Here is a 129,357-nt window from a genome sequence, read left to right as displayed (position 1 = left end):
AAGCTAGGATAACCTCGCTGGCACCTGACCAAAATGACCAATGAGGAGACAAGATACTTTCAAAAGCTGGGAGGAGGGAGAAAAACAAAGGGTCTGTGTCTGTCTGTGTGATGCTTTTGCTGGGGACAGAACAGGAATGGAGTCTTAGAACTTAGTAAGTAATCTAGCTAGATATGTGTTAGATTATGACTTCTTTAAATGGCTGAGAAAATAGCTGTGCTGAATAGAATGAATATTCTTGTCTGTGTGTCTTTTTGTAACTTAAGGTTTTGCTAGAGGGATTCTCTATATTTTGAATCTAATTACCCTGTAAGGTATTTACCATCCTGATTTTACAGAGGTGATTCTTTTTACTGTTTCTTCTATTAAAATGTTTCTTTTCAAGAACTGAATGTTTTTTTCATTGTTCTAAGATCCAAGGGTTTGGGTGTGTGGTCACCTATGCAAATTGGTGAGGATTTTTACCAAACCTTCCCCAGGAAGTGGGGTGCAAGGGTTGGGAGGATTTTGGGGGGAAAGACGTTTCCAAACAACGTTTTCCCAATACACCCAGATAAATGTTTGGTGGTAGCAGTGGAAGTCTAAGGGCAAAGGGTAAAATAGTTTGTACCTTGGGGAAGTTTTAACCTAAGCTGGTAAAAAGTAAGCTTAGGAGGTTTTCATGCAGGTCCCCACATCTGTACCCTAGAGTTCAGAGTGGGGAAGAAACCTTGACAAGACCAAAGACTGATTTTGGACCTGCAGCCTCCTCCGCAAGTGCCAGAGGTAAAGACGTTTGTAGATGAATTAGTGCTGCTTTTAGCTTGTTGCATCTCACATGTCTCTCCTTGATTGAAGAAATCCACAAGCTCTCAAAATCTTCCAGTCTGAGGTGGCAGGGCTGCTGCTGTCAAATCTTGTCATGGGCTAAGATCTCCCAGGTGCTGAGGTCAACGTTGCAAGATTGGAGGTTGGTCTTCAGTATGTCTTTTGTAACATTTTCTTGGTTTTCCCCTAAAACAAGTTCCAGTCTGCAGTTTTCCATAAAAATGGAATGTCTAATGAACTGTAGAAGTTAGAGATAGAAAAGATCTATTGGGTCACGTAGTCAAATTTTCCTGCCACTGCAGGATTGTTTCCTATTGTCCATTTGCTTGTGTTGCAGTCTATTTTGAAATGTTCAAGGGGTAGAATTGTTATCCCTTCCCTTAGAGAATATTTCACAGCCTGATAGCTGTTACTGTCGTGAAGCTTTTCCTGACATTTGATCTAAAATGGTTGTGGGTTTTTTGTTTTTTTAATCCCTTTACTCTGTTATTCGTTAGTTTTCTTCCCTTGAGCACAGAGGACTGGATTAGAAGACCTATTGAGGTCCCTTCTAATCCTACACTTCTATGTTTCCCCCATATATTATCGTAAACTTCTCTCCCTTCTTAGCTGCTTGTACCTTTCCCATTTTTTACTATTCTATCCCCCACAAAGCTGTGTCTTAGCCAGTCCAGTACTTAGTGAACTCTTAATCTTTTCCAGTAAATCAGTCCCTCCAGGACCTTTTTGTTATCTGCAGTTACTTTGATAATGAGGGGCCTGGTATTTAATTCTATATAACAGGTGTGGTCACATCTGTACTTGTTTCTGTGAAGTGCCCAGCACATCTGGGTGCTCAAAAATAGATGCATAACCAGAGCTAGAGAAAACGCAGTGTCTGTGTGCTTTGTAACAGTATGTTTGTAAATGCAGCCCCAAAATTGTGTTGGCTGCTGCTGTCGTCTTTTTATATTGCAGTCTGCCATTGCCCTTAAATCATTGAGTGTCATTCCCCGTCCCAGATTTTCCCCTTATTGAATATAATGGTGGTTAGTTTTACCCAAATGATGACATGTCCAAGTTGCATCTCATTTTCTCTAATCTTTAGGTCCAGGTCCATTTTTATTTGCTCTCGCAGACATTTTGCTACTCCAAATTTACTGTCCCTTGCAAATGTAACTTGTAAATTCATGAAAATATTAAATAAGAGTGGACCTACAATCAACCCCTAATGGATACCTCTGTTAGAGTGTTCAGTTGTTACTGGAGGGGAGCATAGTGACACCTTATTTTTAAGCTGCATTTGGGGAAAAAAATGCATAAGTTGAGTACTTGAAACATTTTAACGTATTCCTGCTTTGTGGCGTCTTCAGCTTGAACATGATTAAGGCTGTTTTAGTCTCAGATATTTTTAGTAAAAGTCATGGACAAGTCACGGGCAATAAACAAAAATTCACAGCCCATGACCTGTCCATGATTTGTACTATATACCCCTGACTGAATCTTGGCTGGGTGGAGGGGGCGGCCCGAGACTCCCGCTAGTGCTGTGGGGAGGGGTGTTGGTGGGGGCTGGCAGGTTGCCTGGCTCCACAACTCCCTAGAAGTGGCAACATCCCCCTCCCTCTGCTTCTAGGCAGAGGCATGGCCAGGCAGCTCTGTGCGCTGCCTCAGCAGCTCCCGTTGGCCAGGAACCGCGGCCAATGGGAGTTGCGGGGACGGAGCCAGTGCGCAGAGTTCCTGGCTGTGCCTATGCCTAGGAGCAGAGGGTGTCGCCACTTCCAGGGAGCCCCTCTGAGGTAAGCACTGCCCAGAGCCCCCAGCCCTGAGCCGCACCCCCCCCCCAACTGCTGCTGGGGGCGGTGGCCCAAGACTGCCCCAGCAGCAGTCAGTGCAGCTGGCCCAGGGGCTGCCTGAGCTCCTCAGGCAGCCCCCAGGCCAGGTGCACCAGCCGCTGCAGAAGTCATGGTCATGGAATCGATGAGTTCTGTGACAAACTCGCAGCCTTAATCATGATGATAATGGCTACTTTTATTCTCCTCAAACTGCAGATGAGACTGCCAAAAAAAGATTCAAAGAAAGGAGACGGATCCTTGTGCAATAATAATTTCTTATATCTACAGTGACTTCCATCCGATGCTCTCAAGTGCTTTACGCCCACTACTTAAGTCTGAGACATTGGTACGTGTTATCACCTCTTTACAGATCTCTAAAGTGAGCCATGCAGTAAAGTGTCTTGCGCAAGATAACCCAACAAAGCTATAGCAGTGAGGAAGGAAACCCATAATCTTGATTGCCAGGCCACTGGACTATTTTATCTCCGTAATGGGTTGTGCTTTAATTGCTGAGAGTGGATTTCTCTTACTGTACATTTAGGGTGTCTCTTCACTGCAGAGTTAACTCAGGCTGTTTACTCAAGTATTGCCCCTGTCCACATGCACGACCCTCTCACACAAGTTTCATGATATTTTCAATCCAGACTAGCTGGTCTTCTGGGGGATATAGGTTAAAACCCAGGTGCTGCTTTCACTTTAGCTGGTAACCCATCCACTTGGGTGTGAAGACACAGGCGAATCCACTTGAGTGCTGATTGTCCTCTGTGTTTTCCTACAATTCCCCCATGTACCCAGAAGGACAGACGACATCTCCAACAATTCACTGGGGATAAATAGCTCAGCTTGCTGCAGCACAAAGAACCATGGGATATGCCCCTAGAAATCCTAGTGACCCACACAGGTGAGTGCAGCGCCACTGAGGACATAGTAACTCCTGTGTGGCTGCTCACAGCCAGGAGCCAATCACCCCAGTTAACTCTTCAGGGGAAACAGAAATAATAAAACATCAGTGGGGTCTTCACTTGTGTGTGATGAATGCACATTTAGGTGTGATGAGCCAGAGCAACTTGTCTCTGGCTCAGTCTGAACAGAGAGACTGCCTGCTTTATGTATGGGTATCCATATTCTTTATATGGGGTGGGGGGAGGGAAAATCTTTGAAAACACTAAGACGAGCAGCCTCTCCATCTACAGTTGTAGGGAAGGGGACAAAGTTTCAGCAACGCTTCCGGTGCAGAGCTACGCTCTTATTCCTTGCAAGGCGTTTCCCAAACACAAGGCAAGCAAGAGCAGCCCAACTGCTTTCATCTGACCAGCTCTCCCTGCCCTAGAACTAGCGTGTTTGCTAATGTGTTCCTCACCTGTGTGAAAATCTCTTAAGGTTTTTTCCCTCATTCCCAGTAGTCTATCTAGTACCTAATTTCCTGTTCACTTACAACTTCATGGGGCAAAAAGCCAAAGTCCTGTGAAATGGAATGGAAAGCACAGATGTGCCTTTCTCTTCTCCTCCAGTGTGATCTGTCCATGACCTGACTTTCCCTTTCCAGGGCCCCAATTTTGGGGCTTTGGCTCGGCTCGGCTCATAAACCAATAAAAACATGACTTCACCCATAAACACAGCGTCTTCTCAAAGGCTGGCCTGGCCCACCTATCCTTGTTCTAGGCAGGTTAGTGCTTCCTGCGGGAAGGGGGAGATCTCTCTTCTTAAAATCCCCCTGCTGAATCTTGCAAAATGTGTTTGTTTTTGTAAATGCAGCAGTTTTTTCCTGCTTTGTCTGTAGCAGAGACTTACCTTCTAAAGCAGCTGATCGCAAACAGTAGCTGCTTAGGGAAATGAGATTTAGTAGTTTGCTCCTGTGTCGTCAGATTGCCATAAGAGCTGTGACAGGCCTTGCATGACGGTACTTCCATGGTTTACTTGCCCCTGAGTATATTCAGTTAGCCAGCATGCTGGAACAGCAGCAGCATTGTAAGCATTAAGATATACTGGTCCCAGTCCATAACTACAGCAGTTCGGGCTGGAAAAAGCTTTCCAGCACCATCTCTTCCCACCCTTTGTGAGGCATGTTTGATGTAACAGAAGAGGGAAGTACACTGGAGTATTTTAAATTTTCATAAGCCTGGACATGACCTGTGTGACCGTGTTCATATAGTTACACGGTTAGTCAGTGAGTTCTCTGAGCTGGGTGCAGCCTATCTACAGCAAAAGCTTATAATTTGATATGTTTTTCTGTTCAGCACCCACCAATGTGGGATTAGGTGTGTTACTGACCTCAAGTAGTTACTTCAGCCAAGTCATTGCAGCTTGCGAGGGTACATCTGTGTTGCAATTAGACACCTGCGGCTGGCCCAGGCCAGCTGACTCGGGCTATAATTGTGGTGTGGATATCTGGGCTTGCATGAGCTCTAGGACCCTCCCACCTCGCAGGGTGCTAGACCCAGTGCTCCAGCTCAAGCCTGAATGTCTACACTGCAATTAAACAGCCCCTTCGCTGAGACCTACAAGCCCCAGTCAGCTGGCACAGGCCAGCCATGGGTTTTTAAGTGCAGTGCAGACATACCCTGAGAGGCCTGGTTAAACGTGTACGCCCTTCACTGTCCTGAAGCTCCTCAAACTCAGTGTCTGTTGCTGATCATGGATGGTTTAGGGTGTCATCACAGCACAGTTAGCTCAAGTTTAGCTTTGTCATCACAGTTAACTCGACTCCTGTCCACACACCCACACCCACACCACCCCCCCAGTGTGAGTTAATTGGTTTTGGGGAGGAGCGGTGGGAGGTGTTTTAAAGCTCAAGTGATGCTGATGTTTGAGCGAATAGTGTAGTGGAAATACAACTACTCCACAGCAGCTAATCCAGGTGTTCTGCTAATCGTTGTGCATAACTTTTTTTCCCTGCCATGAACCCATTTTCAGATATCCTGCTTCCCATGACACCACACAGCATGGAAGTTGTCATTTTAAAATGGCATCCTCTGCAGTGTGACATGTCACACACCTAACATGTGAGGTCATGCTGTGTGGAGGATACAATTTTATAAAATGGCATTTTCTACACATTTGGGATTGTTGTGACACTATCCACTGATGGAGAGAGACACTTGGGATTGCAACCGATAGTTTTGGTACTGCTGGTGTACTTCCAGTGTTGTTTTGAAGTGTGGTTGCTGTCAGTCAGGCCAGGCTAGCTCGAGTTGTACTAACTCAAGCTACTGTTCGCAGTAAAGACAAGCCCTTAATTTCCTGTAAGAGCAACACACAAGATTTTAAACGTCCTGACAAGGCATAGGTGAAGATGCCTTTCTCACTCAGATAACTAGGTTCTAGGCCATTCAGGGCTTTAAAGATTGTAAGCAACCCTCTGAACTGCATGCAGAGTACCAGCAGAGTATGTTCATAGCATCTTGTCCCTCTGAGGTGAACTGCTGTGTTCAGCTCCAGCTCACGTTTTATAAAAGTCTCGAAGAATTGTGGTATTAATCTACCCTGGAGAGGACAGAGGTAAGGCTCTCAGTGTCCAGGCCATGTCGGAGAGGATGAGCTGCAATTTCCAGGAAAGCTGGGGTGGTTTTTAAAAAAAAAAAAAAAAAAAAAAAGCGCAAACTGGAAATTCAGAAGGAGGAGCAGCTTGAGAACAATGTTGTACTGTAAAGTGGGTTCAAAAGAGGGTGCCAGCCTCCTCAAACTTCCCCTTACCAAACAGTAGCATGCCTGGGCCATGCTGCAGCCACCTCTCACACATTGCCCTCTGACATTGAGAGAAGTAGCTAGACTCTGGCATGTGGGGTTGATGAAGGTATGTGATGCTGAATAACTTCTGCTTACAGATGGTACTGATAACCTCTCCTGTAGCAGATATGCATGTAGATAGAACAGAAGCAAAACTCATGGTACATAACCAGTGAGAAATTACAGGAAGGACGAGTAATTGCTATTCAGAGCCCTCCGAGAAGGAAAAGCAGCTTTCTGCAAAAGCACCTCACATACTCGTGCACAGTCTAGAGCTGAGTCATTCAGATCTCCTCGATGCTTCTGGGAGAGCTGAAATACGTCCCACTGCTACAGAGTGTTCCATCTGAGGATCTCAAAGCTCTCTCTACACAAAAGCAGCCTTGCCACATTCCTGTGAGGTATATTATTCCTGTTTTATGGATGAAGAGCTGTGACCCAGACTGATGAAGTGACTTGCCCAATCTTGCATAATGAGCACCTGATGGACAAGACTTTCTTCCCAATCAGCACAGACCCTTTGCAACTGTCCATCAGCTGAAGAACATAATTAATTTCATCTCTGCACCAATACCCACCACTGCTGGAATAAGAGGATCTGTGCTAACAACACTTTCAGTAAAGAGAAGCATAGAGACCAGGAGTGTCAGCGGTCAGAGGTTTGCTTAACCAGGGATCTAACCACCACCAACTAATGGCACACGGCATCATGCCCTCAAATAGTATTAACAACCCTCATAAGCAATGGATCCCAGACCTCCCTGCTGGCTTTCACCTATTATGGGGCAAGACACCCTTCCAGTTCATGCTATTTTATTCTCTATCTAAAAATATGGAAGAACAAAGCTCTGTAATTAATTTTTGAAATCTTCAGCAAGATTTGAGAGTAGGAATTAGATCTGGACAGGTTCCAGCTCTTCAATGAGAGCTATGCTATGTTTGGCTGTCTTTGGTTCTGACAGTAGAAGAAGAGTTTTTTAGCTTGCTTGTTTTAACTGAGTGGCAGGCACTCTAACAGGTGTGACTTGGATGTATGGAATATATGTCCCTAGTATCTGAGGAACTTTGGCCTTCAACAGCAATTTTTAAAAAATGAATGTTTATGAAGTGACCATAATGAGCTAGAAGGAACTAAGAGGGTCTGAATTTATTAAAACCATTATGACTGATCTAAAAGGGGTTCGTGGAAATAGCTTCCTGTTAAAATTCACAGATGATACTAAATGGTGACGAATTGCAAACAAGCTCCTCAGTATTATTCAGTTCTCAAAGAAGTTAGAAATATAGACAAGAACTAAAACTAATTAATTTGGAAAAGTGCAAGTTTAAAACACATGGAGGAAAATAACCTAAGGAAATCAGAAATGGAAAATGGAACTTGGAAATACTGAAGAAGAATCTGTGGGAGGAGACTGGATAACAAATTAGACATATTTGAGAAGATATGGTTTAAAAACAAATCATTAGCAAGTATTAGGGAAGATAAATCCTTCTCACTGATAGCCCTAGAATAGCTTGTTCTGTTCTAGTCACTTCAATATTAGAAGTTGCATAAAAACTTCTCTGGCCTCTCCTTATGAGAGAAGGGGCTGATTCATGAAAAAATAAAAAGCAATTAGTAGTTTCAGATGCTACAGATCCCCTTAAAGCCCCTGACAGGTCTTTCTGTGGCTTTTAGGGACACGCTTTCCTATCATATTACATATTTTCTCCTGTTGCTGTGTGAAATGTCCACTCAACCAGATTCAAACTGACTTCACACAAAGTGATGTCAAGTGGACAAAGTTTTAAAATGTGGGGGGAAGCCTGCCAACAACAACTTGGGAGAAAAAAAAGAGAAACTCTCCTCTTAACTTTGTTACAGTAATTTAGGAAAAGTCACTTTTGGACAGCAACTGTTTGACTGCCCCCTTGTAAGAAGTGAATATATATAGCTTCCAGTAAACAAGGTGGGACATGAGACTACAACCATTTGGAAGTTGCTAAGGATGAAGAGAAATAATTTATGGTAGTATACAGAGCTATAACTAGGAGAAAACAGCAGCCACAAAACTCTTAATTCAGTCTTAAAACTGTAAGAAGGGACTTCTACCAGAGCTGCTTTGTTTCAACGGCAAGACAAACAGATCTGCAGGTCCCAGATGTTGTAGAAATATGTTCTTTCTACTTCCCAAATAGAAGAAATTTGACAGTTACACATAGTGACAGAGTTGGAAAGCTATAAATACCATAAGTGTCTTAATACAAATGAGTGATTTGATTTCTGCGTGTTACTAAAGCTAACTGTTTCCCTTCAACAGGCTTTGAACTTCCAGATGCTACTTCTGTGTGGAGCGAACATGGAGTCTTTGTTCAACTTACTTGATTAATTAGCATTTACATTTCTCTGGGGTTTTTAACCAGAAATAGCAGGTATGTTTCACTTCCTGCCTGGTTAGCCATCCCTATATTTCTTTTCTGCACTAGCTTTCACAAGATTTTTTCCTAAAGTGCTGAGCTGCCCCCTAGTGGGCTTCAGGTAAATATAATTTCTTATGGCCACTGTGACCAGTAATGTGTGAGCTTTCCTTCAAAAGGGAAGGAGAGTAGCCCCAATTTGTCTTCAAGTATGTTCGTTTAAGACCAGCTGCTGTGAAGTCATCTTCCCATCAAGCTTGTAGCTGGTAACAAGGTTTTCACACAGTGACCTTTAAGCGTATGGCTGGTCAGTGTGTAATTAATGCAAAAATACCACCCTCTGCTCTCTAACTTAGTCCTAATTACTAACCATTCTTTTTGAGGGAGGGGCTAACAGCTTTAGTCCAGATGCTGCATTCCTTTTCAAAGGGTGGTTCAAGTGTGTGCAGTTTAAAAATCTTTAGCGTAAAGAGCTGCTGCTTTCACTAATATCCTAAACTGAAAGAAATATAAGGTTTGATAATTTACTTTTGGGAAGAAGTTACTGTCAAGTAATGGCTGGTTGAGGCTGAGAAGCCAGGAACCTGGGTAGTTAACTGTTCTATCTCTATGCATTTTAGTGGAGACAAAGCATATGGGCAACACGCTGGAGTAGGTACTGAATATGTGCTGTTTAAAAAAAGCCACACAGACTGCAAGTGCTTTAACTCACCTTGCTTTCATCCTGTGAGAACAAGCCAGGTACTACCCACCCTTTGCTGCAGTAATTAAAGGAAAATCCATCTAATGAGAGCTCACAGCCAGCAAGGTCAAACACTTGGAATTCATTAGTGAGCAAACCTGATGAGGTAATGTAACAATCATTCTGGGGTAGTGCAACCAGATCACCCACCAACCAACACAATTTTAGAAAATATAGTCCACATTCAGGTACTAAAATAAAACTTCAAGTGTCCTGCCTGTGCGTTATACCCTCATAAGGCCTTGGACAGTACATATCCCCATAATTTCATAAAACTTCATTAGTTACCAAGCACCCTGTGAGGGGAACTAAATCTTAGCCAGCAGGACTAAAGACTGATTCCATAAGAGAACAGAGTTGAAACTATACCTGCTTAAAATAAATTGGGCCACACTTAAATGCTGCTTCTCCCTTTGACTTTTGGCCCTAAACCCTTACAAAGGCAATTCAATTGGGTTGGTCAATCCCTTTTCTCAAAGACAGGTGGTGATTAAGGATATGAGGGAATTTCCACTTCATTTCATCCAGGACAAAGGCTAGGAGCACTTCTGCAGTGGTTATAAGGCACTTAAGTTGATCTCGCTCTTCTTCACCCACGATATTCCTTCAGCAGTTGCCCTGCTATCACTAGTCTCTGGATCTCACTTGTCCCCTCATAGATTTCTGTGATTCGAGCATCCCGGTAATGGCGTTCTGCTGGCATTTCTGTTACGTAGCCCATCCCTCCCAGGATCTGGATGGCCTAAAACAAAAGCAATGAGTCTTACATCAAAGAATCGGTGCATTGTTCCCACCAAACTAGCAGGCTGCAGGGACACTGCCTTCCTCATGTGAGTGACCCTAGTCTAGTAGCAACCACAGGGAGAAGAGAGAGGTCACATGGTATATCAGTCATGCTGGCACCTCATAGACCCCTTCTCTGTAAATGGTAGAAAATATTAGCATTTTTGGAAACTGCTCATTTGCCAGGAAGGATGATGCCATCATACTTCTGCTGGAACCAACACATGGCTCCAATGGAGTCAGTTTTGTGTTTGTCAGCAAAGCTGAAGTCCAGGCCATAGATGCCAATGCTGGGATCATGATGCAAGATTGAGACAAATTGTGTTGTACCAAGGACACAGTCTTGAGTTATTCACCCTCCCTGTAGCTGATAACAGCATCAGTCAAAGGCACAGAAACTGAAGTGGTGTTTGGGTAAACAGTAGCATATTTCACCATTGCCCTGAATAACTCTGGTTGGGCTTCAAGCCTGCCATACAGTTCTAGGCCTAGCAGCTGAAGGGACTTTACACAGGGGACAGAATAGCCCACAGCCTTTAAACAGATGTAAGCACCAAGGCCAGAGAGGAATTCTTTACATGGTGTATACACAAAACTTAGTTCCTCAGCAAGAAAGTTAAGCTCTTTCTTTTATAGATACTTAATTTTAGGCTTGGGTTTTTAAATGGATAATTGTGCATTTCACCAACTGTTTAAAAATATTTTCATTGATAAATGCTGCTTGAGAACTGTGTTTGATGGGAGGATATTTACTTGACAGTGTTTAACAGGGTCATGAGCTGTCAGCCTCCACCCCAAACCCCACTTCACCTCCAACATGTATAATGGTGTTAAGTATATTGAAAAGGGGTTTTAATTTATAAGGGGGGGGTCGCACTCAGAGGCTTGCTATGTGAAAGGGGTCACCAGTACAAAAGTTTGTCTAACTTTCCACAACTCTGACATTTAAATAGATAAACAGCTATTATCCATCAGTTATAAGAGTCACATTTGGACAAGCTTATCCCCCAGGCTCCCCTTGTGTGTTACAGCAGAGACCACTCTCAGACTAGCCTTAGAGAGGTGAAGAAGGGAGAGATTCTTAGACAGATGGTTACCTGATGGGAAATGGCAGTTGCAGCCTCTGATGCAGCTAGCTTGGCCATTGCAGCTTCCTTTAAAAACAAAGATACTTTTTATAGAATGTATATAGCAGGGCACCAGTACCAATATTCATGCACCACCTGAAAAACTGTGTGTATGTGCACATGAGCCAGAATTGACACCCTCTGTGTTTAAACGTACTTAGTCATATGCTGGAATTTGAGCATTTATTGATAAGCCATCTCCAGATGTTTGATTAGAAGATGCAACTGTCAAGAGGGACTGGAGCCAACCCTGGTGCTGCTGGCAGATAGCCACAGCAAATTAAGAAAAAGCACCTGGCTCCAGGACACATTTAAGTTGCTGAAGCCCTGAGAGCTGCCTTTTTACTACTGGAACCTTGATTTGTCAGTGATAAAGTAGGTAGGTTGCAAACTGAGTGATAAGCAAGCATGCCTACAATTATATTCACATTCAAAGATGGAATGGTGTATTAATGGGTGATTAGGCCATTTACATCAGAATGCAATACAGCCTTATTCTATAACATAATGGTAGCTCCTCTAGCATTTTTTTTAATAAATATCTGAACCAATCTTATCACATATATAACAAATTTTAAAACCCCTTATAGTCAAAGTGGCACAACATAGCCCTGGGGCTTGTTCTCCATTCTACTGTCTCCAACTTAATTTTACACGAGCTAAAAATAACTATAAACAAGATGGAAAATTAAGTAAAAATTAGGCTTCACTATGTAGCACTTTATGAAAGATGGGTATTGCCATACCAGAGGTCTAGAGGAAGCTGTTGTAAAACCCCATTACACAGACAATTATGCCCAAAGGAGTGGTTTCTCCCTCATCCCAGATAGGGAAAAGGGGTTTGTAGCAATTTATCCATGTTATTTTTCCAAACCATGCTAATCTCTTGGCCTCACTGTTTTTTAAATACAGTTGTGAAAAGTTTTTCCCTATATTGTACTGTTGTCACAAACCCGGGACCAAAAAAAAAAAAAACCTTGTGTACGTGATTCATGTGACAGCTCTTTGGCTCAAGTCAGTTTCTCCTATTTGTGTGGGTTTTTTTAAATATGAACAGGGCAGGGGAGATCAGGAGCAGTAACAGAACCTGAAATTTAGTCAAAGTGCATAATGAGCATTTTCAGTTTGTTGGCTGGAAGTTGCACAGTGTGGCAGAAACCCTGCAATAGCTGCTGTAGGATACACACAATAGATGACCAGAGTCCTTAACCTGACCTCTGTCTAGGGGTTCATTCCCTGACTCTCCATCTCAGCCAGACATACAAAGAGGTGCTACCTGGGGGGCCCTCACATCTATGCTTAACTAGCAAGCATTCTAAGTGAGCTCTCCTCTGGCTCCCCAGGGCAGTCAGAATCCCATGGACGCTTTCACAACCCTCTGGTGATAGCACAAGTACTGTCTTCTGATTAGTGCACCTTAATTTACAGGGCAGGGTTTTTATCCCGATAGTCGGGCAGCATGTACAGACATAGCTAAGCTAGTTCAATAATAGAAAAGGAGGACTTGTGGCACCTTAGAGACTAACAAATTTATTTGAGCATAAGCTTTCGTGAGCTCACGAAAAGCTTATGCTCAAATAAATTTGTTAGTCTCTAAGGTGCCACAAGTCCTCCTTTTCTTTTTGTGAATACAGACTAACACAGTCGCTACTCTGAAACCTGGCAATAATAGCAGTAAAACTGCAGCAGTAGCAGTTGCATGGGCTAGCTCTGGGTACACCCTGGACCATCCATGCTGCTGCTATGCAAGCTAGCTTTGATCTAACTATATCAGTGCTAGCTCAGGTATGTCTACATATGCTGCAATACCATCTCCCATGCATAGCACAGAGATACTGAGTTTCTGCGTGCCTGGGACATGAAGCTCTGGGGTTACTCACAGGACTGAGATGGGGAGCCAGGATCAATTTGTGAAATTAAAGAATGAGCTGGAGACTATCAAGACCTCAGCATTTTAGGTGATCCAGGGTATAACTAAAGCAACTCCTTGATGTGGTAACCCTTCCAAGTCACCTACTGAATCACCCCTTTATATTAATTTAAGCTGTTCCACAATGTAGCATTTGTGACAGGTGCAAGATTGTTTTTTTTTTTTTTTTTATAAACATCTGGTTTTTTGGGAGTTCTGGAGAAGGTAACCGGATGCAGGTCCCAGATCCAATAATAAGGCCCAGTCTCAGGAGGCCATCACATTCATTGAGAGGGAATAGTGCTTATGCTCACTTTGCTTTGTGGACAGAGGATCTCAGTCGCCAAGGTTATCACACTACACCTTTCACTGGTGGTAAATTCTCTTTGCAGGGAATCCTATGACCTGGCCTTCCCCCTGACTGACTTAGGCAAGGGGGATGCCATGTAATGTTTAGTGCCCTCTGTTAGTCTTTTTCTGAGATTAACTAAACACTGGAAGATAAACCATAGGAGAGATCTCGTGGTGGCTAGGGGCTGGACCAGATAAACCCTACTGAGTTAAGATTCTATGCATATCCCTCTCATTGCTATATCAACAGCAGATTACAGAAAGCAGGAACTACCTTTGTGTAGGGTTTCCCATTGTCCTTCAACATGGCTGCTCTCCAGGTCAGCAGGCGAGCACTCTCCAATGCCAGTGCCATGTCTGCCAGCTTGAACTGCAACAGACAAACATGTGAGGGCAGAACTCATTTGCTTCACACTGCACATGTGTTGACAAACCTCTCAGAAACCCAAAGCATCCCCCACAGTAACAGGGAAGTGCCCAAGCCACTGAACCAGACCTGTGCATGGAGGCAGGTGTAAATCTAAGTTGCCTGCACACATGGTGTCCAGAGTTCAAGGTGCATTACCTTCCCCAGACCAGACCAGCTACTGTGCTAATACAGCAGTACCCTTCTTATCAAAACACTCAATTACTGTCACCAGACACAGGACTCTATTAACCCATACCTGAATAGCCTGAAGCTTAGAAATGGGTGAACCAAAGGCCAGCCTCTTCTCAGCATAATCCACAGCACAGTCCAGTGCTCCTTGAGCTATTCCAAGAGCCTGCGAGGCAATCCCAATCCTGCCCGAATCCAAGGTTTGCTGAGACACACACAAGAGTTACACATCTGCAATGCCAGTCACACCATGGGCTGAAGGGTGAATATACCTGTATGAGCTAGCAATCTGCAGTCATGTTGGCACCCCCTGGACAATCCCACAATGTATGAAAATAAAAATCCTCAGTATATTTAGGACATCCCAGATAGATACTGAGATCAGAAGGGGAGAAAGCATGACAGAGGCAAAAATAATCTAGCAGAGGAACGGGGGGGAAGTAAAGAGAAATTAGACACAAATTAAATCTAGTTTTGTATCTTTGTTCCCCCTACTTCTATAAGCAGTTCTAGTTTTTGTCTCTTTCTGGAGTGAACACTGTGGCTAAAATTTCCAAAAAGGACAAGTGATTTTGGGTGCCCAATTTGACACATCTTAGAGGGACCCAATTTTCAGAAAGTGCAAAGTTCCGAACATCAGGCTCCTTTAAGCCATCAAACATAACATGCCAAAAAACAAATCACTACTCACTTGAGAGAGTCTTGCGCCAAGACTCTCTCAAGAGACAGCTCGCTCCCTTACTCTGAAGGGGGACACAAGCTTTCCTTCCCTTGCATGTACTGAAGTGGGTAACTAGTTAGAGGCCTGTTCAGGGAGACGCAGCTTTGTGCTAGGTCTCTCACACACCCCAGGAAGGTACTGGCATCTTTACAACCCCCAATTAACTGAATTTTCTTGGAACAATTCCAGCATTGCATTTCATGTCAGTGTTGCTCCTTCCTTGTTCAACCAGGCAGAATTTCATTCAAAAAAGCAGCAGTTTGCAACACTGCAACATCTTCTGTAAATGAACATTGCTAACCCCACCCCATAAAGAGGCCTCTTTACAAGAAGGGGTCCCAGCAGAAACCTCCACATCCATTTCAGGTGTATTTGAAACTTAATTCCAGAATAATGTGTCCTAAAATTCCCTTGCGCTGAGACAAGTCTGGGAATGGAAGGAAGGATGATGGAGGCAGAGACCTACCTAAATCAAGGTACTGATGGCAGGTGCTCCCCAAGCCCTCCCAATTTTTGACTTTTAAGACAGCCTGGGAATGAGTCTAGCTATGGACTGTAGGAGTCAATCTTTAGTTGTTATGCCAACCCTGCTTGGAGCTAAATCAGCGCTCCCAAAAGTTCAGAAGTCCTGCTACACTGCACATACTGTTCCTCCGGCATTATCTTCATTGTTGTGCCAAGATTTCAGTTCCTCAGAAGTCACACATGCTCCCCAAATAAGATCTAATCTAATCTATATCTGGATGAACTCCAGAAGGTATCCTCTCTGCACCAGCAAGGTATGAATTTCTGCCTCTCCTCCATAGAGGGAATTAAAGAGAAGCATCCAAAAGGCCTTGTGTGTTTCCCCACAGGCAGATCAGCAAATGTAGGGTGAGATGGTGGGAGGGAAGGCTCTCCCTCTCATAGAATCATAGAATCTCAGAGTTGGAAGGGACCTCTGCTTCATATCTGCTCATATTCCTACACCTGAGGATTGCCAGATAAGCTCCACAAAAGCAAGACCTACCAGTGGTGCTCCTCGATTGCCAAGAAGGGGTCACTACACACACCATTGGCTGAACAACAGTTTATATGGATATACTCCTGCACCAACCCTGTCTTCCCACAAATCTAGCTGGCTCTCACCATAGCAATTTTGAAGCCCATCCCCTGCTGCCCCAGCAGATTGGCCTTGGGGATCCGGCAGTCCTCAAATATCAGATTGGCTGTGGAAGAGGCTCGGATTCCTAGTTTGTCTTCTTTCTTCCCCAGCGAGAGTCCAGCTGTTGGCATAGGAACCAGGAATGCACTAATGCCCTGGAATCAGATGCAGGATCTTAGAATTGCCTCCAACCTCTCATAATGCAGCTGGGCAGAGCTCTCCTAGGAAGCACGAGGCTAATCCCAACTCAGCCACCCATCCAACTGGCCATGGGAAGGGAGTGGGAAAGAAGAAAAGTGATGGATCAGAGGGGAATTACTGATCAAGGGCATTAAGGGGGAATGAAATACTCCTCCCTGCAATAAGCTCTGCTCCAGTGTCTCTCAGATGAACTCAAAGCCCCATGGAATACGCCATCCATCTACACCCCCTCTGGCAGCACTGCATCCCACACAGCCACCCCCCTTCTGAGAGGACACAGGCTTCTCCCAGCTCTTCATTTTGACTCCACAGTCCAATGTAATCTTATGGAGCCTTTTACCAAGTGCTCCACACTTCACAACCCCATGATGTGTGCTCCACATGCTACTTCCAAGAACTGCATGGAAGGCTATAATCCACTGAGCTCACCTTGTGTTTTTGGGATTTGTCTGTAGTGGCAAACACCACGACAGCAGAGGCATCCCAGGCATTGGTGATCCAGGCTTTGGTGCCATTCAGGACCCATTCACTGCCGTCCAGCCGTGCCACTGTGGAAGCAGCTCCGGCATCACTGCCATTTCCTGAGCAAGGCACCATGCAAAACAAAACCGAAGTATTCCTGCTCACTCATAACCAAAGGCAACAGAACCAATAACTTCTGCACCCCAGGGGATTGGGCCTGGGGCTCCAGAATTGCCCCTCCCCCTCACACTAGCCAATTATGACACATCTAGTAACAGTGGCACATGCTTTACTGGGGGCAGCTCCATCTCCCCTCTGCCCTCACAGAGCCACAATAAACTAGGAGTGGAAATGCCATCCCCTCGGAGGCTTCTCTCACTCCAACCTCCCAGACCCATTACAGTTCTGCTCCCTGGCTGATGTTACAAAGAGGGAAGTTCACAAGCAGAAATCATTCTCTGCCATCAGCCCATGAACATTAACATCCATGTTACCTGGTTCACTGAGGGCAAAGCACCCTATTTTGTCTCCGCTGGTGAAGGGAGCAATCCACTGATGCTTCTGCTCTTCAGAACCAAATTTCAGTATTGGACCTAAATACAGAGACTTCAAGAAAACAGAAGTCATGTTAATTTACTCTGCAAGAAAAAGTGAACCAACAACTCCCAAAAGTCCAGCACCATCATGACCAGGACCCACCCTCCAGGCTCAGCAAAGGCAGATGCCATTCCCCATCAGCACTGAGATTCATGCTACTCAACTGGCAGAGTAACCCCTGGCTGCTAGGACTGGTTCCACACACCCCATTTCCCAGACAGTGGGAGGGTCTTACGTTATTAACACTCATGATGACACCCGTGGATGCACAGCCCCTGCTGATCTCTTCAACAGCGATGGAATAAGCCAGGTAATCGAGTCCTGCCCCTTTATACTCCTCCGGCACATCCATGGCCAGCAAGCCAAGGGCACCCATCTTCTTCACCTAGACAAGAAGAAATGGACAAGTGAGAGGCCTTGTCTATACTGCAGAGTTTTGTCAGCAAAAGGCAGCTTTTGATTGCAAAACAGTGGAGGTGTACACACTGCAATGCCACTTTTGGTGACAAAATAAAACCACCTCGACGAGAGACATAGGGCTTTTTGTGCAGAAGTTTTGTCAACAAAGAGCCAGTGTAGATGCTGCCGTTCGTTATGTTAATATAACTGGCCTCCCCCAGTATCCCACAATGCCTGCTATGACCACTCTGCGCAGTGTTTTGAACTCAGCTGCCCCGCAGGCATGCACACCTCCCCTTTCAAAACTCCAGGAAGCTTTGACATTCCTCAGCCTGGAGAGCTCTCAGAGCTGCTGAGGCAGCTGTGGGAGAACTCGGAGCGAATCACAGAACCGCAGGCAGGCAAATCAGGTTGCTGGGAGGGGTGGGGGAAAGAGGAGAGACTGCTGTGCAGAGTTGCGGGGTGGGGGGGGGGTGTCCCCCTTCCCCAGGATTGGTTGTTCAGGCTGTTGTCTGAACTTCGAGACAGCATGCCGAGACACTCTCCCCCAACACACACTCCATTTCTGTCTCTCTCCCAACACACACGCACTCCCCCGCAAAAAAACCCACTTCAGTTGAAAAGTGGCTGGCAATCTGGTACAATGCCCATGGAACACCAGGATTGAGAAACCTGCATCATGTGATGCTGTACCTGCCCCATGAAGCATTGCAAACCTTTCCCAAAGCGCAGTGCGGCCAGTTGCAGAGTGGGATAGCTACCCATAGTGCACTGCTCTCTGTGTAGATGCAAGAGCTGGTAGTGTGGATGCATTCTGCTGACATAAGGAGCATAGCGTGGACATACAACCACGGTTTAATTAAAGTACTTTAATTAAAGTGGCATAACTTTTGTTGACAAAACACTGCAGCGTAGACCAGGCCAGAGAGTCTCTGCATCAGTGATGCCCTGGCAAATCCGCAAGTACATACATACAGCAACACACAGCCCCACCCTCATAGGTGCACTTGAGCACATGCACATTCCAGATGTGTTTCTGTTCGTTCACCTGACCACAAGCAACAGAAACAACCACTTCTTCACTCCAGAGTATCGGAGGCACCTATGCACATACTAGCTGATCCTTGCATGTCTGGTAACAGTAGCACATTCTTTACTGGGTCAGCTCCTGCATACACAGATGTGCTATAAAGCGTACATAAAGGACACACCTGCTTTTGATTTAGTTGGGGACTGATCTCAACAGTTGCTGAGCAGCCACAGCTCACAGTGACTTCAATAGGAATTATAGATGCTCAGAACTGATGCAGCCCTTACTGATTAAGGGCATGTTACCTGAGGTTGACTATGCTTATTGCCACATGAGGCAAAGACTAGCCCTGTTTTAACTTAGAATCACTCTGAACCATAATGTTAGGTTATTCTCACACACCCCAGCAAAGCTCTGTTCATTACACTGTATAGAGGTGATTGAGGAGAAATCTAGCAGATCCAGTCCTTGCAACTATACCTTTAAATCTTTCACTCTATTTATACTGCATCCTAAAGGTACTTAAGAAAAAGGCTTTTAGTTCACAGGAAAGCAATTTTAGTTGTCACACTGAGGTTGTCTTTACAAGAAGTTAATTATTACTAACACGATTCAAGATATTCCCCACTCTGAGGTACCCAACATGTTCTGCCTTCTCAATCTTAATCTCTTTGGGCAATAATTGTGTATGTATCTTGTACATTGCTGAGCAATTGTCATGGTTTAACAACAGGATTGATCTTGTATTTTATGACATTGCCAGGTACTCTGGCCTAACATTTAGCTATTGTAAGAATTAAACTATTTGAAATCTAGCCAGGACCTTCTGTTTATTCCCATAAAAACTGTTTTGGAATTTTTAAATAAAAAGTTCCCCTTGCCTGTATTTGCCTCCAAAATATTGTGGCTCTGAGCCATTATATGAAATCCAGAAAGGGAGACTAAAAAGTGATCATGAACAAATGACATTGACTAATTTTATATGTAATGCCATAGAATGAAATAGAAAATGTTAATAGCATCAGTGGGGGGAAATACATTAGAGTCAACATCTTTTCACTTGTAAGAACCTCAAGGGTGATCAGTAAACCAGGGGAGGATACTCGTTTTAATTTATTTTCTTAGAGTCTGACATGTTAGGGTGGCCAGTGACTCAAACTGGGGAGAAAAAAAAATGTGCCTTTTATTTTGTGTACACTCAATTTGAAGCCTGTGGGCTACGGCAATAATATTTTGCTTTCTAGGACAGCATGTTTGATCGTTAACAATCTAGTTATTGTTTTAAGCCATCCAACTGCATTAGTACTGCAGCAAGAGATGGTGGAGCTCTTTTCACAAAAGTGAAACGTCTAGACACTGGTACACTGGAACCTCAAACAATCCCTTCCTGCTTCTAATGGTCAAGAAATGAAATGTGCAGCTTCTCTGTGGCAAGATGATTCTCTTGGTAGTTTTCATTCATTTCATGAGCTGAACTATGCTCAATACATGGACGTTTTATTGTTATACACTATTTTGCTGCAATGTGTGACCGGTCTCCTCTTTACTAAAGTGTTTTATTGATTTTCCAAGTCAGATGCGTCACATGCTGTATTAACTACAGCAGCCCTGGGGAAAGTCACTGGGAGAGAAGAGAAAACTCAATGGTACCAAAGTCCAGAGAGGAAGACAGAGAAGGGCAATTAACATGCACAACGGCTGGCAAAATTTATGGTTTTAAGGTAAACAGTGTGTCCTACAGGTAGTACAATATAATGTCTGAATGTACAAAATGCTCCTGATGGAATCGCTTGTGTATAACTCTGAAGCTTTGGTTTATCAGGCTGATTTGTACACTGGTCACATACAGAGACACCATGACACAATGGAGCTAGAGAACAGCATACTGAGTGTGATGCATGAGGCAGCATCTGACATGCATGATCCAGATTTAAACTGAACACATTTTGTTCTGAGCTCAGGGCTGGGCCACCTGTATCTATAGGGAGGCATGTAGAGGTCAGGCCATTTATTGGTGAGGCTGGGGCACACAGTCATAAGAATGGCAATACCAGGTCAGACCAAAGGTCCATCTAGCCTAATATCCTGTCTTCTGACATTGGCCAATGCCAGGTGCTTCAGAGGGAACGAACAGAACTGGTATCAAGTGATCCATCCTTTGTCGCCCATTCCCACCTTCTGGCAAACAGAGGCTAAGGACACCCTCCCTGCCCATCCTCGGTAAAAGCCATTGACGGACCTATCCTCCATGAACTTATCTAACTCTTTTTTGAGGCCTGTTGTAGTCTTGGCCTTCACAACATCCTCTGCCAAAGAGTTGAAAAGGTGGACTGTGCACTGTGAGAGGAAATCATAGAATCATAGAATATCAGGGTTGGAAAGGACCTCAGGAGGTCATCTAGTCCAACCCCCTGCTCAAAGCAGGACCACTCCCCAATTTTTGCCCCAGATCCCTAAATGGCCCCCTCAAGGATTGAACTCACAACCCTGGGTTTAGCAGGCCAATGCTCAAACCACTGAGCTATGCCTCCCCCCGTGATCAAAAATCAAAACGATCAAAAATACTTCCTTTTGTTTGCTTTTAAACCTGCTGCCTATTCATTTCATTTGGTGACCCATAGTTCTTGAATTATGAGAGAGTAAATAACACTTCCTTATTTACTTTCTCCACACCAGTGATGATTTTACAGACCTCTATCATATCTCCCCTTAGCTGTCTCTCTTCCAAGCTGAAAAGTCCCAGTCTTATTAATCTTGCCTCATATGGAAGCTGTTCCATGCCCACAATCATTTTTGTTGCCCTTTTCTGTACTTTTTCCGATTCTAATATATCTTTTTTTAGATGGGGTCGACCAGATCTGCACACCATCATCCCAACCCTTACACAAATGAGCTCACTCACCTGTTCATCAGGAAAGCGGTGCTCCTTATCCAGCTGAGCAGCAATAGGAACCAGTTCCTTCTCGGCAAAGTCCCGGCACGTCCGGCATAGCATCTGGTGGGTCTCTGGTAACTCCACAGTCTGGTACACTGTGTGCAGCTGTCGCAAGCACCCAAAGGTCAGGGCTGGAAAGAAAGGGGAGGAGGTGAAGGGGATCCCTTGCTGCCATGCCCCTAGAGCCAGGAAGTCCAAGCAGAGAGGAATAATGGTCCAGCAGTTCCATACTGGCCTGGGACGTTGGAGACCCAGGTTCCAGCCCTTCCGGTTAACTTTGGGCAAATCAGTCGCATCCCCCCCCTCCGTCTGTCCCAGGGGCCGTGAGGCTCAGCAGGTGAAAGGTTGCTAGACGCCCAGATACCACGGTGAGGGGCCCTACCAGTCCCGCCACAGGTGAAGTACAGCGCGTCGGGGGGAGGTGAAGGGGGCCTGAGCCTCGTCCCACCCACAGCAGCCGGCTCCTGCCCCTTCTCACGGGCCCAGCGCCTGGTAGCGACCGGGCTGGTCAGGGGCGGCGGGGCTCCGGGCTCGGCGCAAACTGGCAGCGCCGGCAACCAGGACGGGGCAAGTGAACCCCTGCCCCCCCGTTCCGGGGCCCGGCCCCCCGGGAAGCAGCCGGGCGGGGGAAGCCGCCGCCGGCTCCGCTCCCACTGGCGGAAAAGTGAGTGAGGCGAGCAGCGCACGCCACTGCCCCGGGCCCGGCTCTCCAGGCCCCCCCGCGCGGGCCGGGCATCCCGGCCCCTTCCCGCGCTCTGCCCCCAACGCCCGCCCCTCCCGACCTCGGGCCGCAGCGCTGCCGCCCCGCGCGAGGAGTGTCGCCGCCATGCTAGGTCCCAGGCCGGTGCGCCTGCGCGCCAAATAGACTCGCCTCCGCGTTATTAATATGCATGAGCCGCTGCCCTAGGTCCTGGGCGGAGCCGGGCGCGCGAGGGGCCAGTCTCCGCGCTCCTCTGTTCCGGCGGCCGCGGCTGGGGGGCGGGGCCGCCGCGGCTTGTGCTGGGCAAGGCGCTGGCGGGCCCAGCGCGAGACACGCTGGGCGGCGGCGGCGGCGCTCGTGCTTTGCCCGCACCTGCCCCCGCGGCGCTTGCACCAAGGCCGGGCCAGGGCTGCCATGGTCACTAGGGGCCGGCCACGCGGAGCGCAGAGCTGCTCAACCCCTGGGGCCGCCGTGACCCGCCCTTTGCCCTGACCCCGCTAAGGGCCGTGACCACAACGGGCTAGAAACAGCGTGTAGCCCGGGCTAGACGCTAAACCTATCGCTGTGGCCAGCTGCTAAGCCACTTGCCTTATTTTACGCAGAGGCGGTTGCACCTCTTTGACCAGCGATCCTTTGTAACTTTGCCTGGCCAAGAGAGAGTGAAACAAAACCTGCAACGGGTAGCTAATGGGGGAGCCCCCGGTTTAAGAGGAGCATTGGAGAGTAGAAGCCATAGTCTCAGCTTTCTTGCCGGTTATAAATCTGCCCTACAGATTCAAAGTGAAACATATATATGTTTCCACTGTTGCCCAGAGTGGGTCCAAAGCTAGAAGTGAAGTACTGTGTTTTAAGAGTTTAATGGAGGGATCGCAACCCCTAAGGGGGTCAGGAGGTTATTACCTCAAGCTATCAGCCCCTGCAGGCATGGGGCTGACCATCTGAGCCCTTGTTAAATTTCATACCTCCATTTTTAATTTATAAGTGGGGGGTCACACTCAGAGGCTTGGTGTGTGAAAGGGGTTGCCAATTCAAAAAGTTAGAGAACCACTGGTCTAATGTGAGTCTGAACTCCGGGGCTGCCTTGTGCTGACAGCTGGTGTAATGTGAGTAAGCCAAGAAATTACTCAGTCCCATTCTTGTGAAAATCCTGGTTTATTACTATTGCTTGGGACAAAATAACATTTTATACAAATAAGTCGCCTAGTTTACTCTGGACAAGGAGAGACATGACAAGACACAGTGGAATGAGGATCCAAGGTAGAAGGACAGCAGAGGAGGGAAATATCACAAGCAACTTCATTGATGCTTCTTGCATTCTCTGTGAAAAATATCTTTACAAAGGAAAAAATATATTTCTGTTAAATCTCCACTGAACTGCTACTGTTCTTTGTAAACTAAGGGGAACCTGCAGCACCCAAGGATCATTCTTGGATCTAAAGGGACAGACATGGGTGATATGGAGACAATATGGACCAAGACCTGGAGGGCTCCCAGGGTAAACGGCATCGTGAAGCAGAGAGCCAGTCCCAAATACAAGCAAATGCTGGGCTTGTTCAAATATCTGATTCACAGAATGAAGAAAGTATGGATGCTGGGTTATATTTCCCCTCAGCCAAACTGGTTATATGAAGGTGTAACGCTACCCCTATCCTATTACAACTGCTCTGATAGGAGTGCCAAAGCTTTGGGGCACAGAGATGCATTTGCAACTTGCCACCAGCCCAAAGCCCACATCTAATATGCCTATAAATGTACCTCAGTAACAAAAAAACAAAAAAATCAGAAGTCAATATAGATGACCATGATATTTGCTAGAGCTTGTATCTTCTTTGACAGATGAAGAGGAATTGCTTGTTAGACAGCGCCAGCTATCCCTTAGCTTTGTCCTCACCATTAAGCCAGAGGGAGTGGGCAATGTTTTATGACTCCCAGGAATTACATCTGGTACTCAAGTCGCACATTGTTAGACAGCAGTCATCTGTGCATGTGGAACGGTGGATGTGGGCTATTATGTGAAGAGCCCTGCATTAGGAGGGCATCACAAAGCCCAAAGCTTGATGTGACAAGACAGTGGTTCAGAAGACAAACATTAGATTTAATGAAGTACAGAACCTGGAAGTGGAGTTACCACACTACTTGACCAAACTCATCTTGCTGCTCCACCACTTATCACAAAAATTATTCATCACCTTCCTGATTCATTTCCACTAACATATCCTGCTTTCAAACGTTTTGCCCATTATTCCTGGACCTTGACTAGAGAAGCAGAATGGAAATCCCAGCCGAGAGAAGCTGCAATGGGAAGAGGCTTCCTGCTCTTCTCCTCTCTGATGAGAAGCACTTAAAACCATAAGGAAATACACAAAGGAAGACAGTTCATAACTAAGGGAGAGAACAAAGACAGCGATACCTGGTCATGTAACACTACGTGACCCTATCACACCAGGTGCAATACAAAATCTTCAGTCACCCATGGAACAGTTGTGCAGGAAGTTTCCTCTCCTCTCTTACACAGCACATGGGCCTGAAACACTCACCTTGAGAATGCTTCAGACTGGTCCCAAGAGGACAAATACTTTATGGAGTTAGTTTCTGTTTACATTTTTGGCCCTTTTACTTACAGTATAAGCTTAACTCCCCACTTGCTTTCCAGCCTACTGTATACTACCAAAGGGAGGCCAGTCTCACACTGATCTCCCAGCCACTAACTCCTTAGCCAACACTATAGAAATGTCTGCCTCATTCCATTAGCACCAGCTCTGTATACACATATACCATGCTGAAATGGACAGTCCATTTGAAGAGGGAGGGGGAAGAATGCATGGAGATTCCCATTCAGTTCCTCCCTGGTTTGAGGAGCTTGTACCTAGCAACAAAGGACGCAGACGGAAGGTGAAAAGGTTCTCTGATAATCATGTTTACCAAGGGCAGGGAAGTACTCTACAGAACCTCTTCTAAATGGAGAAGCTAACAGCATCCAGGAGAAGGGAACACTGGATTCTGCTTGGTATCCATAACTTCCTCTGCCTGACTAACTCTCCCAGGATAGTGTTGCCCACTTATCTGAGCTTTTTTCTCAGCATGTCTTTCTGGGGCTCGCCTTTTAAATCTGGAACACCAACGCAACTGGCAGCACCTCTCTTTTCCAACTGGGAAGTACCTGTTATGATCTTCAGTTTTCCCTTTCTTATTGCTAAGGAGATGGCACATTCACACATGAGACACCCAGAGCACCAGTCCTTTCCTCTGCCCTGACCTCTGGATGCTCAAGATGACCACTGCAGATTGGAATGGACTCTTCTTCAGCAGCTAATACCCAGTCCCACATTTAAAGGAATATACTCATGCTAGGCAGATGTACTCTGCAAAACAGCACCTACATGGCACCCAACCACTGCCAAATCCTCCTATCTACACTAAATACTATTTAAAGATTTGATAATACATCTTATTCATGTTGAGATTTTTGTGTACAGAATATTCCCTGTTGCTGGCTCAGGTGATGATACATCCGTTCTGACTACCTCATTATCCATTACACTTGGAACAAATACAGACCATCACATTCATAAGAACAAGCAAGAAGTAGTTGCTTTAAACAGAGAATTAGACAAAAGTCATATTTAAAGGCACCTGGATTTATACTACACACAAGTTCAGCTAGATTTCCCATCAGCTCCTTGGGAATAACTAGTTATCTCCTTAGACATTCCTCTCTTGAGCATCCTGGAACACATCAGGGCAGAAAGCACTTCTCTGGGGCAATTGTGTCCTCTCAAAAGTAGTATGGTGTACTTGTGTGAGAAAGGATCTCTCAGTATCACCGTGGCACAGTGCAAGGAGCTCTGGAAACAGCCCCAGCAAAAGGAGAACTAGAGACCTTTCTTAAGATACACCAGCTCTACTGATTCTGAACTAACAATCAAATAGGATTATATGCACATCCCTGGAGAAGTTGATGGATAAATGGCAGGAGAACTGTTCTTTACCTCCCAGCTTTCTAACACCACAGCAATACACACACACCTTGACCCTGGTCACCTTTATCCTATTCATGCTCCCAAGGTATTTCTTGTGGTGGCACACAATTAATGCCCTCTCCAAAACAAAAAAGGCATTTGTGGTATCATTCATAATTAACATCCTCGCCTATAACTGAAAGTTCTTTCATGATCCTTATCCCACATTTATTCTCACCTATTACCTTGTAGCTAGTTGATCCTCTGTGCTAGTGCTAACACTATTCATCTCCTGCCACACAAATGGAACAATGGCTTTCTTTTACTGTGTATATATTAACAAGCCCTAGGTTGTAACATCCACATTCCTACAATTGTGATTTAATCAATATTTACTCCTGACAAAGCACAGTCTACTTTGGACATTACCTAGCATGACTGGTAGCCAACTGTAGCCAGTGTGCGTATGGCCACAAGGTGCATTTCCACTGTTTGAGGGGGAACAAATGATACTGGCACTGATCAATTTGTCTAGCATAGATAAGGCCAAGCTGTTAGACACAAGAGGCAGGCCTGATCAGCAATAGAGCTGGAGTGAGAATGAATGGCAGGGTATCAGTGGATCAGGATATCCAATATGACACCCAGATAAGCATTTCATTAGTGCACATTTGCGTGGCAGAGGGCTAGACCCCAGCCTCACTGCCAGGGACACACATTGTGTCAGTGCCTGACACAAATATTTCTTCCCATCTTCAATGCCAGGTGCTACATAGGTCTGAAACATACACTTTGGTTTGGCTGTTCTAATAGCTCTAGTAATTATCTCCACAGAAGAAGTCATCAGAAGTTTTCTAAGTCATAAATATAAATGATCCAACTAAACAGGCAAAACACTGGCAGAGGCCCAAATCCACATGGTTTAAGGATAAAATCATGTCATTTCTTTCTGTTGGATCACCACAAGCAGCCACCTCCCAACAGTGCCTGAATGTCCTGGTCTGGGCAGCATTTAGGGCCCAGTTTAATACTAGCACAACCCTAAGCACTGGCCCAAGCAACACAAAGTAGACGAGCTGGTAACACCATTGCCTCTTACTATAATACCTCTGATGTGTTGCATGGGTTTAATATATATATATATAAAAAGACTGAAGCCTAGGAAGATCTGCCTGCTAAGCAGAATGTTCTTCAGGTAACTCTCCAGGTTCTCCCCCAACCACCAAAGAAAGAGCTAAATGGACAGACCCCTTACCCTCACAGTGCGGCTTGAGCAGAAAATTCTCTCACATAGATGCAGGGGAAATGATGAAGGTGGCAAGATTAACCTCAGCCCTAAAGCTGAGCCCCAATCATAATCCAATTATTCCCTAACAACAGCTCAAGGAGTAGGGAGTCTGGCAGATTGATTTAATGGCCAATTTAGTGTAATCTCTCTTTTCAAACATCCTGCACCTCAATTCAAATCCCCTGCAAGATATACTTGTAACGTTTCCTGGTCCCTGGAAGCAGAAGGAAGATTCCTGCACCATTTAAAGCTAGATTCATCCCGTCTTATAACTCTCCCCCTGAGGGATGGGGAGGGGGGGTGCAAACTGGGAGCCAGTCTCAGTCATTCACACAGACTGAACCACTATGCAGTAAGGAGGATATCTGCCTTTCAGGCTCCACTGGCTACTTGGAGAAAGCAGATTCTCGTATGGAGAAATAGCTTGCCCACACATCAGCTGAGCTCTCTGGACAGGGGGCAGTTTGCCCACTGGGTGGCACAGGGTGTAACCTAACAACAAAAACCATAACATCAATAATCTGCTAGCAGAGCCTTAGAGTCCCTGATCTGAAACCTAAACAAGGTACCATCAGAAACAGAGAGAAAGCCAGAGGCAAGGTACGTAAGAATGCAAGGGAGGGGAGTGTTGCAGGGAGATTTCCTTTACTGTCACAAACTGCCACCTCAGCCTTCTTGCTGCATGTTTTGAGTCCATGGGTGAAGGAAAGGTTCAGCAAGAGGCCCTGGTGCATGAGACAGCAGCACTCCTCTCTTCCTGCACACCTGGAATGGTTAGGGATAGCACAGCATCCAGTGGACATGAACGCAATGGTTATTGTCCCCCGTTGTAGGCATAGTCAGCCTTGTTGTGCATGATCAGCTTGTTGTCCACAAAGTAGAAGCTGTCTGAACGGGTCTCATAGGGGTGTTCAACCATCAGGCGGACTGCGGGAGAGAAAGGTCAGTTACACTCATGAGTATTGTGTCTGGCACATCCCAAGGGGCAGTGCAGTGTCAGAGGAAAACAAGCACTTGGTAAAAATAACCCTTGGTCACTTTGAAGCTCTGCACCTAAGGAGAGGTAAGAGAAGCAAACTGGTGTAACTGTGAGAGCCTCAGGAGCTCTGCACTGGCCCATCTGTTCAGCCTATCCAAAGAATGCAGGTCTCCAGGCTGTCAAAGCAAACTGGAAGAGGGTGGCTCAATTTCACACAGATATTCTGGAACCTGTGTCAGGCCAAAGTACAGCAGCACTGAACATGTACATTCCTCCTCTGAGACCTGCCTGGTGTGGAGTAAGTGGAAAAACTAATGTCACTTGCACAGCCCAGCTTGTGTACTCAAGTCACATACAAACTCAGCTCACCCTCCATCTGCCAGACATGCCCAGAGAGTGGCAGAGAGTATTCAACTGTCCCTGTCCAGTCTATCCCTCAGTGGCATAGCTCATCTTGTAATAAAACCACACTGGGAATACTCTCAGCTTACCATCACAGATGGCTCTCCACAGGCTCCCAGAAAAGAAACAATCCCAGTCTGCCACTGGAGGGCTCAAACCCCAAACAGTGGGTGCTATGAATGTGTGTCTTTGGCCTTTAAGGAATATTCTCTCCAAGTCACCAGGGTTACCTCTTGGACTATGTATTGAGGCATTATGTGCAAAAGCCACTGTGACTCTGAGGTCACCAGCTGCCAATAAAAGAAAACACCAAACCTCAACCACACAGCATATGAAGGCAACTTGCTTAAGACTACACAGTGAGTCATCAGCAGAGCCAGAAACTGAACCCAGATCTACCTGTTCCTAGTTCCCTGTCCCACCACATGACCATCTATCATCTCAAGGAGAGAGAGCATTTGAACACAGCAGCAGTTCAGTGAGGGAGGAAGGATACCTACTGAGGTCCTCTGAGAGCTGGGGGAACTCATAGATGTGTTCACATGTGTTCCTGCTGCTGGGGATGCAGAAGCCAAAATCAAAGTCAAAGTTCTTCAGCAAGCGATCCCGGAAGTAATGTCTCTCAATCATTCGGAAGTTTGACACTGGCTTGTCTCCCACTGTAAACTCCACTCTGCAGGCATAGGGCAGGAGAAATACACTTCATGAGACCACCTAGCTCACTTCAGAATGGGAGAGGCAGAGAGCCTCAGACCTGCAGTTACGCAGAACCTAACAATAGGGCTGATATCACTGCTAAACAGAGGCAGATCTTGAAATCTTCCCTGTCACTATTAGCTTCTTTTTCATTTGTATTGTGAACTGGGTTCTCACTAGTCCATTGTTAAGTTCACCTATGAATTGACAGGGTTGGTACCTAAAGTTCCCCGGAGGCCTTACTCCCCCCTCTTTGTATGAGCTTTTACTCACGTTGCACCGACTGTCCGGAGACGGAGAAATGCTGGGGTGAACTGATAGCGAACAAAGCGGCCTGCACTGGTGTCCACTTCTCCACTGTCATCCTCATCATCATCATCTTGCTCTAGAAGAATTTACCAACTCAGGGTTAATCTTCTGATGTTCTAGGAGTAACATGCTGATGGCTTGTAGGTGGTGTACAGAAACCATCAAAGACACTGCTCAGACACCCAGCACTGCAATATCTGTTCTTTGATATACTACGGGCATTAAGAAGTTAACAGAGAACAGTTTCATAGCAAACGTTCACAATTGATTACATGGACCAAAAGACCCTGCTCACAAAGATGCATGTCCAGGAATCAACTATGGAAGTACATAGTTACATGACAACTAGCCTTTTACCTCCAGGATCTGCACTTCAGTCTTCCTTTGGCTACTTACACATAAAGGGACTTTTGGTGGGGCTTAACTATGGAATTTGATAAATCTTGATCTAGTGTTCAGGGGAAAAAAAATCAAACCATATCAGATCACAACAGCAGCACCACATCTATGGGGCATTCAAGTCCCCCAAACACTGGGCACTATCTGTAACAACCTTGCTGAGCCGAGGAGCTAAAGGGATCAATAAGCACGGTATTCACATCCCACAGAGCTCAGAAATGGAAAAACAGTACCAGCCTGCAGCGGCTTTGAAATGTACTGCCTACATTAGATCACTTCCTAACAACCATGTGTCAGTAGTATAACACACACTATTAGAGTTGCCCCAACTGCTGGCAATTTCAGGTCTGAAAGGATCACAGGGAAAGAACTCCCCTTTCACCCCTACAGCTGGTCTTTCATTGTCAGGGTTGAGGCACATTTACAGGGTAGTATGGATGAAGCTCTGTGCTGTACCTATCCCATGGAAAGAGGATTTCAGTCTCCAAAACACCTCTCGCTATTACCATATTCACTTCACATTCTTTTTTTACACAGTAACTAGAATATTCGCAGGCAGAGAAGCTCTCAGTCCTGCAGGAATCCTAAGGGATGATACAGGTGAACTCAATACACTATGCATAGTGAAAGATCTTGATGTTTGGCCTGCACGACCCCTTCCCTGCATCCCACCAGATCCCATAATATCTAGCCCTTTCCCCACTGTCAGCAGGTTCTACCTGAAGCAGAAGGCTTGGCAATTTCAAACAGCACTGTCCCTGTCTCCAGGTCCCGGATCTTGAATCTGGTGAAATCAATATTGTAGATGTTGTCCTCAGGTTTGCATAAATAATCTAGAAGAGAGAAGAACATATTAGGGAGATCTTTTGCTCATGACAGTCCAGGTCAGGAGAAGAAAATATGGGCCACATAACCCATATGCCTCAAAGGTTCTCCTCTCAGGTATCAAAAGGCCTTCAGCTACATTAACTGAGCCCAAGCACCTTAGAACGTTTAGGGATATTTCCCAGAAGCTTCTGGGAGAGCTGAAGGGGGCAAACAGCAAGGAAACCAAAAAGCAAGTTGCCAGTTTGGCTAACCAAACAGTACAATACAGTTCAGCATTTGGACTCAGTGCTGACTGAGACAAGTTACTACTACTCATATGTATATATTGTATAACTACTATAAATTACTACTACTGCTCAGCTGTATATACTGAGTGAGCTAATCCAATCAAAGAGGGAAAATGAGACTATTTATTCAGTATGCCATAGTTTAACACAAGCACCACCTAAGCAGCATCACTCCTGCAAAAAAGCCAACAGGATAGACTGCAAAAGGGAACAAGAGTTCAGCTCCTGCTTCATCAAAACTACTGGAAAGTGAAAGACCAACAAACTCAAGGAGTAGACGGAACAAGAATGACAAGCAGTCTCAGGGCTTCAGGGATATTCATCCTAGAGAGGCAAGTAAAACAAAACTTTGATGGATCTAGCCAATTTGGGAGCCTAAAACCAAAAATGTAACATCTACATGGGCACGCATGTTCAACTTCACAGAAAAATCTGGATCACTATGGACCAATACAGTTTCAGTATTCCAGACCCTTATAGATTTTGTCCCCCAACTTTTCTGTCTGTGTGGACAAATGTAGCTGGTGCTGTTAAACCAGAAAAGACTGGATGTCTCAGCACCAAGGTGGACCCAGATGGAAAAGCAGAAATCTGTCACAAGAGCCTGACTTCTGCCTTTCAACCTTTTAATCTACCCAGCCAAGTACGGCTGCTGAGAGAGGAAGCAGCGTAGGTCTTTCACCTAGTCTACACTAGGATGTTTTCTGGAAGGCATATTGGGGTCCCCAGGGAAGAGGTGTCCTGGACGAGAAGGAATATTCGGTGCCCTGGCAAGGTTACTTCTGGTGTCCTCAGAAGAGGATGTCAAGTTCTGCAGAAAGACTGATACTGGGGCCACAAGGGGGGTAAGGTATACAGCAGGAGTGGGCAAACTACGGCCCAGGGCCTCATCCGGCACTTCAGATGTTTTAATCCGGCCCTTGAGCTCCAGCTGGGGAGCACGGACACGGGCTTGCCTCGCTCCAGCCGGGGAGCGAGGTCTGGGGCTTGCCCCACTCCGGGCATGCTAGGGCTCTGCGCCGCTCCCAGAAGCAGCAGCATATCTCCCCTCCACCTCCTACACGTAGGGCCAGCTAGGGGGCTCCACACACTGCCTCCGCAGCTCCCATTGCCACCAACCGCAGCCAATGGGAACTGCAAGGGCAGCACCTGTGGACAGGGCAGCACAAAGAGCCACTTTGCTGTGCCTCTGTGTAGGAGCCGGAGCGGGGACACGCCGCTGCTTCTGGGAGCTGCTTGAGGTAAGCGCTGCCCAGAGCCTGTACCCCTGACCCAGACCTGATCCCCCTCCTGCCCTCTGAACCCTTCAGATCCAGCCTGAAGCTACTCAGCAGTGGCTTTGAAATGTACTGCCTATATGAGATCACTTCCTCGGTACCAGCCTGCAGCTCAGTACAGGCTCGGTACAAGCACTCTCCTGCACCCCCAGCCCAACCCCAGAACCTGTACCCCCAGCTGAAGCCCTCACCCCCTTGCACACCCCAACCTCCAATTCTGTGAGAATTCATGACCCGCCATACAATTTCCATATCCAGATGTGGTCCTTGGGCCAAAAAGTTTGCCCACCCCTGATACAGGGGGTCCCTGGCGGAATGATAATAGATGCTGGGGGTAGGATGTATGGGATCCCTCGGGCGCAGATAATGGGGCCGCAGGGGGGTACGGTGTATAGGGTTTCTGAGGGGATATAATGGGGCCTCGGGGGGGGGGTACGGTGTATAGGGTTTCTGAGGGGATATAATGGGGCCTCGGGGGGGGGGGGTACGGTGTATAGAGTTTCTGAGGGGATATAATGGGGCCTTGGGGGGGGGTACGGTGTATAGGGTTTCTGAGGGGATATAACGGGGCCTTGGGGGGGTACGGTGTATAGGGTTTCTGAGGGGATATAACGGGGCCTGGGGGGGTACAGTGTATAGGATTTCTGAGGGGATATAACGGGGCCTCGGGGGGTACGGTGTATAGGGTTTCTGAGGGGATATAACAGGGCCTCGGGGGGTACGGTGTATAGGGTTTCTGAGGGGATATAACGGGGCCTCGGGGGGTACGGTGTATAGGGTTTCTGAGGGGATATAACGGGGCCTCGGGGGGTACGGTGTATAGGGTTTCTGAGGGGATATAACGGGGCCTCGGGGGGTACGGTGTATAGGGTTTCTGAGGGGATATAACGGGGCCTCGGGGGGTACGGTGTATAGGGTTTCTGAGGGGATATAACGGGGCCTCGGGGGGGTACGGTGTATAGGGTTTCTGAGGGGCTATAATGGGGCCTCGGGGGTACAGTGTATAGGGTTTCTGAGGGGATGATAATAGTGTCCATGAGGGGTAAGGTGTGGAGTCTCAGGGGTGATAATGGAGCCTCTGAGGGGCAAAGTGTGTGGGGTCCCTCGAGGGGATCCTCAGAGAAACGGCCACGAGGTCCCCGTGGGCCTCACACTCGGCTCTGCAGGAGAAGGTGCCCGGGGAGGATACGTGGGGCAGGGCGCCCGCGGGCGGGGCTAGCAGGGGGGCGCCAGGGAGGGGGAGCAGGGGGTCCCCCGGGGCGGTAGCAGCACGGACGGCCCCGCGGTGTCCGGTCCCCCAGCTCAGCACTCACTCTCCGTGACCCGGCCCAGCGCCAGGACGTGTTCCGGCCGGACGGTCTCCAGCGCCAGCAGCTCCGCTTCTGAGCGGGGCAGGGCCGCCCGCAGCGCCGCGTCCCCAGAGCCCCGCCGCCCCCGCAGCCGGCTCAGCACCCCCCCAGATCCCGGCGGCGGCTTCTTCTCGGGGCCTGGCGCCGCCACCCTCGGCCTCGAGCCGCTCATCGCCCCGCCACCTCTGCCAAGATGGCCGCCGCCTCCCTCCGTAGCTATGGGAGCGAGGGGCGGGGCGCCCGCGGGGTCAGAGGGCAACGGCGCGATGCCTGGCAACGGGGACGGTGGCGACGCCGGAAGTACTTCGGACCCTTTGCTCGGTTCTGAGCGCCCGGCCGGGGACTGAAGCTAAGCGTGGTGCACTGCGTGCACTGCCTGGAAGGGAGACCCGACCCTGGCAACGCAGAGCCCAGCTCGATTGGCTGGAGCGGTCAGGAGCGTGTGCGGGCGCTAAGCCTGGCCCTGAGGGGGAAGAGCGATGCCCTGGGATGGGAGCCGTCTGGCTACTCCCACACACCCCTTCTCCGTGCCCTAACCAGCTCTACAATGTTATTCACCATCAGCTGCCCCCAGCCCCACGCCTACGTGGCAAGGATCAGCCCCACCCACCGTCTTTCCCCACAGGAGCTGCTGGGAGTCAGGACCACATGGCCATGCACCCCATCCCTGGTATAGCTCGCTCCGGGGCAGCTCGGCATCGCTCTTGCGGGGCTGGTTACTGGGCCCTGCAGTCACAGGCGGAGGTGGGGATGCTGAGCAATCTGCCATGCCCCAGAAAGGCCCATCCACCGATAGGCAGAGTAGTACTAGGATGTGGGGGAAGAGGGGTGCTTATGCTTTGGTGAATTGATACGAGGTAATCAGAACCTGTTACAAGAAAATAGGGCATAAAGCCCATTCCTCAACCCTGCGAAGATCAGCTTTGTACTCTGCACTGTGGACGCCCTAGTCACATCTCCACTGTGTGCCCTTGGAGACACAAAACCCCATTCCAGCTCTACCCACCTGCAGGCTTCCCTCTCAGGGCACAGCAGAGCTGAAATAGGGCAATTTCTAAAACTAGCCGCAGAGCTGCAGTACTGATCAATATGTCTGAGCATACGAGGGGGCACCTAGGACACATTTACATTTCAGAACAGCTTCAACAGGCTTACACAGATAGCATGCTAGGCCGTGTTCGCACCTACATCTCATTCTGAATAACACTTTTGCTCTGCTCAGCCCAGCCCATGGCTGCTGTTTACTCATTTTAATATTAAAGTAAGGGTTTTTTAAGTTTATAGATGAAGCATCTGCTTCCAGCAGCCATAGAAGAGTCAGTTACTGCAGAGATTCTAAGGCTGATGAATTTGGGCTGGCAATGCAGAGGCTCCTAGGAATTAATTGAAGAGATGAAAACAGCATTGCTCCCACACACAAAGCTTCAGGGACTGAATTATCCTCTAAGATGCGTCATGAGGCCCCATTTCTCCCAGTAGCTATATTAGAGAGGTAGGTCTAGCCCTTAGCAAGCACAGATTTGGCACAAACAGAAGCATTACTATATTACTCATTAATTTAATTGAAGAAAGTATCTTCTGGGGCAGCAATTTAATTACAGAGGATGGGTAGCTTCCATCCCTGAGGAGAGAGAGGAGCAGTAGTTTCACAAAACAGTGTTAAGTCATTTCACTTAATGAAGTGGTTACAAGTTGTGGTTTCTTGATCTCCCAAGCACCAGCCCACTCAGCCAGTAGGGGTCTGAATCCTATAACTAAGGTCGCAGGCTTCCATGAATTTTTGTTTATTGCCCACGCCCTGTCAGACTTTTACTAAAAATACCTGTGACAAGATCTTAACCCTACCTATAATTATTCTATTTTGGTAGGGGGCCAACTCAGCAGCAGACTTACAATCTGGGATACCTTTGCTCACTACACCAGCCTCCAAAAAAGTACCTAACCCAACCTCAGGCTGAGTGGCTTTGCTTTTTGTACCTCCTATCCTTCCTCAGCATGTTTATTGAGGAAGTAAGCTGTGTGGGACAGAGCCAAGACTTCCTACATCTCTGTAAAGCCTCACACACAACTATTATTCACTTTCAGGAGGTCTCTGGGCCAACAGCTGGCGCTGCTTCAAAGAGAATGTAGTAAACTCTCTGCTTTTCTACCCAAAGGAGCAAATGGCCTGTACTGCAGTTGGGAGAAGCTGACAGTGAGGCATGGCTCTCTGCTGTACCCGAGTCTCCCTGCCTTCTCTCCTCTTTTCAGATCCCCAATAGCCTTCTTTTCCCTAATCTTACCATCAATTACTACAATTTATCCATAGCAGAGATTAACTGCAGTGTCCTGAGTCAGACAATCCTACCCAGTCATTTCACGTGGCAGCTGCTGCAGCCTCTCCTTGTGGGGCTGTCATTTTTACTATCAGGAACCACAGTGACATCCTAACACAAAGGGATCCAACAAAGATTGTTCCTCTTAGTTTTTGATAATGCTCATATGTAAGTGTTCACAAATCACTGGGGTGAGTGTGTGCAGCTGACCTTGGTGATGGAGCGTGGGGGGAGGGGGGAGACAAAGGAGGGGCAAACAATGTGTATTTCAGACATATGTTTTTGGCCCATGGATGTCATCTCTAGTAGGACTCCTTGGAGCATCATCCTGAAAAAGTTACCAAAGAGTGAAAACAACCCATCTTCAGTTTAGTTACACAATATTAATAAGTGTCTTTTAGGAGCCACCTCCAACAGCCCAGTGGAAACAGAGGAGTACAAGAGGCACTTTCCTCTCTTCTTCCACCACTCCCGTCCCTCACCACTGCAGGTTGCTTTGTGTAGGAAATAGATGGAGCTTTTCCTTCCCTCCTCACAGGCCCCACGTGAAATGCTGGCTGTGACATTTAGTAAGGCCTTATCTACACATGAATACACTGTCCCTAAATTGATGGGATCCGCCATACACCCAGACCTTCTTCCAGCAGTGGTATTCTGGGCATCCCTCGATGCACGTTACCTTGTGCCAAATTACCCACCCAAAATCCCTAGTATTGGCCAAGAAAGTGCTGTACATTCAGCTCAAGCACCCAGCCAATTAGTGCCCCCAAAGAATCCATACAGCATTCAGATCCTGCTCCTGAATCTTTACACACCACCGGTTGATTAACAGCACCTGCCATGCCACAAGTGCTGTCCTGTAGCTCAGGGGAAGGTGGCAACACCTGAATAAGTGGATAACCCTAATACACTCTCTTTGCTCAGGGCTGGGTCCCTTTTTCCCCGCCCTTTCTGTCTCAAGTCAAGATTGACATAGATCATAACACACCCAGGAGGCAGAATCTGCCTCTATCCTGCTTGATCTGAGCCAAGAGCCTCTTCTATAGGTGGAATGTAAATGGAAACAGCTAGGCCCATCTCAGCACTTCAAGGAATCTTGTTGTGTGCAGTACAAGAACAAGTTGAAACTCTCCCCTATCCAATATAGATGGGGGGAAAATAAACCAGCTGCAACAGAGCTAGACATTAGCAAGCAGGAAGAAGAGAGAAGCAGAGCCATGGCTGCCTCAGGGGTTCAAGGACTCAAGTTGAAGTAGTGGTGGGATTTTAAATTGCATCTCATCAGTGGCCTCCAATCCACCCTCCAGAGTGGTCTGAGCCCAGCCCCACCACAGTTACAGGATATCAAATTCTCTTTCCCTCAAAGCAAAGAGGGATTTTGTAAAGCCTTTTTTTTTTTTTTTTTTTTTTAAAAGCACGAGATGCTCCAAGTGACAATATAATTTTGTTTATTTTCCTTTAATACACTGCTGGTTAAAACTGCCAGGCAGTAAATTTCAGAACATTCCCTCAACCAAACATCCTGGGAAAATTAAAAAATAAACAGCTACATGTACCAAAAATAAAATAACCCACCCATACACCCAGCTCTTCTCCCCAAAAGAACAAGTCTTTGCAAAGCCAGTCTAATCAGAAATAGACATCTGTGCTTTTAACCCAGTGCCGAAGATTGATACAAACAAACAGTCACCGCAAGTTGTTATAACCCAAAGCAATGGACAGTAAAAAAAAAAAAAATCCTCCTTCAAAATCCTTTAGTACTGATTACTAATACAGACGAAGAATTAGATAAGAAATAGATATTTCTCCCCATATTGCTGTATCCTTCATGGTCATTTGAGTCTTGCAGCCTTGAGTAGAGCTTGCAACTGTGTGATTCTTAATACTCAACAAATCAGCTGACTGCAAGAAGCCAATGTTCCCTTCGCAAGGAGGGACATGCAAGCAGCTCATTCAGGCCTTGTCTACACAACCATATCCAAGTCATGGGACCCACTTACAACACAGTTAAGATTTGCTGTGCAGATGGGACCCAAACATTGTCACTGTAATTGGGCTAAAGCCTTGGGCAATCCAGGCTACTGCTCCAAAGACCCTGAGAACTCTACTTTTGTTTCATGCAGCCTGGAGCCACCTTACAGACTTGTTAGTTTCTTAAGCAGGAAGCGCTTGTGTGCAAGAAGTCCCCAGGAGCAGCACTGGGCCAAGTTTACCAACAAGCCTCTAGCGGGTGTTTTACTCACTCCAAGATCCTGACAAAACATGCTTGGATTAAAACCGAATCACTGTGACAGAACAAATAAGCACACCCCTAACACACATGAATAAAAAATAACTATGGCTCAAAGATTTTGCATTTCCTAGATTCACAAACATTAAGAAGAATTTCTGGTTAAACAAGACTTGTTAAAAACTGCTCCTGACACCTGTCTGAGTTGCTGTTTCCCCACTTTCCCTGGTATAAATCTCTACCACACAGCCTCCTGAGCCTTTGCTGTTTGCTATGGATTATTCACATTTCCTGAGCAGACAGCACTCTCTCTGGGATGGAAGAAAGCACTTCTGTATTTGTTTGTTTTGTTTTTTTTTTTTAAACAAAACACTTGGGGGGGGGGGGGGGAAGAGTATAAAAACCAATGTCAGCAATGAGAGTTGTACTGACTAGACCAGGCACAGAGCACCCCAGGGCATTTCCCTGATCTCTTCAGAAATAGTTCTTTAATATACAGCTATAAACTCTGAGTAAGCCAGAGTCCAGGAAGACAGAACCCTGGCTGCAACCTTCTCCTCCTCACAGACCAATGCCAGAAGTACACCTGCTACCATATCCTTGGGATGAGTCTGTTCAGATCTGATGTGAAATAATCACAAGTTTCATGGGTCTGAAGCATCCCCTAACCATTACATCAAGAGCAGGAACTTGGGGCCTATTTATTAAGCTCCATCCTTTCCTGGGAGGAGTTCTCAGTTCCAACCCACATTATATATTCCCCCTCAAGAATCCATGCCTAAGCTTATTTAGAATTAATCACCGGAGAAAATCTGGTGGAAACAGAGGCAAGTGGGGGAAAAAAAAAAAAAACCCAAACCTAGTCCCATTAGACCTTGACATGCATTTGTCATGGAGATGTAGCAGAGCCAGACAGTGGAATTGATTCTGAGATTCCAGACCCTGCTTTCCCTGGGATTCCCACTAAGCAGATCTCTCTCCTGCCCTAATGGGCACAAGGAGCAGACAGATGCCGCACAGCATCTGCTACTAGCAGGAGTTTAAGATAAGTTTTGTCCCAAACCACTTTCTCAGAATCTGTTACACATCGAGAGCTGTGCAGACTCCAGTAGTTCTCTCTTTCCCAAGGGACTGTGCGGGCTACAGCTGAAACTGGACTATGTTTCTCATGGTTGCTGCTAGTCCAGTCTCAACCACAGCAAAGCCAGGGATGAAGTACTGTATTATGCTCTTGGTTTAGAATCCCTGCCACAATGGCCAGTCTAGGGGAAGCCCTTTGCTAGCAAGTTCCTGATGCGGGATGGGGTTGACATCATGCCATAAACTACGCTACTGATACAGAAGCAGGATTGAAGCCACACTCCTACCCAAAATCCGACTGCGACTTTCACCAAGCCCCTGAAAACAATGGACAGATGGGCACAATGTTTCCTGGGAGCTCTCCATCCCTCTGGAGGTTTCTTTGGCGAGAACAAACCTGAAGGAGCCCGCCAGTTCCCCTATCGCATCCAGAAACTGTATCCGAGGATATTCACAAGTAGCGCCGTACTTCAGCTAGGACATTCCAGAGCATGAATCACAGGACAGTAAGATAATGCACCCTGCTGTTAGAGGGGGAAATGCCTGGATTAGGGACTGTCTCCTCCAGGAGTTAGATTTAAAAGAGGAAACAGAAGTTCCTTAAAACAGAAGCTTCTTCCAACAGACTTGTGATCAAACCACAACAAAAAGGCACCAAAAATGAACATAAGCATTTGCTTTGGCATTCCACTTGCTTCCACCTGCAATCCCACAGGGAAAGGTTAGGTTTCATTCCACTCACACAAACACTACAGTACAAAGTAACAGGGCTGGTTTAAAGCTACTAAAGCCCCACAAAATTCAGAGTTAAGGATGAAACATATCCTTACTCTCCCAACTGCACTGCAGAAGAAAGGCTCAGGTGTGTAAGGCTGCCTGCTATTCTGAGATACCACACCCTAGGCACAGCAGGTAGGGAGGAAAAACATAAATCTAAATCTCCTGCATTTCAATTCAAACCTGCAGTTTGAATACCCTGGGCTAGGAAGGTTCAAGTCAAGCCCCTATCATCATCATCATCATGTTGCTTTTTTCAATGTTTTTAGGGGAAAAAAACTTGACTAAACCTATTTTCTAAACAATCTGTCCCACAGAACACAACTGTCTATCCTCAGGCTTCTCAAGGTACACTGAGCTGTGGCCTCAATGTGCTCAATCCACCCTGCCCACTATTGCAAGGACACACACACAGGGACCAGGTCCGTATTTGCCTGCTGCTGTTTTGTTTGTGATACTGAATTTTTACACGACCTTGGTTGTTTCTAACTGGTCTCCTAACCCCAGGGCACTGGCCTGCATTATAGACTAACAGAGCGTAAGGCTGTGGAAAAGCTCCTCCTTTACGGAAGCAGAACAGCAGCCCAGATGTTCCAAAGGCAAACAGCCAGCCAGAGTTTGAAGCGTGTCATGGAAGCAATCACTGATTCTCTACTCATTTCCACCATACAGCAGTCTCACCTGCTGATTTAGGGGTCCCCAATGAAGGGATGTAGGTTCAGTGTAACATCACAAGTAGCACTGCACTAATAGTTACAGGCCTGGACACATAGCGTCATTCACACTGTTGAATTTGCTCAAATCCCTAAATACAAATTGAAACCAACATCAGTGAAAGACAACGGCTAAATGATAAGATATTCCAACATATCAACAACAGAAAAATAAAGTAGCCCTAAACCACCACCCCTGAGCCGCCCGCGTACCTCTTGCCAGTCTTAACCAGCTGAAATGCAGATGCAGCTATGAAGAGATCTAGGCAAAAGCAAGCCATAATCAGACCTCAATATCCATTCATATGTTGGAGGGGTCCCTCCAACCACCGCACACACACCCCCGCAACCCCAACCCTTCAAGAGTCCTTATTTAAAAAAATAAAATAAAGCAGGTGTTTCGTTTGTCTCAAAAGGATCCTTCAAGTGAAGTCCGAAGCTGCCAGGAAGGGAAGGGTTGGAACAGGAAAGCAAAAAGGAAAATTGCTTTATTATAGTACCATCGTGGGGCCAGGAGACCCAGCAAGCAGCTAAGGGAGGGAGCCCACACCCATGTGAGTACCACACCCCTAGTGCAGAAGATAAGGCTTGATAACCAAGTTATGGGTAAACAGAGCAAAAAATATTCCATTTTTAAAAAAATTAAATAAACTGAATTAATTTTATTCAAGAAACATAGGCTGAAACACACAGCAGAAGCCGAATGCTGTGCCAGCTACCCCTGAAGACACGCTGCTTCATCCTCAGGTGGGAGTCCAGCACAGAGCAAGTGTATTGCCACTATCGGTGGCGGGGGGGGGGGGGGGTGGGGGTGGAGAAGATCAGCTACCATGGCCTTGCAGAGGAGTGGACTAATCTAACAGGCCTCATCCATCTCTAACTCCTATGATCCTAGATGTGGGCCCTTGAGCTCAAGCTGTGCAAGGTACAGGGACTGAGAGGTGCAGAAAGAGACTTGTCTCTAAGAAATGCTGGCATCTCAGGGGAAGAGAAGAGCACACTCCTCAGTTGGTAGGCTTGTTGTTTTCAAGATCAAGTTCTTGGTTCGTCTAATGAATCGGGGCAGTTTGTGCTGAGCCCAAGAAGTTCCTGCTATTTGATTAAGGTTCCAAACCCTGTGCTGTTCTAGTGTGTTAGAGTGATCAGATAATGGCCAAAGAGATCCAGGGAAATCATAAGGTTAGACAAAATTTTTCAGGCATTGTCGCTCGGAATAAAAAATGTCCTAAAAATACACCTTTTTAATTGACTCATACATTAAAAAAAAAAAAAAGCATTTAGGAGTGATAAGAGTCCAGGAGGACACAGCTGAATGAAGCTGCTAGTCCCAGGCCTCCCAGTGTTTCAGAGCTTGGCTTGCTCTGGAGACCTACTGCTGGCCTTCTCCTCGTGGGTAGGTTTCATTGTGGTAAAGCATTCTCTGACCGTTTTACCAGCTGAACTGCTTGTGTGTGCGCATTAGTGACAGACAGTCGCAATGGCAGAAAGCTCAGTTGGATCCTATATTCTGCACTAGACTTACAGAGTCAGAATTGTGGTTAAACACAAAGCAGCAATGCACTTGCTCGGAAAGATGGCTGCTTTGGGGACCAATGCTCTGACAGTGCCCCTAGCTCCTGTCTTGGCAATCATGGCTGGGCAACACTTTCCACAGCTTGAAAATTAATAGGAAGAAAGTAAATGCCTTAGCTGCTGTAAACGGACTACTCAGAGCTCTGCTGACCCTTCACCAAGAGGCTCTGTGTAGCTTATCAAAAGGCCAGGTGTGAGTTGAGCAGCTACATACAAGTGTGCTCAAAAGCAATTGATAGGAAAAGTCAGAATCCAGGCAGGAGCAGCAGGGGGATTACTTAGTCAAGCTGCATGGTATGAAGCAGATGAGATGCTTTTCAGAAGAAACAGATTTAGCCCAAGGCAAAGAGAATTCTGCCCTGAGGATCCAGAGGATGAATGTTATTAGAATGAAAGCTGACAGGGCTGGTGCCTCAAGACTTAAGCTCCAAAGAATACCCTTTACCATGGCTGTGCAAGGTGCCGGGCACTTCCTGTGAGGAAGGGAGTGCAGCCAATTCCCATAAGTCAATGGGAACTGAAGCTGCTCAGCACCTTGCAGATTCAGATCTTAAGTGATGCCAGTTGCCCAAGGACCTCCAGTTCCAGATCAGGAAGAGTGTGTGGATTGCACATTGCAGGCTTTTGTTTTCCACACTGCTCTCCTGATTACACCAGACTCAGATCCAGAGTGAAGCAGCCTCTCCTGCCATCCCACTCAGAGAACACATGCTCTTCATGCAGGTCCAGAGTCCACTTGCTAAGCTAACAGTGGGGGAAAGTGAACAGGGTAGCTCAGACCTATCATCAGGTGACCACGGAAGCTGACCAGACTGATCTACAGGAGTTTCCATCTATTTCAGATTCTCCACAATGGATGGACATGCTCATCCTACAGGACTGAGAGGCTGGGCTCCTTGGCACTTGCCAGCATCTAATTCTTAGGCACATCCTGATATTCCAAAGCCTACGCAAGATAGTTAATGGTAGGTACAGACTTCAATCTCACATTACTGCAGACTGAATCAGATCAATGCAGCTGATGCAGAAGGATTAGAGGGTCACTGGAAAGTACTTGAAGGGTGGCACTACTCTGTCTCATGGCTGCCAGACTATTGATCATAGCAGGGATACACAAGCATTGGGGGCTCAGAGCCTCCATTTTTTTTGGTCACCTGGTTCTCAGCCCCTCCAGGCGAGACATTGTACAATAGAGAGGGCAAGATGGGATGGGGATTGAAGTGAGCCATTGTGAAGAAAAATATTTAAAAGGAAATAAAAGCCACAACTGATACAGAAACCAAACACATCTGGGGCAGAGACACTGCAGCAAAAAGCCAGCCTATTGCAGGTCACAGCAGAACCCCTGCAGCAACGATCTAACATTACACAATTATCAAACTAGGAAAGTCTCTCCCAACTGGTGCAGAAAATCAGGCCGAATAATCCCCTCAGCTCTTTTTGCAACTCACTCTAAAGTTGGAACCTTTCCTGGAGACCCATCAGCAAGTCTAAGCCTGTGTATCTTTAGGACAGAGAAGTATCGTGCATTTAGTTACACACATTCAGGTAGCTGTGGAAAAGCCAGTCTCTTTCCCCCATAATTGTTAGTCACCCAAAGGCACCAGAACATCTGTGCACACTTCTGACCAAAGCACACATCCAGATCTCACTTCAAAGGCTGTTTTTCCAGGCAACATTCAGAGATTGCTTCCCTGCTTAGCTTCTTAAGCTGGGACCAATTATCCACCTGGATAAGGGTACAGCATTTGGATCATGCAGCTTCCTCTCTGTGCGGGATATGGACCAAAGTTCGCCAGCATCAGCTTCCTACAGCCCAGACACACAGCAAGGATCCAGTTTAATCTCAAGTGCCCCGAAGAGGAAGGGATGCTGCTTATGGTGCAACAGGGGAAGCCAAGGCCTCGCTGCTCGCTGGCTGGGGGAAGGCAAACTCCCCCCTTTACCTGTACCTGCCGTTGATTCCAAATGAACTTTTTTTCCCTTAAATTATGAAAAATATGGAGAAACTGAAAGCAACCGCATTTGGTCCGACTCCTTTCCTCCTGGCCTGCGGCCCCTGCCACTGCATCTCTGCATAGGGCTTGCCCTCACAACCGGCAAAGGCAGAAGAGGGTAGGAATGAAGACACCAAAGGCCACCAATATAGGGAACATGAGGCTGCTGTTGTCCGAGGCGTAGGGGTTTGGTGTCCGGGGGCCTGACTGAACCCGGTTCTTATTGGCCTGTTTTTTAACGCTGGAGCCTTCATCGTATTCTTCTTCATCTTCCTCATCCTCCTTTTTCTCCAGGCCAGGGTGAGGCTGCAGCTTTGGAACGTCTGTTGGAAGAAAAAGAAATTCACCATTGTGAACGCTGCAAGGAGCCGTGAGGATTCCAACAGGCAATTGACTCAAGCTGTCTCATCCCACACCCAGCCAGCTGGAACAGGGCACATGGGGCACCCCGTAGACTGGTACAGTCCCACATTGCGAGGGCTCCACTCCAATACAAGCATCCTCATTCATGAAGATGATTTCATGGCTCCACTCTCAGCTTGTGAAGCAAATATTAGTATATGAATAAGGCCCTACAAAATTTGTGGCCATGAAAAACGCATCACGGACCGTGAAATCCCGTCTTCCCCTGTGAAATCCGGTCTTTTGTGAGCTTTTACCGTCTACTGTACAGATTTCACAGGGGAGACCAATGTTTCTCAAATTGGGGGTCCTGACCCAAATGGGAGATGCTGGGGGGGGTCACAAGGTTATTTTAGGGGGGGGATCATGGTATTGCCACCCTTACTTCTGCGCTGCCTGCAGAGCTGGGAGGCCAGAGAGGAGCAGTTGCTGGCCAGGCACCAAGATCTGAAGGCAGCGCCCTGCCAGCAGCAGCGCAGAAGGAAGGGTGGCAATACCACACCAGGCATCCTTACTTCTGCGCTGCCGCTGGCGGCGGCTCTGCCTTCAGAGCTGGGTGCCTGGCCAGCAGCTGCCGCTCTCCGGCCGCCCAGCTCTGACGGCGGTGCCGCCGCCTGCAGCAGCGCAGAAGTAAGGGTAGTAGTACCACACCCCCCCGTAACAACCTTGCGACCCTCCCCCAACTCTCTTTTGGGTCAGGACTCCTACAATTACAACACCGTGAAATTTCACATTTAAATAGCTGAAATCATGACATCACACTTGTGATGTGCTAGGACAAAACTTCACAGGGGACAGCTGAGGGAGATGGGCCTGGGTGAGACAGGTCAGTTAAGGCTGCCACTATGGCTGCCTTATATGGAGAGTGCTATACACATGATTTAAAAGGCCATGAGTTGCCTCCAAGCTAAAAAGTCTTGAAGGATTATTAGTGAAAAAAAACTTACCATCCACTGTTCCTTGCAGGATGTATAGTGCACAGATTTTCGGATTGTCATAGTATCCCTAGCGAAAGGGAAGGCAAAGGTCAATGCTGCAGGGTCAAAGAAGGAATACCCACACCCATCAGTCACTTCCCCTCTCCCTAGGCACATCTGCACTATGTGGCAGGGTGTGAGGGATTGGGTGGAGATGAGAGGAGAGAGAAAGAAGGGGCTTTCCCCTAACCAGGGTTTGTTACCTTGACAAACTCAATGTGGAGCTTCCCTGTGAATGTGGAAACCTCTCCCTGGACACTCAGCTTCCCCTTTCTGATGCTGATGGGAATGATCTCGTCGTGAGCTGTGCTATGTCCAACTCGGTCAAAAATGTCCAAGTCCTTCACCACCACGTGGCCATTCAAGCGCACATCAAACACCTTCAGGGGTGGAAGAGATTGCAGAGAGTATCAGAGGGGAACCAGACACATGACTAAGAGGGGACAGGACAGAAACAGTCTGTGCTTGTTACAAAGCCCAGGAGATAAGAGATATTATTGCACGTGCCACCGAACCAATGCAGATTCTCTGGGCATATGGCAAGCTGTCTCCACCCCCTTGTTAAGAAGAACCCATAGCCCAAAAATAGACCACTGAAGTTAAACATTTAAGCCCTTTAAAGATGGTTCCAAATACACAAACCTGTGTCCTGCCTCTAACATGTCTCCATAACTACTGTACAGTACTGAGGACGGCAGGGAGTTTTATTAGGCCCTATCCTCAGAAGTACCATGCACCCACACCTCCTGTTGACTCAAGTGGGAGCTGTTAGTGCTCGGCACCTCTGAAAATTGTGCTCTTGGCTTTTCAATCCCAGTAGTCTGGTGGTAAAACAGGGGAAGGAGAGACACGAGGGAAAGAAACAAATGTTGATGAGACCAGAGGCAGAAGGAAGGGGATGAGTTAGGTAAAGAGACTGAACAGCTAACAGAGCGGAAGCTAATCTCTGGGCTGCGGTGACTCAAGCATCACTCATAGCCTGGGATACCATCACAACTGCATAAAGGAAGTATGTTAGTCCTTAAATCCTACAGAACTCTATTTTCTCAGGAGAGCCTCCTGTTCACATCCAATTATTTCCATCCTTCTGATCAGCCTCTACAACCAATGTTGCTGCTTAAAATAATCACCACGTAGGGAAGCAGCATGGTCCAGTGGACAAGGAACAAGACTAGGAATCAGAACTAGGGTTCTAATTCTAGCTCTTCCATTGACTTATTGTGTGGCCTTGACCCCCGTGTGCCTCAGTTTTCTCAACTGCAAAATGGGAATTACAAAGTTGGGCAAGAATCATTAAGTGCTTTAATGTCTCCAGAAGAAAGGTGCTATACAAAAGTCAAGCGTCAGTCGCATTTCGCTATATAAAGTCAGTTGAAGACATGACTTCACAAACAAGTACATCCAGCTCTACTTTATATTAGAAATTGATATGGGAGCTCAGTATCACTTTGGAATGCATCCTTAGAAACAAGTTTATCTCTGGGGCAACTCCACTGGGGTCAGTGGAGTTACATTAGAGATGACTGTAACCCTTAATACATTTCTTTTATCCCATTCTGTGGCTACTCCTACCCATATATATAAAACACATAACAGATGGTGATGTGCAAGAAGGCAGAGGGGAGCTGTGACCCTAAAAGCCCCTTAATGCCCACTGGCAAAGGGTTCACAGTCATGTAACACCAACGCCTATCAGGCCTGACAAACTCACTATTCCAGTCATGGTATTTATCTACACAGAATGTCCTGTAAGGTATCAAATGAAAACTTATATCATACTGGTCATCATAATCATTAAGAACAATTAAGAAATGGCAGGTGTATACTGAAAATATGTCTAAACCCAGCAAAGCAGGCATGATTGATAAAAAAGGTGTTCCTAGACAAAGGAATACTGATTAACCTGTCTGCCTAATTCTCCAATGTAAATCGAGCATGGTAAAAGCCAACATAAGCAACCTTCATTTGCATATTAAGTCAAAGGAAAGGCAAATTAACAAAAGGATGAGAAAGACAGCATGAACAACACAGCACCTGCACGCCAGCAGGAAACAAGAACTTTATCTAGCGTTACCCTTCAAAAGAATACACTTCAAAGATTTGCTGGAGTCTCTGGGGACTCATTTCACTGAGAAACACACCTGGTAGAGGGGAGATTCAGGAAAAATCTGGATCCTGGTTTAATTGAAAATCCATAAACTTTGTGAAAGGACTTTAAGGGTAAGAAAAATGCTTCAGCCAAAGGACTATAGCTCACTAAAGTTATGGTTAGACTCTTAGAAGCATGTTAATATTTTGTTCGTAACCATATCTGTTTCCACTATCTTTACTCAGTATCACTTACATCTCTGTTCCAAATACACTTATTCTTGGTTTTGCTATAAATTCATCTGAGTGCTGTTAAGGGTGAATCCTCAGCTGAGTGTGTAATATGCCTCTTTAGAGACAGAAGACTTGGTAATTTCTGTGACTGTCCAGTGACAGGGGCTGGATACTGCAGAGGAACACTCCACATGGAGTTTCGGGCAGTGAAGTGCACCTGAGGTTTACCTGCAAGGCAAAGCAAAGGCTGGCAAAGCTTTTGAGGAGGCTGTTTGGGTGGTTAGCAGACCAGAGTGTAGGGAACTGACACAGAGGTTAGCTCCCATGAGACTCTCACCCTCCGCAGGGGGTAACAAGGCGATTCTTGTCCTGAACTCCCCAAAAGGATGTCACAGGAACCTGGCATACACAGCCCTAGACAGAAATTAGCATCATCAGAGATAACCAAGTAAGGATCCTGGGTCAGGGGTAGACTCAGCTTACCTTCTGCTGGGACTGTGCAAAATAGACTTCAGCAAACTTCAACACCACAACGTAGTCACCCTCCTCCTTGATGGGGACTTCATACCCAAAGGTCTCCTCGTTGTAACGCTCAGTCTGGTACAGAATCTGATCCTCTGTGTTGGACCGCAAGATTGGCAGCTTCATACCATAGTCAGAGGCTGGGTTCCAAATATAAAATCAACAAGAATGCAAGGGTTAACTTCTGCGGCATCGGCAGAAGACAACTCTATAAACAACCTCCAAGCATCTGCAAGAGGACCAATTCTCTTGAGGCCCCATAGTCCCTCCTAATTCTGACCAACTGGGGGGGGGGGGGGCGGCTCAGAGAAGAGGGGCACTACTTTCTTTCAAGTGTCCCCATCCCCACTTTACCAACAGCCATACTTTTTTTGAATTCAGTACATCAGAGGGGGAGGCAGGTTGAGCAGTGGCTGGAGGAAACCGAGAACCTGAGGAAAGCTGAATCCTACAGAAACACAGTTCTGAAGAGGAACCATTGCCAAGCCAGTTAGCAGAGACGAAGTCCTATTTCACGACTGGGTGTGCTGGGGTTCCCCCGAGACCTCTTCCACTTGGTTCCCCAAGATCTCAGTTCGACTCCAGTATCATTTCTCAGCTTCCTTTATTTGGCATATAGTAAAGCTACATTGATCAGACTCAAAGATAGGGGATGTGTATACAGCATACCACACATCCAGAAGTTATACAGCAAATATCTTCCTTTATATATGTTTACAAATTACACTGCATCACACATTTTGGGATGGCTTAAATCACTCTGTAGGAACCAAACCCTGTACAGCACACACTGTCCATGCATAACTTACTCTTTACCTCAACTTACATTCCAGATTTATCTTATCCTTTGTTATCCCGTCCATTGTACATGGTTCCCTGCGTGTTCCCCTTATCTTAGCTAGTACAGACATTCTGTTTCCAGCCCGCTGATCCATTTACCTCCCTAATCCTGTCTCCCAAGAAATAAGGCCTCACCTATGTCAAGCCAGGCCTACACCATCAGAGGACTTGGCCAAGAGTTCAGACTTCTCTAAAGAAAGAGCACTTAGGCCTGGTGTACACTTGGGGGGTGGGGGGGAAAATCGATCTAAGTTACGCAACTTCAGGTACGTGAATAACGTAGCTGATGTTGACGTATTAGATCTACTTACCGCGGTGTCTTCACTGCAGTAAGTCGACGGCTGACGCTCCCCCATCAACTCCGCCTGCGCCTCTCGCTCCGGTGGAGTACCGGAGTCAACTGAAGAGCGCTCGGCAGTCGATTTATTGCATCTTCACGAGACACGATAAATCGACCCCTGATGGATTGATTGCTCCGCAGGTAAATGTAGACATGCCCTTAGAACTTCTAATGTTTTAACCAACATGATGCAGTGCACAAACGAAATGAAGTCAATTTAGAACTGAGTTACCTCAGAAAATATAATCCCATCTCCTGCAACTGACTTGAAATTAAAAACCTAATTACAAAAGCCATGTTCCACCCAAGAGAAAACATATAGGCTGGGAGAGTGTTGCGTGTATTAGAGGGATCTTAATAAAACCCCTTTCTTCTTGCTAATAATCCTTCAAACACTACACAGGAACCTGAATCAATAAGAATGTGCGCACCCAAGGGCTCTGATGACCATGCAAACTATCTCATACGATTTCATGGGGTATACATCAGAGCCACATGTGTGCAGTGAGTCTTTACTTCAGTTATCCGTACACCACACAATGAAGAATCTTTGAAGAATGCTTCTAGCTGTGCTGGTATCTGAAGCAATCATGGAGGTTAAATACTTGTTTGCCCTTCCTTGTTTAATATCTGTATCATAATGGAAATCAGGGGCCTCAATCAGCATTAGGGCCCTATTGTACTGGGCACTCTACAAACCTATAAGTTGGCATAAGCCCTAAAGAGTTTACAATCTAAAATGCTATTCCCATCGGATGGAATGGGGAGACTCTGGATGGCATCTGCACAACTGGCACTTACAGTCAGCAGTGAAAGCTGATCTAAGCTTTTAGATGTCAGCTGACAGTTACTATTTCCACTCCCATTTCCATGGAAACAGACATTGGTTTGGGTTGGCCAATGCAGAGTAAGCCAAAAGCTCTACCCAGTTGCCCAGCACCTACATCCAAGCCCATGGAAATGACTGAGAGGAAACTAACACCAGTTCTACACAGTGAGAACCCTGGGGTAAGACTGCTATTGTTCTGTAACCACGAGTTAGGGTCATGGGGGCTTGATCATCAGAACCACAGGAGGTGAAGAGCTCTCACTGTTTTCACATCCTGATGTAAATACATCCCTTTTTCCAGCTACAAGTTAACTAATTATAGTAGTCCAAATAGCTCATAAACACTAGCTCAACTCCTATTTAATGCTGCAGGTTAGAGACAAGCCTGCAGCGAAACGAAGTTTGTCATCAGGCTGGGATAGCGACCATCTGAGTGAATTCACTCAATCACACAAATGACTAATTAATTTGTATACTGCAGTTCTGTATGATGCAATGGAAGTGGATCTGAATTAGCTGTATTTTAGTTATGGTGAAGAACGACTGAAGCACCAAGACAGAAACAAACCATTGCACATTAAAAAGTAACAAAAGTAGCCACTATCTTCATTTGTTTGGCATCTGGATATGCTATAAATCCCTTAGCTATACTTTCTCCCTAAAGTCCCAGGATTGGAATTTGAGGCTTGAGGGAAACAACCCTAAAATACCATCCCAGGATTTTTAAACCATCAGCAGCAGGATTTCTGCTGCAGCCATTACCTGCCCATCTACACAAGTGGGAGCAGAATGAGTAACTGAGGGAACCAAAATGATGGTGCAATAAAAACCGTTGAGGGAGAAGCAAGATAGCAGTTGAGTTCATGGGTTAAAGTCTTACTTGCTGAGCCGGGCACTGTGGTTGCAGCAGGGTTATTGTAACAGGCTGCTGTTCAGTGAGGCACCATGAACAAACACTCTTTTGGGAGGAGCAAACCACAAAACTGCTGCAGTTTGAAAGGGAACCTTTTTTTTTTTCTCCAGATTAGCAATCTCTTTTTCAGAGTCCAAAGAGACATTCTCCTCCAGGTTGCATCTGCAAGTGTTAATCATACAGTTGTAGGTCAGCCTCCCCTTAAAATTAATAATGATATTTGAACACCTACAGCTAGTGAAATACAGGTCACCAGCAGATAAGCCTTTGGTGGGGCAAACTAAAAGCTTATAAGCTTTACAGAGTACACATATTTAAATGGTAAATTCCTCTGGGCTATTACATGTGTGTGAAGGGCCAACCACATCTAGGGCACTGTGTAAGTAGTGACACCATCACTGCAAGGAGAGCTGCATCAATACTGTATGTTGCAGCTCTAGCAGTGATGGGCAGGAGACTCAAGCCTTGAATGGGTAATTCGCCTTGTCTGCACCACAAGAGGTACCTGTTGCTGATAATGGGTGTATCTTAACACAGTCCTTTGTCTTGCTGCTAAGTGATATTGTGCTGCCACCATTATCAGCAGCAGGCAATTTCCACACCACAGACAAGGCTTTACAAGTCCAGCAGCATCTGCTGAGGCTCTGTCTACACTACACTTTTGTTGTTAAAACTTTTATCACTCAGGGGTGTGAAAAAACACCCCCCTGAACGACAAAAGTTTTAACGACAAAAAGCATCTGCGTGGACAGCGCTTCCTCGGCGGGAACTGCTCTCCCACCAATGAAGCTACTTCCCCCTGTTGGGGGTGATTTTATTTTGTTGCCAGGAGAGCGCTCTCCCTGCAATAAGGAGCAACTACACTGCTTACCTTATAACAGCGCAGCTGCAGTGGCACAGCTGTACCGTTGTAAGGTATGCAGTGTAGACACAGCCTGAATCTGGATCGCAGTGTTTGACGCTGTGTGTCACAGTACCTGACGAGACAGGGATCACGTTCTTTACCTTCAGCCATCATCACATTAGAACATCCAGAAGTGGGCAAAGGAGAACAGTAACTTGGTTCCCAAGAGACATTATTCATGCTGTGGGCAGCATCTCACTTCAGGAGGCTTAAGCGCTGACTAGCTCCTCCCCTACCCTAGAACTGGGGATCCAAAGTGCAGCTGCAACATACTCTATGTCCTACACCCTCTGGTGGATTTTTGATTTCACTGCTTCAGCAGCTACAACAGTGGCACGTACCCCATACTAGTGTATCCCCATTTACTGCCTTCGCCCAGGGCACAGCTAATGTAGAATGCTGCCAGAAATGGTGGGGGATCCAGCAGCCACATTTTCATTGACCTCCCATGCAATAGGTACTAGGGTTCCTCATTCACCAGCAGGTGCTCAGCCCTGCTGCCCCTGGTAGAATTCCATCATTGGGTAATGGGTGCTGCCACCATGCAACATGCAGCTCAGCTGTGGAAAGTGCCTGAACCCTGTGCTTGTCTCACTGAGACTGTTCCCAGCTGGGCTTCAAACTTACAGCCCCTGCTGAGGAAACTGGAGTCTTCCTCTGGAAAAAGCAAGTTGCTGCATGTTGTTGAGTGGTCAGGCTACCAAACTGGCATCACCTTTCAAGAGTAAGTTCCACTTCAGTCCATAAGGACAGGACTCCCCCTCAGATGACATTCCTTAAGTCTAAAGCAGAGAACTTGAAGTTTCACAAGGCAAAACCCTGCAAGTTTCATCCAGTTAGCAGGGAGTTACCATATTTCAGGTGAGACACTGGGCATGCTCAACAGAGAGGTGTTTTTTTTGCAAGTCAGTTTTGCAGGCTACAGCCAACATAGTAGTCTATCAGCTCCTGTGAGCATCCCCACACTGCAGGCCTTGTTTAGCAGAAGCTAAATAACTTCTTTTAGAGCTGCATCCGACGAAGTCGGTATTCACCCACGAAAGCTTATGCTCCAATACGTCTGTTAGCCTATAAGGTGCCACAGGACTCTTTGCCGCTTTTAAAGTTCTTGTTGCTGATAAGTATCACTTTGATATTTACAGCTTTCTGATGGACAACACAGAGATCTCAAACAGTCTAATCCTGTGAGGTCTGATGCAGGGTCCCCAGAGTGCTCATTTTCTTTCTCTATCTCCCGCTGGAGGCTACCCTCTCAGAAGTTAGATCTAGACTCTTCTCAATGAGACAGACACTAATGCCGTAGCAGTTTCAAGAAGAGTGCAGCTATTCAGATATGAACAAATAAGCAACTTTTGCTCAGTTAGGATCACATGCTAGACTCATGACATAATCAGAGGTGGAAGACGCCAACCTCCCAACTGTTCTCCACTGCCTGCTGAAACAGAGCACATGCTGTAAAGTCAGACTCTGCATCTCTACAAACAGGTGCTCTCGTGTATGCACCTGGCCAGAGTGTGTCATGGTGGCAGGAACAGGTAGCTCTGAGTGTTATACAAGTTCACATGCAGTTCAAAAGCACTATCAGCCTAGTCCCCTTCCTCATCTGGGGAGGAGGAAGGGCACAGTGCTGGGAGCAGCCTTCCATTGCCACATGGCTCACCGCATGTGACAAGGTACTAAAGAGTACCAGTCTCTCTTCACCCCCCTAACAAAAATCCTCCTCCCTGTGACTGGAAGTTACAGAACAGGGAAGGAAGGAGCAGAATGGGTACCCAGCATGGCAAGTGCTGAGGCTATCAACAGGAAAATGGCAACCAAGTCAAAGAGAAGTGTAGGGGCAGGGGAACCCTGATCACTTTAACAGATAGGAGGAGGGTTCACCACTTGCTGGGTGACTGGAGACAAGAATTGCTGAGATAGGGAACTCCTCCATAGGAGCCCCTCACCCTGCAGCCAAGGGCTCCAGATGGGGAAAGGAAGAGGTGAGGAGAGAGGCCAGGAGGAAGCAGGAGGGGACAAACAAGGCAAAAGGGGTGGCGGGCTAACCTAGGGCACTGAGGACATGCAGGGCTGCTGCACCCGGGAGTTTAGCCCCCCAGGGCTTGCTCATGGTCCCCGGCCATCCAGTCCTGACTGACCCAAGCCAGCAGGGCTCCAAAGTCCTAGACGGATGGAGTCGCCCCTTTAGTCCCCCTTTGAGAGATACCTGGCTAGGGGCCGTGGGCAGCAGGCCCCGGTCCGCACCTGAGCCAGAAGCCTCCAAACAGCCCCGGCCAGGAGCGCGGGAAAGCGTCTAGCCCGGCTCCAGACGGCCCCGTTAGCCCCTGCTCCTAGCGCTCACCGAGCCTGCCACAGGGCGCGGCGGGCAGCCGGGGGGTGCCGGCTGAGCCCCGAGGGGGAGGGTTAAGTGCCCTCCAGACGCGCGCCTATCCCCACCTCACGCCGCCCGCCGCATGGCACGGAGCCCCCAGTCCCGGGCCGCGCGCAGCGTGGGCGGCGGGTGCCACAGCCGGGGCTGGTCGCGCTGGCGGGGCAGCGCGGCAGGACGGGGCCTGCGGGGCGAAGGGGGAGCGGGAAGGGCCCGGCGGGAGCTCAGAGGAGATGACGAGAACAGGTCGGAGGGAGGCGGGACGTGGCCAGGCCTCCGGCTCCCTCCCCCCGGGGCCTCACCTCGGCCCACCCGGCCCTCGAGCGGGTCTTTGCGGAAGTGGATGCCGTTCACGTCCACATGGGCCTCGCCGCCCGCGTTCACTGCCCAGATCACGTTGTCGGCCAGGCCGGCTCCCGAGGCCCCCAGCAGGGCCGCGAGCACCAGAGCCGCCCCAGGCGCCCAGCGGGCCCCGGCCGCCCCCATCTCCGGCTCCCGGCTCCTGCTCAGCTCAGCGCAGCCCCGCCCCGCCGCCCATGCCGCCCTCCTCTTCCTGCCGCGGCAAGGGGGCAGCCGAACCCGCTGGCCAGACGGCTGGAGACCAGCCAACCAGTCACAACCCGTGGTCTTGAATGCTAACTACCTGCCCGTCTGCCATTGGGTATTGGAGTCACCATATTTGTATATTAATACAACGAAGAGCCAATAGGAACGAGCCAGGATAGCAAGTTTGGTTGAGAGATAAGCAGGTACCAGGCGGCTAAGGCTGTTGGGTTGGCAAAGGCCGGGGGAGCGGGGACTGGAGCGCACCATGTGCAGGGAGTGGTACAAACCCACGCTCCCGCCCCCCCACGAACGTCTCCTATTCCCGAGCGGGTGATAGGTTCCTCCTCTCTCTGGGCTTTTACCATCCGCTCGGGAGGGGGGACACGGAACGCACCACTTGCCCGAAGTGGGAGACGCTTCTCCGCGACCGGGCCGGGCTCCTTGGGCGCGACCACTGGGACACAGAGGAGGAACACGGCAACGCAACGTCCCCTCAATACTTCCTCCCGCCACTCCCGGGCCAGACCGGCCCCTCTCTCTGAGATCGCTCCCAAGGGTCCCTCCAATCAGGAAGCTCCAACGCGGCTGGACCGTAATGCATTGTGGGAAGGCAACGGAACGGAAGCAGGCGGGTGGCTGAGGCTGTGAGGGTTCCCATGGCAACAATCACCGTCCCTGTTGCCAGCGGGATGACGATTCTTATCAGACCCGAGCCCCTCTCTCCCGGGGGGAGGGGGATCCCCGTGCGGGTGCCGGGCCCCCGGAGCCTGAGCCTGGGGGATCCCCGTGCGGGTGCCGGGCCCCCGGAGCCTGAGCCTGGGGGATCCCCGTGCGGGTGCTGGGTGCAGATCTAGCCCATGGCAGGGTGCAGGGGGTGACTGGTTTCTTTTGCTGATGGAGGGGGAGGACATTTGTGAAACGCTTCCTTAAGCATCACCAGTTCGGTGCATTGGGTGCAGGTGCTGGAGGAGCCTGAAGAGAAGTTGGCAGATGGGGCCTGGCGTTTCAGGGCCTGCCCACGGGTGAGGCAGGCAGGTTAGGAAGCCACATTTTTAATCTCAGCCCCTGATTTAACCCATAAGCGGAGGCCCCAACCCCCACTATGCACAGACAATCACTAAATGAAAGAAAGGAGTTCATGTCCGGGTTCATAATGGAAACTGTCAAGAAGCCAAGTAGATCTCATGACCCCAGGTAGGGCAGTTTCTGCAAGACATCTGCACACCAAACAAGTACATGTTCAAAGGAAAACTTTTTAGATTAGGGTGTGCTTACCTGGTGTCCCACCTACACACTTTTCTCCCACCTCTTGGCATTTCTCTCTGTCCTTCCAGCTGTCTCCCTTTCCTTCTTTCTCTCTATCTCTTTCCTTAATTTACATCAGCCATCCAGCTCTAGTTTCTCTATTTGCAGAGAAACTGGAAAGGTGTAATCTGTGGGAATAATGTGATTTCCATTTTTTACTTAATCATATATTTTATTTGTATGGACATAGAATTACATCCTATTATCATGATGCAGAGAACATCCTGTTAGCAGCATTAGTTCTGGATAAGGACTGTAGCATTTGACCCAACTTGACTGAATTCTCCAGATGGAATCATCCCATACTCTACATCATACAGTTGCTGACATTCAGCAACCAAGCAGTTGCAGCCAAGAGGAAACATATAAATGCCAAATGTGGTTAACAACACTACTCTCAAACACATCTCACAGGTTATTCCCAGTGAGATGTGACTCTTGCTTTAAAACTTACGGGTTGCTTGGCCAAGCAGGTAGAGCTTTTCTTTAAACATCAGGGCAGAGTCTGTTTACAACGCTTTTTGTTCCATACTCTGCTGCCACAGTTAATCTTGCCTCTGCCTGTCACGTTTTATTTGAGTGCCCATTACTATGCTGAGTAGATGGATGGGAAACCAGTTTGTTAGAGCGCAAACTATACTGAAATAAGATGGGGGTAGCCACAGCTGCTGAGAGAGACTCATTAGGCAGTCTCTGTAGGTGCAGCTTTTCATCAGATCAGAAGAGTGCTTTCTTTGTGTTTATGCTTTTTATAGGGACTGTTAACCCAGTTTTAGTCCAAGCAATACACTATTCCTACACAATCCACTGTCCAGAATCCAAGATGGCATAAACACAGGACGGAGCAAAACATAGTAAATGTCTCTTGAGACTGAGGGAAGTGAAAGAGTCTGGATGGTGTCTACTAAGAGATCTCTGAGTTGGTGTGAGGGGAAGCAAAGTGTCTCTGGGGAAAGCACAAGAGGTGGCGAGACAGGGAAGTGAAAGGTTTCTGGGGTGATTGCAAGAAGTGAAGATATTGGGAAGTCAAAGGTCTTAGGAACGTAGTCCCTTTTCTGATCTTCATAATAAATGCAGTTGAAAGATGAACTGCCCGGGAAAGAAAGTATTCGTGTCCTTTACTGCTCCTTAAAGGATTTAAAGTTATTGCATCTAATCCTCACATACCCCCCCACCACATATTGTGTTTTACAGAAGAACTGTCAGGTCCTCACGTGTCCTTATGTTATTCTGGAGGACTATGACAAGATCTTTGGAGGACCTGGCATGGGACTTCACAGCTGAAGTTTAGATGAAACATGATTTTTTAACTAAGTTCTTGCCCAAGGTAAATGGGGCCAAATAGCCTCGTGATTTTCACATTTGCCCCAGTATGACCATGAGTGTCATTCTTGTTGTGGTCCTCTCTCTCTCTCTCTCTGTTACCCCTGGAAGTCTCAGACTCAGGCGGGGTTCATCTGATGTCCTACTTGTTCCTAAACATGCCACACTGGGTGGCTATCACACTGGCCCCTTACCATCTTTTATCCAAACTTTGGCCAGAGGCACTGCCATATTTTAAAAAATCAGCTCCATAGTCTTTTTGTCCAGTCTCTTTGCCTTTAATCACAAGCTCAGCACTACAGATTGTAGTTGAAATTATTCTACATCTTTTCTAAAGCACCTTGAGAAGTTTTGGCAAATACAGTCTTGCAAAAGCTGAGTTGGTTCAGCAGTAGGATACTAAAGCAATCATTCCTAAGACCTGCAGAGTGTGAAGCCCCACAAGTGGGATCCCCTTAACTCCTTTCATAATGGGATGAAAAAAAGTAGCCTGTCCTGATTTTGCATACATTGGTCACTAGAGGGCAGTATGTGGTTAGAGCTGTGTCCCAAAATGCTTTGCAATGGGTTGTCCAAAGGAATCTGGCAAGACCCATGTTCTTTTAAAAAAAAAAAAAAAAAAAAAAGTTAAGCCAGAGGCCTGGGGCAGCAGCATCTGTCTCCCCTAGAGCTGGTGGCAGGAAGTGCCGTCCACAAAAACACTTTGTGTCAACTCCCATTCTTGGAGCCTCATTCTCAAATGCTATCTACCCACAGACCAATCTCTAGAAGAGGGGAAGCCCAGAACAATATAGTGGGATAATTAGCTTTATTAGAGCTGCTCTGTGCTCATAGAGAAACTAATGCCCTCCAAAGGTAACACCCTTAAAAAGAAATCCTCTAAAATATGTAGGCATCTAACTCCCATTGAAATGACATTTGAAATGGAGGAAAACATGGCCATGTATCAAGGTGTAGTCAATATGAATAAGTGACTGCAGCCTTTCTACTATTCCCACTTCATTAATTACAAAACGCATTTTCCAACTCATTTTTAAAATAGCCATCACTGTTTTAAAGGGACACCATTGTCCTGAAAATCACTTTTCCTTCTGAATATATGGTGCCTGTTGTTAAAATTGGTATTGCTGACACAGATTAAAGAAAAAAACATTTTCTCTGTTTTTTCAAAGTTTTCTTTGGCCATTTGACAGCACTTTGTGTGCAGTCAGTTTCACTGATGATGGTTAGTTGCAATTCCCATCTCATCTGCTAGCATGCAACATCTGTCTCAAGCACTGCTCAGGGGGATCTCATATGCTTAACCTAAGATCCTGCTAAAGTGTGTTTACTAATACCAATGGGCAATGGCAGCAAAACAAACTGAAGAGACATCAGGCAGGTGTATGCCAAAAGAAGGAGCGGAGAGATGGCTCTAAGCAGATTTAGTGACGTTGCTCTCTAGTCCACCCAACAGACCCCCTAAACATCACTAGGAGAGCCGCAAACCCTTATGCTTTTTAAATGGCCTTTTCATGCTATTGAAAGGGGACTCCTTTAGAACAGTGTATTATTTGAAATAAGTATTCCAAGTTGTGTCCCTTTAATATCTTTGTGACTGGGAATTGTCAAGGAATGGGATGTCCAGTCTGCTGACTGAAGCCCTAATCTTGCACACTGCTCCATATGGACAGACCCCAGAACCTGGACCTTAGTCATGACTAAAGGACTGCTAAGCAGCAGCATGAGAGGCTGGAAGCTTTCACAGTTGTTTTAAGGTTAGTCTTGTTAATTACTAGAAAAATAGGTGAAGGAAATATTAAACCAATGTTAAATTAACTGCACACACAAAACCTAATAAATCAAACTTTCATTCTCCAATTGCAAAATGCTCTGGTGTCTCTCATGCATTGAAATAATGATGAGCACTCCTTTTTTCACAGACTTTAGTAACAAGCGGTATTGGGAGGCTTAATTGTCTGTTTGTAAAGCTGTCTGAGATCCTCCAATGAGACACAAGCTGGTGTTGCTGGTTCCGTGATTCAGAGGCCTCCACAACATTCTCCTCAAACTGGTCCAGAAAGGAAGTTACAAGTGCTGTTGCTGTCCCAGAATAGAAGGGCTTTCTTCCCTTTTAGACGATTCTGAATCTGGAAGGAGTCAACCCTGGTGCAGACACCTTTCAGCCCAGAAGGGTTCTACATGGTTTACAAATAAATGGCTCCTTCCTCAGGAACACTAGGCCTTGAGTCAGGGCTGAAAAAAATCAATAATTTGCTCAAACAGCAATTGCAGAATTCCTGGCTGCATTCTGACTGTCTGCCTCAGACCAGGAGCTGCTTAGGGGGCTATGTGCAGACAGGCCCTTCTTTTGTATCTACCCTCAACTGTGTAGAGATTTTACTGCATTAAAGATATTTCCTCACTCAACTTGTCTCTCTGCAGATTTTACTATTAAGCAAATTCACAGGAACATCTCCAAAAGGCCCTGGTCCTTGGCTCTAGCTAGCTAGGACTCTAGTTCGTGTCTGCTCCTGACCAATCTGACTCCATCTCATTCTGCCATCTGGCCTCATCCTCTCCAAACACAAGCAATCCACAGTATTCAGCTTTGAATCCAGCAAGATGACTTTAGCCTCTCAAAGAACTGAAGGGTTTACCTGTCCTGAGTTGCCTCCAGAACATCAGCAATCTTAGCAGCACCCTTTCACCATAAGAGTGACATGGCAGTGAACAGAACGAGAGGCCTGCCCAAGCAAGTCACAGAGAGGACAGTGCCCCCACTTTTCAGCCCTAGTGATAACGAGAGTCCTAGGAGATGTAGTAGTGCTCTGAGAATTTTACATGACATTCATTGTGAATTTTTTTTCCAACTGGTAGAATAACTGGAGGTAGTCCAGGGGGTCAACTCCCAGGCATTTCATTTTCCCATTGGTACTTGCCACTCTGAGTCAGTACAGATTCTAAGCTCACTGCCTTCTTGCTTCCATAGCCCTGGGAAAGGAGAAGCCAGCTGTACTCTGTCCGCTCAGGGCATCAAGGTACAAGCTTGGGAAAGAGCTAACTTTTGTTGCTCCCCCCTCCCCAGCGAACATGATTTGCTGTGATGATTCCAGGCATAATTTCTCCTGAGTATTTCCAAGTGTCAGAGGTGAGCTATGCAGAGAGCAGCCTCCAAATAAGCTGAGCTGAGTTTGAATCCTAGTAGCTGGTCTGGTGGAGGCTCACCTGGCACTAGCCTTGCCTGTGGCAACACACAAGCTGTAGACACAGTAGCTCCAGCTCCCTGATGGGGACTCAGTGCATTGGTTAAGTCCACATTAGTGTGTGGCTCTAGCTGAGCCTGGTTCACTTGATATCAAAGTGATGTAACTGGGCCTCCACAGCAGCACTGCCACAAAGAAGGGCTTGTTAATATTGCAAGCGGCAGAGAAAGGCCTGATTGTGAGACATCACAGAAATCAATGGGCACTCAGCATGCTTTGCACCTCTCAAAATCCCCATGATGCTGGACTCTTGCCTGCTCCTGACAGTCCTTCATACCCATCAGGGAACAAAAGTTACTTGGGTGGCGATGGCATCACTCCCTAGCTCAGACAGACCCAGTGCCTGGATGGATTAAATCCAGTCTAATCTCCCTGCTATGCCTGTGACCTGCTGGGTGTCCCGCAAATTCAATTAGCAAGAGAGTGAAAGCAGCCTGTCCTGGAAGAATGCCATTCTGTTGGCAGGGCAGAGGGAGGCCTCGTTAGGCTCATTTATACCGATTACAGCCGATCCTCACTAATCCCTCAAGATTTCTCAGTTTAAACTGTGAGGAGCTTGGGTCAGCAGCACAGCTTCTAAGCACTTAAATTCTTTGTATGTCACAAGTTACTGTAATGAGGCATTAGCTAGAAAAGGGAAATGAAATGGCTAAGGGGAAGGTGAACAAGAATAGCCTGTCTGTAAAACACCCATGAAAAGGAAGGGGATGGTTTTGAGATATAAACTCCAGGTTCAAGCTAATCTTTCCATGGGTTCAAATCCATACAGGATCAACTAAGCCTTGAGATCCTGTTGAGGTATATACACTGAGCACCAGATATTTTACTGTGTGGGGGACTTCCGATCAAAGCACCTTCAAAACAGAGCCCTTCTCTGCTGTGCCTGGACATTAAAGATCCCCTGGCACTTTTGTGGCAGTAGGGGGTTGCCTGTCCTTCTTTAGCTGAAATTCCCTCCCGCTGCCCCAGGTGGCTGCATTTTGGTGGTGCTGTGAGTCTGAAGTGATAAAGCACTTTGGGGTCTCCAGGGGTGATCAGTACCAACAGCATGGATACACGTCGGCTGTTATCAGTTATGATCAGAAGTGGCCGAGAAACTCTCTGACTGGCCAACCTCAAGTGACCAAAAATCGTGAGTCAGACCACAAAAAATCATGAGATTTAAAAAAAAATTGATAGTGTGGTTTTTGGTCAGTCTTGATTTTTTAACTCCCCCTGCCCACTCCCTGCATGTGTGTGTGATGCTTAGTGTTGTGCACTGTACCAATTTTACTGGGAAATGTGATTCTGACCCCTGCTTCAGAAGCGCTCACAGCCACATCTGCCCGTTCCCTGCCCAGCAACTTCTGATGCCTCCCAACCTTCAAACCAATCCTTTTATCAGTTCTACCCCCCCCCAGCTTCCTCCTTCAGTTCTGCCCCATAAGTTCAGCCACCCTCAGTTGAGCACATCCCCCACCTCCATCAGTTCAGCCCCCCAGCCTCACCTTTGCTCCTGCTGGATTCTTCACCACCACCCCCCCACACACACACACACACCTGGGAGGCTGCAGCAGGAACCCCTCTGTACCCCTGTCCCTTCCCAGGCTGAGTGTTGCGGGGCGGAGTAGAGGGCTCTCCCCACTGCTCACAGGAGGGAGCGGAGCTGCTGAGCTCTTGCTGCTCCCTTCCCTCCTCCCCGAGAGTTGCTTCTGAGTAGCTGAGGGAGCTCTTCCTACAGCAGCTCTGACTGTTGCTGGGCCCCAGGAAGCAAGTAAGTGGGGCAGACAGCCAACTCGGGGGCTGGGCTCAGTCCCTCAGGCAGGGCTCAATCTTGTTAGAGGCCTGGAGCTTTTTGCCTTGTCTCCAGCCAGGCTTCAGCCCAGCCAGAATCCCCTCGCTGGGGGGCATGCCATGGCAAAACCTGGCAGCACCACTGGTGAGGGACATTGCTGGCTGACGTCGCTCATCCATGACAAACCTGAGCAGTCGGCCAGCCCATGTCAAGGTGGGGCAACCTTTGCCCAGGAGGGGCACAGAGCTGGGCTGTGCTCTATGAAGGGGTGGCTCAAGCACAGCCCCTACCTCACAGGGATCTCAGACAAGCTCTTCACTTTCATCTGTAGTCCGAAGGTGCAGCCCACAGAGACACACAGCTCACCGTGCATTGCTTCATTCAGTCCAAGCAGAAGGTTACCCCGTATGCTGGGAGCTCTTCCTGCCCTACCTTTCTGGTGTGTGACCCAGGAAGGGGCTCGCTCAACTAAGGAGGGTTTGTCTGGAGGAGGGGCAGCCATTGCCATCCAAATGCACCTGCTACTGCACTGAGGGCTGGTATGTGTCACTCGGGATTGCACAGTTGCTGGTGAAGAGCAATTTCACTGGGGTTGCTTGGAGGAGATTATACAGGGACCTAATGGCTGGCCTCTGGTGCTTTTCTGTATCAGGCCAACTTCAGCTTCCTATGGAATGTGAATGAGCAAACCTGGCCCGTCCCACCCTGCCTGGCAGCATATCACACAGGGGGCAACCCTTCCTCTGACACTGACCTTGGGCCTCCTTCCTTCCTGTCTCAGAGGGAGGTGCTCCTCCTGATGGGCTGGTGCTGGGCAGGCCTCGGGCTGCTAGTGGCCCCTTTATTATCTCCTCTGCTTCCTTTCAATTCTAAGACTCAGCTGGCTTGGAAAGGGTCACATGTCCCTGCTATGAACAGGAAAAAGGGAAAGTGGCATATTGTTGTCTGTCCCCTCCCCAACACCACACTCATCTCTCCAGTTAAGAGAGAGTATCTTCCTCTGTGCCAGCCAGGTGGCTTATTATTCACTGAGTAGCAGGCTTGCTTAGCACCCAATTTGGCAAAAGAGGATCTAGGTCTAGTTGCAAGAGTGGAGTTCAGCCTCCATGATTCAGTTCAGTCCCTCTGCTGCCACTGTCAGGTGAGTCGTGGAACCCACTAACAAGGGCTGAGACCATCCCATCCCCACCTGCAATAGGTCAAGGACGTTGTCCATAACATTCAGACACTACCAATTTAGATGGGAGATAGTGCTTTAGACACAAAAGGCTCTGTATCTTGTTACTAATCTGCTAAACCAGCCAGTCCCCTGACCCATGCTGGGTTTACACTAGAAACCTACAAGTGAAAGGCCCAGTGTTGTCTTCTCAATCCCTGGAGCTGTCCCCATCCTCTAGAGCAGCACTGAAATTAGATTAATTCATGAGTTGCAACTGTATTTATTCTGCATGGTGCCTTCAATTAGTCCTCTTAAGACATCAGTCATTTACTGTGGAGGGAGGTTACAGGCTATATTATCCATAGGAATTATCAGTAGTCGGGGTGGATAAAACAGAGAATGGAGACCCATGGATGGGAGACAGAACCAGGGCTCAGTGAACATGATAGACTGAAACAAGATCAGGGCTATCTTGATGGGCAACATGGTCACACTCAGCTAAGGTCAAAAACACTTAGAGACAGCAGCCTGAGGCCTTGGGGCTTGTCCTGATGAGTACAGGGCCATAGCAAGAAAGAGAGAAGGGAGACAGATGGAGCCTTGCTTGTTCCATATTGTCCTGCAGGGCTATTTGGAAGCCTTCCTGGCACTGGCTGGGAGATGAAAGCAAAAGGATTATCCCTGGAATGAGATTATTAGATTGAAGATTTAATCTCTGACCCTGTCAGCACAAAAAAATAGCAAAACTCCCTGGGATTATTTGAGGTTGCATAGGGAAATAAAACCAGCCCTGGGAGGAAGAGACTCTGCTGGAACCAACAGCAATCATCGCATGCATCCAGACCAGTCCCCTCTGACCTATCATGGGGTTGATCCTGCAGTGAGGAGCTAGTGGGTTTATGGGGAATGCCAAGACTTTCCTCAACAGAAGCCTTGGGCTTTCATGTCTACTCTAGCCCAGCTACAGCCTCTTCATGCAGCACAGCTGTGCCCTGATGCAATCCACAGCCCCAGTGGTTCCATAGGGCAGAGCTGGACTCAAGATTCACAGGTGAAATTGTGTTTAGTGATATTCTTTTCTTCCAGATTAAAGTGAGAAAGCCCCCAATCTCTGCCATCACCAGACAGGAAAGGCATCTCCCTACCTTCCATCTGTCAGAGCACCCTTCCCCCCAACACATGCACTGCACCTGCATCCCACAGGTTGATGCTTTGTCAGGGTTACTCTAAGCATATGTGATTATTTGTAAGCCCCCAGTAGCAGTAATGAGCAGAGAATGTGCCCAGTGATTGAGATTATGCATTCTGGGGAATCCTGTGCAATTTGGACTCTGTGCAACCTCCATGAATGGGCTTATGTTTTTAAATAAATTAAGACAATGTCCCACCATCTGTTGCTGCAGGCAGAGGAGCCTCAATGCAGGGGCAGGCAGCAAGCAGGCAGCCAAAGAGACAGTTACTGTGACTATTTTACCCATTCAGAGGCCACACGCACGCAAGCTCATTCCCATCATACACACACACACACCCCCCTGCAATGTTCCTATTGCTCAGTATGCCATGTGCATGCACACTTACTCTTATCACACACACATGCATTAAGTGCCTATCACTTAACACCTGTGCAGGCATTCCCATCACATGCATACACAGGGGGAATCCATGCACACTCCCTCTCATCACTCACACATACATACGCTGTTCCATCACTTCACACATTCCCACTGTGCACACACACAGAGGACATACAAGCGCACACGCTCCCATTGCTTAGGGACATGCCTATACAAACACTCCCATTGCATGCACACATACACTCCCACCATACACATACCACACGCATATAACTAGCTAGGGTTCTGTGCTACACTCATCACAGAAGTATCTGTGCACAGCACACACACACCATCTGCACACACACATCACAGGCCTGCATGTTTGCTTGAGCATCATGTGCAACTATTTGTACATACGCTTTCCTTTCAGCTCTGGTGGGCATACCCACATACCTATAGCAGTATTGCGTGTGCACACACAGAGATCTCTCATGCAAATAGCCATGTGCCCACTCCCATGCATTCCCTACACACACGCACACACACACAAACCCTTCTGCCCACACACTCCTGTCCAAATACTCTCATACACGCTCCCACTGCTGGAATGTCAATTACTGCCGCAGCAGACTGACTGGCACAGCAACAAGCAAATGGAAGCAAGAGAACATCCTCATTCAGGACATTGCGCCTTTGGGACAGAGAAGAATTTTGGAACCTGGCAGCCTGAAGGGAAAGAAGAGAAATAGCAACATTGGGCTAGTCGGAGGCTCTTGTGCCTCAGGCCCTATCCTGGGAAGAAGGACAGACAAGGAGAAGAAAATGCTCCCAGGAGACTGAGAGAAATCCAGAGAGGGGACGATGCCCCTTGAACTGCAGGAGGAACTAGGCCCAGTGATCTAGTGAGTGACTGAAAGCCCCAGCCTAGAGAAACGGGGATGTGAATGGGGCAGGCCCAGCATCTACCTGAGACACAGAGAGTGAGGGGAAGACAGGAGAGTCCAAGGGAGAGCCTAGGATAAAGAGAAGGAAAGGAACAGAGGGGGTAGCACCTGATGCTATAAAAGAGGGACAGGAAGAGCTTGGGGGCCAGTATCATGGTACATACTGCAGAGTCACACACTGCGTTCTAGACTGCACTTCTTAGTAGGCAGACAGAGTCTCTGTGTTCTGGATGACTCTACAGCCTCAGACACTGGGCCAAAGTAACCCCTGGTGTAAGTCCACTGACAAAGGGATTTCCAGCAAGGAGGAACTTAGCCCATTAAGTCTTTGGTACCTGGCAGTATGTATACCTTGTGTTTGTATTACGCTGCCTGGGGCTAGAATGGCTGGAGGTATCACTCACACTGAACAGCACCTAGTCACCAATCCTGCAACAAGCAGCCTCTACCTCCCCTGGCTCCAGCTCGTCCCCCCAGCCGCGACATGGGTCCCAGAGCAGTCTGGTTGGAGTGGATCGGTTGGCAGATGCTCCTCCCTCCGGCCCGCCCTTCACCTCACACAGAAAGGCCAGGGCTGCGCACAGCTTCAGTTTGCACATTTATCACCTTTTTTTCCCCCCAAACATGTATTTCTAGATGCTCTTGGTAAACGTAGCCACAGGAGACACGAGAATGTACCAGGGAGGCATAAATAACTCCAGACAGACACACAGCAAACACGGACACAGTTCACCAAGGGAATCGAACAGGTGCAGAGCACAACCTGCTGCAGCCACCAATCCCAGATGGCTTTGCTTTCATCCCCCAGTCCAAGAGGGTCTCTCCTTCTCTTGCTTTGCAGCAGTTGGTGGGAGAATAAAAGCAGGAGGGGAGGAGTCTAAGGTTGCAAACATCTCATGAAAAGATCGTGGCTTGTCCTGGCGCTGCAGTTTCCTGCTGTCGCCTTCTCGGAGGAACAGTTCCAGTTATGGGACGTTATGAGTCTTTCACAGTGTGAAAGGGCGGAGGGGTGTGGGGACCACTTTGGGGCAGGAGAGGCGGGTCATCTCGCACTGTCTCAAATGCATCCAGCCTATAAACCTTTGCATGGGAACGTCGGGGCTAGATGCTCCCCTCAGGTCTCTTCTGCCCTCTCTGATGTGCTGGTTCCTCTTCAGATGAGCGTAACCTTCAACGGGACATCATCCTAACAAACTCTGCAGCCATTGACAAACAGAGAGGCTAGAGGAGAACACACCAACTGCACCAACACATTCCCATCCCACCTCTCATCATCCTGAGACACCATGCAGCCAACAGGAAAGCCCCATCCCCACTGCTCACTGGTTTGGTTTCTTTACTGACCCTGGAGTGTTTACGCAACGAGTTACAGGATCCCACTAGCCAGGGCAGTTTATCATTTGGGACACCTGCCCTAAAACAAGGTAATGTCTCCTTTCCACACTAAACTCTTTGGTGAACACTGACACAGTATGTCTACACAGCAGCTGGAAGATGTGATTCCCAGCTTGAATAAATGTAAATGCACTAGCTCTGCTCAGGCTAGCACACTAAAATAGCAGTGTGGCCACAGCAGCATGGGTAGCAGCTCAGGCTAGCCACCTGCATTTGTACCCAGGGGGCATCAGGGAGGAAACAGAAATCCACCATTGGGCTGCCCATGGCCACAGAGAGGTTTCTCCTCTGACACAGGGACAGTCTGTCCTAGTATGTGATTCAGGGAGACATGCTTAACACTGAGATGCATTGAGAAGAGTTGTACAGCCAGACACTACTAACCAGGAATTTCCTACACCATCCATCTCTCCCCTAATAGCCTTATCCTAACTAGGGAAAATCCTAGGAGATTCTGACCCAGCTGCCTCTCACCCCATTCCACAGATACCTGGGCCTCTTAGAACATAGAGATCATTTTCCTTCCTCCATTCCTGGAGCAGGGCAATGAGCCAGTCTCTGATCCGAAATCCTGCCTGACCCCAGTGAAGATGGACAGTAGCACATTCTCTCTCACCTTCAAAATCCACGTGCCCATCTCCATTCAGGTCCACATCTCGGATGATCTCTTCAATATCCCGATGGCCCACCTGCTGCCCCAGCAGCTTCTTCATGGCCTCCCGCAGCTCGCTGGTGCTGATCTCTCCATCGCCATTGGTGTCAAACTGCAGGGAGGCAACAAACAACAGCAGAAAGCACAGTCAGCTGGAGTGGACCCTGGGAACCCACAGTCTCCAGACTTGGGTCCCACGTTTTCCCCTTTGGAGTGCACATATTTGTCCATGAGGTCCCCTGAGTCCCTCCTGGCTCCTTCTTTCCTTCCCTAGGCATCTTCTCTCCTCCTGCTCTGGGGCCAGTCTGTTCCAGCAGGTCCTTTTCCTCTCCTCACAGACCCCAAACATTATTACTGTGTTTGGCCCATCTTCCCCTTTTGTTCCCTTTTGGGACTTTGCTCTCCTTGTGCTCCTCTCCTTTCCATACTTGGTTTCTCTTCTTTCCTTCTTAGGGCCCTCTTTACTATATATGCTCGCTCCTCCTCCTCATTCCCCCACTGGTCTTTTCTCTTTCCTGCCTTTGCTCTCCACTTCTCTCCACTTTTACTACATGAAAGAGGGCACTTATCTCTCTGAGGGGGTCACACAGCACAGGGAGTGTTCAGCTCTCTGAGGGGGTGATGCAGAACAGGGGGGCGCTCACCGCTCTGAGGGGGTCCCGCAGCACAGGGGGGAGCTCACCTCTCTGAAGGCATCACGTAGCTCCTTTACACCAATCATATCTGCAGTTTCTGCCAAAAGCTTTGGTCCCATCAGCTCCACAAAATCTTCAAAATCCACATGGCCGCCCACTTGGGACCAAGGGGAAATTTGTGTGTAAGAAATTAATACGCCCTTTTTCCTTAGCCCAGCCGAGCACCCAGGGTAACACATCCACACATGGCTTCCACTGGAGATCAGCCACCCATGGGAGGCACAGCACAGAGAGTGCAGTTCAGGGGGAGGAGAAGCAAACATGACTTTACACCACCTCTGCACCCTCTGGATTCTGGGCAGGGATGAAAGGGTCCCAGCTCCTCTAAATTACAGCAGCCCATCCCCGGCTGCCTATGAGGGGCAGGCAGTTCAGAATCCCCACAGCGCTGTGTGCTATGGATCTGCTCCCAGCATACACCATACCTCAGGGCTTGTGAGCGGGCAAGGACATGGCAGCCCTGTGGACATGTCTGAACAGAGGGAATTCTGCCTCAACCAGCTGTATCTCCTATATGGGTCCTATACTGCACTGGAGCCGGGGAGAAAATCTGCCCCAGAAATTCAACACCACAGCTGGACAAGCTATTTGTAACAAACAGTGTATTCAACAAATTAATGCATTTTCCTGTTTATGAAGTAGCTGCAATTGGTGAATAGTTCCTCAAATTCCTACCTGTTTGTCAGATCACCAGCCTGACCTAATTAGCCAGCCTGTGGATCACCAGACCGCCTGACCTAATTATCCAGCCTGTGGTTCACCAGACCGCCTGATCTAATTATCCAGCCTGTGGATCACCGGACCGCCTGATCTAATTATCCAGCCTGTGGATCACCGGACCGCCTGACCTAATTATCCAGCCTGTGGATCACATGGCAACCAGTGCCCTGGTTATCTACTATTTGTTATGTGTTATTCTCACATGGTACTGTTTCTGCTCCCTCTCTGGATGATTAATACTTTCTAGCCCAGGGAGTACCACAAATAATGCCTGGTGAATACTCCCGTGGGCACCATACAGCACTGCTGCAGACAGGTGTAAGGACAAAGAACTGACGATAGAAGGAAAGGGCACAAATACAGCCATATCCAATCACAGACATGTTTGTGAATACACTTCCCCATTATTCCACCTTTCGTGTGACAGCAGATGGACAGAGGGTAGCCCCTCAGCCCATCACTACCCGCACACCAGAGCTATCTCCTCAATACACTCACACCTCAAGCTGAACACCCCAGCATTCTGCTCTGACATAGCACCACCCTCACACCAAAGGGTCTCCCTCCTCTTAGCACCCAGTCTCCCTCCTCAGCACAGACCACCTAGAGACCAGGTTCAATACAACAACATGCAGCAGCTGCACAACAGTGCCTTAAACATCCTTAAAAGGGCAACCGTTGACTGTGCACACACCAAGGGAAGTCCTATGTTGGTGTGTCTGTCTCAACATATTGCTCTTATACCTCACTATCTACAAACCCAGATAGGTTGGTAGGTTGGAGACAAGCAAACTGACTGATGCCCAAAGAACTAGGCAAACAGACAGATGGACTAGCAGAGAGAGGGTGACGGACAGGCAGGCAGCCAGGACAACAAAGGAAGAGGAACAGATGAGAGCAAGAGACTGACAGCTAAAGCCCAATGCATGGAGGCAGAGAATGGCAGTGAGGGGGGAACATGCAAGCGAGGGGTCACACTCACAGTTCATGTTGATCTGCTGGGATAGCTCTATGAGCTCCATCTCGGTAGGCATGTAGCCCATGGTCCGCATGCAGTTCCCCAGGTCCCTGCAGTTGATAAACCCATCCTTGTCCTTATCAAACTCCTTGAAGGCTTCTCTTAACTCTGTCAGAGTGAATCCAATAAGGACAATGCTGTCAGTGATGGTGTTAGACACAGTTCCCAGAACACCCCCGACAAGGAGTCAGCAGCACTCTGGCATGCTAGGATCTCAGAGATGTTCTTCAGGAAGGTGCACATTCCCCCTGCAGATTCCCTGGAGACAAGCTGGAACTGGAGGAGCTCTGAGCTCCATCACCACTAGCACTGCTGCACCATTCCCCACGGCAGTCCCTGCTCAGACTGCAGAGTCTTGGAATGGCCAGATGGTCAGCACTCCTAGGACTATGTTCTACAGCCCTCCTGCAGGAGATGGAGCAAATGTGATCTCCCCCAAAATCATCACTCCAACACTACACTCTACAGCCCTTCTGTCAGGAGGTGGAGTGTATATGAGCTGCCCCAAAGTCAGCACTCCTGCACCATTCCCTATGATGTCTTCTGCAGGGAGTGGCTAGAATGGGAACAGCTATGAGCTCATCTACCTAGTTTTACCCCCGATTTCTCCCCCCTGTGATCAGTCTGGCCAGCAGTATGTTTTCACTGAGCAGAGAGAAAGTGAGACATGGAGGAAGGGTCAAAGTTTTACCTTCAATTTCTTCTGGTCGCAGTTCTCTGTCCTGCAATGAAAGAACATCTTCTGTTAAACCCAACCATTTGATAGAAAAGTGGTCTCAGAATAGCACTCATGAATACAGGCAGGTCTGGGAGCATCACGCACAAGCAAGAAAGTGACAGAAGAAACAAGGTGATGACATGTTTAATCCCATCTACCTGGCAAGGCTTTGACATCACTCCCTTTCCTATCAGGAGGGTGCCAGCAGCTGCCTGCACACTTCTCTGTGGAAGCCCATCTCCATTTCGCCTGCTACCCAGGTGGCCAGATAGAAGTATTGTTCCACACCTCAGGTCCAGGGCAACACAGGCTTCTCAAATGGACTCCAGCACTCCACTCCAGATGGATGAGCTGGCACTGAGAGCCTCCACAGTGTGCCTGTATCATTCCCCTACAGCGACTCTGTGTGGCAGAGTCTGGCACTGCTGTAGTTCGGAGCTCCTCTGAAGCTCTTACCATATTCCCTACAGCAACTCCTGCTGGGAACATCTGGGTCTGGAAATAGCTGTGAGCTGCTTCACAAGCAGCAAGCCTATAGTGATGGAGAGCAATCATGAGCTCTCGCAACCCTATTTCCTAGAGCCACTCCTCTAAGGAGGGACTGGAACTGTAGAAGCAGTGAGTTCACCCCAGATACAAACATTTCAAGCCCAGGCAGAGAAACAAAATATACAGCAGCAAGGTCATCTACAAACAAAACAGGACAAGGATTCACCATGATCAGGAAACACTGCAACTTCAAACATCCAATTTGGGTGTCGTTTTTCAGAGAGGGGAGGGATGTAAAAGAGTATAGGAAAACTCCAGAGACTGCATCAAGAGGAAGAAAAGATGAGCGTGGAAATGCACTGCTTTCTGGTTACTAAAAACCCCTTCTAACTCCACTCATGGCTCCCAGGCAAATCCAGACTATCTGAGAATTTGGAAACAGAGATGAAATTTCCTTTCTTGTCTGAGTCCTGGCTTCTCCCCTCATCTCCCAGGGGTCTGCAGCCTCACCACAGGTCCCTGGAGACTGTGCCCTTGATCTGTTTCATAAGGATGAGCTCTTGCTAATTAACCACAGGCTTCTGTGGTAACTCTAGCGGCAGCTACCCAGAGAATACAGCAAAGTAGGACACACACTGGTTTATGTCTGTGCAAACAGGGGCTGTGCCAGAGAAGTGATCAGCTTGTCATTCATAACCTTCCCAGAGGCATCACTGTGCTGCATGGAACTTTCAGAGCGCTCTAGCTCTGCAGTTTCATCCTTCACAGATCTGGTAATTTCAAACATGTCATCCCATTACTTCTGCTTTCATAGAAACTGATTTGTAAAAGAGTTCACATTCTTTAAAGCAGGCACAGGAGGCTTCATTGCCTTCCTCTCAGTGATATCATAATGAATTACAGAGACACATGATCAGTAACATAGTGCTTAATCTGTGCCAGGGCTGAGCCCTAGCCCCTCTGGGCTTGGCAGTTCGTAGCCCCGTATCTCCGGGCTTGCCACGTCAGTTATGAAAGTAAAAAAATTGCTTGAGCCCTGGCACCTCTTTCATTACACATTAAGCACTGTATGCATACATCTCCGGCCAAGAGTCTCCAAACTCTTTATGAACTTTAATGACCCCAGGAGTCCTTCTTGAGCACCACCAGTCTGATCAGGAATGTTCAAGATACAGAGGTATCATCATCAACTCCATTTTACAGAACAGTGAATTGACTCATGCAAGGTTACTCACTGCATCTGTGGCAGCACCTGGCTGAGAACGCAGATCTCCTGCCGTCTAGGCCTGTGCTTTAACCACTAGGCCAGGCTGTAGCACAGTAGATGTCTGAAACCCCATTACAGCCAGCGTCATTAACATACCAGAATGTCCATGAGGAAGTCTCAAGACTTTTTCAGCCTGGCCTCTATTTTGGCACATAGAGGCATTTGCATGTGCAGAGATGTGAGCACTTCTTTGTGTGTGCAGATTCTATCATTAGAGGGGGCGAATGACTGTATGTGCAAAAGAAGAGGCCACTCCAGGTCCCTTGGAAAATCTAGCCCAAGCTGTAATTGGTGTTATGAGGAGATTTTCTGTTTTAAAGTCCAAGGAAGCTCCCTTAAAAATGATTAAATAGGAAAACATCTGCTTAAGAAGAAATCAGCTGAAGCAGTGTAAAGCTTTCTGAGGAGAACGTATGGAAAAAGGGATACACCTGTTCAAAGAGCTCAGGTCCTAGGAATACACTAGAGGTGATCATCAACCACTCCATCATAAGAAACTTTCTGGCATTCATTTATTTCTGTCCTATGCACACTAAATCCTGCTGGTCTAAAGAGTCAACGAGGAGAACAGCTGTTTTAAAATACATTCACTCTGCACCAGGGCTGTTGTCAGAGATGTCTGTGCTCCTCTCTCTGGAGCCTCCTAGGATATTATGAATTTCCAGGCTCTGAACATGGTGGATATAGTCACCCGCAAGCTATTGACATTCTAAATGGAATCTGGATCCAGTTCTTTATATAAGCACATATGATTTGGTAGATGTTTGTGTGCCAGTATATATATGTGTGTGTACTTCCTTGAGAATATTTCTGCATGTGTTTTAATGTACTGGCTAATGGAATATGCGATTGTCTGCTAGTGGTTGGAGGCTGCAGAGAATAAAAATTTACAGTGAGCAATAACTTGCCTTCAGCTCAAGTGGAAGGGGACTAGGTTTTGGAACTAAAGGTCCTTGATTCTATTCCAGCTAAGGACAAGTGTGTCTTTGCATGTGAATATATAGAGCAGAGATTTATTATGGAGGGATTCCTGACAACTGGATTTTAACTGCCACGAACCTCAGACATTGAGGATGAGCTTTGTTTGACTGGAAGAGCATGTAATGTACTGGATGAGTATATGCAAGTGTGTACACCTAATCACATATATGCCTGTATGTGTGTTAATAATATGGTGTCTGTGTATATGTGTTTAAGTACGTTAGTATAGATATTAAATGTCTGTGTACAGGGGTATGTGCTTTATATTACTGTGAACGTACAGTATGTAAGCATGTCTCTATGTACATTTGACATGTCTGTGTGTATATTTGTGCATATTTTAAGGTTGCAGGAATGGATGTATATGTATGCATATATATGCTTGGATGGGTAGAAATATCGATATGGGTGTGTGCTGTATAGTAGAGGGGGTGTAGGTACTGGTACTTGTTTGTGCATTGCTTATTTGAAGGTGTGTGAACAGGTAGCTATTTTGGGGTTTGCATGTATATGTTCTCCTGTGCAGACATGAGAGTGTGCATGAATGTGTATATGAATCTGAGCTTGTGTGTCAGAGTGAATATAGACAGGTATGCATCTCAGGGCGTATTTGAATATGCTCATCTCCGTGTATTGATGGGCCCAATTTTCAAATGTGGGCACGTTATGGGACAGTCAGATCCAGTGAAGCACATATAATGGCCATTTAGGCCCTATGTACTAATCTGAGCCTCCATATATGGGATGTGGATGTCTCATTGGAGTGTCATATTTGAACATTGGAAGCCTCAGGTATATCTGCATCCATATGACTGTGTGAGTGCTTCAGTGCGCACTGATCTATTGATCTGTACGTATTTCTACAATGCCTACTACCTAGGTGCCAGGGTATCTCCGCACATCTTCCAGTTCACATGCCTGAGCATGTATGTGAGTCTGTAAGTCTGCATTTGCAGGTCTGAGGCTGTATGTTTACTGTGGTTGAGGGATCTCAGAGCCCCATGTACGTAGGCATATGTGTGGCTACACGTTTGCGGCAATATGGGCATTGTGTTTTGTATGTTTCTCGCCCGGCAGGGTGTAACTTACGTACAGGCTGCCTGTTTTCTGCGAAGCCCTTCCTCAGGAAGATGCATGCTGGCCCCAGCAGGTTGTGCATGACGGCGCAGTTCTGGGCCAGCATCATGAGTGGACCTTGGTACTCGCAGGCTGACGGCCCCTCTTCACTGGTCTGAACAGCCTTATAGCAGGTCTTCTCCTCATGACGAATCTTCCCAGCCAATCAGCAGCAAGTAAACAATACAACAGAGGAAGTTACCTCCCCATGTCTCTCAGTCTTTGATCTGATGTTTTACTGGGCTGCCTGACAGAGTAATTAGCCCTAAATTTCCTTCATCTTTCCATGCTGGGTCCCTCCCACCAGTCTAGTACAGACTTGTATAGAAGCAGTAGGTACAGGAGTTCACTGTCACTGGCTGATAAAAGTCCAGTCAACCAGGAAGATTTCACTTTGAAATGACATCAAACTTTCTCAAAGCTGCACACATCCCTCCAGCTACAGATGAAAGGGCCAGGATAGAAAATGAACATCTCCCACCCCTCCCATCTCCAGCCCCAGAGTAAATGATTTCACGTGTGGCCTGCAGTCTGTGTGTGTACAGAAGGAGATTACTGAGAGAGAAGCTTCCATCAGGGACCTCCACTGAACAGCAGGCACAGAACCTGCACAGAGAGTCTAAGTTTGGCTTCAAGTCACTTTCAGGCAACACAGTTCAACAGCTTACAGCTCTGTATTAACACCTGTACCATAGTCTTACTAAAACCGTCAGACGGCCGTTTACAGTGTCAGCGAGCTGAGTTCCAGACAATCACAATTCTAATGAGTTACAATAACTGACGGAGATTATGAGAATGTAGTCTGTTCAGGTCACTTACAATCCAAGTCCCTGCAGCCTTGTCTGCGCTGCATTTTCACAGACCATTCTCAAGGAGTCCACACATCCCAGCCAGCTGGGACTGCAGAATAGAATCTGAGGTTGGAGCTCCAGGCTCCACTGAGGAGTCACTGCTTTCCTTCTATAGAAATGCTTTTCTCTGGCTCTGTCGGAAACGTCTCATCCTGGTATTCCCATGCAGCTATAAAAAGCCAGCACTACCCACAGGACCTTTGGTTTTATACAATAAACATTAACAATCATATTTCTGCTTCAGGAATGAGCTCCTGCTTGTACTGATGGCATTCCCTCCCTTCCATCTGGGAGGCTTTGTCCACAGCCATTGTCTTTTTATATTGACTCATCCCTTAAATCATGAACTTCTTCTTTCAGGGCTGAGAAACAGGCCACACTTGCTCCCCACTCACACTTGCTCACATTTATTGTAGCTATTTGCTGCGTCTGCCATATGATACTGCATCGCACACATGCTTTGTAGTTTACATTTTAAAACACAGTCTTAAGACAATCTGCTCATGTATAATGTCATGTGACTATCCACCAAAAGCACCAAGACCAATATAACACAAAAAGAAACTCACAAAAGAAAGGAAATAGCATAACAGGGTTCTAATTGCAATCACAGATGGGAAGGAAACCCTTTACCTGATTATACATGGCGGATGGGGAATTTATCTTTACAAATATAACAGACTAACATCAATCCACACCTGGCACATCACGGGCGCAGCTAATGGTCTTGACATTTGTGTGATAATGACGTGAACATTTGTCACTTTGGTACAGCATATTTTGTAAATCACCAGCTCTATTTCCCAGACTCTTTTTCAATATATAATATGAGAGATTGAAAATATACACGTCAGGCCAAATCTGTCGCAGGAGTAATTCCACTGAAGCCAAATGAAAGGTGAAAGGTTCCAAAGCCTAGTCCTAATCCCTACCTGAGCCACCTAGTCTCTCAAGCTTATTATGAAGTCAGTGGAGTTCGATGAAGGATGAGATTAGCCCACTATTTTCCTATGTGGACAGAAATCACAAGTCTGAGGAGAGAATTGCCAGAGACACAGAACAGGCTGATCCATAGAACCACAGGTAGTGCAGGGAAAGGGAATTGGACTTCTCTGGCCTAGTGTGACACCATGTGAGTCTCCCCTCTCCCCCTAGTGACCCAGGGTCATTTACAGGGCTCATGGAAAACTGCCCTACAAAGCACCAGTTGCTGCTGCTGTCCATTTGCGCTGCCCCTCCCCGCCCCAATCTGGTGCCTGAAAGTCTCCCTTCCCGCATATGTCCCATAAACACATCAAGCCAAAGCAGAGGAGACAGCTCCTCTGCCAGATGGATACAAGGCAAAATGAGGCCAGCCACCTGTTAGTGGCAGAAGCAGCAACATGCAGATCTGAGTACTGATGGAAGCAAGGTAACAGTGAGGAAGGTTCAAGCCCTTCTTCCCTCCCCTCCCCAATAAAACCCCACAGCCACTCCTGGAGTAATAAAAGCACTTGGCCGGACTCCAACAGAGAGGTGGCTGTAGAGCTGGCAAAAGGTGCCAAACAGAGTGACTTGAAGAATGAAGCTTTCTATTCAGCCACTGTCGAGGCAGAAGCAGAGCCGGCTTCCCCCACATTCCCCTGCCAATGTGCCTCAGTCCTGACCCCAAAGGCCATTCCGAAGTACTCAAATTTATCCCATTTACACCTAGGTGCCTCTGATGAGACGGTCAATTAGCGTTGTGACAGTGGTGTTTACTGCTGTGCGGACACTGTGCACTAAATAGGGGGCTACCAACAAGAGACTGAACGGGAATGAATTTCAATGACGATTAACTAGAGACAGATGTGAACTAGGGAGGCGGAGGTGAAAAGGTCCATACACCAGTCCCAAACCATATCCCCTGAGCCATCCCGTCCCTCCAGATTATTCTGAACTTTCTGTCTTGTCTGCCAGAGTTCAAAGTGAGCCCGCTCCCTGCTCTGTCAGGGCACTTCACATCCACCATTTCCAGGGCTTCCTCCTCTGTCTAAGCTACTCAGGGAAGTCTCAGTTTGTCTGTGTAGAGATCCTCTCTCATCATACACAGCTTCTTGTGCTGCCTCCATAATAAAGAGTGCTGGGAGCACTGCAGTGAGAGAAGCTGCTAGGGAGAGGGTTTGGGTGACAGACGATTATCTGTCACCGAAGCTCTGCTTGCCCCGTGGCCTCAATTTGAAATGATGCCCCCCCACAATGCTCAAAGAAGTGCAGAAGGCAGCATCTCTGTCATGCAAAATCCATCCTTCCTCTCCCTGAGGGAGGCTTATCAAAAGCAAGAGGCCTCCAGGTTCCTAACCCTGTTCTCCTAGTTACGTTAAAGTCTCTGTTTCCACTTGACAGGCTGCGTTCGGAAGGAACAAATGGAGGAGACCAGCAAGAAGAGGGCCCTGCTTGGCATCATTCTAGCCAAGGTGGTTCCTCAGTCTCAGAACAGGACATGAAAACTCAGTGGAGCTGGGGACAGTGGGAGAAATCTCCCTGACAAAGTCTAGTTCAACCTATGTCCCATCTCTCCTTGCTCACTGAGTTTCCCCTCAGCCTGCCAATGTCAAAACCTGAGGAAGAGAGGAGGAATGTTACACAGAGCGGCAGTCTGAGGTTATGTCATGTAATGGTCTGATCCTGAAAGGTGCTCAGTAACTCCAGGCTGCAATGAGGTCAACAGCGGCGTAGGGGACTCAGCACCTCACAGCACTGGGCCCTGAGGCCTTAATATATGGGCCAAAGCAAAGCTTGCAGAGTTCTATAATGCGGCCTGTGGGCTTCCTCACCTTAACCCCTTCATTCCTACTCTCTGGAACTATGTGCAGAATGCATCACTTTAAATGGCTCTTAGGAATGAAGAATTAAATACAAATAAAGGCAGGGCCTAAACAAGCTACAAGACCCAGAATGCAATGCTCCATTTTGATCTAAGCAGTCAGGGCCCACTGCATGCTGGGACCTGTATTCTCTGCAAACCACATCTGCACATGAGAGATGAGAGCAGGTACATTCTGTTCCATTTTATGTGCATTGGAGGCAGACTGCAAATTGCCAGAATAGCCCTTTCAGATGTGCAAAGTTTAGGCACCTCCAGCTGGCTGAACCCCAAGTGCCTCTCCTGCTTCTTCCCCAGGGTCACACTGACCAAAAGGGAGAGCTCAGCACTGTCTAGCTGCTTTGGAATTAATTGCCTCATTACATACCCCATAAATCAGCTGGGTCTGCTGGGGTGGGTGGGCTCCCTCCCTCCCACACAGCAATGCTTTGTCATTACCAAGAAACACTCCAGATTTAACTTACACTTGTGCCTTGTTTGTGGTAGCTGAGCTCGCAACCATGAGCTGCTCCACAAAAGTGACAAACCCAAGGCCAGAAAAAATTCACTGCTAGCAAGGCCTCCACACCATGAGCGTCCTCGTGGCAGGGCCGTTCCATGGCTGGCAAGGTACTCAGTGACTCCAGGCTGCAATGAGCGTCCTCACAGCAGCACCATTTCACTGCTGGCGAGACCTCTGCACTGTGAGCTTCCTCATGGCAGTGCCACTTCATTGCTGGCGAGGTCCCCTCATCATGGCTTCCCCACAGCAATGCCATTTCACTGCCACTGAGGCCTCCATGCCATGAGCTCCCTCAGTGTGGTGCACTGCCATTGCCTATTACAACCTTCCCCTTTGTAAGGAACAAGCAGAGCATTTTGTGGTGAATTATTATTTGGTTCAGCGTCCCCAAGTGAATTCCTTCCTCCAGCTGGCCTAATGGGCGCATTCTATCTCAACGCCTTCCTCATCCTGATACGCACAGTGCCCAGGGAGAACCATTCCCATTGCCAATTCGGCCCATAGTGGCAGCACAGCTCCTAAATCTAATTAATCCCTGAACCATTCTGAGACCTAAGCACACAGCAGCCCACAGGTAAAATGCAAACAGACACACATGGCAGTACAGGTGGGCATGAATGTGTACACACATGGGGCATGCTTACACGAGGGAAAGCATGAACACACATACCTGAGCAAACATGACCAAACACATGCAGACACATACCACAGAAAGCAGGCACCCGCATATACATAAATACCGGCACAAACATGGATACATACAAATATGCAAATACACAAATACTCAGATCCACACATATGTGAGGACACCCAAGAATAAATGCACACATGCAGACACAAATGCACACACACTTATATGTGTGGACACACACTCATGCACACACTTAACCACACATCCTCACTCACAGATGTTGCACACATACGCATGAGTATGCACACACATTCAGATATACACATGGAAATGCACACACACGCAACACACACATTCATGTGCTTATTTGCATACACATAGAGAGGGACACATGCTAACAAATTTGTGTGCTCCCACACTTTCACATGCACACACATAGAGAAACAACACAAATATCCACACCTTCACATGCACACACACTGACAGACAGATACGTCTTAACTTGCACACATGCATACCCACACAAATGTGTGCACATGCGCACACGTGCATATACAACCAAATAATATCTGCACAAACGTGCCCATATGCTTGCGCACATACACGTGCACCACATGCAAGTGGACAAATACATGTATATGCACATACACACACTTACACACATGATGGAAACATGCCTACTCACATACGTACACACCTATTCACAGACCAGCTGTGGTGTTCATCATCGCAGGTTCTGAACAGTGCATTTGCATTAACAGCTCTTAGGAAAAGGACTTCGGGAGGGAGCTGAACCATTTGCAGACAAGTCTGCATGTTCCTCCCACCTTCCCTTCCCGTCTACCCACAACGTCACCCGTCCCAAGAAGCAGGGTTTGAAACACGCATAACGCACTTGGATTCAGGGAACATACCTTTTTCGAGAGGTTTCTCAGTGGAGACTTCACACAGTTGCCCATAATATGTTGAGTCTGCCTTTCCGATGGACTTGGTTATAAAGGAACCGAGGCAATTGATTCCATTAAAGGTATTCCTTGGGAGCAAAGCAAGAAAGGCAGCACCAGTCAAATCCAAAAAGTTATTGGCTGCTGGGGCTTCCCTCTTCAGGGAGGTTTTTCTCTCTGCCTCTCTCTCTCTTTCTCAGAGTCTCCCTCTCTTTCTGTGTTTTTACTTTACGTTCACTTTCTTGAAAAGATGAAGTAGGAAGAGAGGGAGGGGAGAGAAACAGAAAGAGAGAGAAAGAGGAAGAGAGAGAGAGGGAGGACAGAAAGAGGGAGGTGGAGGTATAATCTACATCAGATTAATGCTCAAATCCCTCCCACCCCCCTCAATCTGCAGTGAAAATTGTTTCACTCATGGGAGAGGGCTGATTCAGGGGAAATTAAAGCAGAGAGTCACCATAAGAAGTGATTTCAATGACAAGCCCAGGGAATCTGGCTACTTTGGGTCCACACAGCCAGTGAATATCTCATTCTGTATCTCCCCTGCCCCCCCCTCCTGCCCCCATTTCCAATTTCTCTGAGCTTTTCAATTACCAAAGAGCCAGGCTAGTTGGAAGGCAATCCACTTAGAGGCTCTGAGCGGAGACCAAAGCTCAGACCAGCACAGCAATGGACTATTTATCTGGATGGGACCTGCTCCTGGTCTACAAACAACAGAAGACCTGGGAGCTGGCTCTTTTACTGCTCTTTTCCTGCTATGGCCAAAGCAAGTAGCTGAAGGCAGCAATCCAGTGCCTCTAGACCCCGCTTCACCTCCAGAGAGTAAATTTTCATAATGAAGGAGAGATGAAGTGCCAGCCAAATGCCAGAGTCTCCCCTGCCTTCTGTAGTTAAAAAAACAAGTGGTTGGCTTTTCCCTGCACACATGTGAGCAGAAATGGGCCCAACCAAACCCCTGACAGTGCCGGTACTAGCCTATTGGGAGCCCTAAGCAGGAATATTTCACACACACACACACACACACAAATAATAATTAATATGGGATCCTCTTGAGCTGCTTGGGGCCCTAAGCAATTGCTGTGTCTGCTTATACCTAGTGCCGACTCTGCCCCTGGATCCGGACTGACCCAAGTTCTGGGATGTACTGGGAAAGAGTTCAAATTCCAGATCCAAATTTCATAGATCACTCCATATTTGCAGTGAACTGAACCAAACACTCAGCTCCAAACACCCTGGAAATCTAAGGCCTCCACCACATATATCTGAATGTGAACTGCAAGGATTGGGCCCTTCTCTCATTCTAAGGCACATGGAGATAATAGAATCTTGCTCCTTCCCCATCACAGGGCAATGCAATACCCATCCCTGAAACAATCAGTATTTGAGTCCCAAACAAATTTACTTCTGGCTTCAGACTTTGAGAAGGCTGAGAATGTTCAGTCTGAAGGGAGGTTTAAATTACAGAAAGGATCCACCACCATCCCATGCAATAGGGCTTTGAATTTAATGGTGGATGCATCCTTAGCTATGAAGCCACCATGACTGCGGATCCACAAGAATAACTAGACCATGGAATGGAGAGCCGCTTCCATCTATAACTGCAAAGACGGAGGTGATGCTGGAGCTTCTGCTGTACTTTAGAACATTCATTAATCTGCTAGGGGATTTAGGAGTTCTCACCTACAGCGGAACTGCTTTAAGACATTGTTCACAAGTGTGGTTCCAACAACAGCTGTTAAGGGATCCACCCCAGGATCTTAGCCCTTGTGCTGCTGTGCTGGAGACATAGGGTTATTCCCCTTTCATGAGTTCTCACCTGTAGGATTGTAAGAATGGAGAAGGATGAACTGTCAAGGCAACAGCAAAGAAGTAATTTTTCTGCTTTCATACTATCCGGCTGTAGGAAATACTGTAGGACCCCTGGGTGTGAAGAGAATTCACAGATATTCCACAACGCTGTGGTCTCTTCTACCAAGAGTCGCTTCAAGGATTGGTTTAGGAGCCCTGACTGTGATGGGAGCTGACAGCGTCTCCAGTTCCAGTCCAGCAGGAATTACTCCTCATTCTGCTAGTATTATACAAAGGTGAAATCTCCACACGCTATAGCCAGCCTCTCAGTGCCCCTTGAGTCCCTTCTCCAGCGCATTCTCTGGGACAGATCCTGCACGTGGTTATACCAACAGCATCTGAAAGACATACAGCCTCCAAGATGGAAAGTTCACTATGGAGGAGGTTGTGGTGGCAGAAATTGGCCAGAAACTGCCTACCACCCAGGGCAAATGGGTGTTATCTAACCCTGAAGAGGGGTTTGGGCAGGGAGGATGGGGAAGCACAGATCAGGGCATCCCTTGAGCAGACTCCATGGGCAGGGTCCCTATGGAGCCCTGTTGGGAAATTTAGCATCTCTTGCTTCCACACTCCCAATCCCTGCAGAACCCCTCCAGGGAGCACAATGCTGGCATCACAGCCCACCTTCCCTCGGAATAGAGCGGGATTAGGTTGCACAAAGAGCTGTAATTCACCCTTCCCTGCAGTAGTGTCAGTGAATCAGATCTTCTTTCTGTTCTGTTGTTTTGTGAACCACAGTTTGAGAACCACAGATGCAGGGGAAAACGCAGGACCATGTTTGGGAGCGGGAGTTTGATCCAGTCCCAGCCTCACTCAGCAGGAGAGCTAGAGGAAGCACTAGCCATGGGGGAGCTCCCAGCTCCTCCTCTCCTGTGTATGTGGCTACTGATTTGAGCCTGCACTGCTCAGAGATGCTAATGAAGTGCTATACTGGGCCAAGCTGTTGGCCGTTAATAATGTTCTTTGTCAGCTGGAACCATCCCTGGGCTCCTTGTTTATTGACAAAGTGCCTGTCTCCCTTGAGCAGAAGCTGCCACATAGCAAGTGAGACGTCTCGCTCCTTCCCGAGACAAATTACTACAATTCCAGAGCAAACCTACAAGAGAATCACCTCCCTGCTGCTCATGAATCTCGCTGTGACAGGCAGCATAGGGCCAGGAACGCCCTGCAGTTGATAAATATCTGCCGCCTGTGTCATCCGAGAGGGGAGGAAACGGAGCAATTTAACCAGACTTCTATCCCCAGAGATGGCACTGGCAGAAGGATTAATCAAATACCCAAGCTGCTACAGGAGAAAGTAGAAAGGCAGGGAACTGCAGGGGGGACAGGACAGAAGACAGACAGAGCATAGGGCAAGGGTAGTCAATAAGTGGACCAAGGGCCAAATCTGGACCGCCCAATGCTTTTGAATGGACCATGAAATCTTTTATTTTCTCTGGAGTCTGGACCTTGACTATACCTTGACCAAGAAATTTGGACCTTGACAAAAAAAATTGATTATCCCAGCATAGGGGAAGGGCCAACAGGAGCACTTCCAGATCCGGAAGGGTGTGGTGTGTCCGGGATTGGACCCATTTTGCACTCAAGTGTGCAACATGAGCATAATCCTAAATCTTCAGCCCCTCCCTCTGTACACAGAACTCCTCTAAAGTCAAAGAAACAGAGCACCTGTCCAGCAAGCCTCCAATTTAGGTAGTAGAGAACCTAAGCCAGTGATACTCAGACTGAGGCTCGTGAGCCACAAGTGGCTCTTTAATGTGTGTCCTGCAGCTCTTTGCAGCACATGATATTAAAACACTGTATGATTTAATTATTAACCAATCAAAGTTATTAACCAATCAGGATGCTTTTACTATGTTAATAACCAATTGTAGTTAATAAAATAATAATACTTGGTCAGTCATTTTGCTGGCTCCTGAACCACTGAGGTCTGAGTATCACTGGCCTAAGCACATCTACTGATGCACATCCTGCACAGCCGATTCATTTTACCGGCTGTGGTCAGAATCCCATTCCCACCCTCAGCACCTCTAGTGATGCGCAATGAGATGTGGCATCAAAGCTGGCAGAAGGGGCATTAAGAAATCTGGAGGGAGGGAGCCAGAAATGCAAAAAGGCCAGTGAAATCTATCTTTACCCCTCCTCTACCTCTCAAGCTTCTGTGCCTGGGAGGAAAAGAACCCTAGGAGTCAGCAGACGGTTACGTGTGTACACAAGTGTGGGTGGGTGCACATCAGTGGGTGGATTTATGTGTGTGTGGGTGCAGGTAGATGTGTGCATATGTGTTTGCCCACACACATTAGGTTTTCTTTAGAAAAGTCTGGAATTGTTTCATAAAACTTTTTGAAACATTACTGGGCTTTTCTGAGATTCAGCTCTCACCTGGGTCCTTGCATCCCCACTAAGAATCCCAAGGATGGGAATGGAGCCTGGCTTGGATGGAGCCTGGCTTGGAGTTGGAATTTATCATGCAGGAATGAGAAACTTGCTATGGAGACTGACCACGGCATGAAGCAGGAAGGAGCCTGGTATGAAGGCTGGGATAGGCACAGAGTAGGGGTTTGGACTAGATGACTGAATACTGTCATTTTTTCCATCTCTAGATTCTATGATCAGAAGGAATGTTGTTCTTGAGAGAGATGGAGACTAGTGAAGTAGGTTTTCACCTGTAATAGCAGCTATCTGTTATAAGACGCCTCTTCCTGCTAATGATGAAAACGTGGAACTGACACCTTACATACAGACATTAAAGAGGGTCTTCTTTCCAAAGACAAATGTTGCTGTGTCCTAGTTCTGATTAGTTCAGAGGCAGCTGCTAGGGCTACTTCCAGTAGCAGAGAATGCTGACAGCCCCAAGAGACAGATCGAAAACCAGCTCAGAAATCGAGATCTGAGAGGGGAGGAGGGAAATTTGCTTTGTCAGATTGCAGCCTACCTTGGCAGCATAGAATAAAAGTGTTTCTACTGGGCAAGTAACAGTTTCCAGAGGACAAAGCATTCCTGTTCCTTATCAAACTTCAGGTCCCTTACAATATGTCATCTTTCATCTTCTGGGACAATAGATCAGACCCCTGTTTGTGACTGGTATAACAACAATATTAGTGTGGTGGTTTAATCTCTGGTGAGAATATATGTATGAGGGTCAAACTCATCCCCAGTGGACCTCCACTGAAGTCAATGGAGCTACCTAAGGGACGGATTTGACCTATTGTGTATTTGGAAGGTTTCACTGTTTTTTATCTTGAGAAACCCATCTGACTCCTGCCTGTTTAATTTATCCCACTCATATGTGTGATTTCTACCTGCTCTGGTTCTGAATTCTTTCTCAACTTTGCCATGAGTTTGCATCTGGATTGCTAGCTTTCAGCCTCGTTCTTACTCACCCTCCACGTGGTGGCTATATAACTCTGTAGAAATAAGAAACAATGCAGTCGTGTTTGTTGGATGACTTTCAATGAGCCTGTTGATTAGGATTTATTAACATCCTTGGAGCTACATTGTCATTGGTATCAGGGGTCCTTCTGTTACAGCTCCCAACCACTGGTACCAGGGCTGGGCCTCCAAACATCTGAGACTGGTCATCTTCCCCCCTTCTGTGTTAGGCCCTGGCATGTTATTGCTGCCCATTCAGTTGTGTGTTTTCCAACCAGGAATAGAGCTTGGACTGTACTATGCTCCAGTCAGGCAAAAGCAGGTACAACTGAATGCGGGAGCAGCATTAGGCACAGGTCTTGTACAGGAAAGGTCTTAGTCTAGCAGGCAAGTACAACTGCCTGAAGAGTTTGGGACCTTCTTTATTCTTAAGTGTCCATTGCTGACTCATGCTGGCCATAACATTATATGAGTGTTTCTCTTCTATGTTACACTAAATTGGATCAGATTCAAACACAATCAGAAAGTCTGTTAACAAAATTGAACCTCCACAGATATTTCCCATCCCTCCCAAGGTATAAGAACCATGACCTGCAATTGCTGCTCAGGACAGTTTTATCTCTAACTGTTCAAACAAAAGCAGAGGGCCTGAATCTCAGTTACACACTGTAGAGTGGAAATGGCCTTCTAGTTTAAACAACCTTTCCCCTCAGTGCCCATCCTTGCCCTAAACTCAGGAATAGGGGAAATGCGAATCAGTCGCACTGTCTGGAAAAAAACATGACACTGCAGAAAGCACTACTTATCCTCTGATCCCAGGGTCAGCTTGGGTCTGTACCTGGTGAGACACTAAGTGCTGCAGACAATGGTGCTGGTGACTAGAGAGGTGGTGCTCTTCCCTTGGAGTCAACACTAAACCAATACCCCAGTGTGACACTGCAGATTGGTATGAGGCGAGAGATATCATCATAAAACCAAGGTCCTGATCACATGCACTCATTAAAGATCCAATGACACATTTTGTAAGAGTCAAGGTGGTATCCCAGTGTGAGGTCTCCTGATCAAATTCCAACTCGGGTGATCATATTCTGCCTCCCTTAATTGCCCCTCCAGTTTTTTAAGTGAATACAGGTTTCTTCTTTACTTCCTGTTCTGGACAGTTGTGTCATGTTGCTGTGCAGTGTGGCATAGCTGCCACATTCTACCCCAGAGTGGAGGGTGCATATCAGTGTGGGATGAAGTGATCCATGTATATCCCTTCCCAGGGTGGTTGCAAGAGGCTACACATGTGCAAAGTATGTTAAGTAAGGGATAGGTAGCGTAGAGATTAGAATATTTCAACACTTTTGATTTAATGGTGACTTCAGTCACAGGTGTATTGAGTTTGGTAGCCTCATCTTAGTACAGTAGGCTACTAAACAACTGCACAGGACCACACCAATTGTAACAGCTGTTTGCCTCTATTCCAAGAAGGGATCTTGAACTGGAATAGAAGGGTGATTCAGGTTTATGGATCCTGCTGACTATCTACAAGGTCACACGAATGTCACTAGGTAATTAAAAGGGAGGCCAAAGTTAGCTAAGCATCTTTTACTGGATATACATCATACAGTTGCTCGTTATTGGAAATCAATACCACTCATGGCTCATAGGAGGAAAACAGCAACTGCAGCTGTGATGCCGGAAAGAACCACAGCTAATTTTGGTGACAAATACACAGGATCTGCACTGTACCTAGAGCCAAACTCTTCCCTGATTTATACCTTGTGAAAGCCCATTGACTCCAATGATATTTCATGAAACATAAGTCAAGGCAATACATAGTCCTTGGAACCTACATTGAGCTAATTTAGAGGGCAATTAATTTTTTTTCTCTCCCAAAAGATGAGCCTGATCCAGCCTGCAGGTTTGTGCATGTCAATGGGTTAGATATTATGTTGTATATTTGATGAACAGAGCAATGATGGATATTTGTTTAGCTTGGTTTTACTTTGATGTTTTTACCAAATCCTTAAAAAATAAAGATCTATTTTAAAAATACGTCACTAACAAAATTAGTGCTCCCTGGCAGAGGTGCTGTGCTCAGGAATCTTGCCCATTGCCCCTCAGTGCTTCTGTGTGCCTGGCTTCCATCCTTCAGGCTCTTTAGAAGCAATTAATGTGATAAATTCTTCCCCCTGCTGAGCAAAGGGTAGACTGCATGGATGTGCTCAAGTCAAACCGTGTTTTTCTGTGTTCATAACACACAGGGGACTCTGTGAATATACTCTGCATATCTCTAGAGCCTTCCAGCTGAGGAGCTGAAAGACATTAGTGAATTAAGCCTACAAACACAACTGTGAGGGAGGTATTATCCCCACTGTACAGACAGGGAACAAAGGTACAAGTAGGGTGACTTGCCCAAGGTCTTTAGCATAGCTAGAAGCAATGTGAATAGTCTGTCTCCCAATTCTGCATGTTAACCACAAGTCCCTCCTTCCTTTTCCAGTAGAAGATGTCAGTCAGTGAGTGCTCAGCACACCTGAAAATCAGGGTATTCTTCTTTAGGTGCCTATACATTTAGATGCCCAACTTTAAGAACTAAAATTTGAAAATGTTAGCCTTTATATGCATATATGTACATTCATGCAGGGGCATGTGCACATATATTGGATTGTAAGAAAACTGTATATTTGAAGTTCTGTGTGTATGTATATTTTTAAATAGAGGGAGTTGTGTTTTGTGTGTGTATCCTTCTAAGAGAGTTTTGTGTGTACATATATTTAAGTGTATTCATGGAGAGTACATTGTATGTAAACATATAGGCGTTTGTGTGTGTGTATGTGTGTACATATGTACATACATATATAAGGTTGTGTGTACACTACGTAAAATGATTTTGTTACACAACGCAGGTTGTGTGGATACATTTAAAGAAGTATATATACAAACATGTTGGAATTTGTGTGAGCATGGGTATACGTGAATGTTTGGAAAGGATCTGTATGTATGTGTATATACAGCTTGTCTTTGCACACAGGGATGCATGTGTGTGTGTACCCACACAAAGGAGTGTATGTATGAAGGCTATATGTCTAGATACAGGGGTGCCCATATGTAGATTGTGTATATACATACAGGGTTGCATGAATGTATGTTGACTGTGTGTATACATACAAGATGTGTATGTGAGTGTGCACACAGGCATATGCTTGTGTAGCAGTTGTGGCCATGTGTGCTCTTCTTCTACCATGCAACATCTTCTGTACTAAATATCTGTTGGATGATGAGGGCAGAGAATTATCACAGCATCCTCTGTGCTCCTCAGAGGAAGGAGCTGTTGAATTTAAATACCTCCTGTCCTGTTGGGAAGTTGGGGAGTACTTGGGGGCCACATACGTCACAGCCTCCCACAATGCGTCACTGCCTTCCTGCTCCAGGACTGTTCCGAATGGTTGGTGGGTGTATGTGTGAAAGCTTGGCAAGATGAGGTCAATAAGGGGAAGAGCCCTTGGAAGTTTGGGGGTGGGGACTAAGCTAGAACATAAAGAAGTCTGCTAAGGAGAAACCTACACTGAGACTGTAAAAAGAACAGGAGTACTTGTGGCACCTTAGAGACTAACAAATTTATTTGAGCATAAGCTTTCATGGGCTACAGCCCACTTTATCGGATGCATAGAATGGAACATATAGTAAGAAGATATATATATATACATACAGAGAACATGAAAAGGTGGAAGTTGCCATACCAACTCTAAGAGGCTAATGAATTAAGATGAGCTATTATCAGAAGGAGAAAAAACAGTATTGACAGAGCCAGAAGAGTACCCAGAAGTCACCTACTACAGGACAGGCCCAACAAAGAAAATAACAGAATGCCACTAGCCGTCACCTTCAGCCCCCAACTAAAACCTCTCCAGTGCATCATCAAAGATCTACAACCTATCCTGAAAGATGATCCCTCACTCTCACAGATCTTGGGAGACAGACCAGTCCTCGCTTACAGACAGCCCCCCAACCTGAAGCAAATACTCACCAGCAACCACAGACTACACAACAAAAACACTAATCCAGGAACCTATCCTTACAACAAGGCCCGATGCCAACTCTGTCCACATATCTATTCAAGTGACACCATCATAGGACCTAATCACATCAGCCATGCCATCAGGGGCTTGTTCACCTGCACATCTACCAATGTGATATATGCCATCATGTGCCAGCAATGCCCCTCTGCCATGTACATTGGCCAAACCGGACAGTCTCTACACAAAAGAATAAATGGACACAAAATTGACATCAGGAATCATAAAAAGAAAAGCAGTACTTGTGGCACCTTAGAGACTAACCAATTTATTTGAGCATAAGCTTTTGTGAGCTAGAGCTCACTTCATCGGATGCATGTACTGCTTTTCTTTTTGCGAATACAGACTAACATGGCTGCTACTCTGAAACCTATCAGGAATCATGAAGTGAGCTGTAGCTCACGAAAGCTTATGCTCAAATAAATTGGTTACTTTCTAAGGTGCCACAAGTACTCCTTTTCTTTTTGCGAATACAGACTAACACGACTGTTACTCTGAAACCTGTCATTCAAAAACCAGTAGGAGAACACTTCAACTTCTCTGGTCACTCAGTAACAGACTAAAAGGTGGCAATTTTGCAACAGAAAAGCTTCAAAAACAGACTTCAACAAGAAACTGCTGAACTGGAATTAATTTGCAAACTAGATACCATTAACTTGGGCTTGAATAGACACGGGGAGAGGCTGGGTTATTACACAAATTGAATCTATTCCCCCATGTTAAGTATCCTCACACCTTCTTGTCAACTGTCTGAAATGGGCCATCTTGATTATCACTACAAAAGTTTTTTTTTTCCTCCTGCTGATAATAGCTCATCTTAATTCATTAGCCTCTTAGAGTTGGTATGGCAACTTCCACCCTTTCATGTTCTCTGTATGTATATATATATATATATCTTCTTACTATATGTTCCATTCTATGCATCTGCTGAAGTGGGCTGTAGCCCACGAAAGCTTATACTCAAATAAATTTGTTAGTCTCTAAGGTGCCACAAGTACTCCTGCTCTTTTTGCGGATCCAGACTAACACGGCTGCTACTCTGAAATCTGCCACTGAGACTGTAGTGAATTCTGCTGGCCAGCAGCAGAGGGCGCCTTGGTGACACTGACAGAGTAGAACCTCCCTCACTGGAAAGTCCCATAAAAGGCAGGGTCCCCTGGAAGGGAGTGGAAGGGTCCCTCAGGGACAGAAAGTAGGGAGGGTCCCAAGAGTGGAATGGGGCAGAGAGGAAATGTTTGGTGTAGGAAAATGAAGCCGAGAACAGGGTCCCTTGGTATAGACCTTCCTTGGATCACAATCCTGACCCTTCCCCTGAAACCAGAGTCACAGCACTGGATTCATGCTAGATGTCTGTGTCAAAACCATCTGTTTGCCTTCTGCAGGTTTGCTCTAGGCTACCGGGACCTGCATTCTGGGCCTGGGATCCAACTCTTTCCTATCCTCTGATTCTGCACCAGGCACCCATGGTTAGGATTTCAGAGTTGTCTTTATACCAACATCCTGTTTCATTCCCTCTCCTCTGTAGTTTAACATTCTGGTCTCAGAACTGATCGTTTCTCTGCATCTGGGCTCACTCTGGATACCCACTTCTATGTCTCAAACAGGACCTCACAGACACCACAATAAATGCAGCAACAATAATAGTCCAGTCAGAAAAAAGCAGCTGGAGAGGAAATTATGCTTCCCTCTTCTGTTTTATTCTGTGTTAAACTGTGCACCCAAGTTCAGTGTTTAATCAGCTAGGAAGAAGAAAAGGAGGACTTGTGGCACCTTAGAGACTAACAAATTTATTTGAGCATAAGCTTTCGTGAGCTATAGCTGTAGCTCACGAAAGCTTATGCTCAAATAAATTTGTTAGTCTCTAAGGTGCCACAAGTCCTCCTTTTCTTTTTGCAGATACAGACTAACACGGCTGCTACTCTGAAACCTGTCAGCTAGGAAGGAGACTTAATGGAGTCGGTGCTAATGTGGGGACTGGACTATGACCCACTGAAGAAATTCCCTGCCCCTCAAAAGATTATGTGAATCTAACATCCTAAATGTGCAGCTGTGAGAACTAGTCTCCTCAGTTCACCATAAACATTGAGACATGACTGCTCATCTCTGCTATTGCACAGCCTAGGACTACATCCAAGAGACTCTATCACTGCAACACAATGACATCCCCTCTGCTACAGCACAACACAGCATACAGGGACCTCCATCACTCACACACATCTGTGTAAGACAGTCTGGGATCCGGAAACTTCCATCACTGAAATATAAATGACTCTCTCTCTCGTCATTCAGACTGAAGAGTATCCTTGTGCGTTTCTGCTTGGAGGGCTCTAAGTTGTGGGCCTGATGCAGCAGTTCTTAGTCAGGCAACACTCCCATTCAAATCAATAGGAACTCAGAGTTCCCAGTGATGTCAACGAGAGTTTTACCTTAGTAAGGACCTCAGGATAACGTGGAGAACAGGGAGAAAGTGCTCACTCCTTCTCTGTGGGTGGCTGGGAAATATTCTCTTGCCTTGAAGTTTCTGGCTCCTTTTGGAGAAGAGCGTTCCTTATGGCAGTTACTCACCCCTACAGCTTGGGACCCCAACCACCTGATAAGCAGGGCTAGTTCCCCTCACTCTGGTTTGATCCATGATGCACCCTGACTCCATTGCTCTTCTACTAGTAAACTCTGAAGAGATGGAAGAAGATGGACAAGGAAAGGGAAAGAAAAAGAAAAGAGGAGGCTGCAAACAAGATCTTTCTCCTCCTCCTGTTTAATGTTCATTGGGTCTCTAGAATTAAAACCTGATCCAGGAGTGGGACTGCAGACACCAAAAAGATAAAGCCTCTCATGGCCTCTGCAGATGGAAATACAACAGGCCCTTTGGCCCTGGGCACTTAAAGACAGACCCTGTAAATATTTGATAGGCTCTTATGCCTTTCTCTGACCCACATGATCCCCAGGCTATTAGAAAGCAATTGACAGAAAACTGTGTTGGGAAATCACTTCATTAAAAAATTTAACAGCCAGGGAGGGCGTGAAAGCAAAACAGCTCTGAAAACGGCCGGGTCTCACATGGCAGGATCACTTACAAATTAATATTGCATGGCAAACTCCAGGAAAGGCTCTGCTCAAAGGGCCAGTACTGTGGAGCCAACAGAACTAAACAAGAAAGAATTGGAGTTATGCTACAACCGCGCTGCTATCCTTGCCACCACACTGTTACATTGCTATGCTACCAGGCTATTGCTGCACTGCTATCCTGCTGCCAGGCTCCAGCTGCCACACCACTGCGGCACCACTATCCCTGCTGCCAGGCTACTTCTGCACTGCTGTCCTGCGAGCACACTACCACTGCATCACTATCCCTGCCATGCTACTGCTGCAACACTGTCCCTGCTGACATGCTACTGCACTGCCGCTATCCCACTGAGATGTTACCCCTGACAGCTATCCCCGCTGACACACAAATGATGCACCCCTTTCCCTGCCATCAGGCTACCCCTAGACTGCTATCCCTGCTGCCAAGCTATAGTTACACCTTATCCCTGCTGCCACATTAACACCGCAGTGCTATCCCTTCTGCCCTGCTATCCCTGAACCACTACCCCTGCTGCCACAGTAACACTGCAGTGCTATCCCTTCTGCCCTGCTATCCCTGAACCACTACCCCTGCTGCCACAGTAACACTGCCCTGCTATCCCTTCTGCCCTGCTATCCCTGAACCACTATCCCTGCTGCCACAGTAACACTGCAGTGCTATCCCTTCTGCCCTGCTATCCCTGCTGCCACGCTAACACTGCACTGCTATCCCTTCTGCCCTGCTATCCCTGCACCACTACCCCTGCTGCCACACTAACACCGCAGTGCTATCCCTGAACCACTATCCCTGCTGCCACAGTAACACTGCAGTGCTATCCCTTCTGCCCTGCTATCCCTGCACCACTATCCCTGCTGCCACAGTAACACTGCAGTGCTATCCCTTCTGCCCTGCTATCCCTGCACCACTATCCCTGCTGCCACAGTAACACTGCAGTGCTATCCCTTCTGCCTTGCTATCCCTGCACCGCTACCCCTGCTGCCACAGTAACACTGCAGTGCTACCCCTTCTGCCCTGCTATCCCTGAACCACTACCCCTGCTGCCACAGTAACACTGCAGTGCTATCCGTTCTGCCCTGCTATCCCTGCTGCCACGCTAACACCGCAGTGCTATCCCTTCTGCCCTGCTGTCCCTGCACCACTACCCCTGCTGCCATGCTAACGCTGCAGTGCTATCCCTCTGTCATGCTAATGCTGTACTGCTATCTCTCCTGCCATGCTGCCACATTACTGCTGTACCAATATCACTGTGCCACGCTTCTGTGCCACTGCAACATCCCATTGCCACGCTGCCATTCTACTGCACCACCATCTCTGCAACATGCTGCCACGCTGCTGCTCCAACATCGGACACCAGGCTGCCATACTACTGCACCACTCTCCCAGTTGCAAGCTGCTGCACCACTATCCTCCTGCCACGATCAGTCTTCCCCACCACTGCACTAGTATCCACCATCCAGCTGCATTATTGCACCATTGCACTAATATCTCCACCACTACACTGTCACTCTAAGAAACTACTCCTGGACCATAACAACACTGCATTAAGTTCACCGTACAAAATTGTATTTCCATAATACTGCACTAATTTTACTCTCACTAATTCACATTAATTCTCCCCTCCAGCACTGTATTAACATCTCACTCACTGTTTTATGGTATTACAACACTGCACTGCCAGACTGGCACAGCCCTGTGCTAACATCACACTGAATGCAATTGCTATGAGACTGGATGTCGTGCCTTTACAATATTATATTACTCCATCATTAGACTGCCAACCTGCTACACCACTGTGCTGCCAAGCTACAACACTACACAAATATCCCATCCTTGAACTGCCAAAATATGCACACGCTGCACCAGTATCACTTCCTTATACTGCCCCAGGACTGTGTTACGATGTTACTGCATTGTCCGTACTGTACTATCAAGTCGTTCTGGTGCTGTACAACACCCAAGCATAAGCACCACACTAAAATGCTCTTATAATATTATGTATTACTCCACAGAGCCAACACAGTAATATGTCATTAGCCTAATGTGACACCGTGGCTTATACTGATACAGTATTACAACACCCCACATCTGTTTATCCATGCACCACTGGACTACTACAGTATAGTATGATGCACTGAAATAGCACTATTGCTCTATATACAATACCAATGTACCTTGAGTGTAGTTAATAGAATACTTCTTTCTGCATTACCGTACCCTGACAGTACCATGCCTTAGCATTAGCCTGTAGCATACACCATCAATGCACCACATAGCTGTGCTAGCATACCAGTTATATATTTATAGCACTTCTGTCCATGCTCTCGTTTCTTTCTCTACAGTTACAAATCTATCTGCCTAAGACACAACTCTGGAGTCCTGGGCTGCTATTGCACAGGGCTACAGCAATAATGACATACTGTGTGAAGTCATCCCTGCAACGTTTTCTGCCGGCCTGATTGTACCACTGTAGTATTCTGCATACGCGGCCATATCATTGCACCACTCTGTAAGTACAGCAGGACGTTTTTCTTGTGTATCAAACACATACTGGTGCTCCTGGATCATATTTTGTCATTGCTGTAAATCTGCAGCATTGTGCTCCCCTGCTAATGTGTAACTGAAAATTTATTTTAACTGCTTAACTCACTGTGTGATAACAACACAGTGGGCTGGGTGTGTTAGCTAGAAATTCCTGGACTAAAGAAACTGTTTACTCTATGGTGCTGTTGCTCTCTTCTAATGACAGTGTATAATAAATGGGTGTTGCAGCTCCTGCAACGCTATACTGCAATCCTGTGCATTACTGCACCCCTGTGACACTGCATCCACCCATGATTGAAACGGGCTGCTATAGGTAGACTTTCCTGTCCTCCCCTACGACTGCAAACTCACATTTCTATCCAACTGCTAACATTCACTTCTCCACTCCTGGGACACAGCCTCCATCTCTTCTACTACCATGACAAAACTTGCACTTGCTGCTGTCTTAAGGTCTCCATCCATTCCTGAACTTTACAATTACAATTTTCTTTACTTTGTGCCTGTGCTCCTGCATCCAACTATTTCTGCATTCCATGCTGTAGCTACCAGGGCATTCCTGCACTGCTGTGTTCACCCATTCCCAAATGTTCCTACTACAACCCATGCCACACTCCTGTCTTACATTATCCATTGAATGGTCATTTCATCTAAATCCTTTCAGAGAAGGCAAGAGGCAGACAGATACAGATACAGAATGCCACGCTATGAAAGAAACATCTCTGTTTGTTCACAAGCACAGGGGCTATGCACTGGGTAAAAGAGCCAGAAGCAGCATTTCATCTGTGCCCTTCTTTCTTGTAAGCAAGCCAGCATTATTGAACTGGGGGGACTAAATCTTGCAGAGTTTATGGCATGCAGTAGAAGGTGGTGACACCTGAAAGTGGGTAGGCAACACGGATATAATAAAGAGCCCATTCACAGCCAGTTTCCATCAGTGGGAAAAGGTCAATTCAAAACTAGGTAGACAATGGCTTTTGTGTTGAGGACCCCGTCCCTGGCATGGATTTATTTTGTGGTTCTGATACTTTGAGGCCATGCAGGGCTACAGAGCTAAAATCCACACTCGGTTACATCTCCACTGATGTCAGCCAGGTTGCAGAGATGTAACTGAACAGAATTTAGCCAATAGATTTCCAGATATGCTGGTGGCATATTGCTCTTTGTCACCTAATTTAGCACTGGCACTGATGAGGACCCTGAATGTTGCTACTGAAAGATTTTATCCCTGAGTTTTGTTGTCCTGTTTGTGGGGCGGAGAGAAATACTAGTTCTGAGTCCACTGCAACAATAATATTAATATCCCAACAAATAAAGTATTGTTGATTATGCAAAGTCCTGGGAAAGGGGAACAGGTGAGGTTTGATTTTCTTCAGTGCAGTCAAGGTTATCAGAGGTTGACAGCACTTTCTGCCACTGAACTAAACAGACCTGGTGCACACTGTCCTTGCTCTTGACTACTAAGGTTCTGCTCCTCCCTTCCTCTCTCCACCACCCCAACTTGACTAGACATTTCTACACAACCTCCCAAGCCAACTTTGTCTATAAAACAAACCACAAATCCTAATTCTGGTTTCACTGATCACTCCCTGTACTGGAATTTAGCACTTCAGGCTATTGGTTTATATCTATAGTTGTGCTTCTGGGAGATCTCAGTTACATTAATCTTCCTGGAGATTACACTTCCCAGTAACATCCCATAATGGCTCTAAATGAAAATTGGAAGTGAGGCTCCCTTTGCCTCTTCACTTTTAAAGAGTAGCCCTGTCAGGGGTCATTTCATTACCAGGCGCAGCTAAAAACAACAGCTTTGTACAGAAAGAGCTTGCAAACACTGAAAGCATCTGTTCCTTCTCAACACACTGACTGAGAGGGTTTCAGAATTGGGTCAGAAGGATTTTTTGTCCCCCTCCCTTCTTCCGACAGCTCTGCCATCATAAATGAGTCATATTCTCATTGCAGCTAAATGTACCCTAAGGAGAAGTAAACATATAAAGAAAAGAAAGGGCGAGAGAGAGAAAGACTAATATCTGCATTTCTTTTTCAGATCAGATTCTTTGACTCCCTCCCCCAAGACTAGAGTGGCTTTTCAGAGAACCAAGGAGAGAGGGGGATGGGGCGAGGAGTGGGATTCACTTTGGTGTTGGGATGAAATAGAATTAAGTGCCCGATATCTCTCAGAGCGCCACACGCCGCGCAGCACATGCAGACCCGACCAGGAAGAACCCTTTGTCACCCAGCAGACTAGGGCAGCTGCGGCAGCGTCCGCCTCCCAGTGGGGATTTCCTATAAGCCATTGACCTGACGGGGTTTGTTCTTTCCTTAGGGAAGACACAAAGTGCACAGATTCCACCCCCCGGCCGCCCTTTATCAATAGACACTCGCAAACCCAGCTCCCAGTCCGCACACCTAAGCCTATGCCATGCCCGTCCGCGGTACAAACCTTCCCGCTCCACACAAACACACGCACCCTAGTTCACAATTGCAAGGAAGACGCCCCTTTAACTTTACACCACTGTGATGCAAATGGCTCAGAGAAGTTTGGCAGAGGCAGCCAGGAAGCAGTGCATTTATAGCTGCGAGCTTATCTCTAAAGCACAGGAGGGCTCTGAGCCGGCAAGCCAAAGATGTGTAAAGGGGCAGAAGGACGCGGGTGCTGGGCGGGTGTGAGACACTCTGGTCCTTACCTGGCCAAAGACGGAGCTGAGGATGGGGTGCAGCTGGTGGAAGAGGGGATCTGCCTCCCCGGACCTGTCGCTGCTGTTGGACTTGGTGGAGTACTTGCTGCTGGATTTGGACAGAGGTGACGAGCCTTCAGAGAGCTTTAGGGACTCTCTGCTAGACCCCTCTCTGTGACCAAAGAAAAAGTCCTCCTCCCTCTCCTCCCCATCCCTCTGGGTGTGCGGCTGCTGTTGGTCCCGGCTGGGATGCTGCTGCTGAGAGTGGCGATGGTGATGATGCCTAGAGGTCCTCGCTTCTGCCTTGCTGCTGCCTCTGCTTGGACCTCCTTCTGCTGGCTCCGGCTGGCTCTCGCCCTGTCCATGTGACTGCTTCTGGAGCCCCTTCACTCCATTCTCCTTGACTCCGGGGTGGCAAAGTGGCCTCCTGGAACTGGGGTCCCCATGGAGCTGCTCCTGGCGGCTCAGCTCCCGCGCTGGGTACCTGGGTTGCCCTTTCCCGCCCCGGGCATGGCTCTTCCTGGGCTGGGGCTCCGCTCCTGCCGCAGCCCTCCGGCTCCCCCCTGCCTTCAGCAGCGAAGTCTTGGATTCGCTCTTTGCAATGGGCGAGCTCATCTCGGGGAGGCTACAGACGCATCGCAAAGCTCGCAGAGGAGGGTGTCTGGGGGAAGCTCTCCGCCCGGCGGTCCCCACGGGCTGGAGGAAGTGCTCGTGGCATGTCCTTCGGAAATCTGCTTAAATTCAGCACCACGGCCCATGTGACAGCTCAGACAATGGCCTGGGAAGGCACTGGCTCGGCCAGGGAGCAGGGGGCTGGAGGGCACCGTCTCCTCAGCAGCAGCCTCCCCCTCCCCTTGCTGGCCTTCCAAGGTGCCGACGCGCAGCTCCTTCAGGTGAGGCGCTGAGTCTCCTCCTCCCCTCCCCAGCGAGAGGAGCCGACCCGGGGGCGCTGGGGGACCAGGCGGGCGCGGAGAAGCCGGGCGCTCCGCGGCGACCGGCGCTCAGCGGCTCCCCTCGGGTGGATGCGGAGGGCAGCAGCCATCTCCCACCCAGCCCGGGCTGCGCTGTCTGCAGCTCCCAGCAGGCACGGGGAGGATGGAGATCGCTGCGGCAGCTGCATGAATTTTTAACTGGGGATCGGGTGGTGCGTGAACGTGGAGGGGAGTCCGAGCGCCTGAAACCCGAATCCGTCCCTCTCACCCACCAGGAGGGGCTGAGGGAGCCGGTTCGGTGTCAGGCAGAAAATCAGCATCACCATAAACATCCAAGGACGCTTCACATTAGCCCCCTTCCCTTGTCTTGGTAACCGGCCCCCGCCTTGACTTGCAGGGGGGTCAAGTTTCCAAGCAGCCCTGGCCCAGCTCTTTTGTGAGCAGGAACTTGAAGAGAGGAAAGCGGACAGCAGAAAGAGGACTAAATCAGGCTACGCATAAGAAATAAAGTTTGGCACTGCTGTGGGGAAGCTCACACTGCAGAGGGCAGGGGCAGGGCACTGCTGTGGGGAAGCTCACACTGCAGAGGGCAGGGGCAGGGCACTGCAGTGGGGAAGCTCACACAGCAGAGGGCAGGGGCAGGGCACTGCTGTGGGGAAGCTCACACAGCTGGGGTGCTAGCTGAGTTGAATGCACTGCTGTGAGAAAGCCCCTGTTGGTGTAGTGATGGCTTCGACTGGTGCATTGCTGTGAGGATGTCACAGCTATGGAAGTGGTGGTTAGCACTGCAATTGGGGACTCCACATTCCACAGAGTTTTAGCAGGCACTTTCTGAGCACTGTTTTTAGGTAGCTCAAACTGCTTAAGTAATACATCCCTGGAATCTTAGGCCTGGATCCAAACTTCTTACTGGTATAATTGACAGGAACAAATCCCTGGATCAAAACACTCCCAAAGGTGGAGATTCAGATTCCTGATCCAAATCCCAATATTCTCAAAGTTCAGGAGAGCTGGAGTCAGTTGTTCAGACTTTTTTAGAGATAGCTTCTTCCTGTGAACTCAGATGCAAGCCTGGTAATGGATCTGGGGCCTTGGTTCAGGGCGATTATAAAAATAAAGAAATGTTTGTTTCTAAGAAATTGGTGTCTCAAGTGTTACTGTAATCAAACCCACAACATTATTCTCAAAGGGTGACAGGTTTGAAAAGGGGCTTTAAAATTTAATCAGTTGTTGTTGGACAAAGATAAGAGCTAAATGTTCCTATCAGACACGTTCTCAGTGAGTAAAGGCCACACTCTCCCCTTCCCCAACTTTTCCATGCTGTGTTTATGTTTCATTAACAGTCCTGGAGACCAAAGGTGCTTAGCTACAGAACGGGTCCAGCATGTTCCGCTGCAGTGCAAGATTCTCCCACAATATGCTTCAAGCCCTCTCGAGGGTCAAGAGAAGAGTCCAGTTTTTATGGCTAATTAGTGCCAGCTGTGATAGTGGTTATTGTAATAAGGACACTTGTCCAGTAGCAATTTCCTGCTCAAATCTGCACTGTCATTCTAGCTCTTAATTATAGCCCAGCTGCCCTTTTGTATAACTGGCTGTTCATATGTTATAATATTAAACTAGAACTGCACTCCAGAAGCAGTATGGTTACACGTATGAGAGGCAGAGTCCTCGCTGGAACTACTATAGCTGGAGAACTCATGGATACTGAAGAGACATTTCTGCAAGGAAGCTCACACTAAACAGCACACTGGTATGAGAATCCATAATGAGGAACTCATACAGACATTAGGTGGGCTTTGGAGAAGCCCATAGTGCTGGAGTTCTGATATTGATGTGGTACTGCTTTTAGAGAAGTTGGCATTCCTAGAGTCCCAGCTGGCACTAACGGCGCACAGCTGTGAGGAAGTTCACACCACTGGAGTCCTATTTGACATTGCTTGCTGTGAAGAAGCATGAAGTTCTTGGGGCTATTTCTGAGGACTGTGGTGATGTCACTGCCAGCAGATGGGTTATAGTTCCCTGTCTCAATCAACTGAGCACTGCAGAATTTTGAGCAGATGCCTCATTTGTGGGAAGGGAGTCACTTATGCAGGTGTGTGATTCATCACTTTGGAGAACATTTCAGGGATGAAGGTAAGAAACAGCTCCACTAACTGAGTCAATAACAATGTAGCCTAAGAGCCATGTTATAGAACAGAGCAGCAAGGAAACAGGCAGCAGCTGAAGCAAGTGCAGAAGGGGACAGAGTAAGAGCATGGATCTAACACCTGTTGTTCACTAACCCAGGCCTGGGTCTCAGCAGGGAAGGAACATGTTTGGAGAATCTGAACTAGACTCTCCTTTCAAATTTGCTTTTAAAGTTCTTCACTTATGTCCTCTTGCAGACACAGTTTAATCTTGGGATTTCAGTGTCAGGCAAGAGGCTGTGTGGCATCGACTGAATACTAAAGAGCTAGCTGATCTGCAGGAGCCAAATGCCAAGGAACAACAGTGCCCAGTTACAGAGTGAACTACCAAAAATCCAGCTGCTAAATGTATATGAACATCTCTCCAGAGAGAATGGATATTCTATGCCATCTGGCAGTACAAAAGAGGACAGAACAGAATCCTTGAGACACTAAGATTATATTACATAACACGCACACTCACTGCTTCCTGAGATGGAACTAATGTCAAATCTATCTGTGTAATTCAAAATCAGATACTAAACCAGAAAGGGGATGGCATTCCATTCCCAAAGTCATAGGCATCTCAATGTCAGCAGGTGGCACGAAGGTGCCTGTCCCATTCCAGCAGGTAATTATGAATGCAGCATTGCCTGTAGGTGGTAAAAATCCTGCCCAATCTTTACAACAATTATCAAAAGCTCTTTGCTCTTGGGATCTGAATCTTTTTGCCCCTCCTTAGCACTAGTGAAAAGGGCCTGGAAGAAATGGAGCAGGATTCAAAGGAACTAGGGGTGTATTATCTGTCCTAAAGGAAACTCAAAAGAGCACATTTCAGTTTGTATTAAAGAGCGTAGGGAGCAGGCCTGTTAAGGAACTGCTTGACAGTGAGATGAGTGAGAAATGCCCCAGGACAAGCTGTGAAGCCCCAAAATGCCTGAGGAAGGAGAGGCCATGGGCTTTGTGATTTGTTGGAATAGATCTTTCTGCAGTATTACATTTTCCTGGTCCTTGTCTTCCTTACACTTGCATTTGGAGAAACACTACCTTCTTCTATGAAAACTATAACACTCGGCTCTCCAGGAGCACCTCCATCTGAACTTCTCAAAGTGCTTTACAAACACAACTACACGTATGGGACAGGCGGGTCTCATCCTCATTTTACATGTGGAGAGCGTTAGGCACAGATAAATTAAAATTACTTTTACCCAAGGTCACATAGCTAGTCAATGACAGAGCTGGGAATAGAAGAGTCCTGACTCTCAGAAGCCCCTATTCTATCCTCTCTGAGCATTCCTTTTCTATCATTCTCCCACTCTCACATTCAGACCTTCTTCCATAGGGCTGCTTTAGCTTTGAACTCACTCACTAACCTTGTGCACTCAATGAACGCTCTCTTCTTATTAAGATCCCATCTTGCCCCGTGAAACCCATTAGTGGCATCCTGCCAGGGGATCAAGGGTAGGACATTACCTTAAACAAAGGGATAAATCACTGCTTGGATATCTGACAAGCAGCTATGGCATTATAAATCCAAACTGTATTGGCTGGTTAACGTACAGTGTAAGTTCCTTGGTGCTCTGTAGAGTGCTGAACCCAGCACTGTTGCTCATGAAATAGCCTCTGAATCACTCCAAAACATGCTAGACCAACTCCTGGTCCCAGCCAAGCAAATGGGCATTTTGCCATTGATGTAGATGGAACCAGAATTTGGCTCATATGCTGCGACTGAAAAGGCGTTCTGAAATGATAATGGTAGAAACATATTTACTGAGGATTTTTGTGAACAAGGATTCCTTTCCTGAGGAAAGTGAGGTGAAACTGAACTTGTTTTAGTCTTGAAAGTTGTTGCCTTTATGGGGATCTAACCATGATAAGAGTGAGTGAAAGGCTCCTACAGAGACCCATTTTGGTACAGAAAAGGGGTAGGAACTGAAGTTCAAGAAGTAGGGGATAGGATAGAAATTAGAAGAGATTTTTTTCTTCCAGAAGGTCATTTTATTATGGAATCATCCATCAAAGGAAGAAGGAGTGAGAAGGATGAACAAACTGAAAGCAAAGGTGGACTAGGCAGAGCTGCTTGCTAGAGAGGGGACTTGTTCCATGGCAAAAGAAGGCCCATCACATCCTCTACCATGTCGCTGTCTCTGTCAAATGATGATGCAGAATCACAGTGTGTTTCAATGGGAACAAGGGTGCCAAGTGTCTGCTTTCAGGGGAACTGCAGTTGGCCAACCACGTGTCTGTTTCTAAAGGGAGCTATAGAACTGACAGCTGGAGGTTCTGTTTGCTTGACGATGTGGCGTTGCTCTTCAGGTCTTACTCCATAGGAGAAGAATAATCCCCACAGCATTACAAAGGCATTATTGTTCTGGCTGTAATCCCTGTGCTCAGATCCACTCTGGTTACTTCACATGCAGTGTCACTGGGAACAGAAAGCTCACTTCAGCCAGCACTAGATGAAGGGCAGCAAACAGACAGGAGAGGACTGGGTTCTGCAATCAAATAACTCTGAAGAGGAAAGGAGCACAAGTGGCCCTATGGGGACTCTGGAGAGGGATGGGAAAGAAAGAGGGCTTTAGCAATCTCAGTGGAGGCAGAGATGAAAGGACAGAGACAGCAGCCTACAAGAGAGAAGAGAACCTACAGGAAACAGAGATAGTGTGAAAGAACCAAGAATGATTGAGAGAGAGGAGAGAAGAGGAGGAGGGGAAAATATGCAAGAGAGAAAGTGACGTTCTGTCTTGTCCTCTTAGCTAATGGGGAGGTGGGGGGAGTGATGCTGCAGGGCCTGTCAGAGGTAGAATCAGGTTGTGCCTCTCTAGCAGGACAGTGGGGACATGGCAGATGGGAGCAATCTTCAATGGGGTGAAGGAGAAAGATACAGGGGCAAACAGCGTTTCTTGTCATGATGATGGTAGGGAAAGATGCAGACCTTTGCATGGCTAGGGCCCTTTGTTGCTAGCATGATAGGCCACTAAGAGCAAGAGATGATATTGCACATATCAATTTACTTTAAACATCTTTTCAGTTGGCCACACCAAGCAGAAAAGGAAATTTAAGAAATGCCCTGCCCCTCTAAGGGACAAATACAGCAGGGCTTCCCTGGGCCAAAGAGCAAGGCCTAACTTCACCCAAGCTCCAGAGAAGCAGCAGCCCACCCCAACTCAGTTCCGTAACAAACCCAGAAATCTTCCTAGAGCTGCATCCTTCTGAACTCCCTCTTACAGACCCAGCTCCAGCCCTAGAGGCTGGGAAGAGAATTAACTCAGTCCTTAAAGCTGGGTTGGCCCTGCAGATCCATGCACTCTGCACTCAAAGTGGCTAACTGTGGTCCTTCCTCTAGCCAGACCTGTTCCCTACCAAACTGTGATCCACTTCACAGTGCACCTTCTCACGGAGTCCCCGGGCAATGCTCTCAAACTGCTCCCTATGAAGCCAGTCAGGACTCTGGTGAAGTCTCCTCTCTGTGAGCAGACTGTCTTCAGGGCAAAAAAGCTCACACGGCTTCCACCTTCCTGAGTCTGACCTCAGAGCATTCAGCATGCTCTGCCCCTCCGTGCACTTCCCACAGCCAGTCTGCCCAGGCGGGGTCCTGGGGAAGCCAGAGGGTCCTGCACCACAACTTCACAGTCAGACGTGGCTCTCAGCCAGCCAGTAAAACAGAGGTTTATTAGATGACAGGAACACGGTCTAAAACAGAGCTTGTAGGTACAGAGAACAGGACCCCTCAGCTGGGTCCATTTTGGGGGGTGGGGGGGCAGTGAGACAGACAACCACATCTGCACTTCACTCCTCATTCCCAGCCAGCCCAAACTGACTCACTCTCCACCCCCTCCTTCTCTGGGCTTTGTCCCTTTCCCGGGTCAGGAGGTCACCTGATTCCTTTGTTCTCTAACCCTTTAGCTATCACCTTGCAGGGGGGAAGGGCCAAGGCCATCAGTTGCCAGGAGACAGAGTGTAGGCCATTTATGTACACAGGCCCTTTGCTCTGCAACAATTACACCCCCTTATCCCAACACCTAGAGACTTAAGAAATGCCTAGGGGAAACTGAGGCACCCCTACAGCATTCAGAGGAAACATTAAGAACAGTCCCACTTCGTCACAACCTCTACCTAGCAGGGCTCTCTGTGGCATTGGGAAAGGGAAGGGTAAACCACATGGCAGCTGGGGCAGCACATTAAGGTGTAGATTTCTGAGTCCTTATGTTAAAAAGAAGAATTCTCCATGTAAAAAAATAAAAGCAGTGTTGACATGGCTCTAGCAGGGACACCTGGTGCCAGCCTGTGGATGGCAAGGGGAAGTCCCAGGGCAAAAAACCATTTGGTGCCAGAGAGTAAATAGGGAAGGAAAGTTCTATCAATTGGCTCATCTTTAGCTCAAATTGAGCACAACAATTAACATGGGAGGAAAAGTTTTCACAAGAGACCTCTCAATACTCTCCTTCCAGATGAGCCCAGCTCTCCCAGGCATCTCTCCTGGATGAGTCCAAATCTCCCAGACACCCTGCTTCCTCTGGGAGCTCACAGAGCTGTGGGAGAGTGAGGCAGTCCCAAGGAATCAGGTCATGTGATGGAGTGATCTCTTCCCCTGAAGGAAAGAGAGGAAGGGCTAAAACGGCACCTGGGTCACATGAGCAGTGCCCTCTTTTCAGAGAGATAGGTGGACTCTTGAGCTGAACTGAGCAGAGGTGAACGTATCCCTGCCTATGTGGTAAATGTCTTCCATTTCTGCCTGCCTTGGCATATTTTTAATATGTGCCATCCAGGAAAAATTTATCAGACCCTATTTTACCAGACATTGAGGGGTTGTATTGGAGGGTCTCTTGAGGGATGGAGTGGGAGCAAGGATTTGCACTGGGGAAGGTCTGAGGTGACTGCTATTGCCTTTACTTATAGCCTAGCACGCTGACCTTTGCTGCAGCCTGTCCATCCTTGGTAGAGGACACCTTTCGACCTTATGATGGGAAAAGGCTCTTTTCTGCAACTCAGGATTCGCTGGGAATGAAGTGTCCATGTGTGTGCCATTTGCAGATGATGACAGATTCTTGTGCCATTTCATCTTGCCATCCCCTGCCAGGTGTTTGGGAAATTAGGACACAAGCAGTTGCTCCTTTTCATCCATTGGTCTCTCCAGTATAACAACTAAAACATGAGCTGCCATCATGACTCTGCAGGGGGGACTCAGTTATTACAGCAAAAGAGCTAAGGGTGTAAAATAAATACCCTGAACTCAAACTCAGCTTGGATTGGCCAGAGTGATTCACTCATTATCTCCAGGCTCCAGGATGGCTGTTCTCCCTTCGTTGCAAAGATTTTACATAATGAACATAGCTAATGGTACAAAGCCAACAAGGTGTGATTAGAACATAGTTCTGGAGAGACAATTTGGCACATACAGCCAATAAACAGAAATGAAAACATGAGTCTGAAAATATGGACATACACTGACCAGCTTCAGCTTTACCCTGTTCACTGTGGGGAGGAGGATAAATCACCATAGCTTGAAGCTTCATTACCTTAGGCTGGAATCTGATTAGGATCCTGATCCTTAAATTCTTGCAGGATCAGGACCTAATTCACATACACTAAGCACGTTTAAGTCTGTTTAGATCTTGAGAGCTGTCTAAGGCAATCCCAGGGGATTGCAAGAGGTGGTGCTGGTGACTCAGGTCAAAACTATCAAACTTGGCTGTTAGAATGATATATGTAAAAATCTTGGCTAGGGCACCTAAGGAAAAGTGGCCTAATCTTCAGAGGTGCTGAGCACCTGCAACTCCCACAGAAATCAACACAAGCTGCAGTAGCTCAGCACCTCTGAAAATCAGGTCACTTTTACTTAGGTACCTAAATATGAATTTAGGTTCCTAACTTTAGGAACCCGAACACAGAATCATAGAGTTCAAGGCCAGAAGGGACCACTATACCAAGTCTGACCTCCTGTATAGCACAGGCCACCACGACCACCCGCACACTAAACCCAACAACCGGAATGAGACCAAAGTAAACGAGACCCATAAAAAACTAGACTATTATGTTTTACAGGGAGAGAATAGGAGGGAATAGGAAAAACCGAGATACGCCAGTGCTTGAGGCCTCTGCAATGGCAAGGAAATGATTAAATGAGATATACCCAGATAATCCTGGCAAGTAACCCACACCCATATGCTGCAGAGGAAGGCAAAAAAACCCCAAATGCTGGTCATAATATGAAAAGTTTGAGACCAGCAGATAGCCCCCTTTCCTCTGAGTCAATGCTGAACCAATACCCTACCACACTGCTAGGGGGCACTGTGCTGTTGGAGGTATCATCTTGTACCTGAAACATAACACAAAGGCACGGAGGATTCATAGTCACTAAAAGACCCAATAATATTTTTGCAAGAGTTTGAGTACTACCCTGATTTCCTAGGCAAATAATAGCTTGAACAGTTAATTAGCCCAGAATCTCAGTTATTTCAATACTTAATTACCATTAATTTCAATGACAGTTAGGCACTTAAATAACTTTGAAGATCAGCCATTCAGCCTAACTTACCCTTCAGTTTCAACTGAAGTCGTTGCTCACTTCTCCTACAGTAGCGTTATAAATACAGAACGCTTATGGTGTCCCACCTCAAAGATGGCTGCATTTCAGTGGTGGGAGAAAGATCTCTAGATATACAGTGTGAAAAGAGAACTGGGATCTTTCAGAGTGAAAAGTGCTATAGAACTGGAAATTGTTATAATAATTAGTAATGATGTTAATAGACTGAATCTTGTGATAGACAAATAAACCTGAATTTGGTATGAGATTTGCTCTTATTTGGCTCCCTGTTCCCTGGGAATTTAAATCCCATGTCACTTAACTGAGCTTTCACTGAATCCTATATACTAGAGCACAAACTGAACAATAAAGAGGATTGCATTAAGAAATATTGGGCAAAAAGCAAAAAATCTTTTTTAGGGACTACAACCCAGCTCAGAGTACTTACTACATCTTCCAGGATGACAACACACTTTCCAAAAGAGGGTAAGAGTAATTATCCATATTTTACAGATGGGGAGGCTGAGGCACGGGACGGTGACATGATTTGTCCAGCAAATATACCAAGACAGCAGAGGAGCTGGTAATAGAATCTAGGTCTCCTGACTTACATCCCCGTGCACTAGGCATATTTTGTGCCCCATTTGTAGGCCTAAAATAAATCTTGAACACCTGCTGATTCCGGTGGATTTTTTAAGGTGAAGAACAAGGAACCAGGTGTTAGTGCATTCTCAAATGTCACAAATTCACATACACAGCAGCACAGAGTGACTGTGCCAGCAGCTTGTCAAAATGGACGGAAAGTGGGGTGGTTACAAATCCTAGCAGGCAAAACAAAACCAAAAAAATGTTCACAAAGTATTGGTGTGAGGTACTTCCATTTCTGATGGAAACTGCATGATACAGAAATGAAGTTCAACTTCCTAACATGCCTCTAGGGGGTTGGATTGGATTAGAATGAAGGACCCTTACTTTTATGGACAAGTCCTATAGAATTGAATAGAAAATAGTAACCTTAGTATAGATGTTTTCTGAACCACGCTATGGAATTCTTTAGCAGGGATAGCATCCTCGATTAAATTCCACAGGATGATTAAAAAACCCTCCATTGTAAGGCTGTCATTTTCTATTACATTTTATAGGGTTTTTCAAACCAATTTTTATAGAACCTTACTAACTACATAGAGAAATGTCTTGGTTTCATTTCTATTAAACTCTACAGTAATTTTCCATAAGGCAAGGAGACAAGTTTTTACAGGGGCAAATTAGCACATATGGAAAGAGTAGCTGTTTTATCTGGGACTGTATAGTAGAGCATGTTTTAGATGAAAATACTACAAACAGGCCACATTTGATCTTAGTAAGAAGATAAGACACAGGTGCTCAAAGTTACCTGCAATGGCAAAAATCACCTCCCTATTTTTTTCGAGGTAGCACAAATTAGTGGATACAGCATGGGGGCTGAAAGTCAGGACACCTGGGTTCTAGTCCCCTTTCTGATCCCCTGTGACTTTATCTGAGACAGTTGAGGCCAGATGCTGACATCTTTTCTCATACTGAGTGGCACCTATAACAATCGGCCCCTTCATCTCATTGTGCCTTGGTTACTTTATATGTAAAGTAGGTAGTTACACTTATCCACTTTTCTGAAGTGTTTTGAAACCATTTGATTTCTATTTAAGGATTTCTATTTAAGTACAAAGTATTAAGTATTGCGGCTTCGGAAACGATTTTTTTCCCTGTCTTCTTGGGCAGCATCCAAGCCAGATGCAAGAAACTAGGCTCCTTTTGTTTTGTTTTTTTGTGATCCTGACCCTAAAAATATAGGAATAGGTCCAGATCTATACCCCCATCCTTTTCCAAGCTGGGATGAAGGAAGCGGTTCAGATTTGATGTTCAAGCTCACTTCTCAAATTTATCTAGTTATTAATAACACCAGTGTATGAAAACTGAAATAATTTTCAAAATCTAATTTAGCATGAATGCTCTTTGTCTACTCTTTGCATTTCTTTCAGGCTGTACAATGAACTGAAAAGGGCAGTAACTTCACTTTGGGTATCTAGTCAGTTTCAAGTCAGCTTCACTTTCAGTTTCTCATGTACTATCTCTATGCAGCAAGGTTTGGATTGTGAACAAAGGATGGTGTTGTTTATTTCTTTAAAAACTCACAACACTGTTTCCACTGGACTTTACTTAATTTTTAATTTAATAGAAACAATTATCTTGGTTTCAGGTCTTATCAAAGTTTTTTTCCTCCCTACACACCACCTAGATTTGAGCCAAACTTAATCTGACAGCATCCTACTGAAAACAAGTTTTAGTGGTGGAGTCTTTTGCTCAGAGGAAACAACAGCCTGGTTTTGAACTATCTAGTTTAAAAGGGAAGGAGGCGGCTCTGCAATGACATAGTAGTGTCCCCCATGGACTAATAATGGGACACTAAGATTAAGACGCCTGATACTGATCTCACACCAACTTGCTTCCAATGATTTCCATGGAATTACTCATGATTTTCACCAGTGTAATTGAGAGAAGGATCAAACTCTTGGAGTTCAAGTCTAGTTTCCCTACACACCCAAATATTCAGATGCTTTACAGAAGCTCATGCAAACAACTTAAACCTGCAGAATTTGGCCACAAATCTGGTAAGAACAGATTTTCAATCAAAGATACCAACTGCTGCTGTTATTCAACTATGCTGAGTAAGGAATGTTTGAAAGTGCTCTGGGCCTGTCTCCTAAAGAAAGTCTCCGAATCAGCTACAGGAAGGTTCACATCAGTGAATAGGCCAGTATTTGGTTTTAAAGACTACTTTAAGCACTCACTAAAAGATGCAAACATTGCAATTGACATTTGGAAAAGGCCGGCAGCTAACTGAACCAACTAGACTCAGTACTGTAGTCAGGAAAGGAATAATCATCTTCAGGGAGTTCAAAGCAGATCTAAGAACTTCAGACTGAACAAGGCTCATTATGACTCTGGACCAGCTAGGATCCTTTCCCCGGCTCAGTGCCTTGCTGGAATATCTATTAAAAATAAGTGAGCTATTGGTTCCTAGTCCCCAGGATCCCTAACTCTCTAAAAAAGAAAAGGAGTACTTGTGGCACCTTAGAGACTAACACATTTATTTGAGCATAAGCTTTCATGAGCTACAGCTCACTTCATCAGATGCATTCAGTGGAAAATACAGTAGGGGGATTTTATATACACAGAGAACATGAAACAATGGGTGTTACCATACACAGTGTAACAAGAGTGATCAGGTAAGGTGAGCTATTACCAGCAGGAGAGGAAAAAAAAAAACCTTTTGTAGTGATAATCAAGGTGGGCCATTTCCAGCAGTTGACAAGAACGTGTGAGGAATAGTAAGGGGGAAAATAAACATGGGGAAATAGTTTTACTTTGTGTAATGACACATCCACTCCCAGTCTTTATTCAAGCCTAATTTAATGGTGTCCAGTTTGCAAATTAATTCCAATTCAGCAGTCTCTCATTGGAGTCTGTTTTTGAAGTTTTTTTGTTGTAATATTGCCACTTTTAGGTCTGTAATTGAGTGACCAGAGAGATTGAAGAATTCTCCAACTGGTTTTTGAATGTTATAATTCTTGACGTCTAATTTGTGTCCATTTAAAAGTCGTAGGTTCTCTATCACTTACTCCCATTCCCAAGAGCTGTTGCATATAGAAAGTTAGCAACACTCAGGAATTTGTGAAAAATCTTCTATCTCATAGTTTTCTATAGCATACTTCACAGTATTAAATGAAGTCTTCCCAGGTGAATTAGATCTGCATAACAAGATCCCTAGAAGACTTTATGGAGTCTTCTACTCTACTCCTGTTGCTGACTGCTGCAGCACTTAAATGCAAACATGACAGCAAATTACACTCCACATAATACAGTAGGATTTTTTTTTAAATATACATTAACTGAGCTTAAACACTTGAAATGTATTGTATGTTTTTAATGACTTTGTGTATTAAAGGCACAAGGACTAATGACAGAACGGGGAGATCAAAAGAGAGAGGGAGTTATTTCCTGGCACTCCAGATCTGAAGGACTCAAGTGTGAATAAGGACATTACGTAAGACAGATTTTCAGATGTCACTAAAATGCTTTACAATTAAGAATGAATATTAATAAATGACTTAAACTGAAAACCTCCAGCTATTAAAAGGATTAAGGCTTTGCACTGCTGTAGGGAATGCACACAATGTCAGAGCCATCTGCAAGGCTGTGATCAAAGGCAAACGAGGTGCTGGGAAGTGATATCTTTGGCGGGGCAGAGGGGGAGAAATCTCAAGCATCAATGCAAAAACCTATGCAGAGGTCATGAGACAAAGCAACAAAAAAGAGGAAAAACTGGGAGAGAGGAGAGGAGAGACTAGGACGTCTTCCTTCTCTTAGGCATGTGCAGTCTGTGGTCATTTTATTTACTCACTCTCTCTCTTTCTCTCTCTCTCTATATATATAAAAGAAAAAGAAAGAAAGAAAAAATCTTCCACAGAGTGTTCGAATGAGCAGACAATCATCTCCCCTAGAAACCAGGCCATCTCTCCTGCCACTGTCCAGGAAACAGCACCTCTGATGGCCTCAGCTTGTCGTTATTACCAGAGAAATGCCACTCTGTATCACAGGTTTCAGAGTAACAGCCGTGTTAGTCTGTATTCGCAAGAAGAAAAGGAGTACTTGTGGCACCTTAGAGACTAACCAATTTATTTGAGCATAAGCTTTCGTGAGCTACAGCATCCGATGAAGTGAGCTGTAGCTCACGAAAGCTTATGCTCAAATAAATTGGTTAGTCTCTAAGGTGCCACAAGTACTTCTACTCTGTATCACGTTATAATTGGGCAAATAGTACTGATTTCATTTTGAAAATGTATTTTACTTACCCAACAGATGCCTTATAGAATCATAGAATATTAGGGTTGGAAGGGACCTCAGGAGGTCATCTAGTCCAATCCCCAGCTCAAAGCAGGACCAATCCCCAACTAAATCATCCCAGCCAGGGCTTTGTCAAGCCTGACCTTAAAAACCTCGAAGGAAGGAGATTCCACCACCTCCCTAGGTAACCCATTCCAGTGCTTCATCACCTTCCTAGTGAAAGAGGTGTTTCCTAATATCCAACCTAAACCTCCCCACTGAACTTGAGACCATTACTCCTTGTTCTGTCATCTGGTACCACTGAGAACAGTCTAGATCCATCCTCCTTGGAACCACCTTTCAGGTAGTTGAAACCAGTTATCAAATCCCCCCTCATTCTTCTCTTCTGCAGACTAAATAATCCCAGTTCCCTCAGCTTCTCCTCATAAGTCATGTGCTCCAGCCCCCTAATCATTTTTGTTGCCCTCTGCTGGGCTCTTTCCAATTTTTCCACATCCTTCTTGTAATGTGGGGCCCAAAACTGGACACAGTACTCCAGATGAGGCCTCACCAATGCTGAATAGAGGGGAATGATCACGTCCCTCGATCTGATGGCAATGCTCCTACTTATACAGCCCAAAATGCCGTTAGCCTTCTTGGCAACAAGGGCACACTGTTGACTCATATCCATCTTCTCGTCCACTGAAACCCCTAGGTCCTTTTCTGCAGAGCTACCGCCTAGCCTCTCGGTCACTAGTCTGTAGCAGTGCTTGGGATTCTTGTGTGCTAAGTGAAGGACTCTGCACTTGTCCTTGTTGAACCTCATCAGATTTCTTTTGGCCCAATCCTCTAATTTGTCTAGGTCCCTCTGTATTCTATCCCTACCCTCCAGCGTATCTACCATTCCTCCCAGTTTAGTGTCACCTTCTGGGACACACCGGGACTGCAGGAGCTCTGAGCTTCTCCATAGCCTTTGTGGCTATACAATTCCCTAGAGAGCCTCCCGCTGGGAAAGTCTGGGCCTGGAACAAGTTCTCTCACAGGCAGTGCCCCTTCATCGTTCCCTATAGTGACTTTTGTTGATGGGAGAACCTGGGACTGGAATAAATAACAATATTTTCCCCTTCTATAGTCCCACGCATCTGAGGATCTCAAAACACTTTAGAAGCATGGATTAATTTTCACAACCACTGCTCCTGCTGTGAGACAGACATCATGATCCCTATTTTACAGTAAGAGAAACTTAGGCACAGGAGAGGACATGACCTGCCCATGGTCACATAGTGAGTCAATGGCAGAAATAGGAATAGAACTCAGCTAAGGTGATGCCATGTACCAGGCTGTAATTGCTAGTCACATAACCAGTGCCACTTCCCCGTTCCCTGCAAAGAGTCCTGTTATGAGAGGCAAGGGCTGTGGAAGATGCACATGTCCACCCAGCCAACCACTACTCCAGTGCCATTCCTGGAGCACATCCTGATGGTTGTTTTATTTTTGTAGAAATTTGTACTAGAAATACTGGTGTGGAGCAGAGGAAAGGGACACTGATTTGCCCCTGAAATGGCAGCTCTTCTATGGGCACTGCTGTGATCTAAGAGCCAGAAAGACAACATGAGAGGGATCACCAGTAAGAAGCTCCTAAATGAAGAAATGAACTGTATTTCCCTTGGAGAGGGGGCTTATTGGAATGTAACAAAAACAAGCCCCAGCCCTCCTCCCCTGCATACACACACATCCTAGAGGCTTTTGCAAAGCCACAGTAACAGAAATAATTTAGTTTGAATCCATCAAGCATTAAAATCCTTTCGCTGAGGGATTGAAGTGAAAAATGAGCCGTAGACGGGAATTAGAAGCTCTCCGCCCAGGCTGTCAAAAGGGATTTTCCCCTGATAGAAAACAAGCAATTGGAATCGCAGGAAGGTAAATCCTTCCTGAGCCTCTGACATGCACACACTCTTGATCTCCCCTCCATGGCCCTGACAACTCTGGGATCATGGAGACTGACCAGGGGCAGCTCACACTTGGCACTTAGATCGTGGCCTCTTGGGCTTGGAGGGGGTAGTTGTCAACTCCTGAGCTTTCCTGAAGAGTGTCATCAACCCTAAGTCAAAGAGAAGATGGTGAGATATGCAGGGAGTACTTGGTCTGAAATAGGTGAGGTAAGTGCCAGCTCGTGTCCAGAGCAGAGAAGGGGAAATGGGCAAGATAACTGTTGGAAAGGATAATCCTGCGACCATGGGCCAAGGACAGCTCCGGGTACCATCTCATGGCCTATGCAAGATGAGTCGAGAAATGAAATAGCTAATAGTGTTGACATTTAATTTATCATCACTAGTCATCTGAGTTAACACTTCACTGAAATGAATGGTGCAGTTCCCATCTATCAGAGATATTGTCCCAACCTCTCTGCAGGTTCATGTAAACACCTCTGCATCAGTTACTTATTTCACATTTTTTAGTTTCTCTTTACAACCACCACAGACAGACACTGAGGCTTGGTCTACACTAGCAATTTATGTTGATATAACTACACCCCTGAGCAATGCTGTTATACCAACCTAACTCCTGGTGCAGATAGCACGTCGGCTAGGATTACACTACAGCCTATGTTGGCAAAATTTATGTCGCTCAGGGGTGTGATTATTCCACATAAGCAACGTAAGTTACACCAACATAAGCGTTCGTGTGCACAGCTCTCTGTTGGCGAGAGAGTTTTCCCACAGACAAAGCTTTTGTCGCTTGCAGAGGTAGGTTTTTTATGCTGAAGGGAGAGCTCTGTCCTGTTGGCAAAGAACATCTTCACTGAAGCGCTACAGTGGTGCAGCTGCATCAGTGCAGCTCTGCTGCTGCAGCATTTTAAGTGTAGACAGAGCCCTGATTTTTTTAAAAAGTGAAAGCTGAGATTTGGAAGAAGATAGCAGCTTGAGAGATGTGCTGATCTGCCATACCACTGCTCATCAGCCCAATGCAAGCCCTGGTCAGCCACTGAAGAATACAAGGTCTTTTAACATTTACTGGTCTCCATCAGAAACTTCATAGTTGGACACTGGGAAAGGAATGATTCCTGCAGCATCACTGTTTGGCTATTTTATAAGTGTGTGCTATTCATATAGTTATTTATCTTATGGCGTCAGGGCCAAGACTATTAACGAAATGACACTACTAAAAGGGCCAATAAGCCCAGAAGATTGAGGGTGCAATGATTTAAGGCAGCCAGGTAAGGGAGCAGCAGTGAAGGGAGTTGGGCAGCTGGGGGAACTCTGAAGAGCAGATGGCCTGCTGGTATAGATTTAGCAGCTGTGGATGTGCCAGATGGCCTATGGAGGCACTGGCACTGTATAATGGCTATACACAATGAAGGAGCAGTGGTCTTGTTGGTGGGAATGGACATGAGAAACAAAGAGGTGAGAATGGGAAAAGAGAGGAGGCCCATGGTGAAGTGATTCTGCAGAGCTAGCTGAAAAGTGCAGAATCTGTGGGAAGGGGTTCCAGAATGATGCGAGCCATGCAGCTCTTTGATCTCTGCATTGTTCCCAATATGTACATTGGTTTAAGAGTATGGTCAGGGACACACTCAATATCAAGGCAAAAGGAGCTCATGGGGTTGTTGCAGACTTGACTTCAAAAGCATCTTAGAGAACAGACAAATCAAAACCATTTATTTTAACATAAAAATTCAGAATCCTGAAACATGCTCAGAATCTCCATGATGCATGCCACAGAAGTATTTAGATCTAGACAGGTAGATGCTTATAGAAAATATTTCTCTTGAACATGCTGTCCCCTGCTATTATAGGATGTGATTTCTTATTAGTCTGTGCCCCTTTCTTTGGTAAAACAACAACATGGGGGTGCTTTTCATCCATAGATCTCAATATGCTGAGCAAAGATAGGTATCATTGTCCCCATTTAACATATGGAGAAATTGAGTCTGTGGCAGGGTCAGGAAAATAACTCAGGAATCCCATAAATTACAGCATTAGCTCTTATACAAGGGACACTCTAGGGTTGCCAACAGTCCTTTATTACAAGGGACATCCCTTATTTTTTCATCTCTGTACAACAAGATTTGGAGTTGCTGAGTGCTGCAAAAAGCAGCAAGAAATACTTATGGTGAATGTAGGAGAGTGTTATGCTATACAAAGCACACGGGATCTTTTAAAAAAGAAAGCAGGCAAATACACCATATTTATTGAAAATACAACAGTTAGCATATGCTTTTCAGTCACACACACACATTATGCACACAGTCCTGCCAGTTGATGTTTTTATAGTTACTAGTCTGTTGTAGCTCAAGTCAATCTAATGGCCAGTTAGACTGAACACGAGTGAGGAGCTGGGTTCTGTCGGTCGCGATCCAATGCTCTGAGGTTTTGCAGGACTGAGCCCAGAGTTCCATGGCAAAACACCCTATCTTTATAGTTGTAAATTGCCATTTGAGTCCATGCATTTTGCAATGTCATCCTGTAATCATTAGTCCTTAAGTGGTGTTAATCTTGGGGTTTTCTGCTGTTACCATTTGATGGTTTCAGAGTAACAGCCGTGTTAGTCTGTATTCGCAAAAAGAAAAGGAGTACTTGTTGCACCTTAGAGACTAACCAATTTATTTGAGCATGAGCATGAAACAATACCTCCTCCCACCCCACTCTCCTGCTGGTAATAGCTTATCTAAAGTGATCATCAAGTTGGGCCATTTCCAGCAGGAGAGTGAGTTTGTGAGTGTATGTGGGTGGGGGGGTGAGAAAACCTGGATTTGTGCTGGAAATGGCCCACCTTGATTATCATGCACATTGTAGGGAGAGTGGTCACTTTGGATGGGCTATTACCAGCAGGAGAGTGAGTTTGGGGGGGGCGGGGGGGGGGGAGGGTGAGAAAACCTGGATTTGTGCTGGAAATGGCCCAACTTGATGATCACTTTAGATAAGCTATTACCAGCAGGAGAGTGGGGTGGGAGGAGGTATTGTTTCATGGTCTCTGTGTATATAATGTCTTCTGCAGTTTCCACAGTATGCATCCGATGAAGTCAGCGGTAGCTCACGAAAGCTCATGCTCAAATAAATTGGTTAGTCTCTAAGGTGCAACAAGTACTCCTTTTCTTTTATCATTCGATGGTTATTGTCAGGCTTCCCATCGTTATCTCCTATTTGTTGTCTCGCCTTTGGGGGTGTCTGCCTCACCTTTGATGTCCTCAAAGCTGCTAACATGTTTATTCACGGATACAATGGATATTTCTGATAGTCTCCTGGTGTTTCCAAGTCTCTCACTTTTTCCTTGACCATCTGGACACTTGTGATGGCTTTCACACCTTATCTTTTCCTGATGCATGCATTCCTCATTTACACAAAACAGTCTCTCACAGAAATCTTCAAAGGTATGCAGAATACATTGCAAATTAAGTCTTGCTAAATCTTATAACTAAAACAATTCACATTGGGGCTTCAGGCCCTCAACATTTCTCTAATCTATTTATCATAGATATAATACAAAATCCTGTCTTATACTCACTAAACCTTAAAACAAAGAAATGTATATTTAACTAGAGTGCCTAATTTGTAATACATATAGGAAACCATAGTAGACAATATACTTATCCTAAAACAAAAGGGTGACTATAATCAGTCATAAGGATTGTTCTGGTCTGTCCCTGCCTTAACATCAGTATAGACACTGGCAGTCTGTCAGATGCATTCCTACCAGTGTCCCAGAGGGTCATTCTTAAAATGAAATCAAGACATACATTAGTACCTCTATTCTTATAGTACAATTATAAAACCCTGCTCCTACAAGAACTGCTTATTATTAATTATTTTTAATATATAGTATCAGGAGGAGGGGTGGGGCGGGTATGCGGAGAAAACAGTTCCTCATTTTTTAAATACAATGTTGGAAACCCTACCTCAGAGGGTTTTAGATGGGGTTTCCTGTTGGTATGACGATTGTTTGAGACCATCCAGGGAAGAAACTTGCTTCAATGACAAGACAGAGTGAGGTGAGTTTGCTAGGATCACTGACAGGCAGAATGGGTGACAGCTAGACTAATGGCAAGAGTCTGTGTTTTGTGCACATGGGTTATGGGCAGAGCCCAAGGTGGGACAAGAACACAGGCAGAGAGCTGGGCAAAGGGACTGGGATAGAGGAATGGCTGAGGTCAGCTGCTCGCTAGGTGCCTCTGGAGGCACTGTAGTGTTTATATTTGTAACTGAAAAATCCCCTCCCGCCCCTTTCCCTGTGTTGAAGATGCTGCTGCACTGAACCTGAAAGGGCTGGTTATAAATAGCTTCTCCCTGCAGCTCCTGAATGAGCCATTGAGGCAGAATGAGTCATCCCTGCCTGCTCTGTGGCTCCCACCAAACCAACTGTGTCAGGTTGAGTGTGGCTGCCAGGAGCAAAGAACACACTGTTCTCTCTCAAAGGGCAGTAGCCCGGGGACAGGGAGGCTAAACAAACAAGTCCCTACCCCTTACCCACATGCACCCAAAAAAGTCCATCTCTGTGTGAGCTAGAATAATGCGTATTTCAGAGAAACTCTCAAGAGGATGGAGAAACGGAGACACTGGTGCCCTGAGCCTCTTTTGTGCATACCATTTTCCTTGCCTGCTTGGCTTTCGATGTGAGCTTGTGGCCCATTAGTTGATGTGTGATGGAGATGATAGTGTCCCCTTATAGGGGCAAGTCCTTCGGTCTCCCTGCAGGAAATTTCTGCTATCCAAGCCCTGATAATGGGTAGGTCAGGAACCAGGAGACCTGCCATGTACCTTTTTTCCAAGCACTACCTCTACCTCCCCAGAGGAGAGACTGGAGACAGAAGCAGGGAATGACAATAGGAGACAAAACTACCCTTGTGCTTTGCAGGTGCCAAACTGCTAGAATGGGGAAATCTGGCCATGAGTTGCCTCCTCTTTTGCTGAGGGGAAAAGATGGGGTTGACAGTGAGCTGACACCTCTTTCTCTGGACCTGCTGCTGGAGAGGAAGATAAGGGATATCTCAGTTGAGTTCCAGAACTCTCATGGGATGTGGGGCCTTGTCATAAATATAAAGGGAAGGGTAACCACCTTTCTGTATACAGTGCTATAAAATCCCTCCTGGCTAGAGGCAAAACCCTTTCACCTGTAAAGGGTTAAGAAGCTAAGGTAACCTAGCTGGCACCTGACCCAAAATGACCAATGAGAGGACAAGATTCTTTCAAATCTGGAGGGTGGGGAAACAAAGGTTCAGTCTGTCTGTGCGATGCTTTTGCCGGGAACAGATCAGGAATGCAGACTTACAACTCCTGTTAAATTAGTAAGAAATCTAGCTAGAAATGCGTTAAATTTCCTTTCGTTTTTCCTCTCTGATAGCTGTTCTCAGCCTACAGAAAAATCCTTTTGTTATGCCTGCTGCTCTGTCCCCCAGGCAGAGAGACAGAATCTACAGCTGCAATCACCTTTTAAAATCCTGCTGTGCTTCTGGTTCAAAATGATCCCACCGCTCTGCCACCATGTCAAGGTTCCTTCCCCACTCTGAACTCTAGGGTACAGATATGGGAACCTGCATGAAAGACCCCCTAAGCTTATTCCTACCAGCTTAGGTTAAAAACTTCCCCAAAATACAACTTTGCCTTGTCCTTGAACCCTATGCTGCCACCACCAAGCGTTTTAAACAAAGAACAGGGAAGAACCCACTTAGAGACGTATTCCCCCAAAATATCCCCCCCAAGCCCTATACCCCCTTTCCTGGGGAAGGCTTGACAAGAATCCTCACCAATTGGTACAGGTGAACACAGACCCAAACCCTTGGGTCTTAAGAACAATGAAAAAGCAATCAGGTTCATAAAAGAAGAATTTTAATTAAAGAAAAGGTAAAAGAATCACCTCTGTAAAATCAGGATGGTAAATACCTTACAGGGTAAACAGATTCAAAACATAGAGAATCCCTCTAGGCAAAACCTTAAGTTACAAAAAGACACAAAAACAGGAATATACATTTCCTCCAGCAGAGGTTATTTTACCAGCAATTAAACAAAAGGAAATCTAACGCATTTCTAGCTTGATTACTTACTAAGTCTGCATTCCTGATCTGTTCCCGGCAAAAGCATCATACAGACAGACTTACCCTTTATTTCCCCCCCACCACTCCAGATTTGAAAGAATCTTGTCCTCTCATTGGTCATTTTGGGTCAGGTGCCAGCTAGGTTACCTTAGCTTCTTAACCCTTTACAGGTGAAAGGGTTTTGCCTCTGGCCAGGATGGATTTTATAGCACTGTATACAGAAAGGTGGTTACCCTTCCCTTTATATTTATGACAGGCCTCCAAAAGAGAGGTTCCAGAAGCAACTTGCTTTGCTTGTGTGGGCCTTGTTAGTGGACAAACAGACCCTCACTAAGGAAGAGCCTGCCCCAAACACAAGATAACAGGGGATAATACCCTCTGAATTGCAGGAAAACAAGCATGTGAGAGCCTGAGAGACCTTGCTTAGAGAAATGGGGCTGTGTGAATGGGGCAGCCGCAGTGTCTGCCTGAGACGTGATGAGCGATGGGGGAATTTCACAGCAGGGCCAGGAGTCAGGGGAAGAGTCAGGATTAAAGAGAAGAAAAGAACAACAGGGAGGGAGGGAGTATGAATCTGATGCTGTAGGAGAGAGACAGACAAGATCTGGGAAGCAGGTCTCCGAAGCAGGTCTCCTTGGTGTGCAAGGAGCAGGACTGTGGGGAAGAAAATGAGGGTATCATTTGATGCTGGACTCCTGAAATGGAGTGTTTAAAGAAACATGAACTATGGAAACTTGTTCTTCTGTTTCTCACAAATTACCCTGGATGACAGTGACAGATCTCATGAGTGACATCTGGGAAAGCAAGCTCTGTGTAACAGTGAGTGAGGCCAATGGGACAACCTGGCAGTTCCCTTCAGTAATATGTGGTGAGAGAACTGAAGCCATGACTTTGCTGGTGGTTCACAAGGGGAGCTGTACCTGTGAATAAAAGAGGGAAAACACATGGGTGGCAATGGTTTGAAAAGAAAAGAAATAAAATCCAGCAGGAATGATGAGGTTCATGATGGAATCAGAATAGTCAAGAACTCAGTCACTCAATACTTTGGCTAAAATACAGCAGAGATCACCCACTCACTGCAAGTGGCTCCCTGATGCTATACAGTGCTATAGCAGAGGTGATGCAGTCATGTCTTGGTGATGAAGGCTCCTGGGTACTGTGCTGTGATACAGAAGAGGTGGTGGATGTTTTTCTAACAGAAAAAGTGATGTAGTCATGTCTCAGTGATGGAGAGTCCTGAGTAATGCAGTCATGACAGGGTGATACAATAATCCTGTTGGAATGTTTCCCACTCAGTTTTATATCAACTGCCTTTGCATTTATTCCTCCAGTTTTTAATTTACCACCAGAACAAGAAAGCCTCCTCTGTGAAATGTTAATGTCTTTGTTCTCATATAGTTTAAAACTTGACCTACTTTTGAGTTTTCCAAGTTCATCATGAGCAGCTTCATCATTCAACTGTTCTAAATTCATGTTGCCTAGTAGCATTTTGTCTTTGAAGAGATTTTTTTTCTCTAAACAGAAGAGAGGCTTTCCATAGAAGAAGCACCTTGAAAAGTCCCCTACCCTCCCTCTACCGTTGCTCTTTAGTGCCTTGAAAAGTTACCCCAGCTCTCCACCCATGTGCTTTGGAAAGCCAACTCTCCTTCCCATTCCCACTTCTGACTTCTCCTTCTCCTTCTCACTTCTTCTCCCCTCCCTTCCTAAGAACTGCAGTGGAGAGACTGCAGTCTCTCTTGCCTTGCTTTTATGTCAATGCCTGAAAACTAAAGACCCCATTCCCTCCCTTCCACAACCCCAACACCTACACAAGACAGATTCACCATTCCTTCCCTCCTCTATCAACCCAGCACTTGAAAAGGATCTATCTGCATTACCATGGTCCTTTATATTCCTTACAGAATTTATGGGGTATCCAACCTGTGACGGGTTGGATCACAGAAACCCCCTGGGCATATCAGGTGACAGCTCCAAGACTACTTCTGCCCCTGCTTTCCTGCCCTGGCAACTTAGGACTTCAGTGCCCTGCCTGGTTTGAGCCAGGCCCATTAGCTTGCTGCAAACCCAGACCCAGGTCTGAACCACGTCCCCTAACAGCTGTAGGCTTAACTGAAAGCAGCTTACAGAAGTGTTCCTGTCCTTGACATTCAGGTGCCCAACTCCCAATGGGGTCCAAACCCTGAATAAATCCGTTTTATCCTGCATAAAGCTTATACAGGGTAAACTCATACATTGTTCGCCCTCTATAACACCGATAGAGAGATATGCACAGCTGTTTGCCCCCCCCCCAGTATTAATACATACTCTGAGTTAACTAATAAGTAAAAAGTGATTGTATTAAATATAGAAAGTAGGATTTAAGTGGTTCCAAGTAGTAACAGACAGAACAGTGAATTACCAAGCAAAATCAAATAAAACACGCAAGTCTATGTCTAATCAAACTGAATACAGATAAAATCCTCACCAGTTCCAGTAAGCTCTCTTTTACAGACTAGTCTATTTCTAGTCTGGGTCCAACAATCACTCACACCCCCTGTAGTTACTGTCCTTTGTTCCAGTTTCTTTCAGGTATCCTTGCCGGTGGAAAGGCTACCTCCTTAGCTAGCTGAAGACAAAATGGAGGGGTCTCCCACAGGCTTAAATAGACTTTCTCTTGTGGGTGGAGACCCCCTCCTCTCTCCTATGCAAAGTCCAGCTCCAAGATGGAGTTCTGGAGTCACCTGGGCCAGTCACATGTCCACGCATGACTCACAGTTTTTACAGGCAGAAGCCATTGCCTACATGGTATCTGGACTGTCTCCAGGAAGACTTCTTATGTGGATTGGAGCCTTCCAAGATGCATTGTTCCTTAAGTGCTTCTTGATTGGGCACTTAACTTTGAGAATTCCTTTCTCCAGGAACTGACCAAATGCTCTACTAAGGTTATTTAGAAATCAAGCCAGTACACGGCCAATATTCATACCTTTGAATACAAAAATGATACATGCATTCAAATAGGATTAATAGATTCAGTAGATTATAACTTTTACATAGATATGTTACATGGCATATGTAGCATAGAACAAATTCCAGTTATGTCATATATATTCATAAGCATATTTCCATAAAGCCTTATGGGGGGCACCGTCACACAACCCATTCCATCTTATTTCCTTTTTTCACTGACAAAAACCTTGGTTAATGCAGAGTTAAGGTTTTCCAGTGGTATTTTGTGGCCTTCCAGAATATTGAGTTTAGCAAAACTCAAAAGTTATGAAAACTAGGAAATTAAGGTATTTCTAACTCACTTCTGAAATCCAGGAAAACCAGAGTTAACAACCTTAACTCTGCTCCGCTGAAGCTGTCAGTAACCAGTGGGAATTACCTGTATGCACTCCAGCTGCATTCACTGTGTTAAGTGTAGCGCAGAAGAGCTGTGATTGTGCTAGGAGGTGATTTGAGGGGCTGTGCCCCTCTGGGGTGTATGTGAGCCCCTCTCCCTGATCCCTGGCTGTGTGATCAAAGGAAAGAGATACAGGTGTGAGAGATCTAGTACGCCTCATTTCAGTGCTGCATTATGTAAGCTGTGTCAACAGTAGGGAACAGGGGATTGACAGCAGTTAGGTAAAATTCAGCAGATGCGTTCTTTCTGTGGTGTAGGTTAAGTGCTGAATGTAAAACAGGTGTAAGTAGCACCTATTCAGTACAGCACAAAGGCAGGGTGTGAGTATGTGTTATGGGTGAATTGGGGCATTGCTCAAAGTGGGCAGAGTCTGCTATAATAAAGGTTGTGTTGCAACTGGTTAGGTGCATCCCAGGAGTGTATTTCCTACGGCTGTATGCAAGTCCCAATCCCTACTGAAATGCGGTATGATGGCTGAGCAAATGAATTTCGTGGGTCAATTCCACAGCACCTGTTCCAAGCCCAGGCCTCTATTTAATAGTGGGAGAGGGGCATATTAGGCAAATCCCTGGTACCTGATGAATTCCTTAGCAACATTTTCTGACATTTCTAAGGGAATTTTATTTAAAATCTTGAAAAATATTCCCTCTCCTGCTTTATTTATAAAATGACAAATTTAGCACTTTGCTCCTTTGTTCTATTTGGAGGCTGGTGCAATTTATTTTAGATGTAGCTCAGCTGTAATCCTGTTACTTGCCATTCAGACTGAGAGGAATGCTGCAAAAAAGGGAAAAATAAAGAGAAATCGCCGAAGGGAGGGAATTGATGCAGTCCTGCTCATAGTCTTTGTGAGGTCACTAAAGGACACAAGATTCACCACCAGGATCTCCAAAAGCTCCCTGAACTAAGTCAAACATGGGTCCTGTGAAGGCTCACAGCTCAACTTTCAAACCCCTTGGCTGGCTGCCCTTGCCACTTTGTGGTCTCTACTGCTTCATCTTCCATCATTTTTTCTTGTGACAGAGGTGACCTTAGCCAAAGAGTCTGGGACTGATTCTCAGCTCATGTAAATCACTGTAGCTCCACTGATTTCAGTGAAGAGATACAGATTTACATCAGCTCACAATCTTGCTCTCTGTCTCCATGCAAATATTCTTTGCCATAAAGAGTGACGACAACAAAATGGAGAAAATACAGGGCACATAAAAATAAAACTGTGCACATCTCTAGTGCCTGACGTACAGGGCTCTGAGAATGCCGAATTTAAGCATCACAACACCCTATGGGAAAGACAACTATTATCCCCATTTTACAGATGGGGAAACTGAGATACAAAAAGGGGAAGTTTCAGAATAGCAGCCGTGTTAGTCTGTATCCGCAAAAAGAAAAGGAGTACTTGTGGCACCTTAGAGACTAACAAATTTATTTGAGCATAATCTTTCATGAGCTACGAAAGCTTATGCTCAAATAAATTTGTTAGTCTCTAAGGTGCCACAAGTACTCCTTTTTTTAAAAAGTGGAAGTGACTTTCCATGTGGTCAGACAGCGAGTCAGAAGAGCTGGGGAAAAGCTAGGAGTCCTGATTGCCAATTCCCTGCATTAAACAGTAGATAAACCATCCCTCTAAAGGAGCTGGATACCCCAGCCTCTCACCTAATCTCTTCTATCCTATTCTCAGCTAATTCAACACTTACTGCAGTGCCATGACCTGCCCCAATCAAGAAGAATGGGCTGGGTACAAGTAGAACCCTAAGTACACACAGGTCTCTGAACATCACTGTGGCAGCACCACATGCTTTTCTGATAATGCAGCTGCCCGTTTTAATACAGCTGCCAGTTTGCAAAGAACTCCAGGGAAATACAGCCCACAAAGGTGGCATGCTCTTAACTTCACACCGGGCAGCATGACAAAACACAAAGGACTGAATTCTTCTCTTGTTTACGATGGTGCAATTTCCTATGATTAGGGTGACCAAACAGCAAATGTGAAAAATTGGGACAGGGGGTGGGGTGTAATAGAAGCCTATGTAACAAAAAGACCCAAAAATCAGGACTGTCCCTATAAAATCGGGACATCTGGTCACCCTACCCATGATGCCAATGGGGCTAGGCCAACCTAACGAAGAGGAGCATTTGGCATGAGAGGAGGAAGTGCTCAGGACAGAGTCCTCACTCTGACCACTGGGCAGCAGGCAGAGGCAGCTGGCAGTCAACAGTGGTGGGTCAAGCCCCAGGAGGCAAAGTAATCTCTCTTTTTAATTATCAAGATGGGCTGGCAGCAGGATCCTGATGGGCTATCAGGGAGGCACAAGACCCAGCATGGGGAGCTCTATGTTAGGGGAAAGGTGTAAATTGAAATAAATGGTGCCCTAAACACATGTAAAGACCAGCTCTGAACAGACTGGTCTTTTGCAGTTTGGCCTCTCTGACCACTGACAACTCAATCTCAAACCCCCAAGGGGCATGCTCATCTCTGTCCCAAGACTGCAAGGTTCCTACATCCTCCTGATACGCAGAACAACCTCAGAGATTAAAGACACTGGGTGAGCAAAATAGTCATTGCCAAGAGAGGAAATGTAGCCCTCAAGGGGCAGCTGGAGCAATGGGGCTGCTGACATCAGAAACGCCTGAGCTGTCAGGTCTCCAGGTGAGAAATCAGCAATGGAAGAGACCTATAGGCAGGACTGTTCTTTATGGGACTGACACTTGTGGGTCCCCTTCTAGCTCCCTCCCCACCTGTGGCAAGGCACTTCTCCCCCACCCCTTCCAGATATCCATGCCGTCTCCTCCTTGTGATGAACACTCAGGACATGGTGACCCCTCCCTTATCTACCCATGGGTCACCACAGTCTCTGGTGACTTCCCCTATGGCCAGAAAACCAAGAAGTGGAGGAATGAAATTAAAGAATTAATTCTCCAGGGTCAGAATGGACTACAGTTGGACAGGTTTCAGAGTAACAGCCGTGTTAGTCTGTATTCGCAAAAAGAAAAGGAGTATTTGTGGCACCTTAGAGACTAACCAATTTATTTGAGCATGAGCTTTCGTGAGCTACAGCTCACTTCATCGGATGAAGTGAGCTGTAGCTCACGAAAGCTCATGCTCAAATAAATTGGTTAGTCTCTAAGGTGCCACAAGTACTCCTTTTCTTTTTACAGTTGGACAATGGCACGCTGGCTTGCAGATCGGGGGTGGGGGGGGCAGAGATTACCTACTGTAGTCCCTGGAAGACCATGGCTCTACAAGGGCACAAAAACTGCCTGCCTTTAGACTACTTAGTCCATACACTGGGAGCCAGTGCAGCATTGTGTCCTTACACCAGATTTCTAGTGCTGTATACAACATTGTTTCAAATGCCCCAGTGTGGATTCCTGTAGAGGGCACGTCCACCCTTTCAGATCACATACTTTCTCAGTTCTGCCTCAATGTGACTAGACCTGCTGTGATCTTTCCATGCACATGGTCTAGGAGTAGAAAGATAGCCAGACTTCCTTGGCAGGCTCCGTCATAGAATCATAGAAGATTAGGGTTGGAAGAGACCTCAGGAGGTCATCTAGTCCAACCCCCCCTGCTCAAAGCAGGACCAACCCCAACTAAATCATCCCAGGCAGCGTTTTGTCAAGCCGGGCCTTAAAAACCTTTAAGGATGGAGATTCCACCACCTCCCTAGGTAACCCACTCCAGTGCTTCACCACCCTCCTAGTGAAATAGTGTTTCCTAATATCAAACCTAGACCTCCCCCACTGCAACCTGAGACCATCTGTCATCTGCCACCACTGAGAACAACTGAGCTCCATCCTCTTTGGAACCCCCCTTCAGGTAGTTGAAGGCTGCTATCAAATCCCCCCTTACTCTTCTCTTCTGCAGACTAAACAAGCCCAGTTCCCTCAGCC

At 46.7% G+C, this 129,357-nt stretch overlaps 4 protein-coding genes and 1 long non-coding RNA gene across 16 annotated transcripts; 1 reads left to right on the top strand and 4 right to left on the bottom strand.

Moving 5' to 3' along the window:
* Positions 1–598: 598 nt before the first annotated feature.
* On the top strand, positions 599–9,060 carry LOC119563754. 2 transcript variants are annotated; one of them, XR_006286017.1, is made up of 3 exons: positions 599–949; positions 2,835–2,964; positions 8,645–9,060. It is a non-coding gene; the product is annotated as an uncharacterized LOC119563754 (long non-coding RNA). The 2 variants fall into 2 exon arrangements; XR_006286016.1 differs by lacking the exon at positions 2,835–2,964.
* A 485-nt stretch (positions 9,061–9,545) lies between these two features.
* ACADS (acyl-CoA dehydrogenase short chain) lies at positions 9,546–22,662 on the bottom strand. Its single transcript, XM_037878329.2, has 10 exons — positions 22,523–22,662; positions 21,708–21,871; positions 17,612–17,761; positions 17,274–17,385; positions 16,747–16,898; positions 16,101–16,271; positions 14,319–14,456; positions 13,928–14,023; positions 11,364–11,420; positions 9,546–10,225 (listed from the first exon to the last, which is right to left on the bottom strand). Exons 1-10 carry the CDS (start codon positions 22,566–22,568, stop codon positions 10,073–10,075), a joined length of 1,239 nt encoding a protein of 412 aa, XP_037734257.1. The 5' UTR covers positions 22,569–22,662; the 3' UTR covers positions 9,546–10,072.
* Positions 22,663–23,573: 911 nt separating this feature from the next.
* UNC119B (unc-119 lipid binding chaperone B) lies at positions 23,574–34,428 on the bottom strand. The gene is made up of 5 exons (XM_037878330.2): positions 34,178–34,428; positions 31,192–31,305; positions 30,038–30,149; positions 29,569–29,741; positions 23,574–28,614 (listed from the first exon to the last, which is right to left on the bottom strand). Exons 1-5 carry the CDS (start codon positions 34,383–34,385, stop codon positions 28,502–28,504), a joined length of 720 nt encoding a protein of 239 aa, XP_037734258.1. The 5' UTR covers positions 34,386–34,428; the 3' UTR covers positions 23,574–28,501.
* Positions 34,429–37,959: 3,531 nt separating this feature from the next.
* LOC102946327 (malectin) lies at positions 37,960–65,102 on the bottom strand. 5 transcript variants are annotated; one of them, XM_043529442.1, is made up of 6 exons: positions 64,262–65,102; positions 57,136–57,293; positions 49,082–49,260; positions 46,480–46,656; positions 46,247–46,304; positions 37,960–45,220 (listed from the first exon to the last, which is right to left on the bottom strand). In XM_043529442.1, exons 3-6 carry the CDS (start codon positions 49,244–49,246, stop codon positions 44,991–44,993), a joined length of 630 nt encoding a protein of 209 aa, XP_043385377.1. In that variant the 5' UTR covers positions 49,247–49,260; positions 57,136–57,293; positions 64,262–65,102; the 3' UTR covers positions 37,960–44,990. The 5 variants fall into 5 exon arrangements, with proteins under 5 accessions (XP_043385377.1, XP_037734259.1, XP_007061615.3 ...); XM_037878331.2 differs by lacking the exons at positions 57,136–57,293; positions 64,262–65,102 and adding an exon at positions 56,262–56,442; XM_007061553.4 differs by lacking the exons at positions 57,136–57,293; positions 64,262–65,102 and adding an exon at positions 56,255–56,427.
* Positions 65,103–67,784: 2,682 nt separating this feature from the next.
* On the bottom strand, positions 67,785–125,526 carry CABP1 (calcium binding protein 1). Of its 7 annotated transcripts, none has more exons than XM_043529436.1 (8): positions 99,582–99,705; positions 81,961–82,079; positions 76,195–76,371; positions 72,338–72,368; positions 71,611–71,754; positions 69,896–70,005; positions 69,178–69,325; positions 67,785–68,387 (listed from the first exon to the last, which is right to left on the bottom strand). In XM_043529436.1, exons 2-8 carry the CDS (start codon positions 82,003–82,005, stop codon positions 68,353–68,355), a joined length of 690 nt encoding a protein of 229 aa, XP_043385371.1. In that variant the 5' UTR covers positions 82,006–82,079; positions 99,582–99,705; the 3' UTR covers positions 67,785–68,352. The 7 variants fall into 7 exon arrangements, with proteins under 7 accessions (XP_043385371.1, XP_037735089.1, XP_043385372.1 ...); XM_037879161.2 differs by having other exon boundaries at positions 67,785–68,362; XM_043529437.1 differs by lacking the exons at positions 76,195–76,371; positions 99,582–99,705 and adding an exon at positions 125,449–125,526 and having other exon boundaries at positions 67,785–68,362.
* Between the last annotated feature and the right edge of the window lie 3,831 nt (positions 125,527–129,357).

Source organism: Chelonia mydas, chromosome 15 (genome assembly GCF_015237465.2).
Source record: "Chelonia mydas isolate rCheMyd1 chromosome 15, rCheMyd1.pri.v2, whole genome shotgun sequence".
Classification (NCBI taxonomy): Eukaryota; Metazoa; Chordata; order Testudines; family Cheloniidae; genus Chelonia; species Chelonia mydas.
The sequence above is the reverse complement of the archived record's forward strand: the minus strand, read 5'-3'. Positions and strand labels throughout refer to the sequence as shown.

Coding starts and splice junctions, on each gene's coding strand:
- ACADS (XM_037878329.2), bottom strand. CDS start 22,568: ATGGCGGCGACACTCCTCGCGCGGGGCGGCAGCGCTGCGGCCCGAG. Junction 21,872..22,522: donor CGGCAGCGCTGCGGCCCGAG/GTCGGGAGGGGC, acceptor CTTTCTTTCCAG/CCCTGACCTTTGGGTGCTTG. Junction 14,024..14,318: donor CTAAGCTTCAGGCTATTCAG/GTATGGGTTAAT, acceptor TGTCTGTTGCAG/TTCAAGCTGGCAGACATGGC.
- UNC119B (XM_037878330.2), bottom strand. CDS start 34,385: ATGAGCGGCTCGAGGCCGAGGGTGGCGGCGCCAGGCCCCGAGAAGAAG. Junction 31,306..34,177: donor GCTGGGCCGGGTCACGGAGA/GTGAGTGCTGAG, acceptor TCTCTCTTCTAG/ATTATTTATGCAAACCTGAG. Junction 29,742..30,037: donor CTCCGGACAGTCGGTGCAAC/GTGAGTAAAAGC, acceptor CTATGCCTGCAG/AGTGGAGTTTACAGTGGGAG.
- LOC102946327 (XM_043529440.1), bottom strand. CDS start 55,991: ATGGTGACTCCAATACCCAATGGCAGACGGGCAG. Junction 49,261..55,957: donor ACCCAATGGCAGACGGGCAG/GTAGTTAGCATT, acceptor TTTGGAACCCAG/CCTCTGACTATGGTATGAAG. Junction 46,305..46,479: donor TCCACATTGAGTTTGTCAAG/GTAACAAACCCT, acceptor CCCTTTCGCTAG/GGATACTATGACAATCCGAA.
- CABP1 (XM_043529434.1), bottom strand. CDS start 100,187: ATGAGCTCGCCCATTGCAAAGAGCGAATCCAAGACTTCGCTGCTGAAG. Junction 71,755..72,337: donor GCGACCAGAAGAAATTGAAG/GTAAAACTTTGA, acceptor TCACTCTGACAG/AGTTAAGAGAAGCCTTCAAG. Junction 69,326..69,895: donor TACGTGATGCCTTCAGAGAG/GTGAGCTCCCCC, acceptor GCCTCCCTGCAG/TTTGACACCAATGGCGATGG.